This window comes from Elephas maximus, chromosome 21 (genome assembly GCF_024166365.1).
Source record: "Elephas maximus indicus isolate mEleMax1 chromosome 21, mEleMax1 primary haplotype, whole genome shotgun sequence".
In the NCBI taxonomy this organism is placed as follows: Eukaryota; Metazoa; Chordata; class Mammalia; order Proboscidea; family Elephantidae; genus Elephas; species Elephas maximus.
The window spans coordinates 23,909,438-24,031,333 of NC_064839.1; the positions used below are offsets into that span (position 1 = coordinate 23,909,438).

General features: G+C 48.2%; 2 protein-coding genes across 8 annotated transcripts in view; both read left to right on the top strand.

Annotated features, from left to right (window-relative positions):
* CETP (cholesteryl ester transfer protein) overlaps positions 1-20,698 on the top strand; it is a 23,650-nt gene extending 2,952 nt beyond the window's left edge. The window contains exons 3-16 of one of the 2 annotated variants that reach the window (XM_049864622.1): positions 1,294-1,428; positions 1,542-1,612; positions 1,832-1,919; positions 3,143-3,212; positions 3,432-3,492; positions 3,849-3,940; positions 5,318-5,497; positions 10,047-10,097; positions 14,547-14,714; positions 17,179-17,246; positions 17,866-17,899; positions 18,372-18,441; positions 20,045-20,130; positions 20,308-20,698. In XM_049864622.1, coding sequence (XP_049720579.1) covers positions 1,294-1,428; positions 1,542-1,612; positions 1,832-1,919; positions 3,143-3,212; positions 3,432-3,492; positions 3,849-3,940; positions 5,318-5,497; positions 10,047-10,097; positions 14,547-14,714; positions 17,179-17,246; positions 17,866-17,899; positions 18,372-18,441; positions 20,045-20,130; positions 20,308-20,382 — 1,249 coding nt within the window. In that variant the 3' untranslated portion in view covers positions 20,383-20,698. Of the gene's footprint in view, positions 1-1,293; positions 1,429-1,541; positions 1,613-1,831; positions 1,920-3,142; positions 3,213-3,431; positions 3,493-3,848; positions 3,941-5,317; positions 5,498-10,046; positions 10,098-14,546; positions 14,715-17,178; positions 17,247-17,865; positions 17,900-18,338; positions 18,442-20,044; positions 20,131-20,307 lie in introns of those variants that run through there. The other variant, XR_007514703.1, reaches the window with a different exon arrangement.
* Positions 20,699-27,184: 6,486 nt separating this feature from the next.
* On the top strand, positions 27,185-119,361 carry NLRC5 (NLR family CARD domain containing 5). Of its 6 annotated transcripts, none has more exons than XM_049864611.1 (48): positions 27,185-27,250; positions 58,449-58,768; positions 59,433-59,492; positions 61,305-61,373; positions 62,474-64,127; positions 65,432-65,515; positions 65,662-65,745; positions 67,835-67,918; positions 68,055-68,144; positions 68,916-68,975; positions 70,610-70,669; positions 71,190-71,273; positions 72,832-72,915; positions 73,974-74,063; positions 75,214-75,282; positions 76,195-76,263; positions 76,993-77,076; positions 77,449-77,532; positions 80,473-80,562; positions 82,122-82,166; positions 83,162-83,251; positions 84,333-84,416; positions 86,896-86,979; positions 89,901-89,990; positions 90,184-90,246; positions 92,691-92,774; positions 94,913-94,996; positions 95,803-95,892; positions 96,285-96,350; positions 98,621-98,704; positions 98,792-98,875; positions 100,511-100,597; positions 101,610-101,690; positions 102,646-102,729; positions 103,067-103,150; positions 105,068-105,151; positions 105,776-105,847; positions 108,462-108,545; positions 109,887-109,970; positions 110,793-110,876; positions 111,208-111,291; positions 111,428-111,505; positions 112,240-112,323; positions 112,410-112,481; positions 112,754-112,837; positions 114,095-114,178; positions 114,501-114,584; positions 117,868-119,361. In XM_049864611.1, exons 2-48 carry the CDS (start codon positions 58,474-58,476, stop codon positions 117,977-117,979), a joined length of 5,568 nt encoding a protein of 1,855 aa, XP_049720568.1. In that variant the 5' UTR covers positions 27,185-27,250; positions 58,449-58,473; the 3' UTR covers positions 117,980-119,361. The 6 variants fall into 6 exon arrangements, with proteins under 6 accessions (XP_049720568.1, XP_049720567.1, XP_049720566.1 ...); XM_049864609.1 differs by having other exon boundaries at positions 27,208-27,250; positions 58,462-58,768; XM_049864610.1 differs by lacking the exon at positions 61,305-61,373 and having other exon boundaries at positions 27,207-27,250; positions 58,462-58,768.
* Positions 119,362-121,896: the final 2,535 nt, after the last annotated feature.

Genomic DNA, 121,896 nt, shown 5'->3' on the forward strand with positions numbered 1-121,896 from the left:
CCCTGTCCTATACGTCACTATAAATCGGAAGCAACCTGAGAAAAACTGGTTTATAATATAGTGGGTGGGACAGGTCTGGGGTCAAATTCCATTTCTGCTGAGGCTGTTTTAAGCCACATAAGCTCTCGGAGCCACTTCACCTCTGTCTAGTGGGTACAACAATAGTAGCCACCTCATGGGCTTTTGAGGGTTGAAAGGAAGCTCCAGTAATCTCTGGGTGCAGTGCTGGCATGTGGTAGCTGCTCGGTGCCCAGTAGCTGCTTTTATGATGTCACATTCCACTTGCTGAAGCCAGGACCATGGAGCAGGCTTGCTGTGCGTAGACTGTGTGAGAGTCTGATTGTGTCCCACTGTCCTCCCTGCCTCTGGTCTCTGCCCTCTGGTCCTTGCTTTCTGGGGTCCTCACTGAAACACCCCCTGCAGAACAGACTGTCCTTCAGGCTCAGCCCTGAGACCTGAAGCCAAATCCCTCGCCTGGCATTCAGGGCCCTCCCTGGCCTGGCTGAGGCTGCCTTCTGAGTCGAGCCTCCTTCTATTCTCCTCCAAACTGCCCTTCATCCTGCTCAACTGCTGCACACCCTCCACTCCAGAATCACCTCCTCAAGGAAGCCCTCTGGATTCTCTATCGTTGCCATAACAAAAGGCTTAAAACAGCACACATTTACTATCTTACAGTTCTGAGATTCAGCACTGGTCTCACAGGGCTCAAATCAAGGTGTTGGCAAGGCTGCATTCCTTCTGGAGGCTCCATTTCCTTTTCCAGGTTCTCGATGGCACCCACATTCCCCGGCTCATGGCCCCGCTCTCCTTCTTCAAAGCCAGCAACGTCACATCTCTTTGAGCATTCTTCCATAGTTACAGCTCCCTCTGCCTCTCCTGTTCTGCCTCCTCTGGCCACTCTTAAAGACCCTTATGATTACGCTGGGCCCACCCAGGTGATCCAGGATCATCTCCCCTCCTCAAGGTGTCTGCAAATTCCCTTTTGCCATGTAAGGTAACATAGCCACAGTTTCTGGGAATTAGGATGTGGATGTCTCTAGGGGCCACTCTTTTGCCTACCACAGCTTCGTTGGTCCCCCAGGCAGAGTTGGAGGCTTGCTCACTGGGGCTCCCTGCATCACCCAGCTCCTGAGGATGACTCTCTCCTTCTGTATGTTCCGAGCTCCAGGAAAGTAGCACAGGGCTTCTCCCAGTGTAGGCCATGGTTGAGCAAGTGGGGGTGTGACAAAAAAACCACTTTCTCCCCATCCCCAGGCCCCACGGTGCCCACCCACTCCTCCTCTGTTCTCCCAGCATCCAGATCAGCCACGTGTCCATTGCCAGCAGCCAGGTCGAGCTGGTGGAAGGCAAGTCCATCGACATCTCCATCCAGAATGTGTCTGTGATCTTTAAGGGGACCCTGAACTATGGCTACACCGGTGCCTGGGGGTGAGCATTCCCACTCAACTGACATGCTGTGTGGCCTGGACCACCCCCTGCCCCTTTCTGGGCTGCAAGGCTGGAGGGCAGAACGAGGGTCCTGGGTCCTTGGCTCTTTACAGGTTGGGCGTTGATCAGTCTGTAGACTTCGAGATCGACTCCTCCGTTGATCTCCAGATCAACACGGAGCTGAGTACGTATCCTGTGCCCTGGGGAGGCAGGGAGGCTGGATTCCAGGAGCTGGCCTCAGCGGGGTGGGGCTGTGCAGACAGGGGGTTCTGAGGCTGCAAAAGGAGGCACAGCCTGGGAAGCAGGTGGGGGGGCCCAGAGCTGGTCCATCTCCCTCTGGCAGCATGTGGGCCTCGCCCGGTGGTTGAGGCTACCCTGATGTGGTGTTGGTGCCTATCTACAGCCTGTGACTCTGGTCGTGTGCAGGCTGATGCCCTTGACTGCTATCTGTCTTTCCACAAGCTGCTCCTGCATCTCCACGGGGAACGTGAGTAAGTGCTGAACCTCTGTGGCCCCTATCCCTTGCTTGTGCCCCATCCCGTCTGTGTGAGCCCCTGAGTGGATGGTAGTGTGTCCACTGCCCACAGTCATCCACATCTGGGGGCATCAGCACCCTCAGTGAGGTCACTTACTCCCCCTCCCTACCAATAGCCCCAGAAATAATAATAATAATAATAATAATAATTGTTATATCAATAATAGTCCTATCAATAGCCCCCAAAATAATAATAATTATTATTGTAGCTAGAAATAATTGTTGACAGTTTGCTGTGTCCCAAGCACCTTTCCATGCCAACCCTAGGATTCTGTTATCAACCCCATTTTTACGTATGGGGAAACTGAGGCACAGAAAACCTAGGCAGGGAAGAAAGACTTGTATCCACTGAGCACATCCTGCATCCCAGACATCACACTAATCCACAGCTAAAGTTCCCAGCCAGTGCCAACTGGGTGTTTCCTGTGGGCCAGGCACTGCGTTAAGGCAGTTAATTTAATCCCCACAACAACCTTTGAGCAGACACTATGATTTTCCTCATTTTAAACTGGTTTAGAGAAGCTAAGTAACTTGCCCAAGGACACACAGCTCGCCATTCGGGGGCAGCGGATAGGATTTGCATCCAACACCCTTCAGCCCCAGAACCTGAGCTTCTGAGTGCTCTGCTCTCCTGCTTCCTGGAGAGGAGGGCTGTTTGTCTTGGCTAATCCTTTGTAATTTTTTTTTTTTTAATCCCCTGTCAAGGAGTTGTGAGAAGCCTCATTGCACAGAGGAGGCTACTGAGGCTCAGAGAGGCAAAGAGACATGCACAATTCACACAACAGTGACAGTCCCAATAGGAGTGTGGGAGGGACCTGGTGGGGGGCAGGGAGGAGCCCTCGATTCAGGCCTCTCTCTGCCCATGGAGCAGACGAGGATTGGACTCTAGCATGTCCATGTGTGTGAGTGTGCAGCAGGTGCAAATGTCACTGGACTGGGGCCTCCTGAGGGACTCTGGGGTGGTGCAGCAGTGAATATCCATGCCTGAATTCCAGCTCTGAAGGCCCTTGGGAGTGTCTTTGCCTCTCTGAGGCTCAATGTTCTCAGCTGTGAAATGGGCATGATGATGTCTGCCTCCCAGGCAATTTGAGGGTCCTAATGCTGGCAGAGCCCCAAGCAGTAGGTACTCATGAACCAGGCAGGGCTGGAAGGCACTCACTGTATGCTTGCTCCCCTCAGGCCTGGGTGGATCAAGTATCTGTTCACAAACTTTATCTCCTTCACCCTGAAGCTGGTCCTGAAGGGACAGGTGAGTGAGGTCTACTAACCCCACCTAGCCCTGCCAGTCTACCATAGAGAACACTGAGCAGTCCAGGGTCTTGCTCAGGAGGCTGGACTGACCTCCCTCCCTGCCCTTCCCTGAGAAAGTGCCCACTGTGGCCAGGCCCCTCTACCCATTCCCAGTGGTGCCACCCCACCCAACTAGAAGGAGGCACTATCTTTGCCCCTACTCGGGTCTCCTCTCCAGGTCTGCAAAGAGATCAACGTCATCACCAACACCATGGCGAACTTTGTCCAGAGAAGGGCTGGTGAGTGCAAGTTGGCCTGACTGCCTCAGAAGGCAGTGTGAGAGCCAGAGGGTTGTCCGTGGTCACTGTGTGACCTTCAGACAGTCACTCCCCTCAGCTGGGCCTCATGGCCCCTGACTCTGACGCTTGGTGATTAGTTATGGTCAGGCTATGGCAAATTGTTTCCCCCAGACCATGTGCACCCCAGGACCCACTTTACAGATGGGGACACTGAGGCTGGAGGCTGAGGGCACCTGCTTGTGGAGAGGGCACTAAGTTGGTGAATCAGGGCAGGCGGGACCGGACCCCAGTGTCTGGACCCCTGTGGGCTGGTTCCCCCAATCTGAGGCCCCGTCTCAGTGTTTCCCTCCCCGCAGCTGACTTCGTCTCGGGCACAGACATCCAGGTGGACATTTCCCTGACAGGATCACCTGTCATCAAAGCCACCTACCTGGAGTCTCATCACAAGGTGGGAGTGGTAGGAGGGTGAGAGCTGGAACTCAACCTACTCCTTGGGCTGGGTCCTCGCATGTGCCCTGATGCTAACCCCCCAGTTTCAACCCTATGGAGACCAAGTGCCCACACTGACCAGGCCCAGTCCAAGGCCAAGGCCCCATTGCCACACCTTCTGTAGGGCCTTTCCTGATGCCATAAGCCCTCTTAGCAGACATCAGGGCTCCCAACTCCAAGGATCCCAGCGAGGCACCAGGCCCTTCCTAGATGGCTCATTGGCTTTTGTCAACCAGTGGCATGGGGGAGTCACCCCACTCCCCCTCAGAGGATCTGAGAAAACCTTTGTACCCTTTATAACTTTGGATGTAGATTCAGTTGCCGTAACAGAAAGACCCAGAATGATAACAGCTTAAACAAGATAGACATCTATTTCTCTCTCTCATGTAATAGTCCAGGGGTTCACAGTCCAGGATGGAATTGGTGACTCCATGGGGTCCAGGCTCCATCTGTTGTGTACTCCACCATCTACAGGGTGTGGTCTTTGTCCACATGGTCCAAGATGGCTCACCTGACCACTACCACATCCACTTCTAAAAAAGAACTTCTAGTCAGGAAAAATGGAAAGGCAGGTGGTGGGAGATCTTCCATTTAAGGGCATGACCCAGAAGTTGCTCCCATCACTTTTGCTCACTTCCCATTGGCCAGAACTTGGTCACATGGCCACACCTAGCTGCAAGGGAAGCTGAGAAATTTACTCTGGATAACCATGAGCCCAGCTAAAAACTGGGTATTACAGAACTCTGAGAGAGATGGGGAGAATGGATTTTAGGGAACAACCAGCCATCTCTGTGGTGGAGTTTCTCCCCAGAAGAGTATAGAAAATACTTTCAGGGGTTTATAGAGACCCCTGAAGCCCATTCACAGACTACTGGGCTGGATACTATTACAGGGGCCAGGAACAGGGCAGTGGCTCATTTTCCTGATTTCAGCTGCCAGGGGCTGATGGCCAGTTGGCTATCTGCTCCCTTAAGGTGCAGGGCCTGGTGGTCAGCCAGGGTGGAGGTGGGGACGTGAGGCCCGTGGTCTCCCAGGTGTTCTGATGGACATCCTTGCTGGAATAGAAGCCAGTGAGGGTGGGGACCATGCCTGTCTGTTTCATCTTCTATCTGGCTCATCTTACATGCCGCCTGGGGCATAGCAGGCACTTGGGAAATATTCGTTGAGTGAATGAAAGACCAGCTGGGTGGGGGCCTTAGTTCTGAGAGCAGCTCTTCCTCAGTTTCCACACCTGCACTCCAGACTGCATGCTTTCCAAGGCTCTTTTTGGTCCCGCTGAAGATGATACATGGGGAAGGGCAGGGGAGTGTCCAGCCAGCACCCCGGCTTTCTCCAGGGACTTGTCATCTACAAGAATGTCTCCGAGGACCGCCCTCTCCCCAACTTCTCGCCCAGCCTTCTGGGGGATTCGCGCATGCTGTACTTCTGGTTCTCTGAGCAAGTCCTTGACTCCCTGGCCAAGGTTGCCTTCCAGGAGGGCTACCTCATGCTCAGCCTAACAGGGGATAAGTTCAAGGTAAGTGGAAAGGGCCAGGCTGATGGGGGAAGCCACTCATGTGTATGATATGTATGCGTGTATGCACACATGTGTGGAGGGGGAGGGAACTCTGGGAAACAGGCAAAGGATTATAGACTGTCTAAGCCAGAACAAAAATACTGAAGTCCAGTGTTTTAATTATCTCATGCTGCTATAACAGAAATACCACAAGTGGATGGCTTTAACAAACAGGAATTTTTTCTGTCACAGTTTAGGAGGCTAGAAGTCTGAATTCAGGACACCAGCTCCTGGGGAATGCCCTCTCTCTTTGGGCGGTGGGGGGAAGGTCCTTGGCATCAATCTTCCCCTGGTCTAGGAGCTTCTCAGGGCAGGGACCTCAGGTCCAAAGAATGCACTCTGTTCCTGGCACTGCTTTCGTGGTGGCATCTCTCTTTTCACTTCTCTCTTCTTTTATGTCTTGTAAGATGAAAGGTGATGCAGGCCACAACCTAGAGAAACTCCCTTTACATCGGAGAAGGGATGCAACCTGAGTAAGGGTGTTGCATCCCACCCTAATCCTCTTTAACGTAATCTAATCTTGCCTCATTAACCACAGGCAGAGATTACTGTTTACCATACATAGGAAAATTACATCAAACCACAAAATGGAGGAAAACCACACAATACTAGGAATCATGGCCTACCTGAGTTGACGCATATTTTTGGGGGACACAATTCAATTCATGACAGTTCAGCACCCATCAAGGCCTACTACATGCTGGTACTACCACGTGTCTGTCAGTTTGTCCTACTGTGGCAGCTTGTATGTTGCTGTGATACTGGAAGCTTTGCCACTGGTATTTCAAATACCAAGAAGGTTACCCTTGTTAGACAGGTTTCAGTGGAGTTTCCAGGCTAAGTCAGACTAGGAAGAAGGACCTGGCAGTCTACATTTGAAAAATTGGACAGTGAAAACCTTATGAATAGCAGCTGAACATTGTCTGATATAGTGCTGGAAGATGAGCCCCTCAGGCTGGAAGGTACTCAAAATACAACAGGGTAAGAGCTGCCTCTTTAAAGTCAAGTCAATCTTAATGACATGGTTGGAGTCAAGCTTTCAGAACCTTCATTTGCTGTTGTTGCATGACTCAAAATGAGAAGAAACAACTGCAAACATCCATTAATAATCAGAACATAGAATGTAAGAAATATGAATCTAGGAAGACTGGAAGTTGTCAAAAACAAAACAGAGCATATAAACATCAACATCCTAGTCATTAGTGACCTTAAATGGACTGGTATTGGCCATTTTGAGTCAGACAATCATATGGTCTACTATGCCGGGAATGACAAATTGAAGTGGAATGGCATTGCGTTCATCATCAAAAAGAAATTTCAAGATCTACCCTGAAGTACAATGCTGTCAGTAATAGGATGATATCCATACACCTACAAGGAAGACCAGTTAATACAACTATTAGATCAAATTTACACACCAACTACTAGGGCAAAGATGAAGAAACTAAAGATTTTTATCAACTTCTACAGTCTGAAATTGATCAGACATTCAATCAAGATGCATTGATAATTACTGGCAATTGGTATGTGAAAGCTGGAAACAAAGAAAAAGGATCGGTAGTTGGAAATTTTGGCCTTGGTGATAGAAATGATGCTGGAGATCTGATGATGGAATTTTGCAAGACCAAAGACTTCTTCATTGCAAATACCTTTTTTCAACAACATGAATGGTGACTATACACATGGACCTCACCAGATGGAATACACAGGAATCAAACTGACTACATTTGTGGAAAATTGTGGGTGATGGAAAAGCTCAATGTCATCAGTCAGAACAAGGCCAACTGTGAAGCAGACCATCAATTGCTCATATGCAAGTTCAAGCAGAAGAAAATTAGAACAAGTCCACAAGGGCCAGAGTATAACCTTGAGCGTATCCCACCTGAAGTTAGCGACCATCTCAAGAATAGATTTGACGTGTTGAACACTAATGATCGAAGACCAGTAGAGTTGCAGAATGACGTCAACGACATATATGAAGAAAGTCAAGAGGTCATTAAAAGGACAAGAAAGAAAGAAAAGACCAAAATGGATGTCAGAAGAGACTCTGAAACTTGCTATTGAACTTAGAGTAGCTAAAACGAATGGAAGAAGTGATGAAGTCACTGAAGGTTTCAAAAGGCAGCTCAAGAAGACAAAGTAAAGTATTATAATGAAATGGGCAAAGACCTGGAGTTAGAAAACCAAAAGGGAAGAACACACTCAGCATTTCTCAAGCTGAAAGAACGGAAGAAAAAATTCAAACCTTGAGTTGCACTATTGAGGAATTCTTCAGGGAAAATAAATGACACAGGAAGTATCAAAAGAAGATGGAAGGAATACACAGTCACTGTACCAAAAAGAACTGGTTAATGTTCAACCATTCAGGAGGTAGCATATGATCAAGAACCTATGGTACTGAAGGAAGAAGTCCAAGATGTACTGAAGGTGTTGGGGAAAAACAAGCCTCCAGGAATTGACAGAATACCTATTGAGACGTTTCAACAAACGGATACAGTGCTGGAAGCACCCAATTGTCTATGCCAAGAAATTCCAAAGACAGCAGCTACCTGGCCAACTGATTGGAAGAGATCCATATTTGTACCCATTCCAAAGAAAGTTGATCCAATGGAATGTGGAAATTATTAAACAATATCACACACACATAAAATTTTGCTGAAGATCATTCAAAAGTAGTTGCAGCCATACATGGACAGAGAACTGCCAAAAATTCAGAAGAGGATGTGAAACAAGGGATATCATTGCTGATATCAGATGGCTCATGGCTGAAAGCAGAGAATACCAGAAAGATCTTTGCCTATGTTTTATTGACTATGCAAAGGCATTCGAAGGTGTGGATCATAACAAATTATGGATGATGTTGTGAAGAATAGGAATTCCAGAACACTTAATTGTGCTCATGAGGAACCTGTACTTAGACCAAGAGGTAGTCATTTGAACAGAGCAAGGGGGTGCTTTGTGGTTTAAAGTCAAGAAAAATGTGCATTAGGGTTGTATCTTTCACCATATTTATTCAGTCTGTATGCTAAGCAAATAATTCGAGACGCTGGACCATATGAAGAAGAATGGGGCATTGGAGGAACACTCATTAACAACCTGCAATATGCAGACGACACAGTCTTGCTTGCTGAAAGTGAAGAGGACTTGAAGCACTTACTAATGAAGATCAAAGACCACAGCCTTCAGTATGGATTACACCTCAACATAAAGAAAACAAAAATCCTCACAACTGGACCAATGAGCAACATCATCATAAATGGAGAAAAGATTGACGTTTTCAAGGATTTAATTTTATTTGGATTCATAATCAGTGCTCACAGAAGCAGCAGTCGAGAAATCAAAGGACACATTGCACTGGGCAAATCTCCTGCAAAAGTGTTAAAAAGCAAAGATGTCACTTTAAGACTAAAGTGCATCTGATCCAAGCCAAGGTGTTTTCAATGAACTCATACGCATGTGAAAGGTGGACAACACAACGAATAAGGAAAACCAAAGAAGAATTGATGCCTTTGAATTATGATGTTGGCAAAGGATATTGAGAACGAACAAATCTGTCTTGGAAGAAGTACAGCCAGAATGCTCATTAGAAGCAAAGGTGGTGAGACTTCGTCTCATGTCTCACATACTTTGGACGTGTTATCAGGAGGGACTGATCCCTGATGAGGGACATCATGTTTGATAAAGTAGAGGGTCAATGGAAAAGAGAAAGACCTCAAAGAGATGGATTAACACAGTGGCTGCAACGATGGGTTCAAGTACAGCAATGATTGTGAGGATGGCGCAGGACCAGGCAGTGTTTCATTCTGTTGTGCATAGGGTCGCTATGAGTCGGAACTGACTTGATGGCACCGAACAACAACAACAACAAATGTGCCGATGAATCCCTGAATGGTAAAAACAGTTAAGCACTTGGCTACTAGCTGAAAGATTGGCTGTTTGAATCCACCCAGAGGTGCCTCAGAGAAAGGCCTGGAGCTACTTCGGAAAGATCACAGCCATTGAAAATCTTATGGACCATAGTTGTACTCTGACACACACGGCGTTGCCTTGAATCAGAGTCAACTCATCGGCTACTGGTCGTATGTGCTGGGTGCTTTAATACGAATATAAAGTTTGGCAAAGAGTAAGCGTGCAATAAGTGTAAGCTGATGTTAATATCTTTGTTGTGCTCCCTGAGGTGAGGACTATTCTTGCCTCCATTTTACAAAAAATAAAATAAAATCCAAGCTTAGAGAAGGTAGGTTTCTTGCTCAAGGTCACACAGGTGGTTTTCAGTCAACGCCTATCTTTGAACCAATGGGGAAACTGGGGCTCACAGAGGGGAAGGAAATTGCCCAGGAGTGACAGAGCAGGGACCAGAAGCCAGGCCTTCTCAAATCTTGTCTGGAGTGGGGTGGGTGTTGGGTCTGGGGAGAAACCCAGCCATTGATACCTCGCCTTCTCCCTGCAAAGTTTCTTTCTGAGGACTAACCTTCCCACCAACTTCTACCACTTCTCCATCTCTATGTAGGCAATGCTGGAGACCCAGGGCCTCAACACCAATCAAGATGTCTTTCAGAAGGTAACAGTCCCCCTGAGTGGGCTTAACCTTGTGCACACTCCAATCCTGCTCTTGCGTCGGGATCTACCACCCCCCTCCCACCCTGCCCCAATCAATAACAACAACAACGGCAACCGTAATAGCTAACACTAGGAGGCAGGCACTGAGCTATACACTGTATTACATCCCTTCCTTCAGTGCTCAGAGCACCTCAATGAGGGAGGCACTTTTATGATCTTTGTTTTACTCACAGGGAAACTGAGATGCAGAAAGGCCCACAGATTGACCGGAAGCTTCCAGTTAGTAAATGGCAGAGCTGAGTTTGAGCCTAGCTGTGTGGCCCCCAAAGACTGTGCTTTATGCCCCTACTCTATGGGCATTAACCAGGCCATAGGGCCTTGTGGGGGGCTGGGACTCCGGGAGGCAGCCCCAGGCTTAGACAGCCACAGCAAGAGGATGCTACTCTTGCTTGCTCCCAATTCCAAAGCCAACCTTGAGCAAGCCTCTTGAGGTGAGAACCTCTGCCTGCTCTTCCCATATGGATGCCCATAATCTCCTTAACGCAAGGTTCCACTAAGAACCCACGATCCCCTACCTCAAATGGGCTCTTGTCCTTTCTGGGTAACCTTTCTCAGCTTTCTAGTCTATTCACTGGCCTACCATCTGCAATGACTTCTTCAGTCCTTCCCTACTATCGTCAACTCTCCAGCTGCCCCCTCCTATCCACTTTCTACCTTCTGCTCTACAAACAACCTTGCCTACTACTTCACAGAGCTGGGCAGTGCCGTCAGTAGAACTCTCCTTCATCTTTCTGCTCCCAGTCCTAGTGATTCACCCATACCTGTGCCTTCCTATTGTCCTTCTGTTCTAATAGACCATGGTCGCTCTGCCCATCTGAACCTCAGACCTGCCTTTTCTGTCCCTCCCCAGTCTGTGAATCAATATCTCTCTTTCTCTCTTGCTCCTTCCAGTTCTGCAACTCAGAATCTTAGTCATGATCTTAGCCCCTTCTTCTCCCTCACTGTCATCTCTGAGTCCTATCCACTTTATGTCCTATCTCTACAGTCTGTCCCCTTCACTCTGCACCTCCACCCTAGGCCAAACTACCATGGTCTCTTGTGGGGACCCTTCTACAGCCTCCTCGTGGGTCTCCCTACATCCTGGAGCTCTTACAGCTTGTTCCCCCCACACCAGCCAGAATAATCTTTTTCAAGAAGCAAAACTGATTATTCACCTACCTGCTTAAAACTCATCCTTTATGGATAAGACTCTTAGGATAAAAGCAAAATTCTCTGACATGGCCTCCAGGGTGCAGTATTTTCTAGCCTCTGTCTACCTATAAATGTAGTTGTTTCTCTAAGGATGCTTTTAAGATTTTTCTCTTTGACTTTGGGGATTCAGCAGTTTCTCCAAAAGATGTGGATTTGGTTTTATATGTACTGCTTGGGACCCAGTGTGATTGTTCAGTTTCTCAGCCACTATCTCTTTGATTATTACCTCTCCCCCATTTTCTCTATTCTCAACTTCTTGAATTTCCATTAAACATATGTTGGGCCTTCTTATTCCATCTTATGTGTCTCTTGGTTGTTCTCTCATATTTTCAATCGCTTTATATCTCTCAACTAAATTATTGACCAAACCAAACCAAACTTGTTTCCTTGGAGTCAGTTCTGACTCATAGCAACCCTATAGGACAGAGTAGAACTGCCCCATAAGGTTCCCAAAGAGTGGCTGGTGGATTTGAACTGCTGACCTTTTTTTTTTTTATTATTTATTAACTTTTATTGAGCTTCAAGTGAACGTTTACAAATCAAGTCAGACTGTCACATATAAGTTTATATACACCTTACTCCGTACTCCCACTTGCTCTCCCCCTAATGAGTCAGCCCTTCCAGTCTCTCCTTTCGTGACAATTTTGGCAGCTTCCAACTCTGTCTATCCTCCCATCCCCTCTCCAGACAGGAGATGCCAACACAGTCTCAAGCGTCCACCTGATATAAATAGCTCACTCTTCATCAGCATCTCTCTCCTACTCACTGTCCAGTCCCTTTCATGTCTGATGAGTTGTCTTCGGGAATGGTTCCTGTCCTGGGCCAACAGAAGGTTTGGGGACCATGACCACCGGGATTCCTCTAGTCTCAGACCATTAAGTATGGTCTTTTTGTGAGAATTTGGGGTCTGCATCCCACTGATCTCCTGCTCCCTCAGGGGTTCTTTGTTGCGCTCCCTAACAGGGCAGTCATCGGTTATGGCTGGGCACCAACTAGTTCTTCTGGTCTCAGGATGATGTAGGTCTCTGGTTCATGTGGCCCTTTCTGTCTCTTGGGCTCTTAGTTGTCGTGTGACCTTGGTGTTCTTCATTCTCCTTTGATCCAGGTGGGTTGAGACCAACTGATGCATCTTAGATGGCCTCTTGTTAGCATTTAAGACCCCAGACACCACATTTCAAATTGGGATGCAGAATGTTTTCATAATAGAATTATTTTGCCAATTGACTTAGAAGTCCCCTTAAACCATGGTCCCCAAACCCCTGCCCTTGCTCCACTGACCTTTGAAGCATTCAGTTTATCCCAGAAACTTCTTTGCTTTTGGTCCAGTCCAGTTGAGCTGACCTTCCATGTATTGAGTATTGTCCTTCCCTTTACCTAAAGCATGAACTGCTGACCTTTTGGTTAGCAGTCGTAGCTCTTAACCACTGTGCCACTGGGGCTCCAAATTATGGACAGTTTCTTCAAATATCTTTTTTCAATTCACTAATTCTTTTTACTGTGTCTGTTTACTCATCTACTGAATTTTTATTTCAATATCAATAGTTTTCCTAAAAAAAAAAAATTCTATTTAATTGGTTTTCAAATCTGTTTTTTTTTTTTTTTTAACTCTGGATTCCTGCTGTTTTACTATGGCTTCTTCCTTTAATCATTTAAAAAAGATTAATTTAGTTTCTTCCAGATTGTTCTATCATGTCAGATTTTTGGGGGTACTTATCCACTTATTTGTTGTGCTTGCTAGCTCATGGTGGATGGTTTCTTTGTGTGGTCTGTAATTTTTTGTCTATTTGTAAAATCATACTTAGTGGGGTTGGTTTTTCTGTGGATGTACTCTGCTCCCTACATTACCTAAATGTCCTTAGAGGGTGGTTTTGCATTTATTTGTGCTGGGGATCCCAGAAGTTACACGTTCATTTTTCTGCTAATTTCTCAGTTCAGGAAGTCCTGCACATGCTGGTGGTATGAAAAATGCTCCAGGCCTCCATATGCATGAGCCTGGGTTTTCCATTTACAGCCCTGTCTCTACCGCAACACTCCTTGTGGCTTCCTTTCTTGAGTAAAGTATTTTAATCTCCTTTTCATTGAGGGAAAAGTCTTTTTCTACTTCCTCATCTCACTTTTTATCCTCTCAGGGTGTTAAAATCCCAGGTCAGTGTGATTTGAACCAACATCCAGGTCTTTTTCTCTCTGGGCCATCTGCTTACAGTTATGACCATCAGTTCCCTCTTCTTCTCTAGCACCTAAGATTGTCCCTTTCTTTATTTTGAGCTCATTTTTTTAATGTATTAAATTAAAACTTTGTTGTAATGTGTGCATTGCTTCAATTCTGTGAGGAGGGGGAGCCCTGAGTTCAGTCCAATAGGCTGCACATTGGAGGTCCAGCTGACCTGCTCAAGCCACCTCAGGCTATACTCCCCAGCCCCACTGGCTGCCTGCTGTTCCTTATATCAGTCATATTCCTTCCACAGGTCCTTTGTCCATGCTGTTCGCTCTGCCCAGAATGCTTTTCCTGCTTTCGTTCCCCATCCAACTTCTCCTCAACCTCAGTGAAGGCCTCCCTCACCTCTCTGACTAGTTTAGATGGCCTCTTGAGGGCTCTTGTAGCCTGATGTGTCTTTCCTTTGAAATACTGCCCAGTTGCAACTTTGCAGTTATTTATAAGATTATTTAATAAATGTTGAACTTCCTGAAGGTAGAGACCATGTCTATTGGCTCTCTACTATATCCCCACCTTCTAGTCCAGGGCTGAAGCATCGTCAGGACTCCATAAATATTGTTAAATAAAAACAATAGGCATATCTTTTGAAGGGTTACCATGCAACAGGTCCTGTTCTAAACTTTTTACATGGATTATCTCAGTTAATTTTCACAACAACCCTACGTGGTAGACACTGTTATGATTCCATTTAACAGATGAATAAGGTGAGCAGGGCAAGGAACAGCGTCAGTGTTATACAGAAGAGAAAACGGAGGGTCAGAGAGGGCCAGGTCGTGCCCAAATCACAAAGCAAATCAGTGATGGGGTGGGGCTTAGGCTCAGGTCTGAGTCACTACCCTGGGCTGCTTCCTTTCTTCCCAGCCCTGGGATGCCAAGTCAGCTTCCTTCCCCCCCCCACCCCCCCCACCCCGTCATCTCCAGGACAATGGCTGCAGCTGTTCTAACTGGCCCCTGTCCTGGACATGGGGCCCTTGTCTCCCACAGCTTTTCGGTGGCTTCCCTACCAGCCAGGCCCAAGTCACTGTCCACTGCCTCAAGATGCCCAAAATCTCCTGTCGACATCGGGGCATTATGGTCAATTCTTCTGTGATGGTGAAATTCTTCGTTCCACACCCAGGCAGGGAACTCTTTGTGGCTTACTCTTTTGAAGAGGTGAGATGGGTGCTATTAAAGGCTGGGAGCAGGGAGCCTAGCCCACATAGGGGACATCTGGGGCAGGAATCTGCGGGTCTCTGAAACCTCCAAATTCTTCCCATTCATCTCCACTGTGATTGGTTGTTTCTTAAACATGGCTTTCCTTCTGAAAATTGTAGGATATAAGTTAGGAGGGGTACATATGAGGGTTTTGCCAATTTTAGGAATATATTATTTCTTAAGCTGAGTGGTGGGACATGGGTGTCTGTCACACAGGTCCACTGCCCCGTCCATATCCACTAGGGCCACGTGAGTTTACATATTCAGAATTTTGTGGCTTTTAGAAAGGTCTGTGTGATATATTACAGAAAACTTCCAGTGGGGTTGGGGTGGTACCCCATGATCAAACAGTTAATATTCCTCCAGCATATAGATATTCACAAGAAGTGAGATAAAGGCTATAAATAATCTCCCATCCAAATGGCCAGGTTTTGCTGACAAACTTATGGAAAAAAAAACAACTTTCAGTTTTCAGAGATTGTTTGATTTTGGAATTGTCGATAAGGAATTGAGGACCAGTGTTATCCGCAATGTCTTTTTGTATGTCTTCAATATTTCTTAATACAGTAAAAACGAAAGATTAAAATAATTCATGAACATTCTAGAAAATACAGAAAAGAATAAAGAAGAAAACCACAGTCACCCATTAAGCCCTTGCCCAGAGACCCCCCCATTGTGGACACTGGGGTGCGTTTCCTTCTGGCATTTTATTATTTTTTAATAAACTTTTTTATTTTGGAATAATTTTAGATTTGAAGACAAGTTGCAAAGATAGTGTACAGAGTTCTCATATACTCTTCCCCCAGTTTTCCCTGTTATCATCTTACACAACCCAGGTACACTTATCATGACTAAGAGATTAATATGGGCACATGACTATTAGCCAAACTCCAGACTTTACTGGAATTTTATCTGTCTCCACTAATGTCCTTTTTCTGTTCGAGGATTCCATGTTACATTTAGCTTATTTTAAGACTTTAAAATTTTCCTGCTGTTTTATTTATTTCTTTTTTTCTTATTTAAGGATCTGAAAAGTTCAGCATACTCTAACAAACACCTGTAAAGCCAGAATGTTCTGTTTGTTCTAAAAGGATTCACAGCCCTCCCCAACGTGGACTTTTCTAGGAGTTCCCTCAGGTTTCTGCCTCCTGAAGACTTACTTCCCTTCTTGCTTTGTGTTTGGGGTGTACAGAAACGTTTTCAACAATCTGTGTTTACCAGGCCTTCCATGTGTGGAGCTGAGGGGAGTGCTTCTGGAAGGGAGAGTTAGCTGGATCTCAAGGGACAGGGAGAGAGTGATAACAAAGGTGTCCACTGAGGGAGGAGCATAAACAGGACCTGAAGAGGGAAATCCCAGGATGTGTTGGTGGGAGGGGTGTCCTTTTTAGCTGGAAGAGTTGCAGGTCAGGCCAGGGAGGCAGGTCAGGCCATGTCGTGAAGGCCAGAAGGAGGTGGTAGAAGCCAAAGAAGGCTTTGGAATGGGAAGTGGGGAAAGCTGGTACGATTGGGCTGGCAGTGCAGGTCGGTTGGGTTGAGGAACATCAATCTGAGCCCCGCCGAAATGGCAGAGAGTGGGAGCAGCCTTCGGGGGTCAGCTGGGCCACCCCTTCACTGTATAGAGGGAGCCCCAGAAGCCAAGATCCAGCAGGAGACTAGTTCAAGGTCACATTCATGACAACGTCAGAAGTTTCTGTCCCCCCGGGCTTTTTACTTGTTTGTTTGTTTGTAGTCAACAAATATATGCTCAGTTCTTACACCTAGCCAGGCCTAGATGGTTCCTGACCTCAGGAAGTACATACAGACTAATAGACAGAGATAGACAATAAGTAACTAGTCAAACAAAAGACTATATAACCACTAATGGAGCCCTGGTGGCACTGTGGTTAAGAGCTTGGCTGCCAACCAAAAAAAAGGTTGACAGTTCAAATCCACCAGGCGCTCCTTGGAAAACCTATGGGGCAGTTCTACTCTGTCCTATAAGGTCGTTATGATGCTGCTGGTCCATACACCCCACTTGGACTAATGCCAATCTAGTGTATAAAAATATAGATAAACCAAACTGCGAGCAGATCGGACCTCTGTTGCTTTGGTGGTGGTCTGGAGGTGGAGGAAGTGAGCTAAGTGGGGAAGTCTGGCCGGGTTTATTTCTGACCAGTGAGGGAAGAAGTGGTTGGGAGGTGGATAAGTCAGAAACCAGGAGAGAAAATGACCATGTGACTTCTCACATCCTGACGGTGAAGCCTTGGGTGCTGGGAACTTTCTCTGGTTTTCAAAAGGTCAACAGCTAGCCTGGGCCCCAAGACCCACTGCTCCCCATTTCTCTCTGATCAATTGGTGCAGAGTTGAGGGTCCCGGGTAGGGGGCATTACTCTCTGCTGAGGGAAGGCCTGCTGCTCACTGTGAATCTGGTTTCTCTCCCCAGGACACCATCGCCACTCTCCAGGCCTCCTATTCCAAGAAGAAGCTCTTTCTAAGCCTCTTGGATTTTCAGTATGTACTGCGAGAGGGGAGGGGTGAGCAGCTCAGCAAATCTTTCCCTGGCTTCTCTAGTGCCAAGCATGGCATTGCTGAGGAAACATAGCTCCTTCCTTCCATAGCTAACTCCCAGGATAAGACTCCTACCAACAAAAAAAAAAACCCAAACCCATTGCTGCCTACCTGATTCCGACTCATAGTGACCCTATCGGACGGCTTAGAACTGCCCCATAGAGTTGCTAAGGCTGAAATCTTTGCGGAAGCAGACTGCCACATCTTCCTCCCATGGAATGGCTGACGGGTTTGAACCACCAACCTTTCTGTTAGCAGCAAAACACTTAACCACTGCACCACCAGGTCTCCTAAGACCCCTACTCAGAGTCTTAATTGAGAGGGAGAGGCACCAGGAGAAATGGAGGGAGGCCAGAGCAGAAGGGACTGCTGGAGCAAAGGCCCAGAGGGATGGGGGTAGCTGGAATGGCGGTCTGAAGAGTGTCCTCTAGAGGGCTCTTTCAAGGAAGGTCTTAAATCTATTAGACAGAAGTCCTTAGACTTATTGCTAGAGTTTCTTTTGGGGAGTGTTATGGGAGGGGGCCCAAGTGAGGGCCGAACTCTCATCTCTTTTTGGTTTCAGGATTAAACCAAAGACTGTTTCCAACTCGACTGAGGTGGGTAGTCCTGAGTGACTGGGAGAAATAAGCCCTGTAGGACTTTATGCCTTCAAGAAAGCAGACAGAGGGCCCTAAAGAAAATCAGACAACAGACCAAAGGAAATTAAAGCAGATGGTCGTTCCCCTGTTGCTTGTGGACCTTCTCCCTGTTGTGTCTGTAGGAGAGCCCTTGGGCTGCGGAAATGGAATCATAGTGGTGTGAGGAGGTTGGACGGGAGAGTACTAGTCAACCAAAACCTCCCTGGGCTTCAGTTTGCCCTCTGTGGAATGCAGTAACAGTCCTAGCTCTCCTCAGGGTCTAGCAGGGATCACTCATAAGAGGCACTGTCTGGTGGGGGTAGGGGGAAGGCTCAGGAGGAGAAGTGTGGGTTGGATGGGCAACTGTCCCCCTAGCCTGTATGACCCTCTGCCCTGTGGGTCACTTCTCTGCTCCCAGGGAGCACTGTACTCCTGAGTCTCTAATTGGCAGAGCTCCGAGTCCATCCAGAGCTTCCTGAGGTCGATGATCACCACAGTGGGCATCCCTGAAGTCATGTCTCGTAAGTGTGGGCTGGAGAAGAGGTTGGGGGACACCGAGCATGACGAGGAGGCTCTTACTTCATCTTCTAGGCCCTTCCCAGAGCTCCAAGTGCCTCTGACTCTCCAGCCATCAAAATCTATCAGTCTTATGACCCTTGCCCTCAAGGCACCTCTCCGTCCTGGTGACAATGCATGCCAGTGACTTAGCCAGATGCACAGACCCCTGGTCCTGGTTTGTTGTTGTCTTTGTTGTTAGGAACCATCGAGTTGATCTTGTCTCACAGCAACCCCATATGACAGAGTAGATCTGCCCCATGGGGTTTTCCAGGCTGTAATCTTTACAGGAGCAGATGGCCAGGTCTTTCTCCCACAGAGCTGTGCTGTGTGGGTTTGAACCACCAACCTTTCAGTTAGGAGCCAAGCACTTAACCACTGAGCCACCAGGGCTCCTCTTGGTCCTGGTTTACCTGGAGAATATTATCTCTGCCACCCAATAGGTGGCTCAACCCCCTTTAAAGGCACATGATTCAAATGGCAATTTGTTGTGGCAGAAAGAACCCTGGGCTGGGAGGTCGAAGACCTAAGTTATAGCCCAGCCCTGAGCCTCAGTTTCCCTTCCTATAAAATGAGAATGTTGAACTTGGTATGATGAACTTGATGATTCCTTTTTGAGTCTGACATTGTAGGCTCTTTGTCCTTAAGAGGTGACTCGAATAGTGGAATCTCAGGCATCGTAACAGGGTGTGGGGGGATTATTTTGGAGAAGGCACAGTTGAGAGCTTTCTGCCTCCTTCCCCCAGGGTATGTGGTATATTGAGCTGGCCTTGCACTCAACTTGAGTATCTGCTTGTCCACATGTGGTTTGGGTAGACACGGAAGGAGTGGGGGGAGCGCTCAGTTAAGATCACCCTGGCTGGGTAGCTTGGGCTCTCTGGACCTCAATTTTCCCCATCTGTACTAAGGAGACAGATTAAACTATTACTAGAGCTCCTTGCAGGAAGCCACTCTGTGTATGGCTTCAAAGCTCCTTTGGTAAGCTTCTTGGGGTGAGGAGTGACCCCTAGGGCGTGTTTGAGCAGTGACCGCCACAATCACCAGTTGCCATCGAGTCGACTCTGACTCATGGCACCCCATGTGTGTCAGAGTAGAATTGTGCTCCACAGGGTTGCCAATGGCTGATTTTTCAGAAGTAGATCTCCAGGTCTTTCTTCCAAGGTGCATCTGGGCAGGCTCAAACCTCCGACCTTTAGTAAACAGCCAAGCATATAACCATTTGCACCACCCAGGGACTCCTAAGCAGTGACAGATGCTCCCTAAGCTTCCTTCCTAGCAGGGTAGATCTGGCAATCTATAGGCTGTGTGGCCAAGGGTGGGGGAGGGGCTCAAGATTGGGGCAGAGTGAAATTTCTCAGGACAGCGATGGCCATCCTGCAACCAGATGACCTCTGCCATCACTCGTCCTCACCAGCATTTGACTTTTCATGTAAATCAAAGAGAAACTAATGTTTATGCAATATTGGTCTGGAGGGGCCCCAGTGTCTCCGGATGCCTGGGGTGCCACAAACCTCAGGCTGACCCTACTCCCCAAGAAGGGCTGACCCAGTTCTCTCCCCCATGACCCAGGGCTCGAGGTGATGCTTACAGCCTTCATGAACAGCAAAGGCCTGGACCTCTTCGAAATCATCAACCCTGAGATTATCACTCGGGATGTGAGTACAAAGACCTCCCAGCCCCCAGTTCCTGGGGAGGGGGCCCCCAGGCAGCATTCTCCGGATGACAGTTGGCTGTGCAGAGACCAGCAGAGGGGTCTCCACCGGCTTGCTCCCTGGGGCCTGGCACTTAGGGCATCAGCCCAGCCTGATCATCTCCCCTCCTACTCTGTCTAGGGCTACCTGCTGCTTCAGATGGACTTTGGCTTCCCTGAGCACCTACTGGTAGATTTTCTCCAACACTTGACCTAGAAGGCTCCCAAGAGGTTGGAATGGAGCTCAAAGCAGAAGGCACTCCAGCTTGGCTCCACTCCATCAGACTCACAGCTGGAATGCTGGAGTCTCTGTCCAGGGTGGCTGGGCCAGGGAGGGGGTGGAGAGATGGAGACTGGGTCCCAACCTCTTCTTGTCAGGAAGGCCTGTTGGCATTAAAGGGCTGTATTGGAAGCTGGGGGAATACTTCTTCTGTGGCTGGAGGATATGAGGGTGGGGAAGGAGAAGATAAGCATGTCTCATGGGTCCTTCCCCCTTTGCTGGACACATTTGTTGTGCCTCATCCCTGGCAGTCCCCCCTCCTTTCAGCGCCCCCTCCCAATTCTATCCACCTGCCAAGCATCTGCTTCTAAACCCTCGGTGCTCCCCAGGGCCTGGAGGAAGAAATCCAAGCTGCTCACCTTGGAGTCTAGGCTTGTCACGATTACTACCAGCTGCTGTTGAGTCCATTCTAATTCATGGCAACCTCAGGTGTGTCAGAGTAGAACTGCGATCCATAGGGTTTTCAATGGCTGATCTTTTGGAAACAGATCTCCAGGCTTTTCTTCTGAGGTACCTCTGGTGGACTTGAACCTCCAACCTTTCAGTTAGTAGCCAAGCGCATTAACCATTTGCACTGCCCAGAGACTGTCTCCATGATGGGATCCTGGATCCCTTCCAAACTCATCTTCATAATCTACCACTCCTCAGCAGAACCTCTTCCCATCACACTGGTGCTGCTGCCTTTGCTGGACAATCCCGACAAGTTCTGTCCAAGTAGGCCACCCTCCTCCCACCCCTCCAGAACCACTCCACCCTCCCAGGGACAGATCAGGCCTTCTTCTCTGGGAACCTGTGCCAATCACCCACAAATACCCTCTGATGTCTCCCTTCCAAATCCATGCGCCTACTACCCATATGTACCACTCACAGGCCCTTAGCTCATCAACCCTGAGGCTCCAAGGAGCACCCACATACCCAAGACACAGATGATGAGTCCTCAATAGCAAACAACAGAATACAACTCTTGTGAAAACCAAAAAAATGACTATATTTGGGGGCATCTGGAATAGCTCATAGAATGAACAGGAGGCTGCAAACCCTGGCTTGGATCTTAGGGTAGAGCCCAAGGCACCTTGGGGCCTTGAGATAGCAAGGACTCCCCAGAGGTTTCATCAGGTGGCATCTAAGGAAGGATCAGTCCCAGTTGGTTTCCCATCCTTGCATTGGTCCTAATTGGCTGAGCGTGGGTGAAGTCCCACCCCTTGGCTGGGAACAGACAGGGCACTTTGATGGGCAGCCCTATGCAAGTTTCCACCCTGAGGAAACTCACATTTGGGGTGGGGTACCGGCAGGGACACTCATTTTCAATCTCAGTCTGGCCAGTAGAAATGATGACATTGGGCTGTGTCCTGAAGGCTGAGCAGGAGTTTGCCAAGTGGACACATGAGAAAGGTGCCCCAGCCAGAAGGACAGCAAGTTAGGTCTGGAAATATTCACTCACTCACTCATCAATTCACTGATGAGTTTATTTCAGTCATTGATCAAACATGTTGTTGTTGTTAATTGCTGTTGAGTTGGCTCTGATTCATGGTGACCTTATGCACGACAAAACAGAACATTACCTGGTCCTGCATCATCTTCATGATCACTGGTATGTTTGAGTCCATAGCTGTGGCTATTGTGCCAATCCATCTCATTGAAGGAGTCTCTCATTTTCATCGGAACTTCACCAACCATGATATCCTTTTGCAGCTGTTGGTCTTTCCTGATGATACGTCCAAAGTAAGCGAGTCTAAGTTTTGCCATCCTCACTTCTGAGGAATATTCTGGTTGTATTTCTTCTAAGACTGATTTGTTTGTTCTTCTGGCAGTCCACGGTAGATTCTTTGCCAACACCATGAACATACCAGATCAAACATACCGGATAATTTTGATTATCCTACATTCTCTCCAAGAGGTGGAACCTTGGACCTAGATGCTGGGACACATCATGTGGCTGCCTTGTTGGTCAGCAGAGAGCTTCTCTCAGACCCTCTCCCTCCCTTCCCCCAAGGCCCTTTCAGGCCCTTTGCCCACCCACCATCAAAAGTCCTATCATCTCTTCTGACCAGTCTCCTGCATGCATGTTCTCATTCTCTGTCCCACATGGTTCCGGGGCTGGATAGAAAGTGTGGCAGGATGGGGGAAACAGAGGTCTGGCATATGTGGAGGAGGGGGAGGAGGCCTTCAAAAAACAAATCAGGATTTTATATGGAAAAGAAACCTCTCAGGAGCAGATTTCCAGCCCATCTTATTATGGTCAGAGTGTCTTCTTCCCATCCTCCAGCTACAATACGAAAAGTTCCTTTGTCTCACCCTAGACTTGGGAAGTACCAGACTCCAGAAGGGGTGTGTGTGAAGAAGATGCATCCTGCCATATTGGCCAAGCAGGGTGGGGAAAAACAAAGGAAATGCAAAGGCCCTGGAGTAGAAGGGAGCATGACAGCTTCGAGAAATTTAAAGAAGGCTGGTATAGCACAGAGAGCAAAGGGGAGAGGGTGAGAGAGGAGGCCAGGGTGACAGGCAGGGTCCAGATCACGAAGGTGGCAAGGGTTGACACAACCCTTATTTTAAAGGCCAAAATAGATGACCAGGAAGCAGGGGCTGGGGTGGAGATTTGCAGTGGGATGCCCCCTTTAGTTTAGGACGATTTGAGGGGACGGTACAATCTTCTGAATGAGGTCCCTCCCAACCCCTTCCCTCTCCAAGTACTTTCTTCCTGTTTCTCTTTTTTGTTCAGGGCCCAAAGCAAGGGTCTGACTCACTAAGCTGAGTAGGCGCACTTGTGGGGGGCAGGCAGGCTTCCACAGGTGCCCTTGGCAGACAAAGTCAAAGCCATCTCATCTATCCACCCATCCCTGACTCTAATGTGAGAATTCCAAGCCTTGAGATATTAGCCTATGACCTTATTAGGAGCCTCTCTCCCCACAGAGCGTTCCCTGCAGAGGGCTGGAAAACCCCAGGCCTCCCAATGCCAAGATGACAATATCTTGGCAGCCCAGGACAGCTGCTTTCCTGAGTAGAAATTTCATCATCACTGGGGCAGACAGAGAAGCTGCTTGGCGTCCTGCCTCTTGTGGACCCCGGCCCAGCTGGGATCCCTCACCAGAAGGCCCTGGGGCTCATTTCTGCTCTAGAAAGGAAGGTAGGTCTTCTCCACCTTCAGAGAGCAGCTCCCCAGGACTGAACTAGGAGGGCTCTTAGACACTACCATACCACCCAAGGAGTTCATTTAACAATGGGGAAGCCAAGTCCCAGAGGAGAAGGGGTTGCTGGAACAGCACTGAACTGCTGGACCCCTCTCCCAAGTCCTGGCCCCTCTGTCCAAGCCTGAAGCTCTGACCTGAGCTTGGAAAGAGACCAGGAAGTCCTCCCAGCCTGGGCACAGCCTTGCCCCAGGGGAAATCTGTTCCCAGAGTATCCAAGGGAGGAGGCTGTGCCTGCTGCTTCCTCCAGGGAGAAAACAAGGGCTGCCCAAGGCCAGGAGCAGTCGGAAGCATATCCTACTGTCTAGACTGCTGACCCTGGGCAGGGTGGCAAGGTGGAGCCCAGGATGTTTGGGGCCAGGCCTCAGGCAAGTGGGAAGTGTAGGGAGAGGATATGGCCTTCAGACCTGGATTCAGACCCTAGAACCACCAGTTACTAGTTCCACCGTCCTGGGCCCTCCGTGCTTTTGTTTCCTCACCTGTTAAATGGGATGATAATTTCTACTGCATAGGGTTCTCATGGGGACTGCGTTAGCCTTGAGGGAGCATGGGACAGTAGCAAGTAGCAGGGGCTCTGGAGCTGGCCTGCCTGGGTCCGGATCTCAGCTTCCCCACCTCCAGATGTGTAATCTCGGGCACGTTATTTAGTCTCTGCTTCAGTTTCCTAGAAGTATCTGAAACATTGTAAGCACTACAAAAATGCCAGTATTGGTTATACTGCATAAAGAGGACGTTCTTGGCACACAGAGGGGCCCAGTTAATGTGGGCTCCATCCCCTGGCTCCCCCGATTCTGCCCTGCAGCTGCCTCCTATGTTCTCTTTACTGTCAATCTCTCCTTGCATACCTCCTGTTTCCTACCCAACAATCCAAACACTCAAGATTCCCTCTGATCTCCACCCATAAAATCTGATTAGCTTATTCATGAAAAAAAAAAAAAAAAAACCCACTGCCGTCCAGTCGATTCCAACTCATTGCGACCCTATAGGACAGAGTAGAACTGCCCCATAGAGTTTCCAAGGAGCGCCTGGTGGATTTGTACTGCCAACCTCTTGGTTAGCAGCTGTAGCACTTAACCACTACGCCACCAGGGTTTCCTAGCTTCTTCATACTCAAGTGTAAATGACCAATAAACATTTCATTTATACTGGGAAAGCCTTTACCCTTCAGCCAAAGGAGCCAGGTACATTTGGCGCTCTATAACCACAAGTTCCGTATCCACGAATTCAACCAACTACAGATGGAAAAATACTGGGATGGGGGTTCCAAAACTCAAAACTTGAATTTTCCTTACACTGAGCACTACACTGAATCCACATGAATGAAATAATGTGTAGGCATACCCTGCTGTTGCCTCCCACCTTTTCGTGGTACCTCAATCTCCCTTCAGCACCCATTTAAAGCATTGTTCGTCCAGTGTCTTGTCATTATTCCCTAAACAATAGAGTATAATAACAATTCATACAGCTTTACAATGTATTAGGTATTGTAAGTAATCTAGAGATGATTTAAAGTATACAAGAGGATGCATGTAGGTTATATGCAAATACTACACCATTTTATATAAGGGACTCCAGCATCCCTGGATTTTGGTATCTGTGGGGTATTGCTGGAATCAATCCCCCAAGAATACTGAGAACAACTGTACTACTAGTAGAATCTTAGGCCGCAGACCAGGCTGAAGAGTGAAGAGTTTGGGAAGGTAGCTCCCTCAGCACCCTTCTCTGAGAACTTTCCCAGCTGGCCTCATACCACCAGGTCGAAAGAGCACTGGGTTCAAGGCTCAGCTCTGCCTCCTGGTTGCTATGTGACCTTTAGCAACTTGCTTGACCTACCTGGTCTTCAACTTCTTTATCTACCAAATGGGACAGCGGCCTTTGTCCTGTCTACCTTATGGAGTCGTTCAGGATTAAATGCACCTAAAAATGGTCAGCATTTGTCTCTCTGAATTGTCATTATTTGCCTATATGTCTCTTTGTCTCTTCTTCTGGAGCGGGAACAAGACAAAGTCTTTCTTGGGACCTCGTGTAGGGCCAAGCACACAGTAGGTGCTCAGTGAACACGAGCTGAACTGAAGTGCACATCCTGACTTTGGGATCTAACCAACCTATCCCACGTATACAGTTGACCACCCAGCTTCTCATCCATTCCCTACCACATTCTGCAGTGGCCAGTGGAGGCTGGGATGCCCATCAAACAGACGAAGAAACTGGCATCCGGGCACTTGCCTGAGGTCATGCAGCTAGAAGTGGCAGAGCGGGGAATCACACACAAGCAATTAGACTGCAAAGTCCATGCTTTTCTCACCCCCTGCTCCCATGACTTCTAGATATCTGAGTTGGCCCTAGGAGGGGCAGCTTGAGTCTCAGGGACGTGGGGCCTAGAGATGGGGACAAAAATATAAGGAGAGCTCATGGGTTTCAGGCACAGGCTGCATAAGCTCCAACTTGAGGTCATCAAATTCTCACGACCATGTTTTGTGGAGGTATTATTATCATTATCCCCATATGCCGGATGTCAAAACTGAGGCTCAGAGAAGTAAAGGCACGTGGTCAATGCAACACAATGTAACACAGCCAGTAAGTTGATGATCCAGGGGTGTTTGCAGTTGAGGGTTGTGCTCATGACCACTATCCAGTGCCCTCACACCCACAGCTGGTGGCAGTGGGGGTGGGGCGGGGAGGTGGCCTGGGAGTGAACACTGCCCCACCATGGGGAGGATCCAGGGAGGTGGATTTGGGCTCAATGGCAGGAAGGCCTTCCTAGCAGAAAGATCTCTCCAAAGAGTAAGTCCTCTGCAGAAGGAGGGGAGCTCCATGCCCCAGAAGGTGCCCAAGAAGGCAAGGAGGCTGTAGTCAAGCTTTGAATGGGACCAACTTTCAAGAGTGCCCTTGACCCTCTCCTGGGGGAGCAGCCTCCCTTTCTTTCTGCCTCCTCTGTTCTATTCCCCTTTCCTTCTCTCCCTACTCCCCTCTCTTCCTCTTGTCTGCCTGTGATTCACTGTGTGACTTAGGCAAATTCCTTCACCTGTCTCCTCTCTGAGCCTCAGTGTGTTCATCTGTAAATTGGTGTAATACTTGAGGATAAGATAAATAAACCTCTGTAGAGTATAGCGGGCATCTGGCCAGGTACAGGCTCCGTTGATAAGCCCCGTTATTGTTGCTGTTATTCCCCGTCTCCCCTCATGTCCTGCAGACGACCGAGGCAGACAGTCAGGACCCCTGACTTAGACTGCTCCTCCCGCACAGCCAGCGAGCTCCTCCCTCCCATCCTTTCTAGTCTTAAGGAAACAGGCAAAGGTAGACTCCAGCCCAAGGTCTGTGTTGCCCACCCATTCCTCTGCCTCAGTTTCGCGTCCACCTAAGGGGCAAGCGACCCCGTGTCCTCCAGGGCTGTCCCCGGGTCCTTCCCGCAAAGTGGCGCTGAGCGCCCGGGGCACGGGGGTGGTGCTGAGATCCGGTGTGCCCGGCCCCAGCCCATACTGGCCCGCGCCCGCGCTGGGGCTGTCACCTCTAATCCACGTGATTTCCCGGCAGCTGCCGCCGGTTCTATGCACTCACCCGATCGCTGGGGGCGCCCACTTTCAGTTTCAAGCGGAGCGCGGAGATGCTGGGAGCAGCCGGTAAGTGCAACGCGCTCTGCGGGGTAGCGGGTCCTGGGCTGAAGCGAGGGGCGTGGGGAGGTGCGGGCTTCAAATCCTGCCAGGTGAGGGCGGAGGGGATGCCCGGGGACTATGGGGCGGGAGGTACCAATAAAAAAAAAAAAAAATAGCCAGGTGGATGTATGAATGGGGGGACCGACAGACAGACCGACCTGCTGGTGGGCAGATGGGGCGCCGGGGGCCGGGGCAGGGTACAGCCTGAGGCCCTGGGGAGTTTGGGGGATGAGTTTCGAGTCGCAGGAGAAGGCAGACGGGGGTCTCCTCGGTTGGGAGGTCGCGGGATGTGTCTGGGCTCCCTCCTTCCTGTCACCTCCTAGGAGCCACCCCTTTTTCTTTTTCCCTTTTCAACTTTTAATTGCTTTTATCTCACTGCTCGTTAGGCACAATTCAGACTTTTTAACTTAAAAGAGAAAAAACAAAAATTTTTATTATGGAAAATTTCAAGCATATACCCAAGTGGAAGGGAGAGAATTAGGTTGAGCCTACGAACTTCCCGGGCTTGATGTACTGAACCCCCATGTAACCCCTACTTGGCTGCCACCGTCCTGGTCTCAAGGCTAGCCCCAGTTTCAACACCATTCTCTGCCCCCCGCCCCCATTGTTTTAAACCGATGGCAGACATCATAGCATCTCAAGAACATGTTTCAGAATGTACTAAAAGATACCCACCCAGAAACAGTCCTTTTAAAAACAAAACCAGGCTACCATCAGCAGAACTTAATCATATTGGCCAGAGTCCCTTAACGTCAAAACTCTACAGGCTGTTTCTAATGGACTTTTTCATTTCTTGAGTAACATGCAAAAACATGGGTTTCATTTTGTTACCGGCTTTTTGCGCTTCCATGTGGTTTTCAGCTGCCTCCCGCATTCCAGAAGCCAGGACCAGCGGTTTGCTGGGTGGCCCATGGGTAGGTGCTGGAGGGCTGGAGAGGGCCCCTTTTATAAGTTGGAGTTCTTAAGTTTCCTCTTTAAAAGGTTGGGGGTTCAGGTGGCTTTTAAAGCAGCTTGAAAACCAGCAGTTCCCAGCCTCGGAAGACCTGGAGTGGCAGCAGGTGGTGTGGAGCCCAGGCCAGTACCAGCCTGTTGTCCCTCCAAAGTGCTTTTCCTTCCCTCTAAGGGAGCGATGAGGCTCCTGAGTGGAACAAATGGTTTGTGTTCAACTACTAACCTAAAGGTTGGTGGCTTGAACCCACCCAGCATTGTTGTGGAAGGAAGGCCTGGGTGATCTGCTTCCATAAATATTACAGAAAGAAATCTTTCTGTAAAGAAAACCCTAGGGGGCAGTTCTACTCTGTAGTTGGAATCCATTAGATGGCAATGGATTTTTTTTTTTTTTTTTTTAAGGGAGAAATAAGTCTCAAAAAGCACTAGACTTGGTCTCCCTGCCAGAGAACAGGATGATTTTAAGTTGCAGCTGGACTTTCCATCCAATGCACTTTCTCCAACCCTTGCTGCACTCTAGCCCTGACTAGCCATTGACTTCACTCACCTGCCTTTTCTCCAGAAACTCAGCACGGGAGGTTGACTGACACCTGGCATGGCAGGCAGACAGGGGCCCTCAGCATGTTGTATTTGCTGGGTCACCTTGGGGTAGTCATTTCCTCTCTCAGAACATGGGTTTTGTCTAAAATTGAGATGGTAAGGTATCCTTCAAAGGGTCTTCTATGGATTAGATGAGATGGGGTATACCCAGTCCTTGGTTGTTCTCATTTCTTGGTGCTGCTGTAAGAAAAAAAAATTGCGCAAATGGGTGGCTTTAATGAACAGAAATTTATTTTCTCACAGTGTAAAGTGCTCGAAGTCTGAATTCAGGGTGCCAGCTCTGTCTGTCTACTCTGGAGGAAAATTCTTATTTCCGCTTCTTGGTGTTCCTTGGAGATCTCCATGAGACCTGTATCTTCCCCTTATTCTGTGCTTGCTTCTCTGTGCCTAATCTTATCTTATCATATCTTAAGAGTAGGTTTCAGACACACCCTATACTGGTATGGAGCCCTGGTGGCGCAGTGGTTAAGGGTTTGGCTGCTAACCTAAAAGGTCGGCAGTTTGAATCCACCAGCCACTCCTGGGAAACTCTATGGGACAGTTCTCTGTTCTGTAGGGCCTCTATGAGAGTCAGAATTGACTCTGTGACAACAGGTTTGGTTTTGGTTTGGCTTACACTAGTATGGCCTCATTAACGTTTAACAAAGAAAAATCTGTTTCTAAGTGGGATTACATCCATAGGTATAAAACCAGTTGGGGTTGAGCCTTTATGGCTGTGAAACTGAAAAAACAGGTATGTGCTGCAAATTACTATTTCTACAGGGTGTTATATGAGATGTGTGCATTTTTGGTAGGAAACACAGAAGTTTTGAAAATTTTTCTTTGGGACGCCATTTGTCCCTCAGAACTCTAGGGGGCATCTGGAGGTGGGATTAGTGGAACAATGTATATCCCTTGAGACTCAGAGAGTAGGATTGTTGGTGGGGGCAAAAACAAAACAAAAATTCCATACTACCTACCAAAAATTCAACAACACTCAATGATTCAGCATGCTTCCATTAATGAAAACACATGGTATCAACCAAAAATTCCAAGCAGAAAATAAATGAGTCTTGAATTAATGTACCGCTTAAGTGTGAGGTTGAGTCCTTGATAAAGACAAGTCAAGCAAAAGAGAAAGTTCTTTGGAAGTTTCATGATATATTCAGCCTTATTCTAGGGCAGAGGTGTCCAGATGTTTGCAGGTCCAAGGTCAGGCTCTCCCCACCCCAACAATATACTCCTTCTCCTCTGAAGCAAATTCAGCAAAAACTCCTTAACATACCTTTTCCCATCCCAGCATCTCCCTGCTGCCTTACACACAGAGTTGGACTAAGAATTAAGAAAGTAACACAAGTGCAAATGCTTTGTAACAACTTTCTGTAGAGCCCTGATGACGGAAGCTACTGAGTTTCTTTGCTGAATCTATTTTTTTAGTGTTGGCTGGTGGCCCAAATTCAACAGCCCCCCCAAAGTAGATGTGGCTGAAACTCAGAGTACAGGGGAAATGCTCAGACAATTTGAATGTGAAAAAAGAAAAAAATCAGGAAATTTGATCAGTCTGGCTGTTGGTACAGGCTGTTGGCACAGGCTGTCTGGAGAAGAGAAACTTTTTGGGTCCCTAGAGGAGCCCTGGTGGTGCAGTGGTTAAAGCGATCGACTGCTACCTGAAAAATACGCAATTCGAAGCCTCCAGGGGCTCCTCAGGAGAAAGGTTGGCAGTCTGCCTTGGAAACACTGTGGGATCGCTGTGAGTTGGAATTGACTCGATAGCAGCCGGTTAAGATACCTTGGAGGACATGTCTCTGCCATCCACTGCTTCTAAAACCAGGCGGAAGTGGTGAGGCAGGCAAGTGCTTGGTTGTGTGTGGGACTTCACCCTCTGGGCCTGTTTTCTAATCTGTGCGATTGGCATAATTGTGTAACTCATATGCTATTCAGAATTCTGGGCTCTTGAGAGCTGGGTAAATTTTGCGTGGACCCCCATTCTACTCCTTAGGGAAGTCCAAAGTGTTCTCAAGATCTTTATGGATCTGGAAGGTGGGTGTGGATGTGAGCTTAGTTCTTCTGGCCACCTCTGGCCCCGGACTCCTCTTCTGCTCTGTGGTCATCCTCTCACCCTTGTTGACCAGTTGTGAAACCAGCAGGTTCTCAGGGTGGGGAGATGGGAAAGAAGCCTGGGGAGCCATGGGCTTACTCATTCATCCTGCTGGTCGCAAACCTGACTTTCTGTGACAGGGTCCCATTCCATCCAGTGAGCCACTCCAAAGTCTTCCGATAAATTCCTATACACAGGAGGTGTCCTCAGAGGCCTTCAGTAGCTCTACTGGCTCGGATTCTCTGACATTTGGCAAAAGAGAAGTTCAAGGAGCCTAAGGAAAAATTGAGTTCACATTCAGGGATGACCTCAATGGCAATGGCCAGTTTGGTTTATTTCCTTCCAGTCTTTTTTCTACGTGTGTCTACTCATATATATGAAATCATACGTAAAAACACAAATGGAATCAAACTTTTAAAACTAGATAATAGATAATGGAATTATATATTAAAGGAGAATTAAATATTTCCTATGTGATATCATTTTTTAAGTTGCTTAATTTTTCTGTAGCTAACACATGGATATGGCACAAAATAGAAAACATGCTGAAGAATATATAGTAGAAAAATAAGTCTCCCTCCTCCCCTGTCCTCCAGCCACCTAATTAACCTCCCTGAAGGCAACCAATATTATCAGGGTCTTGTGTCTCCTTCCAAAATAGCCTGGGTAGGTCTTTACAAACATGAATATATATAAAATTTCCCTCTCTCATAAACATTAGTATGTGTAGTGTACTCTCTCTTGGGCTTTTGTTTCTTTGCTTGCTTGCTTTTTTTTTTTTTTCTGGACTTAACAATGTACTTTGGAAATATTTCCACATCAAAAAAAAAAACCTACCTCTTTTCTTTTTCTTCTAAACAGTTACTTAATATTTCATTGTACAGTTGTTCTGTAATTGATTTAACTGTTAGGAGACATTAGGTTGTCTCCTGTGTCTTGCTGTCCCACATAGTGCCATAATGAACATCCTTGTACAAGCATTGTTCTTTGTGTGTGAAGGAGTAAGTCTTTAGGACAAACATCCAGGAGTGGATTGGCAAGTACTAGGGGAATGTCCAGTTGGAACTGTGATAAACACGAGCAAATGACCCTCCTTAAGTACTAATCTTCACTCCCACCAGCTATGTGCGAGAGTGCCCACTTCCCACACCCTCCCCAACACCCTATGTTAGTAAACTTCTCCATATTTGCAAACCTGGGAGATGAAGAGTGGCGTCTTTTTTTTTCATTTCTCTTGTTAGGAATGAGGTTGGCCATCTTTTCAAACATTTAAGAGTCGTCCGTAGTCCCTTTTCCATAAAGTGTTCATATCCTTTGCCTTCTTTTTCTCTTGGTCTTTTTCCTATTGAGCTGTAAGAACACTTTACATATTAAGGAAATTCTCTCTTTGTGATGTGAGTATAACATCACTTACTTTTTTAATTTTAATACTCTATTTTTTAGAGACGTTTTAGGTTTACAGAAAAATTGTGCAGAAAGTACAGAGAGTTCCCATATACCCCTTCTCTCCTCCCACTCCCTACAGCTTCCTCTACTAGTAACATCTTGCATTTGGATGGTATGTTTGTTACAGTTGATGAACCAACATGAATGCGTTATTATTAACCGAAGCCCTGGTTTACATTAGGATTCACTCCGTGTTGTGCAGTCCTATGGGTTTTGACAAATTCATAATATCATGTGTCCACCATTACAGTATCATGCAGAATAGTCTCACGGCCCTTAAAATGTCCTGTGCTCCACCTATTCATCCCTCCCTCCCTCCCTCCCTCTGACCTTTTTACTGTCTCTATGGTTTTGCCTTTCCCAGAACCTCATATAGTTGGAATCAAATCGTACATAACATTGTTTTAAAGAGCTAAATAGTTGTCCATTGAATGATGGAGCCATATCTGCCGTTGCTGACCATGTAGATTGGGTCACGTTTTCTCCTAATACACATGTAATATTTCCCCTTTTTTATATAATAAACAAGATGTGACATTTTAATTTTTTCAAAATCTGTCTTCAGAAGTCCTCTCAGGGAAGGAAGTATGTTTGAGAAAATACCTTGATAGGCTTTGGGGTGGGTGGAACCTGTGTACAAAGTTGTCATTGTCAGCAGGGACCAGGACATCAAAGGAAAGAACACTGCTTTGCATGGCTTGTGTGTGTGTGTGTTTGTCAGAGAGAGAGGAGGCGTGAGGGGAGAGTGCTGTTTTGGCTCCTGACGGGGAGAGGAGAGAAGGCAGGAGGGGCAGGAGGTGGAGAGAGGCTAGGCTACACTGGGAAAAGACCCCAGGAAACTTCTGGGGAGTGGGATGGCCAAAGGGCTTTGTTGGTCAGCTGGGACCTCCTGTTCGTTGTGAGATGGGTACTAGCAACATAACCCCCTCCTCCTCGCCCCATCCCTGCACTCATTAATCCACTAGGCACTTGTCTACTGAGCTTCTGCATGCACCAGGCACTGCTCTGGGGTCCTGGCTGTGGCCGAGAACATAACAAAGTCCTTGCCCCATGGGACTGATGTGCCAGAGGGAGACTGACAATAAACAAGTAAACAAAGATGTACAATCTGACATCCAGCAGTGGCAAGTGCAGTGAGGGAAGCAGGCAGGTGAGGGTGGAGCCTGCTGGGCTCAGGGCTAGGTACTGTGTGAGACAGAGAAGGTAGGCAGGGCTTTCTCATAAGAAAGATTAGGAACATTTGAGGGGAGAGACTTGAGGGGGGTGAGGGAGGAAAGCACGAACCATGAAGATGTTCGGAAGAGGCATGAGCTAGGCAGAGGAAATGGCGAAAGCAGGAGAAGGCAAGGGGGGGCAGGAAGAGGAGGAAGAGAAGTTGTTTAAAAGCTTATCTGCTCACAAATGCTTCCTGTACTTTTTGTTTTGTTTTGTTTTTAATATATTATTGTGTTTTAGGTAAAAATTTACGCAGCAAGTTAGGGTCTCATTTAACAATTTTTATGCAAATTATCCATGACATTAGTTAGTTTTCACAATGTGTCAGCATTCTCAACATTTCCATTTTGTTTGATCTGTTTCCATTGGTCTAGTTTCCCTTCCCCTGCTTGCCTTATCTGGCAGCTGTTTTCTTTTTTTTTCATTGTAGCATTATTTAAAAAAAATTTTTTATTGAGCTTTAAATGGAGGTTTACAGAGCAAATTAGTTTCTCATTAAACAATTCATACACCTACTGTTTTGTGACGTTGGTTGACACCTCATGACGTGTCAACACTCTCCCCTTCTCAACCTTGCGTGACGCGTTACCAGCTGTCCTGTCCACTCCTGCTTCTCATCCTTGTCCCCGGGTTGGTGCGCCCATTTAGTTTCATTTTGTTTTATGGGCCTGTCTAATCTTTGGCTGAAGGGTGAACCTCAGGAGTGACTTCAGTGCTTAGTTAAAAGGGTGTCTCGGGGTTTCTCCAGTCAGTGTCAGATCAATAAGTCAGGTCTTTTTTTGTGAGTGGGAATTGTGTTCTATGTTTTTCTCCAGCTCTGCCTGGGACTCTGTTGTGATCCCTGTCAGAGCAGTTGGTGATGGTAGCCAGGCACTATCTAGTTGTGCTGGACTCAGTCTGGTGGAGGCTGTGGAACTTGTGGCCTGTAAGTTTTTTTGCATGTAATTTAATGAAGGCTGAACCTGAAGCAAGAGCCCTCGGCCACTACAAGCTCCCAGCCCATCCTCGGGAATTCCCAGGCCATGGTATTGCAGGTAGGTTGGTATTTGAGTCATTTTATCTACATCAGGAAAGGTGAGGCTGCCCCCACTGGCATCCATGCATAAACGACACTATGGCGAACACCTTTGTAGCTAGAGCTTTGCTCACATTCTGGATTATTTCCTTAGGCTAGATTCTTAAAGTGGTCTTCTAAGGGCATATGTGGACTTTTATTTTTAAAGTGTTTGAGACAGTGCTGCTAATTTCTCTCCGGAAGGATTGCGTCCACATATACAGGCAGCAGGCTGCCAGGAAACTGCTTGAACCCCCAACACCCACAGACCTAATATTCTGCAGGAAACTCAGCTGCCCCTGGGTGAAGGGGTGGCTCATGTATGAAGACCAAAGTCCCCAGCAATTCCCGGCAGGTTCCTTCTGCTCCTCATGGCGAAATGGAGAGAATTCAAACCTTGGGGACCTGGCACTCAGAGGCATTCAGACATTATCAGGGTGCCTTGTTTGAAGAAAGAAATAACTTGATATTTTATGTGTCTCTTAGTAATGCCCTTTTCTCTGAGTTTTTGAAGGTGCCCTGTGCAGTTCTGGGCCTCAGAATCACCCATCTTGAAATGGACAGGTCAGTGTTTCCCCAGACTCCTACCAGCAGGAATCAACAAGATGATTTTAGGAGGGCCATGGGGTTGTCATTGGTAGCTGCCATCAATTTGGCCTCCAACTCATGGTGACCTCACACACAACGGAACAAAACACTGCCCCATCCTGTGCCATCCTTATGATCAGTTGCAGATCGGACTGTTGTGACCCATAGGGTTTTCACTGGCTGATTTTTGGAAGTTGATCACCAGGCTTTTCTTCCTAGTCTACCTTGGTCTGGAAGGAAGCAAAATAGAAACCTCCACAGACAGACAGGTGGTAGCCTTGCATAGATACATTGGCCAGTAATCAAACCTGGGTCTCTGGCATGGAAGGCAAGAATTCTACCACTGAATAACCAATGCTTCATAATAGGAGGTGCACGGACAGGGCATTAAATTATTGAGTCACGTGGTAAGAAAGTTGTTCTCTTTTCAGTTCTCTTTAATCCTTCCTGACTAGTCAAGGAGAAAGTCTCAGTCTGGCCCTAACGTGTCTGTAAAGTCACCTACCTTTCAGCAAAGGGAGAATCAGAACACTGAGCAGGCCACAATACCCAGCTGCCATTCAACGTTACGGGCAGTCCCTGGGTTACAAACATCCGACTTACAGACAACTTGTATTTATGAACGAACATAAAATCTATTTATTAAAATTTCAGTTAAGTACAATGGTTCATAATAACTAACACATGCACTGTTTTGTGACATTCATGGAAACATTGTTCAGCTTCAGCAGGTCATTGGCTGGAGGAAGGTGAATGCTGTCCCCCATTTTAAGCCAGATCACATTGCCATTAACACTGTTTTGAGTGTGTCACTTTGTATTTGGCTTACATTTCCCTCTCATTTATCCTCGTAATGGTGCCTCCAAAGCCTAAATCCAACGGAAGTGCCGGTTATACACCAAAGAAAAGGAAAATGATCATGACTGAAGAACTAACCAACGAAGACCTTATAGAACTAGAGCAACAGATGAGGATTGCGTTTGAGGAAGAAGACTGGGACCTAAAAACTCTACAACAAAAAAGTGTCTGATCAAAGAGTTAGTTGAAGCCTTTCACCTAATTGAAGAAGGGAAGACAAAGTTAGAGGAGCAAGATCCTCTAATAGAGAGGTTCTGTTTACCATAGTTTGCCATACAACTACCTAGGGCCTCAGCTGCTACAAGGCCATTTATGAGGAGAAAAAGGAAAGCTCTATACAAATTACTTCAAGAAATTTGTTGTTGTTGTTAGGTGCCATCGAGTCATTTTGGACTCATAGCAACCCTATGCACAACAGAACGAATCACTGCCCGGTCCTGCGCCATCCTCACAATTGTTATGCCTGAGCCCATTGTTGCAGCCACTGTGACAATTCACCTCATTGAGGGTCTTCCTCTTTTCCGCTGACCCTGTACTTTGCCAAACATGATGTCCTTCTCCACGGACTGATCCCTACTGACAACATGTCCAAAGTATGTAAGATGCAGTCTTGCCATCCTTGCTTCTAAGGAGCATTCTGGTTGCACTTCTCCCAAGACAGATTTGTTCATTCTTTTGGCAGTCCATGGTATATTCAATATTCTTCGCCAACACCACAATTCAGAGATGTCAATTCTTCTTTGGTCTTCCTTATTCATTGTCCAGCTTTCACATGCATATGGTGCAATTGAAAATACCATGGGTTGGGTCAGGCACACCTTAGTCTTCAAAGTGACATCTTTGCTCTTCAACACTTTAAAGAGGTTCTTTGCAGCAGATTTACCCAATGCAATGTGTCTTTTGATTCCTTGACTGCTGCTTCCGTGGCTGTTGATTGTGGATCCAAGTAAAATGAAGTCCTTCACAACTTCAGTCTTTTCTCCTTTTATCATGATGTTGCTCATTGGTCCAGTTGTGAGGATTTTTGTTTTCTTTATGTTGAGGTGTAATCCATACTGAAGGCTGTGGTCTTTGATCTTCATTAGTAAGTGCTTCAAGTCCTCTTCACTTTCAGCAAGCGAGGTTGTGTTATCTGCATAACGCAGGTTGTTAATGAGTCTTCCTCCAATCCTGATGCTCCGTTGTTCTTCATATAGTCCAGCTTCTCATATTATTTGCTCAGCATACAGATTGAATAGGTATGGTGAAAGGATACAACCCTGATGCACACCTTTCTTGACTTTAAACCAATCAGTATCCCCTTGTTCTGTCTGAACAACTGCCTCTTAATCTATGTAAAGGAAAGATTCCTCATGAGCACAATTAAGTTTTCTGGAATTCCCATTCTTCACAGTGTTATCCATAGTTATGATCCACACAGTCGAATGCCTTTGCATAGTCAATAAAACACAGGTAAACATCCTTCTGGTATTCTCTGCTTTCAGCCAGGATCCGTCTGACATCAGCAATGATATCCCTGGTTCCACGTCCTCTTCTGAAACTGGCCTGAATTTCTGGCAGTTCCCTGTTGTTATGCTGCTGCAGCCATTTTTGAATGATCTTCAGCAAAATTTTGCTTGTGTGTGATATTAATGATATTGTTCTATAATTTTCACATTCTGTTGGATCACCTTTCTTGGGAATAGTCATAAATGTGGATCTCTTCCAGTCAGTTGGCCAGGAAGCTGTCTTCCATATTTTTTGGCATAGACGAGTGAGCACCTCCAGCGCTGTATCTGTTTGTTGAAACATCTCAATTGATATTCCGTCAATTCCTGGAGCCTTGTTTTTTGCCAATGCCTTCAGAGCAGCTTGGACTTCTTCCTTCAGTACCATCAGTTCCTGATCATATGCCACCTCTTGAAATGGTTGAACATCAACTAATTCTTTTTGGTATAATGACTCTGTGTATTCCTTCCATCTTCTTTTGATGCTTCCTGCATCGTTTAATATTTTTCTCATAGAATCCTTCACCATTGCTACCTGAAGCTTGAATTTTTTCTTCAGTTCTTTCAGCTTGAGAAACACCGAGCATGTTCTTCCCTTTTGGTTTTCCATCTCCGACTCTGCACATGTCACTATAATACTTAATCTTCTCTAGCCAACCTTTGAAATCTTCTGTTCAGTTCTTTTACTTCATCAATTCTTCCTTTTGCTTTAGCTGCTCGATGCTCAAGAGCAAGTTTCAGAGTCTCGAGACTTCCGACATCCATCTTGGTCTTTTCTTTTTTTCCTGTCTTTTCAGTGACCTCTTGCTTTCTTCATATATGATGTCCTTGATGTCATTCCACAACTTGTCTGGTCTTCGGTCACTAGTGTTCAATGCGTCAAATCTATTCTTGAGATGGTCTCTAAATTCAGGTGGGATATACTCAAGGTCATATTTTGGCTCCCGTGGTCTTGCTCTGATTTTCTCCAGTTTCAGCTTGAACTTGCATATGAGCAATTGATGGTCTGTTCCACAGTTGGCCCCTGACCTTGTTCTGACTGATGATATTGAGCTTTCCATCATCCCCTTCCACAGAAATTTACTCCAGTAATAACCACCACCACCCCACCAGCAGCAGAATCAAATCCTGACTCTCTAACGCCAGGCTTATCATCTTCAACAGTAGCCATCTCTCCATCATCTTCTCCTGCATCATCCAATGATCAATGTTATCATAATGTTACCTCATGAATTCCCCTGCTGGCATGCGAGACATGAGTGGAAGGACAGCGAGTGTTAACCTTTAATCATGATCTTTTTTTTTTTTTCTATCTAAACTGTTTTAGGACCTGTTTCTCTACTGTATTTTACAGTACCGTATACCCACAGACATACACACACAGAGATTCTCTCTCTTCTGTACAGTTCCATACGTAGTTACTTGCATTATTGCAGTACTGTGTTATCAATAGAAACCCTGGTGGCTTAGTGAGGTTAAGAGCTACAGCTGTTAACCAATAGGTTGGCAGTTCAAACACACCAGGTGCTCCTTGGCAACCCTATGGGACAGTTCTACTCTGTCCTATAGGGTCACAATGAGTTGGAATCAAGTCAACCTCGATGGGTTTGGTTGGTTTTGGTATTGTTATTATGTTTAAGAAGTTTTAGTGTATTTGAAAGTGTTTCTTAGTGTTTTATATGCATAGAAAGGTAAAATATATGCTACACACTAAGACAAACATTTGACTAACTGACACAAAATAAGAACCGTATGTACCTGTTCCAACTTACCTACAGATTCGACTTAAAGACAGACTTAGGGATGGATCTGGTTCACATCCCTGGGACTGCCTGTATTTTGGTTTTGTTGCCTTTGTGTTTTCTTTTTGCATTACCTTCAGTTCATGGCAGATGATACTTTAAAAACTAAATTTAAGTTAAACAAAGTGTCATGGTTTCTAGAAAAATTTTAAGGAAATAATGTTCTGATCCCCAGATAAGACAAAAATATCCTCAGACATGGATCCTCCAAAGTGCTGGAGATTGTACACTCATCCCTAAAGGGTGAGACGGTGGGGAAATTTCACACTGCATATTTCTGCAATGCTGAGAACTTCCCGAATAAGTGCACATGGTACTTACAAGGAGAAAATGAATAAAGGTGTAATAAAGTGATGATTTCTTCTTGAAAGATGGCCACTTGTTGAAGGCAGTATAGTGTTTTAGTTCGAAACCAGTGTAATTTTCAAATCCACTTTGCATCTTGACTGCTCAGAGCCTGTGTCTTCATCTGTAAAATGGAGGAAGCCATCTGCCTCCAAAGGCTGATTGAGGATTTAATGAGGAAATGCAGGTGGGATTCTGCAGCCCGATACCCGACCGGGGCTAAGAGCTTGTGTCCTCACTCTGTGCTGTGCGCTTTGTGTTTTAACGTCTTCAGTCCTCGTAGTGACCCTGTGAGGTAGACACTAAATCATCACCTCCATTTATAAGCAAACCATTGCACAGAGAGATTATGAAACTTGCCCAACTCTGCCCAGAACTAAGGGTTGCAACAAAACCCGGGTGGCATAGTGGTTAAGAGCTATGGCTGCAAACCAAAAAGCTGGCAGTTCGAACCCACTCCTTGGAAACCATATGGGGCAGTTCTACTCTGTCCTGTAGGGTCACTATGAGTCAGAATTGACTCGACGGCAGTAGGTTTTGGTTTTTTTTTTTTTTTTTAAGGGTTGAAATCAGGATTTGACCAGGTTTCCTGATCCCAGAGGCTCTTTTATCAGCTCTGCAGATCCTGTGAGACACGCTGGGTAGAAATTATTAGCCCTACTTTTTTTCAACATATGTGCCTGGGTGGGGCAAACGGTTAAGATGCTGTGATGTTAACAGAGAGGTTGACAGTTCAAGCCCATCCAGGGGTGCCTCTGAAGACAGTCCTGTTTTTTGTTTTAATTTTTCTAATTCCGAAAAATCAACTATTGAAAACCCTATGGAACACAGTTCTACTCTGACACACATGGAGTCGCCATGAACTGGAATTACTCAATGGCAACTGGTCAACTGTTTTTTGTTTTGTTTTGTTTTTTGGTTGGCAGTTCAAATCCGCCAGGCGCTCCTTGGAAACTCCATGGGGCAGTTCTACTTTGTCCTACAGGGTCGCTATGAGTTGGGATCGACTCGACAGCACTGGGTACTGGGTTTGTTTTTTTTTTTACTTGACATACAAACTGTGGCCCAGAGAGGGAAGGGACTTGCCTGGTAACACCCATGCGTTGTAGTGGATTACTTAATGTGGCCTTTCTAGCCATAGTCTTTGTAACTCTCACACAATGATTGGGTGAGACCGTGTAAATAAGGTATATGGAACCCCAAGGAGGTGTGCTAGTTAGTGTTGTATGTTGGCTTGGCTAGGCTATGATTCTCAGTATTGTGTGGCTGTCCTCCATTTTGCGATCTGACATAATTACTTAATTAACCTCCATTTTATGTGTTGTAAATCCTAACAGCTGTATGTTAATTAAGCAGGGTTAGTGTAGGGTGTATCTTGAGTCACAGCCTTGTAGGAGGGTGTGACTCAAGTCCCACCCTTACTCAAGTCACGCCTTTCCCTGGGGTATGGCCTTTATCCAGTGTGTATATGTGGGTGCTCTGGCAAAGCTCTCTCTCTCTGCATCTGGATCCTGCATCTGGCTGTTCATTGGCCTCTGGTTCTTGGAACTTGAGCCAATGGCCTGCTGTCTAACCTTCTGACTCTGGGATTTGCCAGCATCCGCAGCCTTGTGAGCCAGCAGCCTATTGTCTAGCCTGCCAATTTGTGTTAATCAGCCCCTGCAGCCATGTGAGTCAGGAGGGTCCTATACCTGACCCATGGGTTTTGGTCTTGTCAGCCTCCACAACCATGTGAGCCATCTGCTTGATATAGTTGATGAATTTGTGAAGCATTGCAGTGAATTATGGAACTCAGAAACAGAAGTGAGAGTACTGAGGGTAGGAAGGGTAGTTGACGTTAGAGATGATGGACTGGTACAGCAATTTGGAAAAGTTGGGCATTTGGGACATCTTTAATCTCTGCCTCATAGCAACCAGCTTTGTGCTGATCCTTATAAAAGAAATTATTCATTTAGTTGGTGTCAGTATGGTGGGCTTTGCTGCAATGGTACAGACTCACTGGATTATATGGTTTTGGAAAAAAGGGGATAAATGGGAGAATGAGAAACTTTTGGTTCCTGGACAAGATAAAAAATGCCCATGGATTGAAGCAGCTGTTGTGTTGCCATCAGTTGTCCAATGCAAAAGCTCTTCATGGGAAGTAGGAGTGGTGGACCTAAGGCCTCAGGAATTGGCTAGTTGGATGCTTATGGAAATACAGAGTGATAAGGAAAGGGCCAGACATACAATTCCTTGTTTTCTGTTAATAGTAATACCTGCAATGGCAGGGAAAAAGAATGTAGGGGTGGATTTTAGCACTGAACCAAGCCCAGATCCGGTCAGTGGTTCCTGACAGCTGGTTTCAGGGCCGACCTCAGGGATGACTCAGAAAGGAAAAATCATGTCAGAACAATGGGAAGCACCCCTAGAGCATTGTACACCAAGAAGGTAGTCTGGGAGGGGAACGGGAAAAACCAAGAAACTATTGAGACCGGGGGTATGGTATAAAGTTGTTGCTTCAATTTGTAGATTGGTGTCATCAGTTTCCTGAGGAACCAGCGCTAAAATGGATTGTGAGAGCAACTAATTTAGGGGCAGTGTCTTTAGTTTTGATGTTGCAGAATGGAAGACTATGTTTGGATTGATGTAAGACCCACAACTCACCATGGATTGGTTACGAATCATGATACAAGATCCAGTTACACAGCAGGTTAACCCAGAGGGGACAGCCAGCCTGGTGGACTGGAAAAAATTTGCAGTGCGATTTGTTTACCCTGAGAAGGAAAACTGCCCTCTACCCCTCTAAATACCCAAGGGAACACTCCAGAGGATGCAAGCCATGCTGGAATGGCTTTATAGTAATCAGGATGTTCATCCAATGAGTATGCCCCTTACATAGGTCATGGTAGATATGGTAATCAAGGGAGCCTCTTCTACATGGGCACCCCATGTAATCTTGCTACTGCAAAATAAAGCAACAATCTGAGAAGGCTTATCAGTTCTGTTGGCACAGCTTCTGCGCGTGGGACTTACAGATGCAAGAAACATAAAGGTGATTCATAGGAGAATGTGAAGAGGCAATGGGGAAAGTACTTACCCCCAGCAGGATGGAGATGTTTAAATGGTTACCAAGAAATGGGATGAATATAGTGGACATTGATGGGGTTAAGACAAAGGTTCTAACGCAGCTCTACAGGAGATTGGGTGGGCCAATGAAAAATCCTGCTGGTCCTCCAACATTAAAGAGACCTAAACAAGTTCAATCTCTACACCCTAGTTGGGAGAAATTTAGTGATGGGAGTTCTCACCTAGGACAACTGAAGCAGAAGCTCAGCTAGTTGGTCAGTTCTGTTGGCACAGCTTTCCCACAATATGGATTGACAAGGGGTCCAGGATCTTCTGGTTCAGCCCGTAGCAGGATACCCAAGGCCACATGCACACGTGTGAGTGAAATGGCCCAGGAATAGAGAAGAGACCTTGTTGGGGCTCCTGGACACAAGTAGTGTAATCCCCAAACCTGTCAATAAAATCTTGAAGAGGCCTGTCATGGATGGAATCATGTCTCCCCAAAAATGTGTGTATCAACTCGGTTGGGCCATGATTCCCAGTATTGTGTGGTTGTCCTCCATTTTGTGATTGTAATTTTATGTTGAGAGGATTAATATGGGATTGTAACACCACCCTTACTCAGGTCACCTCCCTGATTCAAGGTAAAGGGAGTTTCCCTGGGGTGTGGCCTGCAGTCTTGAGAGATAAACGGAAAGTGAAATAAGCAGAGAGTTGGGGACTTCATACCACCAAGAAAGCAGCACCAGAAGCAGAGTGCGTCCTTTGGACACGGGGTCCCTGCACCTGAGAAGCTCCTCAACCAGGGGAAGATTGAAGACAAGGACCTTCCTCCAGAGCCAACAGAGAGAGAAAGCCTTCCCCTGGAGCTGAAGCCCTGAATTTGGACTTATAACCTACTAGACTGTGGGAAAATAAATTTCTCCTTGTTAAAGCCATCCACTCGTGGTATTTCTGTTATAACAGCACTAGATGACTAAGACAGGACCCAAGGTTCAACTGGGGGCATATGGGAATGCAACAGTTGATGAGACTGAGGTAAAAGTTTGGTTGAGAATTGGAAGATTTAAACAGATCTTGTATGAAGTAGTTGCATCTTCCTTACTTGAATATGTTATTGGTACGGATATTTATGTCTAATTGGGTAACACTCCTTCTACCTGATATTGTAAATCTGAAGTTGTTGTAAGTCTGCCCTTAGACCAGTTTTGATTAGACTTGCTAAATGGGAACCATTAGAATTGCCTGGAACCCACTCAGGTTGTTAATTTGAAACAATACAGGATACCTGGTAGACAAAAGGAGATTACTGCTTTGATTAAAGATCTGCTAAAAGCTTGAGTGTTGGTGCCAACAAGTTCTCTGTATAACAGCCCTCTATGCCTGGTGAGAAAGACAGATGGGTCATGGAGGCTGACAGTAGACTCTTGAGGCCTAAATAAAGTAGTGCTACTGTGGCTTCAGCTGTTCAGACATAGTATCAATGGCGCAGAAAATACATCAGGCTAATAGAGACTGGTACTAAGCGACTAGTCTCGCAAATGCCTTTTTCTTGATCCTAATCTTGGAAAAGAGCAAGTCACTGTTTGCTTTCAGGTGGAAAGGATCCCGATTTACTTTCACCGCATTGCCACAGAGTTACTTCAATTCACCAGCTTACTATCATAGTTTGGTTACAAAAGACTTGGACTTGGTGCAGATCTGACGTGTAATGATACATTACACTGGTGATATTATATTAATACCAAACACCGAAGAACAGGCTAAGGCTGATTTGAATACAGTAGTGGCCCACATTACCAACAGAGGCTAGTTAATAAATCTGGCAGAAATCCCAGGGCCCTGCTCAAACGGTGAAACTCTTGGGAATAAATTGGGCAGGAACCACCGGTGTCATTCAGCCAGCAACCAAGAATAAGTTGTTGTTGCTACCTACCCCCAAGACTCAGCAGGAGACCCAAAGTTTGATTTGTTTATTTGGATTTTGGAGAACACATATTCCACATCTGGGAATATTGCTGGCCTCCATCCATAAAACCACTTGGGAAAAAAACTGTCTTCAAATGGGAGCCAGAGTAACAGCAGGCTATAAATGAATTACAGAAAGTGGTTTCAGTTTCCCTGCATTTTAGGCCCTTATGATTCATATTCGGACATGATTAGGGAGGTGTCTGCCACATCTGCTTATGCAAACTGGAGGTTAAGGCAAAAACCTGAGAATACCACCCTACAGCAACCACTGGGATTCTGGACTAGAAGGTTTCCAGATGCTGCAGCATGATACATGCCATTTGAAAGGCAATTACTCGCCTGCAATTGGGTGTTGACTGAGACTGAAGGGTGTAAAATTATCTTGAGACCTGAAAAAGCCATAGTGTCTTGGATGATGTCAGAAAAACACTCTAATAAGGCAGGTGGTGCCCAAAATAGTTCCATAATAGAATGGAAATTGTTCCTACAAGAACAAGCTACTGGGGGAATGCAGGGAGGCACCCACAATATCCACAAGCAGTTAGCCTCTTTTCCCACAGATTCTACCCTGGAACCACTTGAGAAGCTACCAAAGCCCATTGCTACGTGGACAGTACCCTATGAACTCCTTTCTGCTGACTAGGAGAAGGCTTCTTGGTTCACAGATGGCAGTTCCAGGGTACATGGATAACACGTGATATGGAAAGCTGTTGCATTAAGACTAGCAATGGAAAGACTGATCGAAGAAGTAAGAACAGGTTATGAAACTTGCCCGAGTTTGCACAGAAGTAAGGGTTGTAATCAGGATTTGAACCCAGGCCTCTTGACCCCAGAAGCTCTTTTATCAGCTCCTGTGAGATCGGCTGGGTAGAAATTATTAACCCTACTCAACATGCATGCCTGGGTGGTGCATGCTGAGATGCTAAGAGAAAGATTGAGCGTTTGAGTCCACTCAGAGGTGCCTCAGAAGAAAGGCCTGTTTTTAAAATTTTTCTACTTCTGAAAAATCAGCCACTGAAAACTCTAAGAGCACAGTTCTGTTTGGATACACATGGGGTTGCCGTGAATTGGAATGGACTCAATGGCAACTGTTTTTTTGTTTTGTTTTTTACTTGACATACAAACAAACTGTGGCAGGGACTTTCCTGGTAACACCTAGCCAGTTGGTCTGCCCATTGAGCACAGAACCCAGGCCCCACCCCAGCCCCCATCCTCCCCAAGCCTTTCTTCTGTCAGCTGGGAAGGGAAGAGATGGTTCAGATGATCCATCCCAGAAATAAAATTCCCCTTCTAACTTCAAAGGGCTCAGCTTTCTATATTACTCACTGACTTAGTCATCTAGTGCTGCCATAATAGAAACACCACCAGTGGATGGCTTCAACGAAAAGAAACTTACTTCCTCACAGTCTAGTAAGGTAGAAGTCCAAATTCAGGGTGCCAGGTCCAGGAGAAGCCTCTCTCCTTCTGTCAGCTCTGAAGGAAGATCCTTGTCATCAATCTTCTCCTGGGCTAGGAACTCCTCCGTGCTGGAACGCAGTGTCCAAAGGATGCGCTTTGCTCCCAGCACTGCATTCTTGGTGGTATGAGGTCTCCAACTCTCTGCTTGCTTCCCTTCCTTTTTAACTCTTTTAAGATAAAAGGTGGTGCGGGCCACACCCCAGGGAACCTCCCTTTACATTGGATCAGGGATGTGACCTGAGCAAGGGTGTTACATCCCACCCTAATCCTCTTTAACCACAGGCAGATATTATGATTTATAACACAGAAAAATCACAAAATGGAGGACAACCAGGCAATACTGGGAATCATGGCCTAACCAAGTTGACACATATTTTGGGGGGACACAATTCAATCCATGATACTCATCTTTTGTTTTCTTTTACCTTAAAAAATTTTTTTTTAATTTTTTAAACCATACAAGTGATACATGACGAAATCCTCCTTGTAAAAAGCAAAGAACTTTATATATAAGACTAAAATCTCATTTACTCACTGCTTCCCACCCCATTTCCAGTCCCATCCCCTGAGGTAACCACTCTTTGGTGTGTCACGTTTCAGAACTTTATCTAAATATGTGCATCATACATATAATAATACTTACATTATAATATTTATGTTATCTATTATTATCCATAAAGTTTTCATTGGCTAACGTCAGGTTGGTAAAGTAGAGGGTCAGAGAAAACAAGGGAAACCCTCCATGAGATGGATTGACATGATAGCTACAACAATGGACTTAAACATACCAACAATTGTGAGGATGGCACAGGACCAGGCAGTGTTTCCTTCTGTTATGCTTAAGGCTACCATGAATCAGAGCCAACTCGACAGCAACTAACAACAACGACAACATATATAGCTTACTAAGTGCCAGACACTCTTTTGGATTAAACTGTGTCCTTCAAAAATATGTGTTGTAAATCCTAATCTCTATGCCTGTGGTTATAATCCCATTTGGAAATGGGTTGTCTTTGTTATATTAATGAGACAAGATTAATGTAGGATGTATCCTGAGGCAGTTTCTTTTCAGATTAAATGAAAACTGGCAAGTAGAGATGGGGGAAGAGAGATGCCAAGCCACATGGAGATCACTCAGGAACAGAAGCTAAGAAGAGACAAGGACCTTCTTCCAGTGCCGACAGAGAAAGAATGCCTGCCCCTAGAGCCAGCGCCCTGAAGTCAGACATCTAGCCTCCTAAGTGGTGAAAAAATAAATTTCTGTTTGTTAGAGCCATCCGCTTGTATTCTGTTATGGTAGCACTAGATAACTAAGATAGAATTTGGTACCAAGAGTGGGATGCTGCTCTAACACATACTAAAATGTAGAGGTGGTTTTAGAATTGGGTGATGGGTAGAGGCTGGAAGAGTTTTAAGGTGGTGGCATAGTGGTTAAATGCTACGGTTGCTAACAAAAAGATCAGAAGTTTGAATTTACCAGCTGCTCCTTGGAAACTCTATGGGGCAGTTCTACTTTGTCCTATAGGGTCACCATGAGTTGGAATCAACTCGATGGCAATGGGTTTGTTTTTTTTTTAATAGGAAAAGGCTACTAACCAAACAGTTGGCAGTGCGAATCCATCAGCCATTCTCTGGAAACCCTATGGGACAGCTCTACTCTGTCCTATAGAGTGGCTATGAATTGGAATTGACTCAATGGCAAGGGTTTTTTGTTTTGTTTAATAGTAAAAACCTAGATTGCCTTGAAGAGACTGTTAGTGGAACTATGGATGTCAAAGGCAATTCTGGTGAGGGCTCAGAAGGAAGTGAGGAGAGTTATAGAGGAAGTCTCTATTGTCCAAGAGAATACATATGGCACCAGCAACAGAATGTTGCTAAAAATGTGGATGTTAAATGTGCTTCTGGTGAGGTTTTAAAAGACAATGATGACCATGTGATTGGACAACGGAGGAAGGATGATGCTTTTTATGCAATGGCAAAGAGCTTGTTTGAATATGTTCAAATGTTTAGTTGTTTCTCCTTGCCACTTATAGTAAAATATGAGAGGAAAGAGACAGACTTGAAAATCAGCCACGCAAAATGAAAACAGAGCTTAAAGATTTGGAAAATTCTGTTGTACAAACTAAGGACATGTGTCCTAGAATTTTCATCAGGCTACACAATCTTTTGTTAAAGAGATTAAGCCTGTGACTGATGTTTCTAACCAAGGACCACAACAAAAACCCATCAGTGTAGACTGAAGGGGTCAGAGCCAGGATGAAAGGAAAGAAAACTGTCTTCCTCTTAGAGTTCTACAGGCAGAAAACAGACCAAAGGAGCTACATCTGTGTCCCCCAAGAAAAGGACCATCTCTTTAGCAGCTCAGAGATCAGCCAAACTGTTGGAAGAGGCACAAGAAGCAGGGCCTTTTCAGTTTCAAAGGGTTAGGCCATGGCCTCCTGAATCTCAAAGGTGGGGCCACAGCCTCCTAGGTTTCAAATAGTCGAATTTTCACCAATCAGTTCTGGAATGTAGGGTTGCCGTTAAGGAGTGCTAAGGGGTTGAGATCTTCACCCAAAGCTGAGGGGATGGGGCTGCCATACCCAAGGAGCAGAAGAACAGAGTCTGCTGGGGCTGAGGGGGTTGGGGTCACCACTAAGATGGACTTGAAGAATGGGGCAACCCAAAGCTGAAGGAGCAGAGCTGTGACCTGGAAGGTGGAGTTGAAGCCCAGGGCCAAGGTGCTTCCATCAAGAATCTGAAAAGCATAGCCAACGCCCAGAGTCTGGAGAGCAGGGCCTTTGCCTAGATGGTCTCAGAGAACAGAGGATTGTTTTCAAGCCTTGAGAGCTAATGTAAATTGTTCTGCTGGGTTTTGGACTTGCTTGGTGCCTGTTATCCCTTCCTCCCCTCCAGTTTCTCCCATTTGTAATGGAAATGTCTACCTTGTGCCGGTTCCACCATTGTACTCTGGAAACAGATAACTTGTAGTCTAAATTTCACAGGTTCCCAGAGGAGGAGGAATTTTGCCCCAGGGTGGAATATGCCTAAAGTCTCACCCATATTTGGTTTGTTGTTGTTGTTGTTAGGTGCTGTTGAGTTGGTTCCAACTAATAGCGACCCCATGCACAACAGACGGAAACACTGCTTGGTCCTGTGCCATCCTTACAATCGTTGTTATGCTTCAGCTCATTGGTGCAACCACTGTGTCAATCCACTTCACTGAAGGTCTTCCTCTTTTCCACTGATGCTGTAATTTGCTAAGCATGATGTCCTTCTCCAGAGACTGATCCCTCCTGACAACATGTCCAAAGTATGTAAGACGCAGTCTCTCCATCCTTGCTTCTAAGGAGCATTTTGGTCATACTTCTTCTAAGACAGATTTGTTCATTCTTTTGGCAGTCCATGGTATATTCGATATTCTTCACCAACACCGCAATTCAAAGGCGTCAATTCTTCTTTGGTCTTTCTTATTCATTGTCCAGCTTTCACATGCATATGATGCAATTGAAAATACCATGGGTTGCGTCAGGCACGCTTTAGTCTTCAAGGTGACATCTTTGCTTTTCAACACTTTAAAGAAGTCCTTTGCAGCAAATTTATCCAGTGCAATGTGTCGTTTGATTTCTTGACTGCTGCTTCCGTGGCTATTGATTGTGGATCTGAGTAAAATGAAATCCTTGACAACTTCAATCTTTTCTCCATTTATCATGATGTTGCTCATTGGTCCAGTTGTGAGGATTTCTGTTTTCTTTATGTTGAGGTGCAGTCCATACTGAAGGCTGTGGTCTTTGATCTTCATTAGTCAGTGCTTTAAGTCCTCTCCACTTTCAGCAAGGAAGGTTGTGTCATCTGCATAACACAGGTTGTTAATGAGTCTTCCTCCAATCCTGATGCTCCTTTCTTCTTCATATAGACCAGCTTCTCGTATTATCTGCTTAGTATACAGATTGAATAGGTATGGTGAAAGAATACAACCTGGATGCACACCTTTCTTGACTTTAAACCAATCAGTATCCCCTTATTCTGTCCAAACAACTGCCTCCTGATCTATGTAAAGTTTCCTCATGAGCACAATTAAGTGTTCTGGAATTCCCACTCTTTGCAAGGTTATCCATAATTTGTTATGATCCACACAGTCAAATGCCTTTGCATAGTCAATAAAACACAGGTAAACATCCTTCTGGTATTCTCTGCTTTCAGCCAGGATCTGTCTGACATCAGCAATGATATCCCTGGTTCCACGTCCTCTTCTGAAACCAGCCTGAATTCCTGGCAGTTCCCTGTTGGTATGCTGCTGCAGCCATTTTTGAATGATCTTCAGCAAAATTTTGCTTGTGTGTGATATTAATGATATTGTTCTATAATTTTCACATTCTGTTGGATCACCTTTCTTGGGAATAGTCATAAATGTGGATCTCTTCCAGTCAGTTGGCCAGGAAGCTGTCTTTCATATTTTTTGGCATAGATGAGTGAGTACCTCCAGCGCTGCAACTGTTTGTTGAAACATCTCAATTGATATTCCATCAATTCCTGGAGCCTCATTTTTCTCCAATGCCTTCAGAGCAGCTTGGACTTCTTCCTTCAGTACCATTGGTTCCTGATCATATGCTGCCTCTTGAAATGGTTGAATATCGACTAATTCTTTTTGGTATAATGACTCTGTGTATTCCTTCCATCTTCTTTTGATGCTTTCTGCGTCGTTTAATATTTTCCCCATGGAATCCTTCACTATTACAACTCAAGGCCTGAATTTTCAGTCCTTTCAGCTTGAGAAACACCGAGCATGTTCTTCCCCTTTGGTTTTCCATCTCCAGCTCTTTGCACATGTCATTATAATACTTTACTTTGTCTTCCTGAGCCGCCCTTTGAAATCTTCTGTTCAGTTCTCTTACTTCATCAATTCTTCCTTTTGCTTTGGCTGCTCGATGTTCGAGAGCAAGTTTCAGAGTCTCCTCTGACATCCAACTTGGTGTTTTCTTTCCTGTCTTTTCAATGACCTCTTGCTTTCTTCATATATGATGTCCTTGATGTCATTCCACAACTCGTCTGGTCTTCGATCACTAGTGTTCAATGCATCAAGTCTGTTCTTGAGATGGTCTCTAAATTCAGGTGGGATATACTCAAGGTCATATTTTGGCTCTCGTGGACTTGCTCTGATTTTCTTCAGTTTCAGCTTGAACTTGCATATGAGCAATTGATGGCCTGTCCCACGGTTGGCCCCTGGCCTTGTTCTGACTGATGATATTGAGCTTTTCCATTGTCTCTTTCCACAGAAGTAGTCAATTTGATTGCTGTGTGTTCTATCTGGCGAGGTCCCCCGCGTGTCTGTCAGTTTGTCATACTGTGGGGGCTTGCGTGTTGCTGTGATGCTGGAAGCTATGCCACCGGTATTCAGATACCAGCAGGGTCACCCATGGAGGACAGCTTTCAGCTGAGCTTCCAGACTAAGACAGACTAGGAAGAAGGACCTGGCAGTCTACTTCTGAAAAGCATTAGCCAGTGAAAACCTTATGAATAGCAGTGCAACATTGTCTGATATAGTGCTGGGAGATGAGCCCCCCCAGGTTGGAAGGCACTCAAAAGATGACCGGGGAAGAGCTGCCTTCTCAAAGTAGGGTCAATCTTAATGACGTGAATGGAGTGAAGCTTTCAGGACTTTCATTTGCTGATGTGGCACGACTCAAAATGAGAAGAAACAGCTGCGGACATCCATTAATAATCGGAACCTGGAATGTACAAAGTATGAATCTAGGAAAAATGGAAATCATCAAAAATGAAATGGAATGCATTAACATCGATATCCTAGGCATTAGTGAGCTGAAATGGACTGGTATTGGCCACTTTGAATTGGACAATCATATAGTCTACTGTGATGGGAGTGACAGCTTGAAGAGGAATGGTATTGCATTCATCACCAAAAAGAACATTTCAAGATCTATCCTGAGGTACAACGCTGTCAGTGATAGGATAATATCCACACGCCTACAAGGAAGACCAGTTAGTACGACTATTATTCAAATTTACGCACCAACCACTAGGACCAAAGATGAAGAAATAGAAGATTTTTATCAGCTGCTGCAGTCTGTAATTGATTGAACATGCAATCAAGATGCATTGGTAATTATTGGTGATTGGAATGCAAAAGTCGGAAACAAAGAAAAAGGATCAGTAGTTGGAAAATATGGCCTTGGTGATAGAAACAATGCTGGAGATCGAATGACAGAATTTTGCAAGACCAATGACTTCTTCATTGCAAATACTTTCTTTCACCAACATAAACAGCAACTTTGGTTTAGATGATTCAAAAGATGAGATTTTGGCTTGGAGTTGATTTAATACTTTTGGGGTGATGTGATGGGGTGAATGTGTGTTGCATGTGGAAAGGACATGAACATTGAGGGGCTAAAAGGTGGAATGTTATGGATTTAACTGTGTCCCCAAAAATGTGTTGTAAATCCTAACCCCTATACCTGTGATTATAATCCCATTTGAGAATGTGTTATCTTTTTTATGTTAATGATACAGGATTAGTGTAGGGTATACCTCGAGTCAATCTCTTCTGAGATATAAAAGAGATTAAATGAAAACTAGCAAGTAGAGATGGGGGAAGAGAGATACCAAGCCATATGAAAATTACCCAGAAGCAGAAGCTCAGAAGAGACAATGTCCTTCCTCCCAAGCCAACAGGAAGAGAAAGCTTTCCTCTAAGGCTGGTGTCGTGGACTGAATTATGTCCCCCAAAAAATGTGTGTAGCAACTTGGTCAGGCCATGATTTCCAGTATTCTGTGGTGGTCCTCCATTTTGTGACTGTAATTTTATTTTAAAAGGATTAGGGTGGGATTGTAACACCCTTACCAGGCCACATCCCTGATCCAGTGTAAAGGGAGTTTCCCCGGGGTGTGGCCTGCACCACCTTTTATCTCTCAAGGGATAAAAGGAAAGGGAAGCAAGCAGAGAGTTGGGGACCTCATACTACCAGGAAAGCAGCACCAGAAGCAGAGTGTATCCTTTGGACCTGGAGTCCCTGAGCCTGAGAAACCCCTTGACCAGGGGAAGATTGAGGACAAGGACCTTTCTCCAGAGCTGACAGAAAGAGGAAGACTTCCCCTATAGCCGATGCCCTGAATTTGGACTTGTAACCTACTAGACTGTGAGAAAATAAATTTCTCTTTGTTAAAGCCATCCACTTGTGGTATTTCTGTTATAGCAGCACTAGATGACTGAGACAGCTGGCATCCTGAATTCAGATACCTAGTTTCCTAAACAGTGAGAAAATTAATTTCTGATTGTTAAAGCCTATTTGTCGTATTTCTGTTGTGGTAGCACTAGATAACTAAGACAGTCCTTTACATGTTTTAACTCGTTTAAACCCCACAGTAACTTGGTGAGGTAGGAACTATTATTATTTCCATTTTACAGATCAGAACACTGAGGCCTGGAGAAGTTACATAACTCACCTAGTATCACACAGCCTGCAAATGTGGAAAGATCAATCCCAAACCTAGACAGTCTAGCTCTGAACCTCTAAGTTATAAATATAAAACCATGCTATAATACCCCTGTGGAAAAAAATATAGTATTGTTGTTGTGTTTGTCCATTTCTAAGACATACAGTACCGTATCGTGCATGTCATTATACAACGTCTTGAGAATCTGGCCATGTCAACACATAATCAATGTTCTCCAACCCCATAATCCATAGTGTGGTTACACAAAAATTTATTGATTTGGATATCTGGGTTGTTACCAACACCATGAAGGGATTTCCTTATCCAAGGCTCTGTGTGTTCCTGGATGGATGATTCTCCAGGGTAGGTGTCAAGAAGTCTAATTTTAGGGTCAAAGGTGGACAGACTTCAAGTTTAGTGGCTACTGCCAATTTCCTCTTCCAAGTAGTCTACTCAATTCTCAGGCCGTGAGTCTGAACCTCGGGACCAGGCCTTTTCTCCTTTGCACCTCGTGCTTTCTTCTTGTCCCAGGACCCACTTCAATCCCCAATCCAGCACAGGGTTCCTTGGTCCTCAGCCCAGCCTATGTCCTCATGGTTGGAGAATAGAGGGGGATTTCCAAACCTCAGCTTTATTTTCAGTTTGCTGAGCCCTGGTCTGGGTAAGAGGAACTGGCAGAACCATATAGCTGGGAAACAAGGTGCTGAATAAGGAGCCAGAGCAAAAGGCCCCACATGGGACAGGGGGGCAGGGCTGAGTGTTAGTCACCAGGAGACACCCTCAGGGACTCCATCTCAATATGGCTGCCTTCATAGCCTTCCCACCCCCAAGGCCTTAGGGGACTCTCAGAGGGCAAGAATTGCTTGACTCTTGTAAAAATGGTGTGGCGGGGGCATCTGACTGACCTCCTCTAACTTCATGAGGAGGAAGGAGAACCAAGATGAACAACCCAAAACTGATTCCTATGAGGCAGAGGTCAGACATACCTCCTCTCTCCAACCTTTTGACCAATTCTGGCACCAACTGTCCCTCCTACTATACTTTTTACTTCTCTGCTGGGCTCAATAATTCCTTGCAGTGGCAACGAAGAACTCACAGACTATACAGTTATGGGACTTATTAGGGAAGTAACAGGTTACAACTCAGAATCAGAAATGACTCAGGATACGATTCTTCGATCAGGACAACCTCTTCTTAGCTGTGCCTGCAGGCAGGCCTCTTTCTGGCCCTTGGCTCCTTGGCCAGCATCTGTCCTGCTAGGGCAAGTGTTACAAAGCTCTTTAGCTCTGCCAGTAAGTGCTTGGCACCCCACTCTGCCAGGAAGCCTTAGCCCAAAGACACTCAGCTCTCTCGATGTACCAGCCAAGAAGCCCACTCCACTGTCTTCTTCTGGTCTTCTGATTCTGCTGCCTCTGCTGCTGCCATTTTCCTGCTGCGGCTTCTCGCCATCTCTCACTGTGTCTGGCATTCCAGTTATCTCTCTCTGTCTCCCGGGTCTAGGAGGTTCTCAGCACAGGGATCCTGGGTCCAAAGGATAAGCTCCATTCCTAGCTCTTCTTTCTTGGTGGTAGTGAGGTCCCCCTTTTTTGCCTCTGGGATGGCTTATTTTAAGCCTAGTGGGATGGCAAAACTGACCAATCCCCTTGTTAGGGTCCATATACCTTATTTTGGTCCCAGCCCCACAAGGGTACTAGGTACCTTATTTGCATTATCAGCAAGCTGTCCAATCCCCTTTTTGGGCCACAAGCACCTTATTTGCATAGCCCCACCCACTCATTTGGTGGGAGTTATAAGATCATGACGAGAAAGGCCACATAAAAGTGATCCACTGCACCTCAGCTCTGGTTTGTTGGAGAAGCAGAGCATCAAGTTCAAGGGGACTCTTCCCATTAGGAGTGGAGAGCTGAGCATCCTCTTCTTGGGACCTAGAGCAGAAGTTCCTAAACTTCACATCAGAAGCTTCTTCTTCTACCCTGCCCTTACCTTACCCCCTCAATAAGCACTTTTTCAAGAATCTCCATCTTGGGCTCTACTTCTAGGAACCTGATCTACAGCGTCCCCATTTTACAGATGAGGATACAGAGGTACCATGAGACCAAATAACCTGACCAAAGTCACATGGCTAGTAACTGGTAGAGACTCGAATTCAGGGCCCTGGTCCCAAGCCATTTGCTCTTATCCAGAATCAGGTGTTGCCTCTGCTCTTGAGGTAGTCCCAGCCCACTGAGGGAAGCCGGCAGGCTGGTAGGAAACAACAATGTGGGGTTGCAAGCTCTGCAATACAGAAGTGAGGAGAGAATGATAGAAAAGAAGCCCGGCAGTCAGAGGTGTAACTCGGGCTAGGAAGGCAGCGGGAAGACTTCCCTGAGGTTGGTCTGGAAGGAGAAGGAGCTATTTGCAAGGCTGGAAGCAAGGGAAGGGTGTTTGAGGCAGAGGACCCAGCATCCACAAGGCGAGGAGTCCTGAGATGGGATTGGGAGCAGGTCACGGGGCGGAGCTGCATGTGTGTGAGGTCCGGGAGAAGATGGTGAAGGACCATTTGTTTATTCATCCTTTGAACCTTTCTTGGACACCCGATGTGTGTCAGCTTTGTGGAGGCCACAGCAACAAGGCTTGACTTTATCTTGGGAGGGTGGAAACCTGACAGGGATTTGAGGCATAAATGAAGCCAGACCAGAGCTGAGTTTTAGAGATAATATATCCAGTGGTGTGTGCATGTGTATTATGTGGTGTGTGTGCATGTATGTGTGTGTGTGTGGTGTGTCTGTGTGTGGTGTGGGGTGTGTATGCGTGTGTGGTATGTGTGCGTGTGACTGTGTGGACTGGAGGTGTGAGGGCTCTCCAGGCAAAGGGAACAGCAAGAGCAAAGACCTGGGGGCTGCAGTGATTCTATCTCATTCCTTTGGTCATTTTTTTCTATTTTTAGTCCAGTACCATAAAGTTCTAATAATGGTCTCTTTATTATATTGGAAACATTTCCGCTATTGCCTTCCTCTCCCAACAAATAGGCTGGAAGAGAAATTTAAGGATGAAGAACCTCTCCAGAAATCATGCCATCCAGGCACCCCTTACTTCCACTTGGCACCATGCTGCCTGGGTGATTTCTTTATGGGCAGCATGGACTTTGGACATTATAGGCCAGAAAAGAAGCTGTGCCCTAGGTCATAGCCACACTTTCTTGCCAAAATGGCATAAAGTCCAGGGGCTTAGCACTTAGCACTTGTCTGGTGCCATCTGTAGCTCCGTGGCCTTGGAAATTAATAGCCTGGGAAGCAAGAAATCTTGTTTCTAATTCTGGCTCTGCCATGGTCTTGTTGTATGACCTTGGGCACGTCTTTTATCTTCCCCAGGCCTCAGTCTTTCCATCTGTTCACTGGGGATGTTGAGCCTTGCCTACCTCGGAAGGTCATGGATGTGAGCATGTGTCATGAATTCTAAAGCTCTATGTCTGGGCAAGGAGCTGCTGCTATTAGTCCAGCTGGGGAGGAATGACCATATGGGCTGAGGACACATGCCCAGGAGGGCTGTACCAAGGACCATGGGAGTAACTGGGGTCTGAACCCCAGGACACATTATCCTGTGCCCCAGCCTCTGGGCAATGGCAAAACTGGCTCCAGGGTGGGCCCTGCCCTTTTCAGGTTCTGAAGTAGAGTCCCTGGGGTTGTGAGGATTAAATGAGATATATCAAGCTAAGCGTTTGCTATTATTATTTAGGAAATACAAGCAGTGCCAGAAAGTACATTTGAAAATGTTACAGCATATCCCACTGTATGGATAGACCACCATTTAACAAATGCCCAATTATTGGACATTTAGGTTGCTTCCAATTTTTAGCTATTATAAATAATATTGCAGTGGACATCTTTGCAATTAGAATTTTTCTGTACATCCATGATTGTTTCTAAGGTTAGAATCCTAGAAATAGAATTGCTGAATCAAGGGCCTGCACACTTTTTAACCCTCTTGCTATGTACGCCATTTATTCGTACTTCCACCAGCAAGTTGTTTGAGAATTCCAGCTTAGAAGGGGAAGAATTTGTTTAGAGAGATCAAGGAGATGGTTTGTATTAGCTAGGATTAGATTTCACTGTAACAGAAAGTCCTAAACAACAGTGATTTAAACAAGATAGGAGGGTATTTTCCTCTCATGTAATAGAAATCCAAAGGCAGAGAGTCCAGGCAGGTAGACTGCTTTACTTTCTACCTTCCTTAGCACTGGCTTCTACCTCATAGTCCATCATAGCTGCTCAAGTTCAGCCATCACATCAACAGCCAGCCAATAAGAAAAAACAAAGGATATACAACATTTCCACTTATATTCCATTGACCGAAACTTATTACATGGCTACATCTAACTGAAAAGAAAGCTGAGAAATATAGTGTTTATTCCAGGTGAACAGGGAATATTCAGGGGTTCTAGTACTAAGGAAGAAGGGGAGAACAGATTTGGGGGACTAGTTGTCTCTGTCATGAGAGTAACTCAGGCTGGGAGCAGCACAAATGAGTCTATGGGAATAAGAATGAATGAAGCATCTTCAGGGGACCATAAAGGGGTGGACTAGACCATTCCAGAGAGTCAGGACATAGGCACAGATAAGGAAGGGGTATGTGGAAGAAGGAGACTTATCCTGGGATCAATCCCTGGACAGAGGCATTGAGACTCCGTGGAGAGGCCACTTATCTGCCTATTTTCTGACCCTCAGATGTGGGGGTTTGTTCTTGACTGTCCCCTTGGCTGCCCTCCTAGCTCACCTCTCCCCCCAGCTCACCTGACTCCCAGCTCACTCATCTCTCAGCTCACCTGCCTGCCCTATCCTCCCCCAACTCACCTGCCTTCCAGCTTGTCCCCACAGAGCCAACTCTTAATGGACCTCGCTAATCTCCAGCTGGGCACCGGGAACCTGTTGAGCTGTCTCGTGAGGCTGCTCAGCAAAGAGCCAGAATGGCTGAATGCCAAGGTGAAGTTCTTCCTCCCCAACATGGACCTGGGCTCCAGGAAAGAGGCCCCAGACCCTGCAGAGGGGGTCATCCTACAACTCAGGAGGCTCCATGCCAGAGGTCTGGCCACCTGGCAGGCGTTCATCCACTGTGTGTGCATGGAGCTGGAAGTGCCGCTGGATCTGGAGGTGCTACTGCTGAGCACCTGGGGCCACGAAGACGGTAAGGGTGGGCATGAGAGGTGCAGACAGCCAGCCCAGCCCCCATGTCATGGGTAGCCAAGGGAGGAATATGGAGGGACCGGGACCCGCGTGAGTCACACAAAGAGGACATGGCTGAGCCAGAAACAGAATTCCATGCTTCCTGGCACTTCCCAGAGCAAATCCCCTGGGGGAATAAGTTTGGGGCCTGGAGGACTGCTCCTTCCACCTTCCCCTGCTGTATGTGCCCTGGGAGGCAGGATGCAAGGAGAGAAAGGGCTAGATGACTCCTTCCAGCCAGAAAATTCCAAATAGCCCAGAATGCCCTAGATGTTTCTTTTTGCAACATGATCAGAAGCAGTCACTGGGATAGCCCTCTGACTCCACTGATGAGCAGGCAGGTTTAACACCATTTTGTTCAGTGGGCTTTTATTGGGCACCTTCTGTTGGCATAGCACTGTGGGGGACACACAGGACATTGAGGACACATACGTGTATACACACACATTTCTGCCCACCTGCCTTCAAGGCTCACCATCGCTTTCCTTTCCACAGTGTTCAGTTTACTTCTCCTGTCCCGGGTGCCCACACTGTGAGTTAAGCCCTAAGCTAGCCGCCAGGCCAGAGCTGGCCCCGAATTGTCCCACAGCACCTCCATAACACACTGTGCTCTTCCTCTCTTTCAGGGTTCCCCAGCCAGCTGGGAGCTGGCGAGGAAGGCTGCTCTAAATCTCAGCTCCACCATGGTGAGACCTGGGGTTGGGAGGAGGAAGGGATGGTTGTGCTAAGTTAACCCCACCTCAGAGCTCGAAGAGGCTGGAGGTGGGCTGGGTCCAGCCATCTCCCATAAACCATCCTCCTCGTCCCTGGCCCATCTGCACATGCACCAGTCCTCTCACCTCACCACCCCCATGTCTTTCAAGGCTTTGGCTTGTCCCGATGCCCATTCCTAGCGGTCAAACATGCCACCCCCTGGGAGTCTAAAGGCATCAGTCCCCAGCCACCGCCAGAATCCCCTGTCTGATTTCACTTGGGAAAGACTGTTCTCACTTCCCTTTCCCTCAGCCCAGGGGTCTTGTGCTCTCAGCCCCTAAGTCAGGTTTCCCTCAGGAAGCTCTAACCTCCTATGCAGACCCCTGGGCCAGCACTAACCCACTGTTTTTCTGATGGTGTGCAGCAGGGTCGCAGTCAACGGTGACTACCTCACTGGTTCATGGACCACGCTCTGTCTCTCAGATCCTGTATTTCTTTAGAAGTGTTGACTTTAATCGTAGCTGTACATGGCAGTAACATTACCAGGCTTTAATAGAAAACATCTACCTTGTAATCCCAAATAAAAAGTGTTGTCCTGGCCCTGGTTTCTCTGGCCGTTATCACTGAGCTGTGACCAGGCCTGGTTGATATCTGGCCAGTGAGTCTGTTGTTAAAATAGGACTTGCTGAAATATTGAAGTGACCTCAGACTGGGTCCAGCACCTCCTGGGGATTCCCATACCTCCCTACAATCCAGCAGCCCAAAAGTTAACACATGGCAGCTCAAGGGGCCTTGGACCCGCCTCCTGGCTGTTTTGATCAGTCACTGTAGGAGTATCTTGCTCTACTTGTTAAAATTCTGCCATACATTGCACCCCAAATATTCAATTCCTATTGCTTTGTGGCAGTCAATTCTCAATTATCAAAAACTAATTTTTCTATACAGCACACCTTTAAAAAATCACCATGTAAGACCAATGGTCAAACTCTAAAGCAAAGATGAAAGGGTAAAGGGACGGGGAAACCAGATTACTAAAAACACAACGTCTAAAATAGAATTAATGAGAATACTGACACATTGTGAATTACGTAACCAATGTCAGTGAACAATCTGTGTAGTAATTGTTAAAGGGGAACCAAATTTGCTGTGTAAACTTTCACCAGAAACACAATAAAATATTATTTAAAGAAAAAAAAAAATTCTGCCATAAACCCTCTTTCCTTCCTTCCTGACCTCTTTTCTCTCCCCTTCTTTCTTTCTTCCATTCCTAACCCCTTCCAGAAAGGCTTTCAAGTGACTCTTGAAAACTCATACAACAAGACAACAACTCATGAAAACATGAAAGGAAGTGAGGAATCGTGGGCGGTGGGAAGTAGGTGTGATAAAAACACACTGGCCCAGGAAGAAGGTAGCAGATCCAGCTAAGCCCTTTTGAAGCTTCACTTTTATACCCAGCAGAGGCCTCGGCAGAGCTTGGTGCTTTGCTGGTGGAGAAACAGCCACTCAGTGCCGGGGGCTGGGCGTTTTAGAGACTGCTGGCTGTAGGCCCTGCTCCTTGAATCCTAGACCGGGAGACCCCCAGGCCCCGAATGCCCAGCCCTCCCGCTGGGCCTGGGACCCTCTCCTGTAAACAGAAACTGGTGTTGTGCAGCCTTGCCCACTGCCCACCTTCATTCAGTCCTGGAGTGTGAATGCATGTGCCAGCTTGGTGCCTGCTGGAGGGTAGATGTCCGCCAAGGTGCTAGGTACCCCTCAGCCATAGCCCCTAGACCTCACCCCTCTGTTCCTTCCTTCTCTCTTTCCAGCCCTGAAGCGGCCTCATCAGAGCTGTGGGTCCTCGCCCCGCAAGAAACAGTGCAAGAAGCAGCAGCTGGGTGGGTACCAAGGTGGGGAGGGACCAGGATGTGGAGATTGGATTGTCTTGGGGCCAGGACACAGATTCTGGGCTCTATCTCCCGCTGACAAGCCTCTAGGGGTCTAGTGACTCTTGTCTTCCAAGCTTCCATAAGAGAAGAATTGGTGGACCATGGGCAAGCAGAGAAGAGGCCTGGGTCTGGCAGAAAGGCCCCCATCATCAATCCACAGGGGGACTTCTCCAGAAATGTCTCAACCGGAGGAGCTAGAAGTACCGCAGCCGGAGACAGCCTCATTACCCAGGCTGGTCCAGGGATACCCCCATGTCATTAGGGTTGAAGGGGTCTCGGGATAGTGACCAGCATGGCCTCAGGCCTGGGCCCTCATGGGCCAGGTTAGGGTGCGGTGGGAGTGATGAGGATGCTTGGGGAACTCCCCAAGGAAGAGGCCCTGGGACCCATGGGAGACGTAGGGGACTGCTGAGGACCGGCCCACCCAGTGGACGCAGAGGAGGCAGAATTTGTCTCATTCTCAGCCAGCTGTCCCACCAGGGTATTCACAGGTGGTCAGAGGAGTCAAATCTATAGGAAAGAGGCCACTACTCCCAGCAGCCACCCCAATCTTTCCCCTGGGCCACTGTCCAGTGACCCAGCAGTTAAAAGGTCAATGCTTGGCCTGGCAGGGGTTCTGCAGACTTGGGCCATCTCCTGCAGACCTGACTGGTCAGTGCCTGTGCCTACAGGTTGTTAGCAGCCTTCAGTGTTACCCTTGGGCATTTTGGAATTGACATATTAGCAAGGGGCACAGGTTACTCAGATATCACTATAAGAGGTTGTTCCAATAAAGGTGGCAAAGAAGCACCCATATTTTCTCCTCCCTCCTCATTAAAACACTTAGATTGTTGCAAAACAAATAGAGCCATGATTCGCATTTCCCCATTCACACTTCCCAGTTCAATTGGCTGACAGAGCTGGGGGTTTTGATAGCTCACTGGGCTTCTGTAGAACAAATTCCCTCTGGCTGTGCTCTTGTGCACCCACCCCCCTTGACCTTCAATAGCCCAATACTGGGGCAAAGGAGGGGGGGTCCTGCCCTCATGCCACCTCCCTGCCCCCTGCAGAGTTGGCCAAGCAGTATCTGCAGCTCCTGAGGACCTCCACCCAGCAACGCTATGGAGGCAAGAACCCCAGGCTGGGACAGCCCCTCTCCTTCCATATCGCCCCTATCCTGCAGAAGAGCCGGGACACAGCACCCTTAGACACTCAGGAGGAAGCTGTTATGGGAGACCCCAAGGCGGAAGATGGCATCCTGGAACTCTTCAACACCAAAGCGAAAAAGGGCTCAAGGGTCATAGTGGTCCTGGGGAAGTCGGGCATGGGCAAGACCACGTTGGCTCACCAGCTCTGCCAGAAGTGGGCTGACGGCCAGCTGGACCGCTTCCAGGCCCTGTTCCTTTTCGAATTCCGCCATCTCAACCTGGTCACAGGTCTCCTGACGCTGCCCCAGCTCCTCTTTGACCTCTACCTGAGCCCCAAGTCAGGAGCAGACACTGTCTTCCAGTACCTGGAGGAGAATGCACACCATGTCCTGATTATCTTCGATGGGCTGGGTGAGGCTCTCTACCCCTGCTCCAGCAGAAAGACGGAGGGCCCTGACGCCTCAGGTCCCATCTTCACCCTCTTCTCTGGCCTCTGCAATGGGACCCTCCTACCCGGTTGCTGGGTAATGGCCACGTCCCGTCCAGGGAAACTGCCCACATGCCTGCCCGTGGAGGCAACTATGGTCCATATGTGGGGTTTTGACAGGCTGCGGGTGGAGGAGTATGTGGGCCGCTTCTTCAGGGACAATCCATTGCAGGCAGCAGCCCTGGCAGAGGTGCAGGCAGATAGGCGTCTCCAGAGCATGTGTGCGGTGCCTGCCCTATGCCAAGTGGCCTGTCTGTGCCTCCACCATCTGCTCCCTGGCACCTCCGTAGGCCAGTCTGCAGCCCTCCTGCCCACTATCACGCAGCTTTATGTACAGATGGTGCTCATCCTCATCCGCCAGAGTCACTTGCACCCCACGTCCCTCCTGAGCCTCGGCGAGGTGGCCTTGAAGGGCCTGGAGGCCGGGAAGGTTGTCTTCTATGCAGGAGACATCCCTCCACCCATGATGGCCTTTGGGGCTGCCTACAACCTGCTGACTTCCTTCTGCGTCCGCACAGGCCCTGAGCACCAGGAGACAGGCTACGCCTTCACCCACCTCAGCCTGCAGGAGTTCTTCGCTGCCCTGCAGCTGATGGCCAGCCCCGAGGTGGACAAAGACATGCTCCCCCGCTATGTCACCCTCCATTCCCGTTGGGTGCACCGGACCAATGCTAGATTGGACCTCCTAGACTACCTGCCAACCTTCCTGGCAGGTCTGGCATCCTGCGCCTGCCGCCCCTTCCTCAGCCATCTGGCACAGCAGGATGAGGTGTGGGTAGGTGCCAAACAGGATGCTGTTGTGCAGGCATTAAGGAAACTGGCCACCCGCAGGTCCAAGGGACCAAAGGTTATGGAGCTGTGCCACTGTGTGGATGAGACACAGGAGCCAGGGCTGGCGCAACTTGCTGCCCAAAGTCTCCACTACCCACTGTCCTTCCACAATTTCCCACTGACCTACACTGACCTGGCTGTCCTGGCCAACATCTTGGGCTACAGGGATGCCCCCATCCACCTGGATTTTGAGGGCTGCCCTCTGGAGCCCCACTGCCCAGAGGCCCTGGTGGGCTGTGGGCAGGTAGAGAATCTCAGGTAAGAGTAAGGGTGGGAGAAGGCCTGGTGGGGGGAACTGGGCGTCTGGGAAGGTGGAGGCCAACTGGTCTGGCAGACCCTGCTGAGGGAGACTGGTAAGAATACTGACTGTCAGAACAGAAGAGGCCCTTACTGCCCGCTAGCTTTGGGATGTGGGTGGGGAAGCTCTATCCCTCACCAGGACTTCTGGGGTCCAGCTGGCGTCTCTTCCTCCCCCTGGTTTCTGACTCCGACTGTGCTCCCAGAGGCTGTTTGACTTTGGGCAGGTTATTAACCTTTATCAGCCTAAGTTTCTTCATCTCTAAAGTGAAGAGATGACTCAAGCTAACTCCTAGGGGCACTGTGAGAAGGAAATGAGGCAATGCATGACAAACACTTCTTAGCACAGTGCCTGGCACTCAGGAAAGACTCATCACCTGTATTATCTTGGGCAAAGGCCAGGCTGCAGTAAAAAAAGAAACCCCCAAAATACAGTGCCTTAAAAAATGGAGAAGTTTGTTTCTCTATCATGGAAGAGTTCCAAGTTAATTGGTCCAGGTCGGGAGGATGGTTCAGCTCCACGTAGTCATGCAGGGACCCAGGTCCTTTCTATTGTTGCACCATCTCCTTGGACATCTTGATTTGCCTGGTTAGCACTGAGCCGAAGGCATATCTGTGCTGTGGCTTGGGGGATGGGAAAGAGAGAACATGGAGGAGACAGACACTCCCAAAGGGTTAAATCTCAGATCTAGAAGTAGGACTCATCACCTCCACTCACTTTCTACTGGTGAGGACATAGCCACCTGGCCACAGGGAGCTGCAAAAGAGACTGGGAAATACCATCTCTGGCTAGGGAACCATGTTCCCAGCTATAGTGCTATTTCTATGGATGAAGTGCAGAATGGCTTTTGGTGGACAATTGGTAGTCTCTGCCATATACGTAGGTCCCTACATGGCTGAAATAGTTTGTGCTTGACTACTAACCTAAATGTTGGCAGCTCAAACCCACCCAGCAGTGCCACCGAAGAAAGGTCCAGCAATCTTTCTGTAAAGATTACAGTCAAGAACACCCTTTGGAGCAGTTCTGCTCTGTCACATGGTGTCACCATGAGTCAAGGCCTACTCAATGACAACAAGTATGCTTTTTTGTTTGGCCATGTATGTATTTGTTATGACAACAGCTACCACTAGAATGTTAAGTTTCATCTGTCAGAGGAGGGAATGGGTGTCAATATCAGAAGGGCCTCTTCTGTTCTGATATTCTGACCCTGCCTCTAAGGGCTGCCCATTACTGACCCTCTGCCACTTTCTTCTCCCTGTGGCAGCTTTAAGAGCAGGAAGTGTGGGGACGCCTTTGCAGAAGCTCTCTCCAGGAGCTTGCCAACCATGAATAGCCTGCAGAAGCTGGGGTGAGCCTGGACTTATAACCAAGAAGGGTCTTCAGCCCAGGGAAGCCTGGCATTTTCCTCCCTCCCCTCAACCTGACACAGGGCAGATTCTTGACCTACTCTCTTCCTATCCTTGTTCCTTCCCAACATCTTTGCTCATCATGTAGGTTAACAGGAAGTAAGATAACCTCCAAAGGCATCAGCTGTCTGGTGAAGGCTTTGTGCCTCTGTCCACAACTGGAAGAGATCAGGTGAGTGAGTGCATGGGGAAACCACTGGCTGGGGAGGGGAGTCATTGCTTAGGGCCCACATCCCCTCCCAGGTCTGGGCTGGGCCCTACATATTCCATCAGGGACTGGCCAGTAGGTTTTCATTGAGACCCAGAGAGGGGAGGTATCTCTCCAAGAACTAGGTGGGGCTGAATCCAAACACAGGCCAAACAAAGACCCTAGACCATTGCTTCTCTCATGTAATATTTTGGGGGGCATCTGGGAGGAGCATGGGTTTTGAGGCTCCCTCCCCTCTTTCTGTGACCCTGGGAGAAGTGATAGCAAACTGTTAGACGTTGTGTGTACCCATAAATGCATGAAACACATGCCTTCACATTCATGCACACGTGTATACACACTTGCACAGAAATGCACACTTACCTACTCACTTAGGCATACGACCGCCCCCCCCCACCACATACACATTCATGTTGTTGCTGTTGTTAAATGTTGTAGAGTCGGTTCTGACTCATAGCAACCCGATGTACAATAGAGCAAAACGCTGTCTGATCTTGTGCCATCCTCACAATTGTTGCTATGTTTGAGCCCCTTGTTGCAGCCACTGTGTCAATCCATCTCATTGAGGCTCTTCCACTTTTTCACTGACCCCCTACTCTACCAAGCCTGATGTCCTTCTCCAGGGACTGGTTCCTCTTGATAACATGTCCAAAGTACATGAGATGAAGTCTCGCCATCCTCACTTCTAACAAGCACTCTGGCTGTACTTTTCCCAAGACAGATTTGTTCGTTCTTTTGGCCGTCCATGGTATATTCAATACTCTTTGCCAACACCATAATTCAAAGGCATCAGTTCTACTTCTGTCTTCCTTATTCATTGTCCAGCTTTCACATGCATATGAGGCAATTGAAAACACCATGGCTTAGGTCAGGTGCACTTTTGTCCTCTAAGTGACATCTTTGCTTTTTAACAGTCTGAAGAGGCTTTTTTCAGCAGATTTGCCCAATGCAACGTGTCATTTGATTTCTTGGCTGCCGTTTCCATGGGCACTGATTGTGGATCCAAGTAAAATGAAATCTTTGACAGCTTCAATCTTTTCTCTGTTTGCTTATTAATCCAGCTGTGAGGATTCATAGGTGCACATTCATAGGTGTGCACATGAGCAGCACATGCATACATGCACACTTAGATCCACACACACCTTTAGATGCAGGCACACACTAACACAAGCACATATGCACAAATATACCCCTGCCCTGTATCTGGGACTGAGTGGCCTGGGGAGCGGTGGGGCCAGAATCCTCCTCAGCAGGTCACAGGCAGGACCATTGTTAGCTTATACAGGACCTTTGCGAGACTTAGAAAAAGTGCCCCTTCACCTGGGCAGATGCAGCCTGGCATGGGATACACCAGTCGTTGAGTGGAGCATGAGTTGGACCACAGCCCCTGTTGTCCTCTTGGCTGGGTACCTTTGTGAAGTGATCACTCTGGTCAGAACAAAGATTAGGAAATATTGAACTTGTTGGTACTTACTTTTCTTTCCTGATTATCATGAGTCACTTTAATTTTTTCTTCTATCACCCAGCTGTAGCTCTTAATTATCTACAAAGCCCTCAGCTCATCTGTTCCTCCAGCAAGGGCCCAGAGGGCTGGGTTGTGTGCCCCAGCTGACAGGTGAGGGACATGAAGTCAGTGAGATATGTGCTTGGCAAAGGGCCGGAGCTGAGGCTGGAAGCGGAGTCTCCAGCTTCCCAGTCTAGACTCTGTCTGACCACCTGGGGGCCAAAAAGCATATCTCAGACATAAGTCCTGCAAACAGGGTGCTGGGGCCCCTCCTTCTACATCACGAGGCCTTCACAGTCAGCCATCTGGACCCCCTGGACCGCCAGGCAGGAACTCACCCAAAGGGACTGAATAGGGATAGAAATGAGGTCAGCAGAGGGCCTCTCCTACTAGCTGTGCCTGCTGGATGCCAGAGAGCAGGTGACCAACCTCCTCTGAGCCCCTGTCTTGTGTTTGGTGCATGAGTGTGGTCACACCTGTCACCTGCCAACTGGAGTTTCCAAGTGTCCCAGCCTCAGGGCTGAGAACTGGGCCTTGGTCTCCCTGCAGTTTGCGGAACAACCAGCTCAAGGACCAGGAGCTGCTGGACATCGTGGAGATGCTCTCTTGCCTGCCGAGGCTGCGGAAGCTTGAGTAAGCAGCCTCTCTACTGCCCTCCAGGCTAGTCCTGCTCCCTGCTTGATTCGTCCCCCTCCCTTGAGGGGCAAGGAAGGTCTGGGGCCCATAGGGTGGGGAATTCACTCCTGACACCTTTGCCGCGATCCTGCAGCCTGAGCCACAACAATGTCTCCGTGTCAACCCTACTGAGCTTGGCAAAGGTGGTAGTCACAAGCCCAACCATCAGGGCACTGCAGGCCAGGTGAGCAGAAGGAATGGGACCCTGGCCTTCAGGGTTGTGATATGAGGGGAAGGGAGGTTGGAAGATGGGAGAGTAGGAGGTACCTTATCTGCAAGATCTGTGTATGCATGCCAAACTCTGTTTTAGTCACAACTGTACCCCCAGAGCCTAGCTCAGGCCTGGCACCTAGTGGATCAATAGTGAATGGATGGGTGGATGGATAGATGGATGGATAAATAGTCAAATCTACAAAGTATCAAAACCCAAACCCATTGCAACTGAGTCCATTCCAACTCATAGTGCTTGTTTAAGTAGAGTAGAACTGCCCCATAGGGTTTCCACAGAGCGGCTGGTGGATTCAAACTGCCGACCTTTCGGTTAGCAGCTGAACTCAACCAGCGTGTCACCAGGGCTCCTTACAAAGCATAAGCAAGATAAAGGAATAATGAGCCATGGGTTGCTCTCCATGGTCCTGAACCAGCTTTGCCTGTTTGGATCACGGAGTAGATGGTTGTACCTCTTAACCGTAAAACACCTGGAATGCCAATAAACACTCTCAATGTTCTTATTTTTTCTTATCTTTCTTGTAAAAATATTGTTTTCCTGCATTTTAGAAACACTCTTATGGGATTCATCAAGCCATGACATAGTCACGATTTTACGTGCCTGATTTGGAGCACTTTTTTAGTTCTGTTGTTTTTCCGGACATTTGGGGCGGGAGGGGGTGTGCAGGTGGGAGTGACTTGCTGGTTCCCACTCTGTGGGTTTCATGGCTTGGTGTCTGACCTGCAGGCAAACGGAGCTCATCTTCCTTCTCTCCCCGTCCACAGAGACAGCTGCAGAGCTACAAGGGTAAGAAGCCAGGGTCGGGGAGGGTCTGGGCCCATCCTAAGATGCAATATGATCTCAGGCAGTTGAAATGGTCAAGAGATCCAGGGATAAAGCTGGAATGTGGGGATTCTTCCTGCTGCTGTTGCCCTAAGGAATGAATTACTCCTCAGAGTTGGCAAAGGACTTCAACTTTTTCTAGTGGATCTAAAAAACAAGAGAATGCATCCCCAGAAGCTTCAGAGCAAGCCAGGCCCTTAGGGAGGGCATGAAGAAACTGTTAGATTGGCATCATTATGTGGGAAAAACTCTCTCAGCTGCAATGAGGTGGGGAGTGCAATTCTGGTACCTGCATCTTACAGTCGTTCTGAGAATTAAATGCATTAATAGGTTCAAAGTGCTTAGAACACTGCTGGCATGCAGTTGGTTTTTAAATGCTGGCTATTCCAACTGTCTAAGGATTTCTAGTGGTGCAATGGTTAAGTGGTGAGCTGATAACCAAAAGGTTGGCAGTTCAAATCCGCCAGCATCTCCAGGGGAGAAAAGACCTGGTGACTGCTCCCATAAAGATTGCAGTCTAGGAAGCCCTATGGGGCAGTTCTACTCTGTAACGTGGGGTCACTATGAGTCAGAACTGACTCAAAGGCACACAGCAAAAACAATATTTCCACTGTGCCTGGCTTCTAGGTTCTTGCCTTGGCCAGTCTTTTTGGGCAAAGAAATGGAAGCCACCTTCCCCTGAAAGAACATTCCAACTGTTCCTCCCTGGCTGAGACTCAGAGGCAAATGTTGTGTGCTCTTTCTCTGCTCTGAGCCTCAATTTCCTCACCTGTACAATGACCCGGTAGGACCAAGGTCTCTTCCACCCTGTCTAAAGCTGCAACGGTCAAGACAGCAACCACCCTCGTAGCTATTTAAATTTAAATTAATGAAAATTAAGTAAACTGAAATGTTCAGTTCATCAGTTGCATTAGCCACACTTTAAGCGCTCAAAGGCCACAGGTAGCTAGTGGTTCCCACAGTGGATGGCACAGATACAGAACATTTCCATCATCACAGAAAGTTCTGCTGACCCTGCCAATCTAGAAGTCTGTGAAACCCTAGCTCATAATGTCATGCCTTCCCTGGAGACCCCAGCCTTCCCTTGGCTTGGTGGGAGGGAGCCTGGACCCACATATGGTTTATGCTCCCTGCCTTCTGACCCACAGATGCCGTATCTACAAATGGAAACCATCACATAATAGACCACATAGACCACGGCAACTTCTTTTTGCTAAGTTTCAACTTTGTGCCTATGCTGAGCCTTGACCATACATCATCTCATTCAATCTTCAATCCTCTATCTATGCATTAGATGTTGTCGTCCCATTTTAGAAAAGAGGAAATGGAAACTCAGAGAGTGAAGTGTCTTGCCCAAAGCCACATAGATATGCATGGCAGAGCCAGCATTTGAATAAAAGTTCTGTTTGACCTCAAATCTTCTGCTCCTGTTGCTTTGCTAAAAAGCACCTTGAACACCTTCAAACAACTGTTATTGTTGCTCATTCACTGCGGGTCATGCTGTAGGGTTTTCAGCTCCTAAAAGCCAAGGGAAGAGGCTTGGTCCATCAGACCCCGGACTCCGGAGCCCACGGCAATGTTTGATTTGTTCTTGGCAGAGCCCCAGACCTACAGAGAAATGCCAGACAGAGGGAAGAAGCACAGACCAGAAACCTCAGGTATCTCAGTGGGATCCGTTGCCCTAGGGGGAGGGATATGATGCTGGGGGGAAGTGATGTTCCTTCCAGGGAAGGTATGGCAGGGGCAGGGAGATAAGGAGAAAGCACGCAGGAGGCAGAGCAAGGACATGAATAACCTATTTTGGCTTGGGTAAGAAGCATCTGTCAAAACAACAACAATAATAATAATAGCTACTATTCATTGGGCCCTTGTTATATGCTAGGCACTAAGCTAAACATTTTATATCCATTACCTCATTGTACTCCTCTGGAAAGCTCTGTGTAGTACACATTATTATTCCTATTTGATAGGGGAGGAAACTGAGGCTCAGACAGGTTAAGTGCCTTGTCCAAGATACTCAGCTGCTAAGAGATGGAGCTAAGATTAGACCCCAAGTCTGTCTATTCCTGACTCCTCCAGCTCCCACTCCCTCCACTGGCATTTGGAGCTGGAGGGGCCATGCATGGTGCAAATGGTTTCCCTGAGCCCCTCTGTCGCCAACCTCCGCCCACACTCCAGGCTCCGCAAGTGTCAGCTCCGGGTCCATGACGTGGAGACGCTCATAGCCCTGCTCCGGGATGGCCCCTGCCTGGAGGAAGTGGAGTGAGTACCATGGGCAGCCCTGGGGCAGGAGACAGGGGGGTGGGGCAGTGTGATCGGGGCCTCGCCTTTGGGGGAGAAGGGGGGGAAAGGAGTAGGAGACGAGTATGCTGCCTCACTAAGAATTGGGGGAAAATCAGATCATCATAGCAGCTTCCACTTATTGAACACTTGCCCTCTGCCGGGCACTGGGCTAGGGGTTTTTACATATACCATCTCATTTAATCCTCACAACCCCAAGTGGTAAGCGCTGTTATTATTCATGTTTCGTTGAGGAGGAAATTAAGCCACATAGAGGTGAGCTTGCTCAAGATCACACAATTAGCAAGAAGCAAGGCCAGGGTTCAAGCCCAGATTGATTCCTGGCCTCCCCCTCAGAACCACTGCTGCCTCTACCACTGAGATCTGAAAGTAGAAATCCCCTAAGCCCACCATACCTGGGTCTGTGTTCCAGCCCCCAGCCTCCCAGGGCCCCGTCATCCTCGGTCTTTCTCCCAGAGGAAAATGGAATAACCTTCTCTTTGTGGGCGGGGGAAACTCCCATGATGCCCAGCTCCCAGGCAGAGCCTGCAAGAGCAGGGCTAGGGGGACTGGTGGAGGTCCTGTCATGCCACTAGGAGCCAGTTCATCCCTAGGTGGGCTTACCTCCTAAGTAGCTCTCCAAACTATCCTCTTTTTTACATCTCCTCTTTATCCTCCATCCTAGTCTAAACCACCCTCACCTCTCACCTGGATGGCCCCATCAGCCTCCTTACTGGTCTCTCTGTTTCTACCCTGGCTCCCCCACCCAGCAAAGGGATCTTTTCAAACTGCAAATCTGATCAGGATTCACTGCTGTCTGCCCCTTCAATATCCTCCCAGTAGCTTCCCACTGCTTAGGATAAAGTCCAAATCCTAAAGACTCTATGTGGTCCCAAAGCCTATCCTAACCTCTCAGGCCCATCTGACCTGCCCTCCTGCTCAATCTTTGATCTAGTTCCTTAAATGTGCTACGCCACAGGGCCTTTGAATGTGCTGTTCCTGCTGCCAAGAGTGCCCTTCCACCACATCTCCCCTACCCTTTACCTACTGAACTCTCAGTTTTTCTAGTGAGTAGCTCAGACATCAGGGAAGGCTTCCCTGACCCCCAGACTAGGTCAGATACCCCTAGATGCATGATCACACCTTCCCTGTACTTTTCCTTCATGCCGTTTATCACGTATGTAAGTTGCAGCATAAAGGAAGGGTTGAGGGTGGGGCCTTGAACTGAGGCTGCCTGGGTTCAAATCCCAGCTCCACCCATGAGCAAGTGCCTTAACCATACTGTGCCTCAGTTTACTCATCAGTAAGATGAGCGTAGTAATAGTGCCTACTTCGTAAGGTTGCTGTTAGGATGAAATGCACTGATAATTGGGTATAGGACAGTGCCAGGCATATAGTGAGCATCTCTCAGCCTTAGTTATTATTCAGGTTCATTTATTGGAGTGATATTTTGACAAAAGTTGATGAGGGACTAGGTGAGTGCTGGGGGCCCACGAGGACTCCAGCCCCCCAGCACAGGTCATCAGACCCTCTGTCTCAGCCTCTCAGGGAACCAGCTGGAAGACGAAGGCTGTCAGCTGATGGCAGAGGCTGTACCCCAGCTGCACATCACCAGGAAGCTGGAGTAAGTTGCCCAGCCCACAGTTGTGTAACAGGGAGGACCTGTGAGAGCTCCAGCCTGTGCCTGCCACCCCGGGCTTCCATGCCCACTGTCACTAGAAAGAGTGTTGTCAAGTTCCCTAAAAACAGTAATCTTCCCAGAAGTCGTGCCGACCACCCCCATTCTCTCTTGAATTCAGCAAAGTTGGAGTGGTTCAACCCTGCCTTGTCTGCCTCTGGCAAGAGCCACTGCCTTAGTTCCAATTATAAAACCCCTTGTGCATGTCGAACAGTCAGTAGTGTTCACTGGAAATCAGTGCTTTGTGTTCCAGTTAGCTCATCCTTGCAGCCACCCTGGGATGAGGTGTGGTGTTGCACTGGGACAGTGTTGGGATATTGGGGTGCATCAGTGCTGGGGCGTTGGGTTACGATGTTGGGGTGGGAGTGGCATGTTAGTGTTGGAGTAAAGGATGAGTTGTTGGGTGGTGGAATAGAAAGAAGGGGTATTGGGCTATTGGGTTGCTGACTGGGGTGGGGTGGGGTGGGAGGGATGGTGTTTGGGTGGGGTGTGTTGAGGTCTTCAAAGCAGGCTGGGATGGGGAAGTGTTGAGATTGGATAACAGTGGTGTGGGGCCTTGGCTTTGGATTTAAATCCTGGCTCTGTTACTTAGTAGCTTTGTGACCCTGGAAAAATAACTTAACATCTCTGGGCCTCAGTTTCCTTATTTATAAAATGAGATTAAATGAGACCATATATGTACCAAGCCCTTAGCACAGGCCCTGGTACAACCAGTGCTCAGGAAATGAGCTTATTTTACAGGTGAGGAAATCGAGGCCAGAGAGGTGAAATCAGTGAGTGGGTTCTTCCCACTCAAGCCACAGAACTTCATTCTCTGTGAGTGGGGCGGGGGGTCCTGCCTCTCTTGGCTGGACCAGAATTCTTTGAGAATCCCTGGTTAGGGACCTGGGGCATCCCCGGTGTGACAGCCAGCAAACCACAGAGCCACAGGAGGGGGCTGGAGCTGCCTGGGGCTGGGGACCTGAGCCACTTGCCAATGGCTGTCTCCTTTATCCACTCCACAGCCTCAGTGACAACGGGCTGTCTGCATTGGTGGTGCACTGTGTGCTGAGCGCGCTGAGCACCTGCCGGACCCTGGCAGAACTGCACATCAGGTGGGAGCACCCAGTGGGCTCAACTAGTAAAGGGTTTTGTAATCATGGCACTATTGACATTAAAACCAGTTACCATCAAGTTGACTCGTGGCGACCCCATGTGTGTCAGAGTAGAACTCTGCTCCACGGGGTTTTCAATGGCTGATTTTTCTGAAGTAGATCGCCAGGCCTTTCTTCTGAGGCACCTCCGGGTGGACTCGAACTTCCAGTCCTTCAGGTAGCAGCTGAGTGTGTTAACTGTTTGCGTCATGCAGGAATTCTATGTGAATTATACCTCAGTAAAACAAAAGACAAGGAAAAACTGAGGGTGTTCCAGGCTCTTTAATCTGTTGTTGTGTGCTGTTGAGTCGATTCCAACTCGTAGCGACACTGTATGATAGAGTAGAACTGCCGCCATAGGGCTTCCTAGGTTTTAATATTTGCTGGAGCAGATTACCAAGTCTTTCCTACCGCAGAGCCGCTGGTAGGTTCAAACCACTGACCTTTCGGTTAGCAGCCAAGTGTTTAAACATTGCGCCACCAGGGCTTCTTAAAGGAGACTATACAGACCCCCCCAAAAAACCTCAAAAGACTTGAAGCACTCACTCAAAATGTTAAGAGTGATAATCAATATTGTCCCGAATGACTTTTCTTTATTTTCCTTTTCCTTTATTGTATTTTCTAAGTTTTACACAAAGACTAAGTATGATTTTTAAAAAGAGAAAAAAGCTAAGTTTAAAAAGTTAAAAATGAGTTCCATTTACAAAAACGAGATGAAGGATGCCTGGGTTATAAACGACAGCCCCGTTGAGACCCTCAGTGCCTGTCTCCAACACTGGCAGTGCGATGTCTGTCCCTCGGCTGGGGTGCATTAGGGCTGAGAGTTCCTTGAGTTTAAGAGGAGCCCTGACTGGCAGAGGGAGGAGGGTTTCAGTCTGGGGCCCAAACCAGAAAACAGCTTGCAGAATTTAACTTTGTTTTCATGAAGCACTTTTCAGGAAATGAGAACAGAATACGCAATAGGTAAGTTTGTGAAATCTCTGTGGTAGAAAGATTTCAGCTCAGGGAAAGTCAGGCGAAGCCTCTGCAGTTGGAGGCAGAGGTGAATATGACACAGAGCAACAGGGGCAAATAAGTTTCTCGCCTCCTCACTCCTCTCTTCTCTCTGCAGCCTGCTGCAAGAAACTGTGGTCCTCATATTTGCCCAAGAGCCGGAGGAGGAGAAGGGAACCCAGAAGAGGTAGGACTTCAATGTCCTGGCCCCAGCCTCAGTCAGCGCCATCTCCTTCCTGACCTCCACAGGTGGAGAGTGCTGTCAGACACCAGGGAGACCTTGACAAATGCACGAAGTAGCAAGAAGCAAGCAGGCTTTGCAGGGGGGATACAGCCTTAAAGAGACAGAGTCAAAGGACCGACTGCCTCCTATGTCTAAGAGTCCTGTGAGCAGGACGGGGGCCACTTCTGGAGCAGGGGTGAGGTAGCCGGAGAGTGATGCTAGGAGGCTAAAACCCTTCTGCCTCCTCCAGGGTGCCTTCCTGGCCTGCCCCAGCCTAGGTCATGGGCTCTTTGCTCCTTGGTGTCTACCCACAATTTCTTCTGTCGGGTCTGAACTATTGATGGCTTGATTGCCGTCTCTGAAGGCATCGGTGATGATGATCATGAGACTAATAACAACAATGACAAAAACAGTTACCATTGAGTCAATTGTGACTCATGGTGACCCTCATGTGTGTCAGAGAAGAATTGCAATCTACAGGGTTTTAAATGGCTGATATTTCAGAAGTAGATTACCAAGACTTTCTTCCAAGGTGTCTGTGGGTGGATAGAACTGCCAAACTTTCAGTTATAGCCAAGCACGTTAACCTTTGCACCACCTAAGGACTCCAATAATAATAACAGCCAGCTTTCACTGAGCACTTCCTATGCACCAAGCACCAACCTAAGGCATCTCACTTACATCATCACAGTGAGAGGTTAAGTGACTTGTCCAAGACCAAACAGCCACAGAACAGAGAAGCCAAATTAGACCCAAGGTCTGCCTCACTCCAGGCCGCGAGTGGAGACGGAAGGGTGGAAGGTGAGGCTGAGGAAGGACTTTGGAGACAGTAGATGAGGCATTGGCTCAGCCTGGCTTTGGTGCATGTCCCTCCAGGGCTGCATTTCTGGACAACCTCATGCCCCAGATGCCGTCTGAGCTGCCCCCGAGCTCCAGGAGGATCAGGTACAGTGACCACCTCCCGGCTCTGTATGTGGTTCCAGGCTTCCCCTCTCCTCGACTCAAAGCCCCAGTACGCCCCAGAGGGGACCATGGCCTGCTGTGTCCAGGAGTTGTGGCCTGACTTCCCTGCCCCTTTTCCCTGCCCAGGCCACCCCGGCAGGGCTCACGAGGCCGGCCTCTCAGTCACCACACCTTCCCCAACCCAGAGGCCCACCGCCCTTAGCTCCCCTGACCACCAGCAGCTAGGGGTGGTGGGAACTCTGGAGGGAGAGAAAGAAAGAGTTTGGCCCTTCTTTCCTGGTCCTGGTCCCGTGCCTGGGGCTTCAGCTCAGCCCTTGAAGGACTCCTTTCTCATGTTCTGCCTGAATACACTTCTCTCTCTGATTGTCTGTCTTGCTCTTTGTCTCTCTCATATTTTCTGTTTCTCTCTGTCTCTGCGCTCTCTGGCCCTCCTTAGTCTTGTCTGTCTGTCCTCCTCTGGCTGTCTCTCTCTCTTTTCCTCCCTCCCTCCCTCTGTCTCTGAGTCTCTCTGGTTCTCCTCTGCCTGTGTGTGCCATCTTTTGTGTTTGGTATGTGTTGGTCCCTCTCTGTAGGTCTGTCTGGGGGCCCAATGAGTCCCAGTTCCTCTTCTCCTCACTCCTCACTCTCTGATGTGTGTCTGGGGTGGCGGGGCTGCTCTTGCCTCCTCGCTGGGGTCAGGCACTGCAGGGCTGTGGCTTTGCCTCTCTGCAGGCTGACTCACTGTGGCTTCCAAGCCAAACACCTAGAGCAGCTCTGCAAGGCACTGGGAGGAACCTACTACCTCAGTCACCTCGAGTAAGTGGCTGCCCCTCGGAAGGTGGGTGGGTGGGGCAGAGCGGAGCAGAGTTAGCTGGTGTTAGCAGGTTAGGGCTTTTTTTTTTTTAAGATTTACTGCTAGAGTCAGAAACACCTTAGAAAATTTGGTGAAGTTGTGACTCTTCCCTCCGAGTACAGGTCCCCCTCATTTGATACCTCCTGAGGCCAAACCCTGACCCTCCCAGGGGCCCACAAACTTCACTATAGGAACCCTGGGGGAGAGCTCGCTGACCCTTTGTGAAATCTGGCCTGGTAGCCCTGGGCTGTGTTTCACAGTTTTAGGAGATGTTGAGGGAGAGGTATGTTACCACCTATCACCCCCTAATATTTTCTCCCCATTTCCCCTCCCAGCTTATCAGGCAATGCTCTTGGGGACGAAGGTGCTGCCCTATTGGCTCAGCTGCTCCCAGGCCTGGGCACTCTGCAGTCCTTGAAGTGAGTAGCTGGGCTTGAAAATCTTCTGAGCTTTGTCCCATTGACACGGAGGATGTGTGTGTTGGGGAGGGGTCTGGGTTACTATACAGACTAAATCAGAAAATGCATGTCAATTGCCTGATTCAGTGCCCCATACGAGGTAAGGGAAAGATGCTGTTAGGTGCTATCGAGTCACTTCCGATTCACAGTGACCCTGTGTTTAACAGAATAAAACACTGCCCGGTCCTGCGCCATCCTCACAATCGTTGCTATGCTTGAGCCCATTGTTGCAGCCACAGTGTCAACCCATCTCGTGGCGAGCCTTCCTATTTTTTGATGAAACAGTAGCTAATACTATTAAAAAAAAAAAAAAAAAACTATGGCTGCGGTTAATATAGAGCCTGGCCTCCGTGACTCAGTAAAGCAGCTCCTGAGTGAAAGTTTCATTTCCTGACGCCTGTCTCTCTATCTCTGCATTGGGCAGGTGGCCGTGGGTGGGAAGTATTACATGACTAACTTGGAGGGACGGGGGAATGATCAAAACAGGTGCCTAGGGCAGCCAGAGGGCCCTGAGTCCCGGGCAGAGAGTGGAGAGATGTCCAGGTATGGAAGGGAGGCCCTGGGAGGAGGCCAGGAACCCCAAACTTTGCCTGCAGCCGACCAGGCTAAGGCCCCTGGTGTTCTTGGCTCCCACATACCCTCTTCCCCCTGAACTCTTCTGAGTCAGACAGAGGAGCCCTGATGAGACTGCGGAGCTCCAGGCTGGGCTTTGCTATCTACTTGCTGTGTGACCTTGGGTAGATGACCACACTTCTCTGAGCCCTTTGCTCCCAGTCAGAAAACACATAAACTGCAGAGGGTGTGGCCACGGCTTTTTGCTGGGGGCTCTTCTTGCTCAGTCTTTCCTTGGAGGGTGGGAAGAAAAGGAAGTTGCCTCTGTCCCTGTTCAGGGCCTGCACCTGGGTAGGGAGGAAAGCCCCGTGGTTGCAGGCAAATTTTATGCAAATTGAAGGCTTTCAAGCAAATCCCTGTGTGGACCTCTTAATAACCGTGGTGGCCTGGTAAGACCCCTGGGCCAAGCCTGGTACAGGAACGGAAAACTCGAATGCCTAAAGGGCGGGCAGGCAGGTGAGAGAGCACAGTGGGCCTGGTTGCAGGGCAGCAGGGAACAGTGGGGACTGGGGCAAATTATAGTGTTCACCCTGTCTAAGGTCAGCCCTGTGTGGCCAGATCTGATTTTTCAAGACAAGCTGGAAATCTGAATTTTTGTGTAATATCTCCCAATATTTTAATGTTCACAACAGATTCAAAATTATTACTAAACATTTTGCAGGCTCGACTATATTAGAAGTGAGGGCCAGATACAGGCCCCATGCTGTGAGTTTGAGATCTTTGCTCTGGTTCTTTGTTCAGAAGCTCCATCCACCATCCCTCCCCATGGTGTCCCTTCTTCTTTACTGGGAAACAGACCAATTTACAGATCAGAGGGAGAGGTGCCCAAATATCTTGGATTGTTGAGTCTAGTGGGCTTACTCATTGCCATCAGTCGACAGAGTAGAACTGCCTCATAGGGTTTCCAAGAAGCAGCTGGTGGATTTGAACTGCTGACCTTTTGGTTGGCAGCCAAGCTCTTTAACCCCTTCGCCACCAGGGCTCCCTAGTAGGCTTACAATGGCCCATCCTCAGGACTGGTTTCATGGGCATGCGACTACTGTAGTCACACAGGCCCTAGGCTCAAAAGGGCCTCCTGTTTGGGGTTTAATGTTTAGTAGTTCTGAAATTATTAATGATTTAACCTTTGACCTTGTGTTTTGTAAGTGAAGGCCACTAGGACAACAGAGTATATGCCAGGGGCTTAGAGCTTGGGCTCATGAACAGTTCCCTTTTCCACTGCCTTCCCAGGACAAGTTCCCCTCTGCCCTCTCCCTGCCTCCACCCAGCAATGGCTACCGCCCTCTACCCCTAGCAGAGTCCTGGGCACATTTGAGGGAAGGAAGAGGGTTGAATGCTTGTGCCCTGAGCAATGAGTGTTAGAATGGGGCCCCGGGCATCTGTGAGGATCTGCATTTACCCTGAGAATAAGCTCATACCCGAGGGCAAATAAAAAAACACCGTATGACAACGGAGCTGGAGAAAAATGTAGAACAAAATTCTAACTCACAAATAAATAAATAAAAAGACCAGACTTACTGGTCTGACAAAGACTGGAGAAACTCCAAGCATATAGTCCCCGGGCTCCCTTTTAACTCAGTATTGAAGTCACTCCTGAGGTTCACCCTTCAGCCAAGATTAGACAGGCCCATAAAACAAAACAAGACTAAATGGACACACCAGCCCAGGGGCAAGGACGAGAAGGCAGGAGGGGACAAGAAAGCTGCTAACAGGAAACTCAAGGCCAAGAAGGGGAGAGTGTTGACATGTTGTGGGGGTGGCAACCAATGTCACAAAACAGTCTGTGTATTAATTGTTTAATGAGAAACTCATTTGCTCTATGAACCTTCATCTAAAATACAATTAAAAAAAGAAAGAAAGAAAACACCATGACAGGTTGAGAGAGAGACCAGAGGAAAGGAAAAAAATTCCTACTTTTTGAACAAGAGGTTCCACATTTTCATTTTTCACTGGGCCTTGCCCCTCCTTTGACAGGTGGGGAAACTGAGGCACAACTCTGTACAGAAGCACTCTCCAGATTCATCAGACCCAGGGCACTACTGAGTTCTAGTCTCAGCTCTGTTACCAACATATCTTGTAATGTTCAGCAAGACTATGCCTCTCTCTGGGCCTCAGTTTCCCCACCTGTACAATGAGGAGCCAGAAGAGGTGCTCTCTGACCACCTGGACTTTAGTGAGTTTCCTCGCCTGGAATGTGGACAGCCTCCCCTGCCCTGTGCTCTCACCACAAAGAGGACGCTTTTGAGTCCTCAGTGACCTCCCTCAATGTCGCTTCCTGTGATTCTGCAGCCTCAGTGAGAATGGCTTATCCCTGGATGCTGTGTTCAGTTTGGTCCAACCCTTCTCTACTCTGGAGTGGATTCTCCATTTGGACATCAGGTGAGCTTGCTTCTCAGCCTCTGACCCCAGCCTCACCTGCTAGCACCACAGGCTATCAGCCCCCATGCAGGCCCCTGTGTCATGTTCGCCATATGTTATCGAGATCCCCACGCAATACTGGGTCCAGTGAGCATGCAACGGGTATCTGTCGGATGGATGGATGGGTGAATGGATGGATAAATGGATGGTCAGATGGATGGATGGACGGACGGACGGATGGGTGGACGGATGGATGGATGGGTGGGTGGATGGGTAGAATAGTAGGTGGATGGGTGGAGGCTGGATGAGTGGATGAATATGGCCCAGGCACACCCATTTCTCCAAAGTCACTGTGGGACACGGCTCATCAACTCTCCCTTGCCCTTTGGATTGTCCTTGAAGACTTCTAAGAAATTCAGAGCTCCCTAGCCAAGGTGAAGTATGGTCCATTACCCTTTAAGAGTAAAGAATATTCTTAAATTGACACCTGTACTCTTCAGGAGGAAATAAAAAGCATGAAGCTATAAAGAATATTAACTTCACACCTTCATTCTTTAGGAAGAAATAAAAAGCATGAGGCTATATTATTTATTTTTTTTAAAGAAAGTCGGTATGCTAGGTAAATAGGTTCTATTCATTATATATAATAACCATCATTTATAAGGAATTTACTTCTGGTGTGTGTCTGCCATTTTCTCGTTCATCCACCACAACAACTGTATGTCATGAGATCTTTTGAATACCCCGTTTTATAGATGGAGCCCTGATGGAGAAGTGGTTAAGTGCTATGGCTGCTAACCAAAAAGGTTGGCAGTTGGAATCCACCAGCCACTCCTAAGAAACTCTATGGGGCAGTTCTACTCTGTCCTCTAGGGTTGCTATGAGTCAGAATCAACTCGACAGCAAAGATTATTTTATAGATAATAAAAATGAGACATAAAGTCTGTGGTGCCCATGGAAGGCGTCTGTGGTGCACCGTTCAGAAAAAAAAAAAAAGAAAGAAATTCGGAGCTCCCTGTATTGTATGAATCTTTTACAATAAAAGTGTATTAATAAGAAAAAAGAGAAAGGGAACTCCCTGGTTGCTATTGGGTGCTTAGGGATCCACCTTAATTGTGGGGTCACTAGAGGTGATAAGAATATAGAAGAAAAGGTACCACTCAGCCAGGCAGCCCAGTCCCCCCAGTGTCTACCAGCCATGGTTTCAGGTGAGGTCTGCCCATTCCTCCCCAGCCCCTTCCCTGAGGATCCCAAGACTTCAAGGGGGCATAGCAGACTGACCAGCTTTGGGCAGGCCCCTGAACCTCTCCATGCCTCACCTTCTTCATCTGTAAAATGGAGATAAGAATACTCCCCTATCTCACAGTTTTATTGTGAGAATCAAATGAGATAATGTTGGGAGTGTGTATTGTGTGTGCCTTGATCTTTGTAGTTGCTGTTTAATATATTTCCGGTCATATTTGCTGAGAAAGTGGACCGCCTCCAGGCCCTCCTTGAATGGACCAGGCTGGTCTTTTGTCATGGCCTGGGAAGCGAGCCCTTTGCCCTTTCTCAGACTGCTGCCTCCTCTCTGCTTCCAGCTTAGAGAGCCAGTGCTTCCTCCTGAGAGGTGACAGAAGACGCAGGTGAGGAGGGAGTGCTCCGGAGAGGGCGGGTTCCCTTCTCCCTCTAACCCCCTATTTCTCTACCAGCGTCCCCCATCCCCAGGCCCATGCTGACCACCGTTAGCCCTAGAGTTAGCCCAGGTCTGGCACACTAGAATTAATCACCCCTTCCCCCACCCCCACCCCCTGCATGTAAATTTCCAGTAATCACCTGTCTTCTCTCTTCTTGGAAGAAGGCAATGCAGCTGGAAGGGAGGGAGGGAGAGGATGACAGCAACTGGAGCTAAACAGGCACTAGCAGATTACAGCTGTGCGGGAGGGCAGAGGGGAGTAGTTGTGTTTCTGCCTCTCGGGGACTTTTGCAGGCTCATGAGTCACTGCCTTTTCACGCTCTGAGTACCACATTTCAGAAGCCAAGAACCGTTGGTGCTCTGAAAACATTTTCCACATCTTTGCAACAAACAATGAACAATAGTTTTAGTTCTTCAGGCATGCTCCTGGCTACCCCCTAGTGGACCTGGACATCCTGGTCTCACTTGCCTGTGTTGGTGACCACAAAGGGTAGCCTAATGCCAGGCCAGCTGGGCAGACTGGATTCATAGCCAGAGTGTCAGACAGCCACACCAGGTGGGCTGTCTGAAGCCAGGGGTTGCCTGAGGCTTCCTGGGCTGGGATCTCTGTTTCTGGGAACCCTCTAGGCTCTTGAAACCAAAGGAATCAAATTCCAGGGAGGTAGGAGTCATTGAATGCTGGGTCGGTGTTTAGAGAGGAGGATCTCTGTCCTGACCCTCCACCTCCCCATACATCTGGTCAGGTGCTGCCCCACCTGGCCAGGTGTGAGCTGCTGCCTTCCCCTCTGTGAGCCCCAACGTCCCTTCTGTACAATGAGAAGTTACACTAAGATCTGCTGACTTGATTGTCCCTGGGACTGCCTCCAGTCCTAACTAGGCTTGGCGCCTAGGGTTCCTGTGTGGATGATTGGAACAGTCCTTTCAAAATGGTTTCTCCATTCCAAGGGATGCATTGGCTGGTGGATCATTGCCAGAGTGCCCCGCTGGAGCCCAGTTCTTGGGGTTCCGTCAGTGCTGTGTCCCCAGGAGCTTTCGGTACAGTGTTGGTCACTTCTTCTTTGGGGGGTAACGAGCATGGGGGTGAGGGCTCAGGGATCAGCTCCCTCTTTAGATCTGTGCCCTCCTGGAGTGAGGAGAGCCTGGAGGCTGAGGCCCAGGGTTTGAGAAAATGGAAAGCTTGAGAGAAGCAGAAATGAAAAAGGGATGACTTAGGGGGTACTTATGGCCCTTTGGGGCAGCTTAGCTGGCCCAGACCCCAGCATTAGGGAGAAGATTCCACATTTCTCTGAAGAAAACAGGACAGCCCAGCCGCTCCCTGCTTGGAGTTGCCTTCTGCCTTTGGGGATACTCATTTTCCATAGGAAGGAGGCCGGTCTCCCTCCCCAAATACACTGCCTCCCCAAATTCTGCAGAAAGAAGGAAAGCTGCCTTTGCTTGAGGCCTGACCTGAGACTTAGGAGACTTCCCACCTCTACCACTAGGGGCTGTGAGACCCTAGCTGGGGTCTCATCTTTCTGGGCCTCAGTCTTCTCACCTAAGAGGAGAGATACCCAAGCCAAGGCCCAAATAGGGTTTTCTAGAAGAGGAGGAGAGGGAAGTGTCCCAGGCAGGAAGAACTGGGGAGTGGAAGCATTCAGTGTGGTTGGAGCCTAGAAGGGGAGGGTGGGGCAGAGTGGACCATGGAAAGACATTTTAGCTTTTAGTTAAGGGTAATGGGGAGCCACAGAGACCAGGAGTGAGGCCTGGTCAGATTTGCACAGTTAAAAGGTGAGACAGGGAAGAGTAGAGATGGATTGTAGGGGGCAAGAGTGCAAGCCCAGGGGGTATTCAAGTGGTCCACGTGAGTCATCTATGGCCTGGACTCAGGCAGGGGCCATGGGGAGGACTTGGTGAGTGACTGGACAAAGACAGCTGGACACTCGGGGGCCTTGATTGTCACTGTCAGAGTGGTGGGGATGGTAGAGACAAGGGAGAGGAGGCGAGTACCCTGCTGGGGAGGACCTTCAGCCTGAAGGTCAGGGAGGAGGGCTGGTGGGAGAAGGAGAGAGCCCCTGGGGGCCTGGACAGAGTCCAGGGCCCTCTCTGATCCCCTGTCCTGCCCACTGCCCCTTTTCAGCCTCAGGGAGTGTCAGCTGGAGCCTTCATGCCTCAGCCGCCTCTGTGAGGCCCTGGAGAAGTGCCCAGGACCTCTGGAAGTCGAGTAAGTAGAAAACACAGCACTAGAGGAAAGAATGGGGACATCTGCCCAGTGACCTGGGAAGGGGTTTCCTGGTTAGAGGCCAGGTGAGCCTTTCCCCATCCCTGCCCTCCAGACTCCACTGGCCCTTCCCCACGGGAGTTCCCTGATCTAGGAGTAGAAGGAAGGTTGCCTCCCAGTAGCCCCTAGCCCCAGGTATGCAGTGCTGCATGGGGGCTTCCCCCTCTCTGGGTCTTCACCTTCCCCATGCACTCGACTCAAGGCACCAGGGAGCCCAGCCTGCTCCCATGCCTAGAGCCCCACCCAGGCACCCACCTGAGTCTGCCTGCATGTCTGGAGCTTACCACCTTTGAGGGCTCCTCCCCTGTAAAAAAAACGGCACAGTGGCGGCTTCTGACCTCTATTCAGCCCAAGGCTGATTCCCACGAGGCAGAGGTCAGACATGCCTCCTCTCTCTGCCCTCTTTACCAATTCTGACACCAACCATCCCTCCAATGGTACCCTCTACTTCTCTACTGGGTTCCATAATTCATTGCAAAGGCCACACAGAACTCACAGACAACACTCAGATTATGGGGTTTATTAGGGAAGTAAGAGGTTACAATTCAGGCTCGGGAACACTCAGGATACAGTCTTCCATCAGGACAGCGTCTTCCCAGCTGTGCCACAGGCACGCCTCTCTCTGACCCCTCAGTCTCTGCCCTGCTCAGGCAAGTGTTATAGGGCTCTTTTAGCTCTGCAGATAAATGCCCAGAGGCACCCCGCTCCACCAGTAAGTGTCCAGGGGCACTTGGCTTTCTTGCTTCTTTTTTCTGCCACCTCTTCTCTGGCTGTCCTTCCTTGGTGGTGGTAGGATCCTCTTCTACTCTGGAATTGAATCTCTTTAAGGCAAAACCGACCAATCCCCTTGGTGGGCTACAATTGCCTTCTTTGCACAGTCCCACCCAATAGCCTGGGCAGGAGCCACAAGACCATGGTGAGAAAGGCCACACAAAAGCGATCCATTGCACAGTATCCCTCCTCACCTGCCCCCCAGCTAACTTACCCCTGGTACCACTTCACCCACTCCAGAACACCTGGGTCTATGGCCAGAGAATGGACTTGGAATCTGGCGGAGTGACCTTGAGCCAGTAGCTTTAACTCCCTGGGCCTCAGCTTCCCCATCTGCAAATGGACGGATGGCCTTTCCTTTTTTTTTTTTTTTTTTGGTCACTGTTGTGATTTTATTACAATTGCCTTAGAATGAAGAAACCCGAGACAAAAACTGCCTCACCTAAACAACCCCTTCTTTTCATCAAATCGATACTGTAATTTATCTACTTGAACGTCTACTCCTGGTCTCCTTGCATGCTTAGTTTTTACCTGTTTGCAGCCATAGACCAGGTGTCTTCCACAGTGGCCCCTTACATCATGTCTCACGGGTTCCATTTTGCTACAGCCTTTGCATTCTTGCTTTCTGGCTCCCGTCTCCAATGCCCTTCCAGCCCTTCCAATAAAGTAATCCTTGTTGACCCCTGGGTGTGGGTCCTTCTCTGCCTTTCTCCCTGTTCAAACACTCCTAGGCCTGGAGAGAGGCGTTTTTGCCATTGTTTTACAGACGTGGGATCTCACCATGTAATTTCTCGGCAAGCAGCATTTGCATCATAACAGTACAAGCATGGCTTTCCCTGAATATCAAGACATGTGGAGCCAATTAGTTTTCCTTAGGGTGGTAAAATACATAACACAAAATTTACCGTTGCAACAGTTTCTGAGTGTGTGCTCAGTGGCGTTAAGTACATTCGTGAAGTTGCGTAACCATCACTACTATCTATTTCCCCAAGTGATTTTTTAATAAATTATTTTAGAATAATTGAGACTTGATCTGAAGCCCCTTTGGCCCTGTGGAAGGACTGTGTCAATCTAGGGGACTCAGAGACTACGGGTGTCCCAGCTTCCAGATACAGCAGAGACCAAAGGGTGGGTGTCCACAGTTTCTCCTAAGTGTCCTGGTTCTGGAGAAGTAATTGTGGTGGGTCTGGTTTTGATGGGCAATCAGAAGTGTCAGCAACCCCACACGTCCCCTTTGCTGACCTGTCGTATGCCTGAATTTCCACTCTCATACTCCCACTCTGGGTGAAGGCAGCATTCTTTTTTAAAAAAAGCTTCATCATAGCCCTCAAAATAATGATCCTGCTCACCAGTGTGGTTTGGGACAGAATCTATTAAATCCGCTTGGAAATTCACAATGCACAGCAGTCTATTAAAGGCTCTGAGAAGTCCCGCAGCAAAGAAAACGATTGCATTTGGTTTAACTCATAAGTTTCCAAACTTATATGGCCTTTGTCTTCCCTCACTCCACAACGGTATCTCAAGGACCCAGTATTTGGAGGAATGTGTGGGGCAACACCGACTTAGAGCCCATCTCCAGAAGGGCCTGGGTGTGAAGTCCTGCTCCCAGCTTTCCCCCGCCCACCCCTCACTTGGATACTTTTATCCACAGGTTGTCCTGCGAGGTCCTGAGCGACCAGAGCTTAGAGACCCTGCTGCACTGCTTACCGTGGCTCCCCCAGCTGAGCCTGCTGCAGTAAGACTTCGTCTTGCCTGGTTCAGTGCAAGGCCATCCCTCCCCTCCCCCCCTCCCCGGCAGCCCCCGCTTCCCTGGGGCAGTTTCATCATATTATCTGGCACAGCTGGAGGTTCGGAGGTTCAAGTTGGCTTCCGGCTCTACTCTCATGCTTCATCAACCTTGGAGGGAGTTATTTGACCCTTCTGAGCCTCAGTCTCCTCATCTGACAAATGGGGTTAATATGCCCCAGCCCCTCCGTGCTGCCTTCCTAGGGTTGAGACTCAAACAAGACAATGGCTCTGAAAACACCTTGAGGAAGTCAGGCCTGTGACAGGTGGGGTGTCATACTTCTGCCTGTGGAAGGAGCTTTACCGGTATAGCTTGTGTGCGTGTCACACAAGGCTTTTTAAAGGTCACCATCTAACTCTGTAAACGGAGAATTTAAGCAGCGAACTCAAAAGTACTTAAAACTCTATTTTCTAATTTCAGCTCAGACTGGTTAGAATTTAAAAAGGATTTATTTAAATATTCCTCTAGGAGAGGGGAAAGCAGCTGCAGCTGAGATGGAAAAATACAGCAGGAAATTAAGTCATGCCATCGATAGCAGCAACATCAGTGCTAATGCTGAGGACTTCTGGGACGCCTAGGACAGCTCCAGGGTCTCGCTTATCCCCGGGGCCTAAAATTTTTTTTTTTTCTATGGGGTGGGGGGTGAGAGGCAAGAGACGGGAGATAGTCCTGATGTGAGCAGGCTCAGCACAGCTCATGCCAACTCATGTGCCCCCTATAGCCCCACCTTGCCAGGAGGGGGAGGGTCAGGAAGGACTCCTTTGGATACAAAAGGTGATGGTGGGCTAAAATGAACAAGTAGGAAACGTCAGACCAGAGAGGAACTTCTCTATGTCTAAGTCACATAGCATCAGCCCTCAACTCCTTATCTGTCTTGGAACCAGGTGGCCAGGCTGACCCTCATCAGGGCTTAAACTTTGGCTTACTCAACCCGTATTTCTTGCATACCTACTATGTGCCAGGCACTATTTGGAATGCTGGAGACATGCAGAGAAAAAAGAAAACTGACTAGGTCCTTGTCTTCTTGGAGCTTACCTTGTAGGAGGGGGAGCTGGACAATAAGCAAGGTCAAATCCAATAAGATGAATTCAAACTGTGATAAGATATTTTTCAAGGCAATGTGGTTGTGAGTGCCTTGGGAGGTGACTTAGACGATGGCAGGGGCGGTCAGGGAATGCCTCTGAGGAGAGACACCTGAAGGAGCAGGAGGAGCCAGCCCTTTGTGATAAGCAGGGAATGGCATTCCAGGCAGAGGGAACAGCATGGGTGAGGCCCTGAGGCTCAGCTTGGTGAACTCAAGGAACAGCCAGGAGGCTAATGCAATGAGAGCACAGTGGCTGGCAGTCCCAGGAGAGGAGGTGGAAAGGTGGGCAGGGGCAGGTCACCCAGGGCCTGGTAACCATGGAGGAGTTTGGGTTTTCATCCAAGGGAACTTGAAAGGCAGGGGAATGGTTTGTGTTTTCAAAAGCTCAGCCTGGCTGCGGGGTGAAGGGATTGAGGAGCAAGACTGGCAGTGAGAGTGGAGAGGAGGCTGTTTGCAGCCAGGGTGGGAGATGATGATGACTGGGAATCCTGTGTGTGGTGTGTGTGTGCGTGTGGTGTGTGTATGTGTGTGTGTGGTATGTGTGTCTGTAGAGCGTGTGATGTGTGTGTGTGTGGTGTGTATGCGTGTGTGTGGTGTGTGTGTCTGTAGTGTGTGTGATGTGTGTTGTGTGTATGTGTGTGTGGTATGTGTGTCTGTAGTGTGTGATGTGTGTGGTATGTGTGTCTGTAATGTGTGTGATGTGTGTGTGGTGTGTGTATGTGTGTGTGGTATGTGTGTCTGTGATGTGTGTGTGGTGTGTGTATGTGTATGTGTGGTGTGTGTGTGAATGTGTGTGTGGTGTGTCTATATGTGTGTGTGGTATGTGTGTCTGTAGTGTGTGTGGTGTGTGTATGTGTGTGTGTGGTATGTGTGTGCGGTGTGTGTATGTGTGTGTGTGGTGTGTGTGTGTGTGTGTGGTGTGTGTGCATGCATGTGTGTGGTGCATGTGTGTGTGTGGTGTGTGTCCATGTGTGTATGTGTGTGTGGCGGTGCAAGGGAAGTAGGTGGATTCGGGTGGATCTTGGCAGTGGAGCTGATGGGGGGTTATGGGGTAAGAGAAAGGGAGGCATCAGGGATGCTCTGAGGGGAAGGCGGAACATTCTCATTTTCTCTAAGGCAGTGCTTCCTAATTAGGGGCAATTCCCCCCGCCTCGAAACAGGGGCCATTTGGCAATGTGGCTGAGACATTTTGGGTTGCCATGACTGGGGGTAGGTGGGTGCTAGTGGCAGCTGGTGAGTAGAGGCCAGGGATGCTAACATCCCGCAGTGCACAGGGCAGCTCCCACAACGGTTATCCAGCTCCAGACCTCCATAGTGCTGAGGGTGGGAGATTGTGCACTAAAGGCCTGGAGATTCCTGCTCCCTCTCAGCAAGGACTCACCTGTTAAATTCTGTGTTTGCCGGTAACAGCAAGAGTAGTAATGACAGCAAGCATCGGCATCCTGCTAGGCAGTTCACAAGCTTGATATCATTACATCCTCACGGCACCCTGAGAGGAAGGCATCCATCCCATGATTTATCCTGTTTTCCAGATAAGGAAACAGGCTCAGAGAGGTTAAATGATGTTCAGCGTCACACAGCCTAATCCAAACTAGGATTTAAACTCAGGTCTGCTCCACCATGCCCCTATTTGTCCCACCTGCACCGCTGCCTTCTATTGCTTTGCTGACCCTGCTGGCCCTCCCTCCTCCCTTGCCTGTCCCCTCCAGCCTACCCAGGTCCCTTGTCCACTGGCCATACTTTGCAGTGATTTGCTGATATAGGGCCATGCCCCTTCTGTTCTCAGGCTGAGTAAGACGAGACTGTCCCCAAGGAGCCCCTTGCTGCTGGCCAACATCTTCAGCTTGTGCCCACGGGTTCAGAAGGTGGAGCTCAGGTGGGCAGTAGCCTGGGCCACTGGGACAAGATTCTGGGAGGGTTGTGCCTGGGGTCTGGTGGGTATGAGGGGTTGGGCTGGAGGCGGTAGGGCTCAAGCCAGAGGCTGTGCTTCAGAGAGAGCGGTGACTGTCCCCTGGGGACATCCTGAGGCTGTGGCCAAAGGGGACTGACCCAGGTACTGTCTGCTCCAGGTACCCGCATCACGTGTCCCTACACTTCAGGTCCAGTGAGGAGCAGGAAGGCGTGGACTGCAGGTAAGTGGCCCGAGCCATACCCTGGCATCCAGGGGTCACTGGGGCTGAGCAGACATGGCCTCCCAGGTACCCAGAGCAGAGCAAAGACTGCCTGACCCAGCTTGTTCCCCTGCAAGGACCCACCAATCGAACTTGTTTCATCCAAGCTGCTTTTACAAGAGGAAGCAGAGGCCCAGAGAGGGTCAGTCTTTGCCCAAGGGCACACAGCAAGTCCATGTCAGACTGAACCAGAACTCAGGAAGCCTGGGAATGTGGAAAGGGCTTTGCAGCATTCGCATCAAGCTTTGAATCCCAGCTCCACAGAGAACCTGGTGCTACATGTGCCCTGGGACTTTGGGCGAGTTACTTAACCTCTCTGATCCTTGGCTTCCACAGCTATAGACAGGAGCCACTATATTGCCAGGAGTTTGTGAGGATGAAGGGAAGTGACATGTAACATACCAGGTGCTCATAGATGCCGGTGTCCTTGCCCCTGCTGGCTCCTGGACCAGTGCTCTGTGGTTGCATCAAGTGGGAGGCAGGAAGATATTGCACTGGGGTCAGGATAAGGGAGGAGGGCTGGAATTCAGAGCTGCTGATTCCTGTAACTATTTGATACCACTGGCTTCTTGAACCATTTCCTTCTCCTCTCTGAACCTCAGGCTCCTCAACAGTGAAATACAAGAAATAGGGCACTGCCAATCTGCAAGGTGTCATACTAAGAGCCTTACACGTATTAACTCATACCAGCCTCACAGCTGTGGTCACACAGCAGGAAGTGGTGGAGTTGAACGTGAACTCAGGCAGCCTGGTCCTGTTCCTAGCCCAGAGGTGGGCAAAGTTTTTCTGTAAAGGGTTGCCAAAAAAAAAAAAAAAAGAGCCGCCATCGAGTTGACTCTGACTCATGGCAACCCCATGTGTGTTAGAGTAGAACTGTGCTCTGTAGGGTTTTCAATGGCTGATTTTTCAGAAGTAGATCGCCAGGCCATTCTTCTGAGGTACCTCCGGGTAGACTGAAACTTCCAGCCTTTTGGTTAGTAGCCAAGCACGTAACCATTTGCACCACCCAGGGTAGTAAATATCTTGGGTTTTGAGGCCATATGGTCTCTGTCACTACTCAAATGCTGCTGTTTTGTACCTTGAAACAGCCATAGATGATACATAAACAAATGAGTGTGGCTGTGTTCCAGTAAAAGTACAGTTATGGACAATGACATTTGAATCTCATATAGTCTTTATGTGTCATGAGATAGGATTCTTTTGTTTTGTTTTCAACCATTTTAAAATGGAAAAAACCATTCTTAGCTCTCAGGCCATACAGAAACAGGGAGCTGTGGGCTGTGGTTTCCTGTCCTAGCCCAACACTACTCCAACTTACAGATTGTGTAAGTCAGGATTTTCCAAAATGTAGGACCTAGACCATGATGAGATGATTTTTAGCGGGTTGGACAAATAGTAAGGTTCAATATGACTGAATCCGTTACTGAGAAAATTACTCCCTTTTCAATTCTCTTTTTTCGGATTAGGGCAGGGCGGAAGTCTCAGCGGGGTGTTAGTGTATCTGTACACCTCTCCAGCACTTGCTAACCTCCCTTTTTAACAGAATGCTCTCAGCAGCCCTCATCAAATTTAATAGTGATGACATTTTGCTTTCGTTTTATGTATTTTTATGCTTCTGGTCCAATTAGTGACAGCTTTCCATTTAAGTTAATGGTATAAGGTCTCCTTTTAAAATAAATGTGTTATTTATTTATTTTTAATTAGCTGATTCCAAGAAAATATTAAGTAAATGATAGTATAATATGGAATTTAGGAATATGGAAAAATCATGAAGATAAACAGTGATCAAAAAATTTGATTTTAGAGACTTCCTGATTTTAAGATTTTTATTTTTTAATTGCTGGCTGTCGTAGCCCCTTAATTTGCCTACATTGTGTGGTCTCATTCTAGACTTTTCAAAGGTAGACTTACTGCGACTTTACCCCAGCATCAGTAGCCCTCTGCAGCAGCAGGCATCACGCATATCCCCTTCCCCATCTCCATTCTGTTCCTTACCCCGAGGGTAGAGAGGCGGGGAGATTCCCGAGTCATTAAAATGACCCCAGAGCTGCAGTTCTTCAAACTTGAGCTTGAATCAGAATCTTCTGGAGGGTACATTAAAGCATGGATTGCTGAGTCCTGCCCCAGAGTTTCTCACTCAGTGGGTCGGGGCTGCAGTCCCAGAAATTGTCTTTTAACAAGTTCCCAAATGATGCCAATGCGGATCCTAGGACCACACTTTGAGAGCCACTGGTCCAGAGAGAGTGGGGCACCAGGTGGGATCTTCTGGGGGTGGGAGTGATGGGTGCCGGATATTTCCAGAGTATCTGTGCTTGGAGCTCAGAGGCTGCCCTGGGGCCTAGCTGGGCAGAGGAGGTCTGAGTGACTAAGCCACCTATCCCCTGCTCATTCCTCCCCACCAACAGGTTCATGGGCTGTGGCCTCCTCCAGGAGCATGTGGAGCCACTGTGCTGGTTGCTGAGCAAGTGTGAGGACTTCAGCCAGCTGGAGTAAGTTGGGAGCAGGGCACAGGAGCGTGTGCCTAGGTGGCACTGGAGGTGTGTGTCTGTGCATATGCGTGTGCGTTCATGCAGGTGTGCATGCCTAACCTTTCAGGACCAGCTGCCAAAGGACTCCTGGAACTCCAGACCCATTGTATCTTCCCCAGTCCCTCGTCCCTGCCTGGTGGACCTAGGTTCATAGTGTGGTCCTTGATCTAACTTGGGGAACCCTTCACAAAAGGCCCCTAGCCTCAAGCTCTGCTGGCTGGTGGGTTCTGAAATGCAGGGCCCGTTGGTTTGCTTGGCAGGTGGTTGAAAGTACCAAGAGCTCAGCGTGAGGAGGGGCCGGGAGTCAGCCAGGGTAGGGACTTCTGGGCTCTGGTATTGTTGAGAAGGGGATGGTTTGTGTAGCCTGTCTTAGGTACCCAAATAGGGCAGCCCCTTCATGGGTGAAAAAATAATAGTAATAATAATAAATAAATAAATAAAGGCAGCCCTTTCATGGGTGAAAAAATAATAGTAATAATAATAACTAGCATTTATTGAGTACTTTCTCCCTGCCAAGCCCTGTGCTTTCCATGTATTAACTCTTTATTTGTTGTATTAACAACCCTGTTACTGTTGTTGTTGTTAGGTGCCATTGGGTTGATTCCAACTCATAGGGACCCCATGAGATGCAGTAGAACTGCCCCCAATGGGTTTTCTTGACTGTAATCTTTACAGAACCAGATCGCCAGGTCTTTCTCCCCACAGAGCCGCTGGACAGGTTCGAATTGCCAACTTTTCGGCTAACAGCCGAGTACTTAACCATTGTGCCATCAGGGCTTCCAACAACCCTAGGTACTATTATTGTCCCCATTTTACAGATGAGGGCACTGAGGCACAGAGAGATTAAGAACTTGCCCAAGGTAACACAGCTAGTATGATGCAGAATCTTTGCTAATAACTATCAAAAATCTAGTATACGGCCAGTGGGAAATAAAGGCAGCTGTTTAAAAAAAGAATATGTGTATTTCCCTGGGTGGCACAAACAGCTTACGCTCAGTTGCTGACCAAAAAGTTGGCAGTTTGAATCCACCCGGTGGCACCACGAAAGAATATCCTGGTGATCTACTTCCGTAAGATTACAGCCATTGAAAAGCCTGTGGAGTACAATTCTACTCTGACACACTTGAGGTCGCCATGAGTCAGCCATGGGTTTGGGTATAGATATAGATATACACACTTCACTGGGTGACAAAAACGGTTTGCGGTCAGCTATTTATTGAAAGGTTGGCAGTTTGAATCCACCCAGCGACACCGTAAAATAAGTGAAGTGAAACAAGTTTCAGATTGTCATAATCAGGGCAAAATGGGTTCGAAACAGTAGGATGAAAATCAGATATTCCAGATTATTGTATTTCTCAGACTGTAGTCAAAACCACAGAACCCTACAAGGAAAGGAAGTAAGAAAGTGTCCAAGTTCAGTTTTCAATGTTGCAGTCCCAAATTCAAAGAAGAAATCTCTTTGTTAAATGAATCCTCCACACGTTTTTCTTTTTCCGGAATTTACATGTGTTCAAAAAGTGTGGCTCCCAGCTGGTGCAGGCTAAGGGCAGAGTAGAAGCTCATTGGTTTTCCCCTAACTCCCGAAAGCCTACTGGAGGCACGTGAGCCCTGGGAGTGGTCACCAGATATTGAAAGGGACGATGAGGGCTGGTTGACTGTGGTGCTGGAGAGAGGGACAGTAATGGTAAATACAGGAGCTGTTGTTTCGAAGGTGGTGATAATTCTAGTGGTGATGGAGATAATGGTGATGGTGGTAATGGGTGTGGTGAGTCAAGTTGGTGGTGATCGTGATGGTGGTGGTGGTGGTGTTGGTGATGTTCATGGTGGTGGTGATGTTCATGGAGGCGGTATCAGGCATGGTGATGTGAAGTACATAGTAGTGAGGGTGCTGGTAGCAGTGATGGAGTTGTGATCATGGTGGTGGTGGTGATGATGATGATGGTGATGTTGAGATGGTAGTGCCTGTGATGGCGGTGATAATGATAGTGCTGTGTGAGTAGAGTGCCAGTCATGGTAGACCCAGTGGTGATGGTATCAGTGGAGGCAGAGAGTGAGGAGGCGTGTCTGACCACCAACCATCCTCTTCTTACCTCTTGCAGCCTCTCAGGAAACCTGTTGGGTGATGATGGCCTCAGGAGCCTCCTGGAATGTCTGCCTCAGGTGTCCATCTCTGGTTCACTTGAGTAAGTGAGGAATGACCTTGGAGACAGCTAGGAGGGAGACTTCCCTGGGCCAAGAGCATTAACAGGGTTCTTTTGAGAGCGTCCCTGGAGAACTCCAGAAGACAAGGACTTGTAAGGGGAAAGAGTGTTTCTGACCTTGACTCTGCTAGTCCTGGGTCCTTCCTCCTTCCTTCAAGCCCACCATGGGAAAAGTACCCCCCCACCTCACCCCGGCCAGATACCCAGGAGAAGCTATGTCTCACAAGAAAGTGGACCCACTCCTGCATGTAACCCCTTCCAGAGAAGGTCATCGGTGGGGCAGGGAATGGACAGTTCACCATTCCTAACCAGCTGGTCTGGGATTTCAGCCACCCCAGCTCCTGGTCCATCCCGCCCCTGAAACTCCTCTGACCCAATCTACAGGACACAGTTTTAGAGTGTGTCCCCCTAGCAGACAGAGTCCCTAGGAAGTCATCCACACTCTCACCAGAATGAGGGTACAACCTAAGTTGCTAGGCAACTGAGCTTTGTACTCTGGGAGTCTCTCATCCATGTGGGAATGGAGCCACCAGCCTGGCCCCTCAATACCCTGTCCCTAACCACGTTGTGTGCCTCACCCCAGATCAGAGTGTGGTGCCAGTGCTGCCCGTGTGGGGTAGGGGCCCCTCAGGATCTCTCTCTGGCCTTCAGTGTCTCCATCTGCAGGATGGACCCTTGGACATTGAGGCCTCTCTTCTCAGATCTGACAGCTGGGGGCAAGGGGAGCTGGCCAGGGCTCTAACAGGTCCTGCCCTCACCCCCAGTCCTGAGCCTCATTTCTCTTCTAGTCTGAGCCACAACAGTATGTCTCTGGAAAGTGCCCTGTACCTGGTGGAGACCCTCCCCTCCTGCCCAGGCGTGGGGGAGGCCTTGGTGAAGTAAGGAGATGTTAGCGCCCCTTGTGGATGGTGGGGGAAGCAAAACTCACACACTGGAAGGCCCTATCTGTGGGGCTTGGGGGAATCCCTGCCTCTCTCCCAGCCTCAGTTTCACTGAACATGGGATCATAATTTCCGTGATTCCCTGATGCCCGGGGGCCATGGAGAACAAGGAGGTCACGGGACGGGGCAGGCTAGGTTTAAGCATCCTCATGGAATGAGTTTGGGGGTCTCCCCTGGTTGGCAAGAGCCTTCCCTTCCTTCCCTGGCTTCCTGCTTGCTTGGGTTCCTGTGGGCCCTGCCCCGTTCTCTCTCTGCACCCCACGGGCCCCTGGGTCCTAGGATGCTGGTGGGTCTGAGCCTCGAGCCTCCCCACACCCCTCTCTCTGCAGCCTGGGCCCTGAGCAGAGCTTCCGGATTCAATTCTCCAGGCAGGAGGAGGCTGGGAAGACACTGAGGTAACTCCTGGTCTGGGGTGATGGGAAGAGGGGAGGGTGGGGAGAGGAGGTGGTCACTGCGGCAGCCTCCATGCCTGCTTCTTTGTTGAGCCCTGTCGTCCTTTAGACACTTCGAGCTCACTACCTGGGCTAGACTCTCCCAGATCTGAATCCTAAGCCCCCACACCCCAGCCCTCTGGTGGGGCTTTCACGTTGTTCTTGTACATCATAGCCATGTCCCAACTATAAATCTTGAGGTTCTGAGTGTTGGGGTTAAGAGCGCAGACTCTGGAGCCAGCTAGGGATACATCCCAGCTCTACCACTTACCAGCTGTGTGACTTTGGACAAGTTGCTTAACATCTCTGTGTCTCAGTTCCTATTTATTTATTTATTTTTAAATTATCTTTTTTTTTTTTTATTTGAGATGAAGGTTTACAGAACAAACTAGTTTCTCATTAAACAGTTATTATACATATTGTTTTATGACATTGGTTAACAACCTCATGACATGCCAGCACTGTGCCTTTTCAACCTTGGGTTCCCTAGCACCAACTTTCCTGTTCCCGCCTGCCATCTAGTCTTTGTCCCAGGGCTGGTGTGCCCCTTTAGACTTGTTTTGTTCCATGGGCCTGTTCAGTCTTTGGCTGAAGGGTGAACTCCAGGAGTGACTTCATTACTGAGCTGAAAGGGTGTCTAGGGGTTGTACTCTCAGGGTTTCTCTAGTCTCTATCAGGCCAGCAAGTCTGGTCTTTCTTTTTTAGTTAGAATTTTGTCCTACATTTTTCTCCAGCTCTGTCTGGGACCCTCTATTGTGATCCCTGTCAGAGTAGTCGGTGGTGGTAGCGGGGCACCATCTAGTTGTACTTGACTCAGTCTGGTAGAGGCCATGGCAGATATGGTCCATTAGTCCTTTGGGCTAATCTTTCCCCTGTATCTTTAGTTTTCTTCATTATTCCTTGCTTCCGAAGGGGTGAGACCAGTGGACTATCCTAGATGGCCTCTCACAGGCTTTTAAGACCCCAGATAGTTCCTATTTTTTAAATGGGTAATAGTAGGACCTACCTCTTGGGGATTAAATAAGTGCTTGGAACAGGCCTGGCTCCTTGAGTGTTGTATCAGTTATTACTACTAGTACCATCACCACCATTCCCTGGTGGCCCCGAGCTCTGTCCCTGTCTCTCAGCCTCACTGCCACTTCCTTGAGTCAGTTCCTCTACATGTCTTACTTCAGCTGTTGTCATGGCCTCCTAATTGGTCTCCTGCCTCTGGCCAGGCATCCTCCAGTCCATTCTGCCCACAGCAGTCAGAGAGATCTTCACAACACACACATCTGATTATGTCACTCCATTGCTCTAAGCCCCTCAGTGGCTCCCTCTTACCTCCAGGATGAAGTTCAAACTCCTTAACCTGATCTTCTGGGCCCTTCACAGTCTGATCTGGTTGTCACCTCCCAGCATGTTCTTCCAGCACCCCCACCACAGACACACAGACACACACATACACACATATATACACACACACACTCCAACTATAAGGGATTTTTTCTATATATTCATTGAACATGCCTTGCCTAGCCAAGCTTCCCTGCCTGTGTTCATGCCAGGCACTTAGCCTGGCATTTCTTCCTTTTCTGGGATAAAATTCTACCAATTCTTTAAGACCCAGCTCCAATATCAGGCCCTGCTGAAAGCCTCCAGTGAGCCTCCCTGTGGTGTTCTGCTGGGTCCTCTCTTCAGCTGGGGGTGAGACAGCAGTCTGGGGGTGCCTGGAGGGCAGGGCTATAGCTGAGATCCGCAGGCTCTCTGTCCTTCTTGAGGTAGCCTCTAATAAAGCAATACTGGGCACAGTGGGGTAGTGGTTAAGGGTTTGGTGTCTGGAGTCCAGGTGACCTGGATTGAAACCAGATTCCACCCTTCTTACCAGCTGTGTGACCTGGGGTTAGTCAGTGTCCCCATCTGTAAGTGACACTGTGAGAATTAAGTGAGATACTGCATGTAAGGCAGGCACCCAGTCTTGTTCACTTCTGTGCACCGAGAGACTGGCACAAGCCTGGCACATAACCAGGCTCAGTGAGTATCTTACTCCTCATGCTGCCTTAGGGGGATATGGTCTCCTCAGAGAGACAGAAAGCTCCTAGACAGGAAGGCACATCTTAGGCCTCTTCTTAGATACCAGTCCAGGCCTTTGCACTTAGTGAGGGCTCCCCCTGTAGGCCTTGGAGGACTTGGAGGAAGCCAGAGCTGCTGCCCCCACAGGCCTCACAGGGCTTGCCCTTGCTCTCTGCCCTCAGGCTGAGTGAATGCAGCTTCCTGTCAGAACATGTGCCCAGACTGGCCACTGGCCTGAGCCAGGCCCTCCAGCTGACGGAGCTCACGTGAGTGACCAGGCCCAGCCTGTGGGGACAGCCGAGGGGTGGGGACACCCTGCTAGAACCACCTCAGTTACTGATCTCTGTCCTCAGACTGACCCGGTGTGGCCTGGGCTTGGAGCAGCTGACCATCCTCCTGAGCCTAGTGAAGCGGCCAACAGGGCTGCTGGGCATCAGGTATCTTCTTCCTCCTCCCCTTCCCTACCCCAGAAAGTGGGGTGTGGTGTGAATAGGGGGCAGGAGCGGGCACTGGAGTAAGGGTCCAGCCAGGGTCATGGCCCTGGCCATTTCCTGCCACAGAACCTCCCCAAGACATACGGAGAAGTCATTCCTCCCTGGGGTAGGGCCTGTGCTTTGAGACTGAAGAAGAAAACGAACTTTCAAGACTGCTCAACTGAGGACAAAAGTAACATGATCCTGTTTGTTCTTTATGAAGATTTTCAAACATTCAGATAAATATCACATTCAGAGAAGCTACCCCAAAATAAAGAAAATAATTTTTAAAACTCAGATTCCCATCACCTAGATCTAACAATTATTAATACTTTTCCATATTTACTTCATATTTTTGCAGATGTGTTCTGAAATAAGTTACAGACATCATGCTGTTTGACTCCTAAATATTTCAACATAAATTGCTAAAAAAAAAAAGTCATTTTCTACATATAACCTCAGTTAGGATGTCTAAGAGAATCGGTAGCGATTTCTACTGAAATGTCCCTCAGTCGGGACAGCTGGTTTTTAGGTCCAGGAGCCAGGCAAAGAGCCACATTTGCAGGGGACAGTGACTCTTTGGATCCGTGTCACCGCTTTCCCAATTCATGTCAGTGTCCTGCTGACAACAGCAGCAGTGTTCTGTGGACTGTCCCTTCCTTTGGCCAGGTCTGCTTGCCCCCTGTTGTCACAGAGCTTGTTCCTCTAACCCTCCACTTTCCTGTAAACTGAAAGTTATATCAGAAGTTAGATCGGAAGGCTCCATGTGCTTTCATTTACATATTTGTGGCAAGAAAATTTACTTCTTGCCACAACCCGTGAAGAGGCACATGTGATCTGGTTGTTCCCCAGGAGAACATTTTAAAATAAAACTTCTCTTACTCTCAAAAAAAAAATATGTGTGTATATATATATGTACACACACATGCATATGTATATGTATGTGAGTGTATATATATATATGTACTTATAGAAATTTGTGGAAAACTCAGAAGAACATAAAAAAGAAAATAGTGCTTTAAAAAAAGTCCACGTAACTTAAAAAGCAGGAGTATTTTCAATGACTCTGTTTTTCCCTGCTTATAAAAGTGTATGCACACATTGTAGAAAGCTTAGAAAATATAGAAAAGTAAAGAAATAAAATAAAAATCACCCGTGAGCATTCTACTACGAAAACAACCTCAGTTAACCTTTAACATAGTTTCCTCATCTTTCTCCCTCTCTCCTTCTTGGCATATATATTTTTTTCTTTTCTTTTAATGAAATTGGGCTATGCTTAATATAAGTTCTGTTTACTTATCTTTGTAATGTAATACTACATGGACCTTTTCTGAAGTCTAAAAATATTGTTTTAAAAATTAATATTTTCTCTTTGGATTCTTAAAATAATAATTGTTAGAATAAGGATGGTGTTAATTTTCTTTTTTATGCTTATGCCTGGTTGTGTAATTTTATAGTTTTAAAATCAGCAAAAAATTAAAAGCCTCTAGGCCCCCTTTGACCCTCCTCCTTGCTCCCCTACCCCTGCCCTGCCCTCACCCCTGCTGGTTAGGCACTGCCCACCCTTGGAGACTCTGTCTCTGTCTGCTTCCATGACAGGGTGGAGGAGCTGTGGGTGGGCAGAGTCGGGGTGCTTGAACTGCTAAGAGCCAGCGCCCAGGCCTCAGGCAACGTCACCGAAATAAGGTAAGTCCAGGAAGGAGTTGTTCTCGGAATTCTTCATCTTTTCATGACCCTGGGGACCTTCCCTCGTCTAGATGTTGGTCCCTTGTTCTGTGGGGTAGCAGCTGTGTCCCCAAGATAGCTCCTGGGTACACGTGAGAGGGCAAAGAATGCTTGTTGGGACTTGTGCAGCGGTCAGGCTACAGCGCCAGAGTAAGGATCACAGCCTGAGATTCCAGACAAAAGGTTGTCCTATCCCAGGAGGATACCACGGGGGGTCCAGGCTGTCTGTGGCTTTGTGACCAGGGTGAGAGAATGACATGGAGTGGCTAAGAGCAAAGGCTTTGGCATGTCACCAACCTATTTTCAGATCCCAACTGAGCCACTTGGTGGCCTGAGCCCATTACTGAGCTGCTCTGGTCTTAGCCTCCTGGTCTATAAACAGCGCATGGTCACCCCCACATAGTGGGGCTGAGTGAGGATCGTAATCACTAAAGCTTGGGAAGACCTCAGATGTGCTGTCGTTAGCAGAACAGCCTGCCTCTTGCTTCTACCCTCTCTCTTTCACAAGTGACCAAGGAATGGCTTGAGAGTACTTTAGCCACCACTCCAGCATGACCCTCAGCCCCTTCCCCAAAGACCACCACCCTCACCCCATAAACATAATATTCAAATAAAGGCCATGAGCTCAAAATGCAAATGCAGGCTTGCCAGGCTTCCAACCACATTTGGGCCCCTGAGCCCCTCCCTCAGTAAATTCTGGAACTTCCTTTGGATCCATTTAGTAACTCCCCATTGTGGTCCAAAAAGCCTCATTCATTTATTAACTTAAAATGGTCGAAAAGGCACCACTTTTGGTGTATGCGACCCAGGGGAGCATCTGCTTTCTCTCCCCCAAGCTGGACACTAGCAGGGGAGGGGGGACCCAGGTCTAGTTCTGGAAGCTCAGAGTCAGGAGGCTGGGCAGCCCCACACTAGCTCAGCCTGTGAGGAAAAGCTTCTACAGGCCTCACCCTGGTACCCCTTTCCTCCCCAGCATTTCTGAGACCCAGAAGCAGCTCTGTGTCCAGCTGGAATTTCCCCGTCAGGAGGAGAACCCAGAGGCCGTGGCCCTCAGGTGGGACTCAGCTCCTGGGAGCCCAAGGGAGTGGCTCGGGTAGGGACACAGCCACTTCTGACCAACATTTCTCACACCCCTGCTCAGAGTCCTTTGATGTCCCAAGTTTCTGCACGGCCTATGAGGTCTCACCCAACCTGTCTCTCCATGCTCTCCATCCTACCCCAAACCCCAGTCTCTCCTCCGGCCATTCCCCCACCCCCTGGATTGTAGCTCTTCAAACATCACTTTGTTCCCTTTGAACTCAGGGCCTTTGCACAGGCTGTTCCCTCTGACCAGAATGTTCTCTCTTCCCGCACCCCTTCCTCCTTCTTCATCTGGCTAATTCCCACTCATCCTTCAGGTCTCAGCTTAAATGCCACCACCTCAGGATGGCCCCTCCTGAGCCCCAGAGCTCCAGGGTGGAGTCAAGCCCTCCTGTTATCACTCTTACAGATGCTTGAATTCATAGCATCTCTAGTCCAATAGCACATTTTTGGGAATTAGAATAAGTGGACGGATGAAGCCCTGTAGGTATATGTTTTGGGAAACAGTGTTGCTAGATCTCAGTCCCAACTCATCTCCTCAGATGGGTGCCCTTATGCAGTGAACAACCTTCACAGCCATACCAGCTGCCCCACCTGGACCCCTCCTCTAAGCACTTCTCACAATTGAAGAGCAAATTATGGGGCTTTATTTCATTAATATTTGTTTACCCCCACATCATCAGCAGAAATTCTGGTGGGGTAGTGGTTAAGTGCTACAGCTGCTAACCAAAAGGTCGGCAGTTCAAATCCACCAGGCACTCCTTGGAAACTCGATGGAGCAGTTCTACTCTGTCCTATAGGGTCCCTATGAGTGGAAATCAATTCGATGGCAACGGGTTTTTTTTTTTTTTTTTTTTAACACCATGAGCTCCTTGTGGTCAGGGACTGAGTCACTGGTGTTCAGAACTGTCACCTCCTGTCTGCCCCAGGCTGGCTCACTGTGACCTTGAGACCCACCACAGCCTTCTCATCAGGCAGTTGATGGAGACATGCACCAGGCTGCGGCAGCTCAGGTGAGCACCCTGAGCCACTGTCTCTGTGCCTGGCCCTCTGCCCCAGGTCTGGCGCCTTGAGCTCCCTGATTGGTCAGGATGGGGATGGAGAGCCTGCTAGGTGAGGCTGGTGGAGGGGGTGGGGGAGCATACTAGACTCTGGCACTCTGGCTTCCCTGTGCAGGAGAAAATCACACTTGAGCAGTAGGGGAAGGGACCCAGGGGAGCGCAGGGAGCCCTGCAACACTGGGAGCTCCTGGATAGTCCTTCCCTCTCTCTGGGCCTCCCAGTCTGTATGTTATGACCCTGAAAGGCGTCCAGACCTACAATCCTCTGGAATATGTTTGGCCCTTTCCAGCTTGTCCCAGGTTAACCTCTGTGATGCCAGTTCTCTGCTGCTGCAGAGCCTCCTGCTGTCCCTCTCTGAGCTGAAGAAATTCCGGTAAGCAGACAAGACTCATGCCCCCTTGCTGCTCAGCCATTATCCCCGAGCCCTGGCCTCAGAGGCATTCTGGGTCTCCGCCCTGTGGGCTGGCCACAGTGCTTCTAGAGATGTTATTAGGCCTTAGTAACACTGAGTCACGTGGCAAGAAGATTACTCCTTTTTCAATGCTATTCCTTTCTTCTTTGTTCTCTCCCCCTTTGTTTATTATTTTTACTTTTTATTTTGGAATAATTGCAAACTAATAGAAAAAGTGGAAGAAGAATGCAAAGAATGTCCATATACCATTCACCCAGATTCACCCTTTGTCAATATGTTTGCACAATGGCTTTACCATTCTCTCTTTCTTCCCTTCCTCCCTCCTCCCCTTGCTCCTCACTCTCTCATTTCCCTTCATTTTTTTCTGAACCATTTGAAAGTAAATTGTGTACATCCTGCCCCTTATTCCTCGATAGTTCAGTATATTTCCTAAGAATGAGGACATTCTCTTCCTTAATCTAGTAAAATTGTCAAATTCAGGAAATTTAACACCGATACACTACTGTTATCTAAACTACAGATCAGATCATATTCCACTTTCACCAATTGTCCCCCCAAAAAAAAAACCCAAACCCACTACCGTTGAGTCGATCCCAGGTGATGTTATTTATTGCATTATGTTTTCCCATCTGGATTAGTCCCAGATCCCACACTGCATTCAGATGCCAAGTCCCTTTGTTTTTGTTGTTGTTAGATGCTGTCAAGTCGGCTTCAACTCGTAGTGACCCTATACGAAACACTGCCTGGCCCTGCACCATCCTCCCAATCATTGCTATGTTTGAACCCATTATTGCAGCCACTGTGTCAATCCATCTCATTGAGGGTCTTCCTCTTTTTTTTGCTTACCCTCTGCTTTGCCAAGCATGATGTCCTTCTCCAGGGACTGGTCCCTCCTCATAACGCATCTCTTTAGTCCCCTCCAATGTGGAACCATTCCTCAGCCTTTCTTTGTCTCTGATGACCTTGGTACTGATGTGTACAAGTCAGTTATTCTGTAGAATGTCCTTCAACTTGGGTTTGTCTGATGTCTCCTCATGCTTAGACTTAGGATCTGCATTTGGAGCAAGACTATCACAGAAGCGATGTTGTGTCCTTCTCACTTGAGGCACATGGTATCTGTTTGTCCCACTGCTGGGGATGTTACCTGTGATCACCTGGTTAATGGACTGCCTGCCAGGTTTCTTCCCTTGCAAAAAAATTACTGTTTTCCCCTTTATATTTAAAAAGTATCTTGTGGGGCAATAGTTTGAGACTATGTAAATATTCTGATCCTCTGAAACTTTCACCAAGGAATTTTAGCAACCAGTAATGATTCTTGCCTGAATCCATTTTCAGTATAATGGTTGCAAAATGAAGCTTTTCTAACTTTGAATTCTCCTTCAATCCAACTGATTACATCAAGAAGAGTGTCTTCTGCAAAAAAAAAGAAAAAAAGAAGAAAGACTTTTGGTGCCAATATATCTTTAACGCCTCTCCAATACTTGCTATTTTGCTATTTTTTAAAAAATAAAGATGCGGAACTTGTGGCAAACAACAGTAACTAGCTAGCCTTTAAAAACAGTTTGTTTTCATTGTAATTCTTTTTATTTATCCTCTGTTTGTGATAAGTTAAATGACAGTATCGTAATCCTCAATCATGGCATAAACTGTGAAGCTTCAACCTGAATGATTGTGGTTTTAGGGAAATGTTCAACTTGTCCTTGCTCCTGCCTCCAACCTATATCTTGACCTAAAGATTTCATGTTGGGAGAGATTTATGGAAGGAAGGAGGTCCCCTGCCCAGTACCCCTCAGGAGCCACACCCCTGCCCTGTGTCCTTGCCCTCTGCTGCCAGCATTCAGAGCTCTTTCCTGACCTGCTGTCCTTTGACTCCACCAGGCTTACCTCCAGCTGTATGAGCATCGAGGGCCTTGCCCACCTGGCGTCTGGCCTGAGCCACTGTCACAACCTAGAAGAGCTGGAGTGAGTCACAGGGTTAAGAGGTCAGGGGTGGGGTGGTCCAGCCTCTGGGCAAGGGGTGGAGAGGGCAGTTGGCCTTTGGGTAAGGTGGACAGTGGGACTTCAGCCTGTTTTCTTCCTGCTCAAGTCCAACAAATCTGGGTGTGGTCTGGGGAGGGCTGAGCCCTGTATTCTTGGTCCCAGCTTTGCCACTGACTCATAGAGTGACCCTGGGCAAGGAACAAATCTTTGGGCTTTGATCCCCTCATCTGCAACATGGCACTCATAACCCTTGCTCTGCCTAGGGCACCTATGTGTGCTGAGGCACAGAGAGGGCTAAGGGGTGGAAGGAATAGTTGTGTGCCTGCATGCGTGTTATCCTCGTCCCAGCTTCTGCTTTTACAGCCCTCATTCCAGGACCCAGGGGCTGGCTTGCCTGTGACTGCCCTGCCCCTCCTCCTGCAAGAACCCCAAGCCTGACCCTTGGGGCCAGGAATGTTCCCATGGAGCCTGGACAGAAAGGGTGGTCCAGGATTTGTAGACCCAGAGGCGGCCTCCTGGGGAGCTGAGTGGGGCCTGATGAGACAGCTCAGCTCCAGGGGCTGAGCAAGCTCATCTAACCCTCTTCTTGTACTTGGTCCCCTCCAGCTTGTCTAACAATCAGTTCGACGAGGAGCTGATGGGGACCCTTGAGGAGAAGTGCAGGCTGAAGAAGCTTGAGTAAGTGGTGGTGATGGTGGTGATGGTGGAGGCAGGACAGTGTGGAGGGAGCCTAGGAACTTTCACCTTTTGTGAACACAGGTTGTCCAGTCCCTGGATGGACCCAGGTGAGCTGAATGCCCTCTCAAGGACTGTTACTTCCTTACCTGGCTCTGATGGCCAGCAAGATGCTTGGTCTCAGGAAAGAGAATACTCCACTCAAACTGGCCCACGTCAGGAATTTATTGTCTTGTGTCATGGAAAATTACAAAGGAACTGACTTCAGGCTTAGTTGGATCAAGGGGCTCAACATTTGTCAGGCCCTACTCTATACTCTAGACTGAGCCATTGTGGCACAGTGGTTAAGAGCTCGGCTGCTAACCAAAAGGTCGGTAGTTCAAATCTACCAGCTGCTCCTTGGAAAACCCAGTGAGGCGGTTCTCCTCTGCCCTACAGGGTCGCTGTGAGTTGGAATTGACTCAATGGCAATGAGGTTTTTGTTTTGTTTTTTTTATTTTTACTGTCTATCTAAGTAATCTAGTCTTCACTCTCAGGCAGGCACTCCCTGTAGCAGCAGGCTTACTTTCTACCATCTCGGTGGAAAGGGAGCGCCTTTCTCTGGCACTTATAACAAAAGACCCTAGACTGAATCTCACTGGAGTAGCTGGGGTCATGTGTTAATCCTGAAACCAATCATTGTGGCTCTGAGGACAGCATCTTCCAATCGGCCAGACCTGAGTCTTGTGCTCACTTAATTGTCTGGATTTACTGAGGCAATTTTTCAGGGTGCCATTAACAGAAGAGGAGTGCCAGGGTGGTACGAGGAATTAATGCACTCAGCTGCTAACTGAAAGGTTAGAGGTTGAAGCCCACCCAGAGGCACCTTGGTAAAAAAGGCCTGGTGATCTACTTCCAAAATATCAGCCGTTGGAAGCCCCAGGGAGCACGGTTTTACTCTGACACACCTGGGGTCACCAGGAGTCAGAATTGGCTCGATGGCAACTGGTTTGTTTTTATTAACAGAAAAAGGGGACACAAACGCTGGCAGAAAAAAAACTCACAGATGTCCCCTGCTTGTGCCTTTTGCCTACAATTGTTTCCTTAGTAACCAGCAACTTTTATCCTCACCCGTAATTTAGAGTCACCAAAATCTTAGAAATACCAGAAATAGCCCAGCCCACCAGAAATAGCCCAGGCCTCCATCCTGCACAGACCCCTGTTGAAACAAGTATCTGGGCAAACACATTGACCGGGCATTTTCTGCTTTTAATCTTTAAGTGTTTCTGATGACCAGGGATACACATTGGTTATACAAAGTTCCATCATTACAGAAATATTTAACAAGGGACGTGAAATCCCTGGGTGATGAGACCCACCCAGCCCCGAGAAAACTTCCAGGAACAGTAGGGTGAATTTCTCTCCAGATTTTTTTTCTACATATGTTTTTAATACAGTTCGAAATATCGATCTTTTGGGGTTTTGCCCCTTAACACTGAAATCCCCCCACTTTGTCTCTATTTGCCTGTCCTGGGTGGGAAGTTCTGGTGGGGGAGGAGAGGGGAGAGAGGGAGACCTTCGACTAGAGGGCCCTCCTATTCTTTGAGCTGCCCGTTTCTTTGGTCTCCTCCTATCTGCCTGTATCTTGGCTCAACCTCCCTTCCTTCTGAAAGCTCGTATTTGGGGATTTGGAAGCCCAGTGATTCATTCATTGGCTCATCCATGCATTTGACAAATACATATCGAGCTGTGTGCCTGGGCCAAGGCCAGGAGCTCCACGTACTGTCCACCTTCTTCCACCTGTCCACTGCAGGAAGATGGCTAGGGTGTGGACCTTGGTCACAGGCCACACTACTGGGGTTGGTATGGTGGCCAACTGTCCCAGTTTTAATGCTAGAAAGTTCCGTGTCCTCAAAAGCCCCTCAGCTCTAGGAAGCCCAGGGTAGCTGGTCACCTCTAGGTTCTACTTATTAATGTGTGAGCTTGGGCAAGTTCCTAAACTTCTCTGCACTTTAGTCCCATCTTAACTCACTTCCTGGTGTTGTTGTGAGGATTAAATGAGATAATACCTGGTAAGTGCTCAGAACAGAGCTATTATTGTTATTCTCACCCTCTTCCTCCTAGGCTGGGGACCTTAAGGAGGGTGATTTCATGAGTAGCACGTGACCAAGGCCCAGGAATGGGAGTATCCAGCCTTGGGTTCTGTTCCTGAGGCTGCCACTTTCTGTGTGTGACCTTGAGCAAGTTTCCTAACTCTCTGAGTCTCAGTATTCCTCATCTGTAAAATGGCGATGATAATAGATCCACCTTTGAAAATGGCCCTGAGCCCAGTGCCTGGCCCACAGTACATGCTCAGTATACGGTTGTTAGTCTGGATCCAGACATAGCTCTAAACCACCAGGGTTTCTGATTCAGAACATAGAACTGCTAATTCATGCAGGGAGATGCCATTTGGATTTCCCAGTGCAGTTTTGTTTTGTACAATTTTTATACTGTGTGGATGTAAGTGACTGTCTTAGAGGACTTAGGCATTGTTAACCACAGAGACTGTGAGGCCCCAAATAGGACCGGGCCTCAGTATGTACCTGGGACCCGACTCCAGGATTCCTAGGTCTTCACCTGGCCTTCTTTCCTCTAGCCTCAGCCACCTGCCGCAGGGTAGCTGGTCGCTGGATATGCTCACTCGAGGACTAAGCCACATGGCCCTCCTGCAGAGCCTCACGTGAGTAACGAAGGGGCCTCAGGGGAATGAGTGGAGGACACATTTTTCTGGGTGGTTGTCTTGGCTCTTCTGGGACTATCACCCAGGGAAGCATCAGGGCACCTCCCTGAGGGCCCTCCTCTCCCTGGGACATCTCTGGGCCCTCCCAGGTTGGTGTCCACTGTTCTTGCCTTTCAATGCCACCAGCTTCCTCCTGGCTACAAAAGTGGCCTGACGGGGTTGGTCCTAAGCCCTGGAATAACTCTCGTCCAAGCCTTTATACGCACAGGAATCAAGCGCTAATTCTGGTTCTGCAGGTCTGGGTTGCCTCGATTCTGCACTGCTATGCAGCTCCCAGATGGTTCTGATTCTGGGGGCCACAGGCCACATTTTGAAGGTCTCTGAAGGTCTGGACTCAGATCTGGTGACCTTGCATTTTCTCCCTGCCCACTTTGACAAACGAATATTATGCTCTCTTTTTAACATGATTTTAAAAAATATGAAACATTATGGCTAAAAGCAAAGTCAAGCAATGACACAAAGCATTGCTTTGTTTTTATCCAAGCCTCTACCCCTATTCTGGCCGAGCAGAGTGGATAGGAAATGAGGTCAGAGACTGGGGGCCTTGGAGGGAGGGCAGATCCCAGAGGATCAGGTCATTTGGTCATTTCTCTTAAAATCAGTTTACTAAAAGGCAGTTCAAAATTTGATTTGCAAAAACAAAAGAACCCTCAGACAAATACTTTAACATGGGGCTAAGACAGCTTGCCTCCACTTTTTTGCTTTGTTTTGTGTTTTTCCGCACACACAGAGGCAGGGCAAGGTCAGGGCACAGAGAAGACAATAAACTGGGTTTAAGGAAAAGCCTACCATGTGCACAGATGAGAACACTGTGAGCCCTGGAGAAATGATTTTCCGGAATTGTGGCATTCATATGAAGTTGGTATTCCTTTGGGCTGGCCTGACAGATCCCCAGCACGGAAGCTGCAGTACAAGCCTGGCCAAACCGAACAGTATGGAGACAGCCCTTGGCATTCAGTGAATTGGTCTGCTCGCAGGCCAGGGACTCTGGGCTTTCGTCTCTACCTGGCCAGTCACAGCTCCTCTGCAGGCCTCGGTTTTCTCACCTGGACACTGAGGACAGTCATTCTCTCCCTGCTCATCATTCCCCCTTTCGAAAAAAAAATAAATAAATAATTTTTTTTTTTTCCCCTCCCTTCTACCCCCTCCAAATTTTTGTGACTGGCACCTGAGTTCCTGAATGGGAAAAGGCTTTGCAAACTGTAGAGTTCTTAGTACAGCCCCTGCAAAGACCTCTAAGCTGCTGACTCAAGCCCCTTGGCCTGTTCCCCACTTCTCCAGCCTGAGCAGGAATGGCATTGATGATGTCGGCTGCTGCCACCTTTCTGAAGCTCTCAGAGATGTCACCAGCTTGAAGGAACTGGAGTGAGTTGTCTGCCCCTCCTGCAAACCCAAAACAACCTTGGCAGGGTGGAGGGAGGGAAAGGTGATAAAAGCAAGGCCAACTTGAGTGCACTGTTCTCGGTCTCATTTCCCTTCCACACCCACTTGCAGACTGTGCAAAAGCCCAGGTCTGGAACCTTGGGAGACCCAAGGTAGGATGTGCAGGTATCTGTTGTAGCAAGATGGATTTAGATCAAACCTCAGGGAGAGCATCACACACAGAGGACGAGAACTGGGAGTCTTCCACTAAAACAGAGTGGTGGGACTCTCTCAGTGAGAACTGAGGCCTTTCTCTAGCCCTCAGCCTCCCCTGCTGTCTTAGTTACCTCTTGCTGCTGTAACACAAACCCTGGAAATAGGTGGCTCTAAAAGAACAGGAATTGATTTTCTCACAGTTCTGGGGGTAAAAGCCTAAATCAGGGTCTCGACCTGATCAATTCCTTGCATGTCGGTAACCCCGGGCATTCCTCAGTTCCTTGGCTGGTAAATAATCCTCATGTGGGGCCTGTCTTCTCCCGTATGCGTGTGTCTGTGTCTAACTGGCTCTTTTACCAACTCAGAAGTGATTAGATTCAGAACCCACCCTCCACTGGAATTACCTCATTAACATAACAAAAAGAAAACCTTGTTTCCAAGCAGGATCACAGGCGCAGAGGCCAGGATTTCAACATGTATTTGCTGGGGGGTGGTGGCGGGGTGGTGTCACAACGTACCCACACACTTTCCATTTGGCCTGTGAGTGTGGGCAAGATGGAGTGGAAGGCAGGCTGATGGTCCTCATTCTCCTGCTGTTCTCTCCCCAAGCTTGAGCCACAACCAGATTGGAGACACTGGTGCCCAGCTCTTAGCTGCTGTCCTGCCCAGGCTGCCTGAGCTCAGGAAGCTAGAGTGAGTCTCATCCTTATCAATGGGGGCCCACACTGGCCACACAGGGTCCTTGGACCCACCTGCCCCCTGGCTTAGGCTGCCAGGGAAGTTCCTCTCTCCCCCAGCCTCCAGTGTTCAGGCAGTAGGGCTGGGTAACCTGCTGGCCCAGCCCCTATCCTGACTGTGGAACCTTAAACAGCCCAGACCCTGTTCCTCTCAGGCCTTGGTGGCTCATCAGGCTGTGAAGGTGCAGTGGGGTTTGTCTTTTAGGGTCCCTGCAGCTGGGGTGGCAATCCCAGCAGATGTGGCAGGGGTGGGGGGGCAAAGGATCTAATGTCCATGCTTCCTTCAGCCTCTCAGCTAATGGCATCAGCCCGGCGGGGGGAGTGCAGTTGGCTGAGTCTCTCAGCCTCTGCAGGCACCTTGAGGAGCTGAGGTGAGTGTCTGCCTGGTTGGGCTGCCCTCTGCCTCTGTGTCCTGCGGGCCCTATGTCCCTCCTCTCCCCTGTGGGTACAGGGCATGGGCCCTGAGCGGCTAGCCCAGGGCTCATTACTCACCCCCTCTTCTTCCAGGCTTGGGTGCAATGCCCTAGGGGATCTCACAGCCAAGGTGCTGGCTCACAGTCTGCCCCTACAGCTGAGGGTCCTGCGGTGAGTGTCCCCCTGATTACAGTGCACACAGAGCTGCACCCCACCAAGTCAAAACCCCCATCAACTGAGCTGGCCCTGCCTTGGGTCAAACTGTGGCCTGTCCTGGGCATGGCTGCCCCTTTCCCAGAGACAAGAGCACTGGCCTGGAAGTCAGGAGACCTGGCCTTGTCCTGGCACTGCCACCAACTCCCTGCGTGTCCTTGGCCAAGCCCCTGCCCCTTCTGAGCCTCAGTTTTTCCATTTGTAAAATGTAGCAGTCTCCTCTCAGCCTGTCTGTGAGCCAGTCTTGGAGGGTGAATGAGGAATGTCAGCAAAGGGCTGTGCCAGAGAAAAGCATCAAGCAGCATGGCCCAGTAGTTTACAGTTTATATCCATGGTCTCATTTGAGCTTCACAGCAGCCCTTGGGGCCAGAATTTCTATTTGTTCCATTTTCCAGGCAAGGACACTAAGGCTAGGAGAGGTGTTGAGAGCTTCCCTTCATGTGTTAACATGAAAGAACCAAGCCTTGAACTTGAGACCTTAGGCCCCAAAGCCAGGGACCTTGGCACCCACCCAGGTCCTATGTGGACAGGGAGGGGTCTTGGGTGTCAGTTACCCTCACCTGTGCTAGCTTTGCCCAGAGACCGCCTAAAGCTGGATGGTAAAGTCTGAGACAAGGCTGAGGGTGGGGGATCAGGGATGCCCCCACTTACGTGGTTCCCCACACTCTTCTCACCCGCTGCTCTTACCCCAGCCTGCCCTCCAGCCGCCTGGGCCCAGAGGGGGCACTGAGCCTTGGCTGGGCCCTGAATGGACATCCACAGATAGAAGAGATCAGGTGAGTGGGGGCACAGAAACTGGGCAGAGGGACAGGCCAGCAAGCATCCCAGGTTTCCCCTCACTGGTGTCTCCCCCACCCTGCAGCTTGGCAGAGAACAGCCTGACCGGAGGGCTCCCGCAGTTCTCTAAGGGGCTCCCACTGCTCAGGCAGATTGAGTAAGTAGCTTCTCTAACAGCCTGGGGACCCAGCACCTCCTCATCTTGGGATGGGCGTGGGCAACCTTGGTCTGACTAAGCCTGACACTTGGAGAGGCTTTGAAGTGACAGGGGTCTCAGGCGGCTGGAGACAGCGGCACAAAGGGGGCGCTTTCCTAAGATTCCTGCCTAGACCTGCTGCTTGGGTCCCTCCTGCCCTTACTGCAGGGCAGGAAACAGGGTACTGCCCCCGACTCAGAGGCTCTCCATTCAGTCCCCTTCTCTGTCCCCAGCCTGATTTCGTGTGAGATTGACAACCAGACTGCCAAGCACCTCGCTGCCAGCTTCGTGCTCTGCCCAGCCCTGGAAGAAATCCTGTGAGTTATTAGAAAAGCCCTGAGCTGGAAGAGGGGTATCTGGGATGTTGGCCCCAGCTCACGGTGTGGCCTGGGGCTGGTCCCTTCCTCTTGGGCCAGTTTCCCCACCTCTAAATGGGGAAGATCTTTCTTGCCCAAGCCTCCTCTAAGGAAGTTGGAACACCTGAGCTGTGGACCATGTTGGACAAAGCCATTTAGCCCCTCCTGACCTGTTCCCCCATCTGTGGGGTGGGTGGGAGGGGAGGTGAGCCAGACAGCCCCTAGGGTCTCTGTGTCCCTGACCTTCCCTTTGGGAAGTGACTGGGTAGACCACCTTGCCTGGTTCATGAACCACCTCTTTGTAGTAAAGAGAGGCTGAATCCAGCAGGCCGCAAACCTTCCCTCTGGCTGTGCCTGGCTCCCTCTTGGCAATCAAAGGTGCTCAGAACTTGGGACTGCTCAGTGCTGCCTCGGAGGTTAACTAGACTGCCATGAACTAGCCTGCGACCCTAACCAGGGCTGGAAGAAAATACTATTTCCTAAAGTACAGGACACCTTGTTTACACAGGGATGTTAGGTTTTCATCCTTCTCACTACACCAGGGAGAAAGTCTCAGATTGGTGCTAACTCCCCTTTAACACCTAATACTGGTGATTCTTCCTTTTTAACAAACCAGGAGCAGGTCACAGGCTAAGTACCTTAGGAAGTTCCTTAGATTCCAGGTAGAAGTTCATACTGTTGTTTACATTGTATTTATCCTTGTGAGTATTCTTCTATTTAGGGTTGTTAGCACACTGTTTCCATTGACAGTAGTGATAAATGTTTCCTTCTAAGATTAATATCTTAAAAAAAAGTGGGGCAAAGGGAGTCAACTTAAAGAAAAATAAAATTAAAATAGTAGTACAGGAGATGTACAAATGTGGCAAAAATTGGGATGATGGCATGTGCTTGGTGAAAGTTTGCTGATGGTGTTGTTTCTGCGGACCACATGTCCTGAACTCCAGACCAAGCTTGGGACTCTAGCGACACAGCCAGCTGCTAAGATGTCTGGGTTCTTGAAGGAGGATTGGCTGGGGAAAGGGGGAGAGAAGGGAAGGAGCCATCTGTTCCCTGGAAAGTCTTCAGGAGACGACTCACGAGCACCCCATCAGGAAGCCCCTCTCGCACCTGCACAGCATCCCTCCGTTGGCCCCCAGGCCTCCCCACCCCCACCCCATTGCCTTGTCTCCACCCCTCACTACTGTCCTGCCACTGACCTTGGGAACCCCTGCTCTGTAGGCTGTCTTGGAATCTCCTTGAAGATGAGGCGGCTGCTGAGCTGGCCCAGGTCCTGCCAAAAATGGGTCGGCTGAAGAGAGTGGAGTATGCTGGGCGCATCCTGGGAAGCCAGTGGGGTGGGAGGGCTGATGCGGGCCCGCATCTTGGGGAAGGCCCCCCAGGAAGAATTCCTTGAGTTGTGCACTCTGGCCATCTCCAAGCCCCTGCTAAGCTTAGTTCTCCTTGTGGTCTAGCCTTCAGCCCTCCTGCTGCACCTACCACGAGTCCACTGTTGTCTAGTGGGTCCTCTGAGAAGTGGGGGAGCCTGTGTCACCCCATCTTGACCTGGGGAAGGGACACAGAGAATCCTCTCCCCCAGCCTCATACCAGTCTTTTTCTTTTCCTGCCTCCATTATCCACCGGGAAGCCTGGAGAAGAATTGGATCACAGCCTATGGAGCCTGCCTCCTGGCTGACGGGCTGGCCAAGGGGCCTGGCATCCAAGTCATCCGGTAACAGGGGCTTGCGGGGGCAGGGATGGTGGGCAGGTTGCCATGTCAACCTCCACAATCTAAAGGGACTCCCCATAGGAGGAGGGAAGACCTAAGATGAGGATTTGCAAAGGAGACTTGGCCCACTCCAACAAGAATTTGGCAGCAAGCAGACCTGGATCAAATCCCAACTCTACCATTTACCAATTGTGTAACTTTGCAACAGTAGCTCAACCTCTCTGACCTTCAATTTCATCATCTGTAAAACGAGGATGATGATAGTACCTATCTCAGAGGGTATAGAGCATATAAAGTGCTGTCTTAGTTATCTAATGCTGCTATAACAGAAATGCCATAAATGGGTGGCTTTAACAAACAGGAATTTATTTCCTCACAGTTTAGGAGGCTAGAAGTCCAAATTCAGGGTGCCAGCTCTAGGGGAAGGCTTTTTCTCTCTGTTGGCTCTAGGGGAAGGCCCTTGTCTCTTCTGAGCCTCTGCTCCTGGGCGATCTTTGTGTGGCTTGGCATCTCTCTTCCCCCAGCTTTACTTGCTAGCTTGTGTTTAATCACTTTTGTATCTCAAAAGAGATTGACTCAAGATACACCCTACACTAATCCCATCTCATTAACACAACAAAGACCACTCATTCCCAAATGGAATTATAACACAGGCATAGACATTAGAATTTACAACACATATTTGGGGGGGGCACAGTTCAACCCATAACATTTCACCCTTTGGCCCCCAAAAATTCATGTCCTTGCCACATGCAAAACACATTCACCCCATCACATCATCCCAAAAGTCTTAAATAAACTCCAAGTCCCAAATCTCATCTTCTGAATCATCTAAACCAAATATGGGTGAGACATTAGGCATATTCCATCCTGGGGTGAAACTCCTCTTCATCTGTGAACCTGTGAAATCTAGACTACAGGTTATCTCTTCCAAAATACAGTGGTGGAACAGGTACAGAGGTAGACATTTCCACTACAAATGGGAGGAATTGGAGGGAAAGAAGGGATTAACAGGCACCAAGCAAGTCTAAAACCCAGCAGAACAGTTTACATTAGCTCTCGTGGCTTGAAAATAATCCTCTGTTCCCTGAGACCATCTGGGCAATGGCCCTACCCTGCAGACTCTGGGTGCTGGCCACACCCCCTGGATTCTAAGTAGAGGCCCCTTGGCCCTGGGCTTCAGTCTTCCAGGCCCATGGGATGGCAACTCGGCCCCCTTGGCTTTAGGTGGCCCCATTCTCCAGTCCATATAAGTGGCAACCCTACCCCTTTGACCCCGTTCTTATGCCCCTCAGGCATGGCAGCCCTGCTCCCTCAGCTTTGGGCAACAGCCCCACACTCCAGAATAGAGTTGGTAAAGATTCAACTCTTTGAAACCTAAGAGGCTGTGGCCCCACTCTTTGAGATCCAGAAAATTGTGGCCCCACCCTTTGAAACCTAAGAGGCTGTGGCCCCACTCTTTGAGATCCAGAAAATTGTGGCCCCACCCTTTGAAACTGAAAAGGCCTTGCTTCCTTTGCTCCTTCCAATGGTTTGCTGATCTCTGAGCTGCTTCAGGAATGGTCTTTTTCTTGTCTTAGAGGACAACAGATGTAGCTTCTTTGGCCTATTTCCTGCCTGTAGAATTCCAAGAGGCAAATAGTTTTCTTTCCTTTTGTCCTGTCTCTGACCCCCTAAATCTAAGCTGATGTATTTTCTGTTACAGTAGTTGGTTGGATCCATCAGTCACAGGCTTAATCTCTTTAACAGAAGATTGTGTAACCATGTCCTTGGTGAAATTTCTAGGACACATGTCCTGTTTTCATTTTGCACAGTTCGTTTTTAAGTCCATCTCTTTCCTCTCACATTTTACTATAAGTGGCAAGGAGAAACTATGCAGCCCCTTTAAGATCTAGAAATATCATCAGCCAGATATCCAAGTTCATCTTTTACAAGTTCTACCTTCTACCAAACATTTTGACATAATTCAGACAAGTTCTTTGCCACTGCAAAAAAAGCATCACCCTTCCTCCATTGCCCAATTGCATGTTCATCATTGTCTTTTAAAGCCTCACCAGAGATACATTTAATGTCCACTTTTCTAGCAACACTCTGTTGCTGGTGCCATACATATTCTCTTAAACAATAGAGACTTTCTCTATGGCTCTCCTCATTTCCCTCTGGGCTCTTCATCAGAATTGCCTTTGACATCCATAATTGTACCAACAGTCTCTTCAAGGCACCTTTTACTATTAAAAAAAAAATTATTAGGCAACTTAAAATTCTTCCAGCCTCTACCCATTACCCAATTCCAGAACCACTTCCACACTTTAGGTATCTGTTAGGGCAACACCTCACTCTTCTGGTACCAAATTCTGTCTTAGTTATCTAGTGCTGCTATAACAGAAATACCAGAAATGGGTGGCTTTAACAAACAGAAATTTATTTTCTCACAATTTAGGAGGCTAGAAGTCCAAATTCAGGGTGCCAGCTCTAGGGGAAGGCTTTCTTTCTGTTGGTTCTGGAGTAAGCCCTTGTGTCTTCTGAGTTTTTGTTCCTGGGGAATCTTCCTGTGGCTTGGCATCTCTCTTCCTGCAACTCTACTTGCTAGTTTGTGTTTAGTCTATTTTGTATCTTAAAAGAGATCCACTGAAGATACACCCTGCACTAATCCTGTTTCATTAACATAACAAAGACAACCCATTCCCAAATGGGATTATAACACAGGCATAGAGGTTAGGATTTACGTCACGTATCTGAGGGGGACACAGTTCAATCCATAACAAGCACGGAGCCCAATGCCTGGCACATAGTAAGCACTTAAAATGGTAGCTATAATTGGGACCACCAAGTACAGTTGAATAGGTTGTGCAGTGCACAAAGGCATTGTATCTAAGGGGGTACCATTCACATAGTTGACATGATAGATTTCTAACAAATGGTAATAAAGTGACTTATTCTATCAAAACCATTTTGTTATGACAACTTTGAACAGATGCACATAAAGTGTCTTGAAGAAAGGGAGCTTTTTCCTTATTTGCACAAGTGTGTTATATTAACATGAACCTGGCTGAAATTATTAGCTCCAGGAGGAGACGACTGAGTAGGAGAGGCCTCGAGGTGGGCGTGGGGGACACCATCTTCCTAAGGCAGCCATGCTGGCCTAATACTTGCCTCTGCCAGTAACTCGGGCACGGCTTCTCCCCCCTGGGCCTCAGTCTACTCATCTGTAAATGGGACACAGGGCAGAGACAAGAGGATGAGTGAGTGGCTCCTGGTGCTGAGTGTCTGTCTCTGTGCCCTGCAGCCTCTGGAATAACCCCATCCCTCCTGACATGGCCCAGCGTCTGCAGAGCCAGGAGCCCAGGCTGGACTTCGCCTTCTTCGAAGACAAGCCCCAGACCCTTCAGAGTACTTGATGGCCCCCTCAAAACCCTTGGGATACAGCCAAGTAATGTCAACTCCCAGGCACCAGGGCAGAGGGCTCAGAAGGACCCTCAGCTTGGTGCCCCTCCACCTGCCCCAAGAGGGGACATTTTTTGGGGACCAGGAGCCTTGTATGGCCAAAGGAGTGTCCCATGTCATGTCGACATGTATTACCAGCTGGGAACAGGTGGCATGATGGGGGTGCCATAATGTGATGCATGACACTGAGGCTCACATGTGGCAGAGTATGACCTCTTGATATGTGGCAATACATGGGACTTGTGGCACACAGCACAGAACATGTATGACACGTGTGGCCAATGGCATAGGTCCTAGTACCATACATGGGAGGACACACAATTGGTGGTGTATACTTAAGGAACCCTGGTGGCTCAGTGGTTAAATGTTTGGCTGTTAACTGAAAGGTTGCCAGTTCAAACCCATCAGCCACTCCACAGGAGAAAGATATGGCAGTCTGCCTCTGTAAAGATTACAGCCTTGGAAACCCTGTGGAGCAATTCTATTTAAGGAGCCCTGATGGCTCAGTGGTTAAGCACGTGGCTGCTCACTGAAAGGTTGGTGGTTTGAGCCCACAGGCTATTCTGCAGGAGAAAGATGTGGCAGCCTGCTTTCATAAAGATTCCCACAAACACTGATTACAGCCTAGGAAACCCTATGGGGCAGTTCTACTTTGTCCTATAGGGTCACTATGAATCAAAATTGACTCGGTGGCATGCAACAACATGATACCTGTCAAACGTCCATGTCATATGACACATGTCAGGACCAGAAGCCCTCAGGCTGGTCCAGTTTACTAATTTATTGCTTTTTTTTAAGAAACCAAGTATGTATTTAGAGACTGTTACTAATTTGTTACTGTTTTTAGAAACCAAGCATTTCTAGAGCAGCTGAACCATGGAAAGTCTTCCTCCCAGGGCTGGGAGGGAGAGGTGTCCAAGCACTGACCAGCCCGGCAGCCCCCTCCAGGCCTAACCAAGACTCAGCCATGAGGCTTCTGGGCGATCCTCTCCCAGCCTCCAGCCTCAGCTTCCCCATCCATAAACTGGACATCCGCCTTAAATGCTGGTTTCCCAGGACTTTGGGCTCAGGTCCAGGTAGAGCTAGCCTGACCTTGGGAATGGACAGGCATGGTCTGACCTGTGTGAGGGATGAGCCCAGGTCTAGGAGTCCAGGGGATGGGCATTGCCACGACAATCAGGCAGGACCACTGGGTCCAGCCACTACCTCAGCAGGATCCGGGAGGCCCCTAGGGGTTGCATATGTTGCACAGTGTTCTTGTTACTTCCAAGGGGGCAAAGGGTGGCCCTGCTACACTTGAAGCCAAGCTCAACTAATAAACGTGGGTGATCTCTCAGCCTCTAGTCTGAACCTGATGTTTCCTGCCTCCTCCACTCAGGCAGGAAGGGATCCACCCCCTGCCCCAGGACTGGAGAGCAGGGCAGACTGTGGAGAGTGGGCTGAGAGGAGCACTGGCTGGGGGTCAGGAGACAGGATCCAAGGACCACCCCTGTTTCCGTATGATCCTGTGCTTTTGGGCAAGTCGCCTCCTCCCTCTGGATCTCACCTGCAACATGAATGTGTTATAGAAGCTCAGGGGTGTTTGAAACATTTTGTGTTTGACTTGCCTAGTATTTAAACTCTTGTTAAAATTGGGAGCTTTTACCTAAAAACCCAAATCTTCAGCTTCTTTTAAGTGTGAGTTCTGTATTCCCAACCAACAGTAACCCACTGGAGTTGCATAATAACTGCACACATGGAACTACATCCTTCGGTTTGCCACAGACCTCACTACTCCCTATTGTATTGCCCCTCCCCCACCTCCCTCTTTTAGCTTCTTGCCTGGCACTTGTGGGAGCGGCATGTGGCACGTTAGGAACGTGGTTTTGGAAGTCAGACAGGTGTAGAGTGAAATGCGACTTGACCCCTTACTACCTGTCCTTGCAGGCAGAAACTGTTTCTGTGTGGGGGTTAATAAGAGCTACGCACAGGACTGTTGGAGTGTGTTCAGGGTATCTGGTATGAAGTGGGTACTCCTTAAATGCTATTTCCCTTCCCCTTTTAGGGTTGAATATCTTATGAGGTGGGGAGATGTTCGAAATGGCAGGAGAACAGCATCCTGTCTCCCTCACCTGCCACTGGGCAGAGAATTAAACCAGTTGTTCTCAGGCGCACCTTACTCCTGAGCTGTGCTCCGTTGTGAAAATCGGGGCTGGGAGAATGCAGTTACCAGTAAGCACCACTGGAGGGCAAGCTAGACCACTGGCAATTCCTGAGATGCTTCCTTCACCAAGGGATCCAGAAGGAAGTTACAAGGTGATGCTAGGGGTTGTTCACACCTGGCCCGGTAGCCTGGGATGTCCTGGCTTATTAGTGGCTCTGCCTGGATGGGTCGGCCTCTCCACGTTGTCCCCGGCCCCCTACCAAGCATGAGGAGAAAGTCCTCTGGCCAAGTGCCAACCACCTACACCCCACACAGGGACACCCTTATCATGCCAGCGCTGGTGCACACCTGGCACTGAGTGGGGCCATCACCCTGGTCATGGGGGGAGGAGGGTTGGGCAGGCAGAGGATTCAAGAAGTTTACCCGGAAACCCTGGGTCCTAAATTCTGTCTCCTCTTCCTGAGGCATGATGCCAGGGTGACCACAAGCCCCTCAGTGTGCACCTTCACCCCAAGGGGGCGTGTGGTGCCTCCTTCTCCTTGCCCAAGACTGGGGGACAAGGCCCTCGAAGCCTGAAGGTGCCTCGACTGGGGGGTCATGGTTGAGGAACAAACAGCACCAGCCAGAAGCGCCAGGCCAGAGAAAGACACACACAGTATTTTCATTCTTTGCTGTTTATTCATTTTGCTTTTCCTTCAGCTCTGCCCAAATTCACTCCAAAAGCCTTTCAGCCGCTCTCCTGAAATAAACCACAGAGTTGCCAGCACTGCAGAGCAGCTGGGCCCACCTCAAGTTGGCATGAAATCACCTTGTCCTTTTTATTAAGAAACTTTTCCTACTACCAGCCTGTTTGGAGACCTTGACTATTTTTCTTTCCAGTACTAATCGAGTCCAGTCTCCCTGCCTCCTCCCTCCCAAAATTAGCCTCAGTCTGAATATATACTTGAAAACGAATAAACAAACTTGAAGAAAAATAAGGCTATGTGCCAGTAAGCAGTAGAATCAAAATGGCCCCCCCAGTTCTGCACAGGAGCCTTCTCAGCAAGTCTGTGATCAGGCTGATAAGTACCCATGTCTATCTGCAAGGCTGGGATAAGCTCATTTTGCTACTTTGTTACTTGGCCACTATCCTATGGTTTTGCAGGGTGAACGTCCACCTTTCTGGTGGGACTCACAGAATCTCCCTCCCTGTCCCTGCACACCAGGCTCCGAGTCTTCTCAGATTGTCTCCTCTGTCCTGAAATTTATGTTCCAGGCCAGAAGTCCACTGTAAAATTAGTTACAGAAACTGCAATGTGTATCGACTCATCTGGGGATCTTGTTAACATGCAGGTTCTTATTCAGCGGGTCTGGGGTGGGGCCTGGGATTCTTCTCTTCTAAGAAGCCCCGGTGACGTTGATGCTATGGAACCATGGTCTGCGCTTTGCTTAGCGAGACTCTATAGCCCAGTGAGCCCTTCTCAGCCCTGACTGCACATCAGAATCACCTGGGGAGCTTTTAAAACTGCCTCTTTTTAAATAATGGAGCCCTGGTGGCACTGTGGTTAAAGCGCTCACTGGCTAGCCAAAAGGTTGGCGGTTCGAACCCACCAGCTGCTGCTCAGGAGAAAGATGATGCAATCTGCTTCCATAGAGATTTACAGCCTTGGAAGCCCTATGGGGCAGTTCTACTCTGTCCTAGAGAGTCGCTGTGGGTGGCGATCGACTTCACAGCAGTGAGTTTTAGTG

Coding starts and splice junctions, on each gene's coding strand:
- NLRC5 (XM_049864611.1), top strand. CDS start 58,474: ATGGACCTCGCTAATCTCCAGCTGGGCACCGGGAACCTGTTGAGCTGT. Junction 59,493..61,304: donor TAAATCTCAGCTCCACCATG/GTGAGACCTGGG, acceptor CTCTCTTTCCAG/CCCTGAAGCGGCCTCATCAG. Junction 96,351..98,620: donor GAGGCTGGGAAGACACTGAG/GTAACTCCTGGT, acceptor CTCTGCCCTCAG/GCTGAGTGAATGCAGCTTCC.